We start from the raw sequence: 144179 nt of genomic DNA on the forward strand, positions 1-144179 counted from the left end.
GAATGGCTGATGTGGATGATTTGTGATTAAGGAGTATACAGGCCAGGGGTCTGTGGGGCTGCAAAGTGGCTGGATGCACACACCCATCATGGTTCAACCGTTATGGGCTAGGGCTCTGTCGGATAGCTTTGGAATCATGTTCTAAAGAATTGTAGTCTACAGTGTATAAAACCATGAGGGGCATATATAATCTATTCCCATGTTAAAGGAACCAAAAACTAGAGGGCATAAGTTTGAGGGGAGATGAGAAAGATTTAAAAGGGACCTGAGAAGCAACTTCTTCTCCCAGAAGATGGTTTTTGTATGGTATGAGGTGCCAGAGGTGCAATAACAACATTTAAATTTGGATAAGTACATGGATAGGAAAGGTTTAAAGGGATACGGGCCAAACGTAGGTAAATGGGACTAGCTTAGCTGGGCACATTGTCAACATGGATGAGTTGAGCTGAAGAGCCCGTTCCCGTGCTCTGTGGCTCTAATAAGAAACAAGAAGGTGAAGTCAAAACATTCAGGTGGACGTAAGAACATTCAGTAAAGGAATTGATTAAATGGTGAGAGAGAATACGGACGAGTGAGTTTGAGAATCAGCTGGAAAGGTTGAGCACAGCCACAGTTAAAGCTGATGTGAAGCACAGAGAGACAACAGTGGAGAGATTTGCTGGGATGTACTGGCTGATAAAATGAGTAGACCCAGGACAGATGTATGCAAAAACAATCAAATCCGCTTTGTGGGATTTGGTCCCAGAAACTCGTCAGCATGAGAGAAGGAGAGTAGGAGAACTAGAGGAAATTTGGATCCAAGGATGGATACTAATTGGGGATGCCATGAGCAACTGACGTGCTTCACAGTACATTCAATGGACGGTGAACTTCAGTTGTGAAAATGTGTTTGAATGTTTGCCAGTCACGTCCTTGCAGGAGAGCGTGTCTTTTTGAAAGTATCTGCCGTTTGATTTCACTGTCAGTCACTCACACAGAGTTGGAAGCTGCTAATCCTTTATGGTCTTGTCAATCAGTGAATCGATTCCCTCAAGTTTATAAACCAAGTCTTGGAGTGAATTTTAAAGACCGAAGATTAAAGCTTTAATTGCAGACATTGGCGTTTTATCTTTCAACTAATGGAATATTTAACCATGATAGGTATTTGAGTCTGCTGGAGCTTTGATTAATGTGGGGATGTTTGAATGTATGTCCTTGCCTGATTGATGCCTTTTAGTTTTCCTTTGTATTAAAGCCGTAAAAGTTTGAAGGGTTTCCTTGAGGTGTGTGTGATTGTGTTTTATCCTGTGTTTGGTTTTGAGAATATGTGGTATTTTGTTTGAAGTGTGTGAATGCTGTAAGAGATTTGAAATGTTTTACGAGGCTTGGAAAATTCTGAGTTACACGAGAGATCAGATTGATCGGTTTTAGATGGAACAGTTGAGGGCTGGGCTGGACTGTCTGTGTGGTACCATCTCATTGGAGGAGAACAGAAGGTACCGGTGGGAGATGGGTCTTGGAAACAGGACTTAACTCCTTCCTGAACCCTGAACTAGCATGGGAACCTGGGATCAAACAGACCCAAGAATCAACACTCGCAGGGAGGGACCCTGAGTCCTGGATTCGTAGAAGAGAGGGAAGCCTCTAGTTTGACCAGGAATGGTTATCTCCTGTTGTGACGGGTAGTGCAAGGTGTGATGTTGTCTTTGCAAATAAGAGTTGGAATAAAGCTGAGTAAACCTTTCACTGGCTGTCAATGGGTCTATAATAGAAGTGTAACTTCAGCCGTGGTTAGTCACATCTACTCCACTTGTTCTGCGTGTCTAGTTTTGTCCACATAACCACAACATGTGCTTCTTGTTTCTCTTTTCACAGATGCTGCCCGACCTGCTGAGTGTTTCAGCATTTCCCATTTTACGTTTTTTTTCCTTATACTGACAAATCTAGCCTATCAGGCAAGTCCGGCCAACTTGCCATTAACCTGTAGCAGGGTTTCCACCTGAAACTTTGACAATTCCCTTCCCCCCACAGATGCTGCTTGACCCACTGTGTTCCTCCAGTACGTTGTTTGTTGCTGACCATTCATAACTCATTACACTGGCCCAGTTGCTTAATATGCCGATAACTGACCTGATGAAGCCTTTTTGATGTCTTAACACAGACATTTAACCTTTCCCTCAATATCATCAAAACAAAAGAGCTGGTCATTGACTTCAGCAAGGGGGATGGTACATATGCATCTGTCTACATCAATGGTGCTGAGGTCGAGAGGGTTGAGAGCTTCAAATTCCTCGGAGTGAGCATCACCAATAGCCTGTCCTGGTCCAACTGCATAGATGCAGTGGCCAAGAAAGCTCACCAGCACTTCTACTTCCTCAGGAGTCTGTAGAAATTTGGCATGTCCCCTCATCAACTTTTATCAATGCACCATAGAAAGCATCCTATCTGGATGCATCACAGCTTGGTATGGAAACTGTTCTGCCTGTGACCACAAGAAACTGCAGAGAGTTGTGGACACAGCCCAGCGCATCACGGAAACCAGCCTCCCCTCCATGAATTCTGTCTAAGCTTCTAACTGTCTTGGTAAAGCAGCCAGCATAATCAAAGACCCCAGCCACACCGGACATTCTCTCTTCTCCCCCCTTCCATTGGGCAGAAGATACAAAAGCCTGAAAACACGTACCACCAGGATCAAGGACAGCTTCTATCCTGCTGTTATAAGACTATTGAACAGTCCCCTAGTACCACAAGAATGGACTCTTGACCTCACAATCTACCTTGTTACGGCCTTGCACTTTATTGTCTGCCTGACCTGCACTTTCTCTGTAGCTGTAACACTTTATTCTGCATTCTGTTATTGTTTTCCCTTGTACTACCTCAATGCACTGATGTGATGAAATGATCTGTATAGATGGCATGCAAAACAAAGTTTTTCACTGTACCTCAGTACATGTGACAATAATAAACCAATTTACCGTTTTACCAATTACTTTCCCTTTCTTCTACAGATCCCCATCCCACCCTCTCTCGTACTGAACTAACTTCTTTTGCTTCCTTCCCCATTTCTGTTGAAGAGCCATGGACCTGAATCTTGACCATTTCTCTTTCCACAGGTGCTGCCCGAGTTTTTCCTGTATTTTCTGGTTTTGTTTCAGATTTCCAGTGTCTGCGGCTCTTTGGGTTTTGTTTGCGTGCTATCCGGACAGATCATTCCATACAAAATTACATTAAGGCAGTAAAAAGAAAAGCAGAATGCAGAATATACAGTTGGAGATACAGAGGAAGTGCAGTGCAGATAGACAAATAAAGTCCATGGCCACAACGAGGTAGATTGGGAGATCGATAGTTCATCTTTTAGTGGATGAGAGGTCCATTCAAGAGCCTGATAACAGTGGGATAGAAGCTGTCCTTCAGCCTGGTGGTACTTGCTCTCAAGCTTTTGTATCTTCTGCCTGATGGGAGGGGGGAGAAGAGAGAATGACCAGGGTGGGAGACGTCCTTGATTATGTTGACTGCTTTCCTGAGGCAGCAGAGAGTGTAGTTTGAGTCAATGGAGAGGAGGTCGGTTTGCATGATAGACTGGGCTGTGTTCACAACTCTCTGCAGTTTCTTGCGGTCCTGGGCAGAGCAGTCACCGTACCAAGCCGTGATGCATCTCGTTTACCCTTTCCACTGCTGATCCCTCAGTGAGACTGGTGTGTGTTCTCCCGACACACATCAGTGCATCGAGGTAGTAGAAGGGAAAACAGTAACAGAATGCAGAATAAAATGTTACAGTTACAAAGAAAGTGCAGCGCAGGCAGACCATGATGAGGTAGATTGTGAGGTCAAGAGTCCATCCAACCCTCTTATCTCAGGAATTAGCCTTATGAATCTCTTCTGGATTGCCCAGAATGTCAGTATATCCTTCCCTAAATAAAAGGACCAAAACTGTGCACAATACTCCAGGTATCGATGAAGCAGCTGCAGAAAGTTGGGGCCTTGGACACTACCCCAAGGAGCTCCTTCAGTGATGTTCTGGGGCTGGCCTAATCGACTCCAACAACCAGAACCATCTTCCTTTGTGCAGCCAATTTTGTGCTTTCCCTTTGATTCCCATTATCTTCACTTTGACTCGGACACCTTGATGCCACACTCACTCAGATTCTCCCTTGGTGACAACAACCACCGCTCTCACCTCACCCCTGGAATTCAGCTCAATCTCCCCTCTATCTTTCAGTCCAGATGAAGGGCCTCGACTCAAGATGTCGACTGTCCATTTCCCTCCGTAGATGCTGCCTGACCCGCTGAGTTCCTCCAGCTTTTTGTGCGTTTCTCCAGATTCCAGCATCTGCGGTCTGTGTGTCTCCATCCAGCTCAATCCATGCTTGGTTGTGATTTAGTCCAGAACTGAATAGTCCCGGTGAAGCCCAAACTGGTGAGCAGATTATCAGAGAGAAAATGCCAAGCAATAGCACTGTTGAAGGTACTGTACCTTCCGTCACTTTGCTGATGGTTGAAAGCAGTCCATATGGATGATAATTAATTTGCCAGACTCGATTTTTCCTGCTTTTATGAACTGTACATATCTGGAAATTTTTCACAAGCTCGGCTAGATGCCAGTGTTGTAACTCAACGGGAACAGCTTGCCTGGAGGTACAGTTACTTCTGGATTGCAGATCCTCAGTACTACAGACAGCTGTTGTTTGGTCCCACAACCTTTACTGTCTCCAGTATATAAAACACAGAACATAGAACATAGAACAGTACAGCACAGGAACAGGCCCTTCGGCCCACAATGTCGGTGCCGCACACGATGCCAAATTAAACAAAATCTCTTCTACCCGCACATGATCCATATCTCTGCATATTCATGTGTCTGTCTAAAAGCTTCTTAAAAATCACTATCATATCTGCTTCCACCACTACTGCTGGCAGCAGGTTCCAGGCACCGACCACTCTCTGTGTAAAAAATCTGCACTGTACATCTCCTTTAAACTTCTGCCCTTTCACCTTAAATGCATGCCCTTTCACGTTAAATGCATGCCCTCTAGTATTTGACATTTCTACCCTGGGAAAAAGTGCTCTCAACCATTTCTTAACATCATGCAGGGAGATCGAATTGGTTGAAGGCTGGCTTCTGTGATGGTGAGATCTCGAGAGGGAACGGAGAGGGATCATTAAGTCAGCACGTGTGGCTGAGCATTGTGTAGGTGGGTCAGCCTTGTCTTTAGCACTCAGAATTAAACAAAATTTCAAGTGCTGGAAGAACTCACAGATCAAGCACTCACAGCCTAGAAGATGGGGATGTCCATTGGTTTCCTACCTAGGGGCGGGCACGGTAGAGGGGCAGGCACAGTAGTGTAGTGGTTAGTGTAACGCTATTACAGCACCAGCGACCCAGGTTTAATTCTGGCCGCTGTCTGTAAGGAGTTTGTATGTTCTCCCCGTGACTGCGTGGGTTTCCTCGGGGTGCTCTGGTTTCCTCCCACATTCCAAAGACGTACGGGTTAGGAAGTTGTGGGCATGCTATGTTGGCGCTGGAAGCGTGGCGACACTTGTGGGCTGCCCCCAGAACACTCTACGCAAAAGATGCATTTCACTGTGTGTTTTGATGTACATGTGACTAATAAAGATATCTTATCTTATCTCACCTCCCACTGTTCACAGCTACATGTTGCAGAGCTGCCGAGCTTCAGTCAGATCCAATGGCCGTGGGGCTGCTTATCTCTGCCTCTCGCAAGCAGCTGTTGTTGCTGTGTTGCTATGTGTAAGGAGATGGCAATTTCACATGGGGCACAAGTCCAAGTGTAAGCAGGGAGCCGATTTACTGACATGTTAAGGTCTTCATCGCCAACAATTAACGTAAATATCACCAACAATTTGTCCTGGTCCAACCACGTCGATGGCACGGCCAAGAAAGCTCACCAACGCCTCTAATTCCAAAGAAGGCAAAGGAAATTCAGCATGTCCCCGATGACTCTCACCAATTTTTACAGATGCACCACAGAAAGCAAGAGCTTCAAGCGGAGTTGAACGCTGCCACCTCCTGGTTCCCCTCCAAGTTGCCCAGCATCCTGACTTGCAAATATATCACCAGTCCTAATTCCTGGAACTCCCTCCCCAACAGTGAGAATATCTTCACTACAAGGACTGCAGTAGTTCAGGAAGACAGCTCATCAGCTGCTTCTCAAAAGCAACAAGGAATGGGCAATAGATATCGGGCCCAGCGCATTGATGCAGCCATGAAGAAGGCTCACCAGTGTCTCCACTTTCTTCGAAGCTTAAGAAGATTTGGCATGTTACCAAATATGCTAACTTTTACAGGTGTACTGCTGAAAGTATCCTGACTGGTTGCATTGCTGCCTGGTACAACAATTCTAACACACAGGAACACAGGAAGCTGCAGAGTGGTGGACACAGCCTGGTCCATCACGGGCACAGCCCTCGCCACCATTGACAGCATCTATAGGAGGCGCTGTCTCAAGGAGGAGGCACCTATCGTCAAGGATCCCCACCAATCCGGGTCATGCCCTCTTCTCGCTGCTACCATCGGGCAGGTGGTACAGATGCCTGAAGTCCCACACCACCAGGTTCATGAACAGCTACTTTCCTACAGCCATCATGTTCTTGAAACGACCTGCACAACCCTAACCCTGCCTCAGCAATGGAACACTACGGACCACCTCTTGCACTACCATGGACCTGTCTTCAATTGTGTCTTTGTTTTTTTTTGAACTAAGATCTTGTTTTTATGCAAAAATGCATGCCCTCTAGCATTAGACATTTCGATCCTGAGAGAAAGATACCAGCTGTCTACTCTATCTGTGCCTATCATAATCTTATAAACTTCTATCAGGTCTCCCCTCAGCCTCCGCTGCTCTACAGAAAACAACCCAAGTTTTTTACTGTATGACATAATTATGAATAATTTATGTATAGTTTATATTCTGTGTGTTGTCTGTACCTATGTGCCCGTGATACTGCTGCAAGCACGTTTTTCATTGTATTGTACCTCACTGTACTTGTGACATGACAATAAACTTGACTTGACCCTACCAGTGATATCCAGCTCTGGACAAGTAAATAGAAAATATCTCCTGCATGCTCAGCACAGTCCACCTGCCCAGCACCATGCAACCCCCATATCCTCCACCCCCTTGGTACCCTGTACAACATCAAAATAGAATTCCAATTGTTCGAGACATGCCCCACACAGAAGGAAGATGGTTTGTGGCTGATCATCCCAGTCCCAGGACATCACTGAAGGAGTTCCTTGGCACATTGGCTGAGGACCAATTGTCTCCAACTGCTTCATCAATGACCTTCCTTCCATCATAGGGTCAGAAGTAGGGACTTTCGCAGATGATCGCACCACATCCAACTCCATTTGCAACTTCTCACCAAACGAAGAGTCCATGCAGTCAGAACTGGGCAACATTCAGGCATGAGCTGCTCCTGTACTGTACTGTTCTACGTTCCACATTCATAGAACAGAGAACAGTACAGTACAGGAACAGGCCCTTCGGCCTGACAATATTGTGCCAAACTATTTAAACTAGTAATTAAAAGCCCACTAAACTGGTCCCTTCTGCCAACACGTCCATATCCTCCATTCCTTGCACATCCAAGACCCTCTTAACCACCTCTATTGTATCTGCATCCACCACCACCCCTGGCAGCACATTCCAGGCACCCACCACTCTGTGTAAGAAAACTTGCCCCGCACATCTCCTTTGTACTTACTCCCTCTCATCTTAAATGCATGCCCTCAAGCATTAGACATTTCGATCCTGAGAGGAAGATACCAGTTGTCTACTCTATCTGTGCCTCTCATAATCTTATAAACTTCTATCAGGTCTCCCCTCAGCCTCTGCTGCTGTAGAGAAAACAACCCAAGTTTGTCCAACCTCTCCTTACAGCACATGCCCTCTCATCCAGGCCACATCCTGGTAAAAACCACAGACTCTCCAACAAGAGGAACTCTAGCTTTTGACATTCAGTAGTGTTACCATTAGCACGTCCCCTACTGTCAATATCCTGGAGGTCACCATTGACCAGATCTCCATAGGACTGGCCACATATATACTGTGGCTACGAGAGTATCCTACAGCGAGCAACTTACCTCCCAACACCAAAAGCCTTTCCACCATCTACAAGGCACAGGTTGGGAGTGTGAATGAACACTCCACTTGCCTGGCTGAGTGCATTTCCAATAATACTCAAGAAGCTCGACACCACACAGGACAACGTAGCCTGTTCTGTTTACACTCATTCACCACCCTAGATATTCAGTCCCCTTACCATCAGTGCACATGGCTGTGGTGTGTGCTGCCTACGAAATGCACCACCGTTCCTCACACCAGCTAATCTTACAGTTCCTCCCAAATCTGTGACCAACGAGACAAGATCTTTAGGCACATTGAAACACCTTTACAGCAGGTTCCTCTTCAAGTTGCACATCATCTTAACTTGGAACTATATCGCCGAGGCTTCATGGTTCTAGGGTCCAAACCCTGGAACTCTCCACCTAAGGCACTGTGTGAGTACGTTTACCTGAAGGACTGCAACAGCTCCTGAAGGTGGCTCACCCCCACCTTCACAGTCAGGGCTGGGCAATAAATGCTGTGCAATGACTCTCAGGTCCAAAAAATTAATAATACTGATCTCCCTTCTCCTGGTCGGCACCTGCCTCACAGCAGGTGAGTCACCTTCTCAGCTGTCTGTGTGCTCTGATCCTTGAGCACTCTCTCTGTGTCTTGCACCCCTCGTGATCAACAACCTCTCAGCCTTCCTACCCCTCTCAACAAGGTGCTCCCACAATGGGTTTGGCAGAGTCCCTCTGACAGTGCGGCACTCCCTCAGTACTGCCCCTCCCACAGTGCGGCACCCCCACAGCGTGGCGCCCCCTCAGTACTTCCCCCTCAAGTGCGGTGCCCTCTCAGTACCGTCCCTCCCTCAGTACTGTCCCTCCCACAGCACGGCGCCCCCTCGGTACTGCCCCTCCCACAGTGTGACCCTCCCTCAGTACTGCCCTTTTTTTTACAGTTAGTTTGTCTTTAATGCATATCTCACAGACTCTTCAAATTATCTTCCACCTCAGACCGCAAAATGAACACAATTCTACCGAACATCTAGGTAAATGCAACAACACCCGCCTTGTCCCCCACAGTCTCGGACGTGGCTGGTAAATCACCGTCCGGACCGACTGATGGAGACACAGTACTGCGCACAGCATTGTACAAAGTCAATAGACTGAAGGGTGACGTCTTCGCAGGAGCCATGCCTCCAGGAGCTGCAACCGCTGGGTAGGACCGAGGCCCCGCCATCTTAGAGCCTTTACAGCCCGCCATGACAAGGGACTACGCAGTTAGTAATCACAAAATGCTGCTGGTATGATAAACAGTGACACAACCAGCAGGGCACACCAGTAAATAGTCTCGCAAAAGAGCAGTTCAGAGAAAGGAGAGGTGGGAGTCTTCCCCAGATAAGCAGACAGTCTGTGTGATGAAACACCAGCGCCATCCCTCCCACAGCGCTCAAAACACAGACTCCAACACCTGGCAAAACAGAGTCCTTCCAAGAAGAAAACTGCTCCAGCCCACTGCTTGAGATGAAATCCACACTCCCCCACCGCCCAACATTCTCCACAACTGCACTTTTGGATTTTTACAAACACATCATCAGTTCAATGGGAGAGCACACTCGGTACTGGCCCTCCCACAGTGTGGTGCTCCCTTAGTCCTGATCTCAAACAGTCCCAGTCCTGGGAAGGCGGTGCTGTCAGTGTGTGGACCAGGATGAAGATTTACAGCCTGCTGTTTAGAGATGACCATCGGTGACAGAGTTTGAGGGAGAACCATCACCCTGTGGCTGAGCTGTAGTGAATGTTGACCCTCAGTGTCAGTGCTGGAGCCTGCAGTAAGAGTTGGCAGTAACAGGGGCGAGAGGTGACCCTCTGTAGCAGTTCTGGAGACAGATGGCACCCACTATAGACCTGAGCTCCTATCTCATTCCCTCTACCAGTCCAGAGGTGGGCAAAGGCTCTCTGTACCGCTCCTGCCCTGAGGTGAGAGGTTATACTGAGTGCCGACCCTGAGCTTAGAGGTCACACTGAGTACTGACCCTGAGGTGAGAGGTCACACTGAGTATTGACGTTGAAGTGAGAGGTCACACTGAATACTAACTCTGAGGTGAGAGGTCACACTGAGTGTCGACCCTGAGGTGAGAGGTCATACTGAGTGCTGACCCTGAGGTGAGAGGTCACACTGAGTGCTGACCCTGAGTTTTGGACATAGGATTATAGATCTGTTTTGTCTGCTTCTCCCTCCCCGTGGCACATCGTCGCTCCCACTGATTGTTCCAGCCCTTTGTGCTCGTGTGCTGGTGTGTGAGTGTTTGTTTTACCATTACTGAATGGTGCCTGCACATCCCTTGTAGTCACTGCCAAAGCGGGACCAGCACTGAACAAGTGTTTGTGTTAAAGGACACCACTGTTGTTGCTGTGTGCGTGGGAGCAACAACCACCCTGTCCCCTGAGCTGTGTGTCAGACCCTACGTGAGTGTGGTGGGGTGTGGAAGTCCCTGGGTTTCCAGTGACGGTATGTGGGAAGCAGCCAGAGTCCCCGACAGGAGTCAACGCAGCCTTCACCACCAGTACCTGTTCCTGGGGTTGGCACGGTCAGCTATGAATCAAGGCACGGGCGAGCGGCCGCAGCCTCGGGTGCGGTCAGTCAGTGCTGGACGGGCTTCAGACTGACAGCGGGCCAGCTCTGGGGTTCAGCGTGGGTTCCTTTGTGTTTCATGTTGTTCCAGTAACGCTTTTCAGAGTCAGTGACTGGAAACATGAACATGGCATTCACTGCAAAAATAATACACTGAAACATCTAATAATCAGGCAGCAGCTCGCTGCTTCTCTTCAGAGAGATGCCAGAACAGGTTAGTGGTGAATCCCGGCACCTTTATCCGACGGATTAAGTCGGACATTTGCTCTGACACTGTGGCTGGCTCTGTCTCCTTGTCTGTTCATTCATGGAGCGTGGTCATCAGTGTTATTGGGCAGGATTACTGGTATTCCCAAGGGGGATGGCTCTGTCACCCTGAGCTGCAGCAGACAGTGTAGTGAGGGCACTCCCATGGAGGGCCAGGACCAGTGAAGCACACCCGTTTTATCCCCAGGTTGAGGTGGCGTGTGGCTGGGACGGCAACCTGCAAGGGGTGGTGTTCCCACGTCCCTGATGCCCTTGTCCCTGCGAGTGGTACTGTCCGTGGTTTGTGGCTGGGTGTGTGGGTGGGGGGGGTACCCTTGATAAACCTCAGCCAGTGGCACAGAGTGTGGCTGGGCTACCTAAGGCTGGGAACGGGGTTGTGGAGAGGCAACTGCTTTGTCTGGATGGTACCTGGACGGTGTCAGCGCTGCATTCACCCAGGCCCCCGGGGTGAGTGGTCACACCGAGCCCTGCCTGCCCATTCGTGCCTTGCAGATGGTAGAAGAGTGGCAGGAAGTCACATCACCACCGGAGTTGGGTGGCTGTTTCTGTCAAGCTTCAGTCAGTGGTGACTGAAGTGCGTTGGTGTTATACCTACCGCAGAGTAAAGGTTTTACCCTTTAGGAGATTCGTTTATCTTCTTCAAGCCTGCTGAGTGCACTTGTCTCCAAACCAACGCAGACAGAGAGAGAACAAAAGGGGACCACTCAAAGATCTAAACAGTGAGGCAAGGTGAACAAACAAACACACCATAACCCCTGCTGGCTTGGAGGAGAACAACTATCGTTGATACACATTCATTCATAGAACATAGAACATGGAACACTACAGCACAGTACAGGCCCTTTGGCCCACAATGTTGTGCCGACATTTTATCCTGCTCCAAGATCTATCTAACCCTTCCCTCCCACATAGCCCCCTATTTCTCTATCATTCATGTGTCTATCTAAGAGCCTCTTAAATGTCCCTAATGCATCTGCCCCCACAACCTCTGCCGGCAGTGCGTTCCACACACCCACCACTCTCTGTGTAAAAAACTTACCCCTGATATCCCCTTTATACCTTCCTCCAATCACCTTAAAATTATGTCCCCTCGTGTTAGCCATTGTCGCCCTGGGAAAAATTCAATGTAAGCAACATTCCCAACCAACTAATTCAACACTATTTAATAAAATCTTTCCAATACTCTGGAGATCTCTTCACCCTGGCGGTACAGGATAATCAGTTGTCCACTCTCTGATTTGCATGGTACCCACTGGCAAAGTGTCCAAAGAACCATTGTGGGCCCACTTTGCTCTGTGATCCTTCACCACTGGACCAGAAGGCAGCTGAGAGCATCTGCACTCTCCATGGTACCTCCCAGCTCTGGTGCCTCAGCTGGCTGCTCCTCCTTTTCTCACTCACACTATCTCTTCCTTTCTCTTTCTTTTTCTCTCTTGTCCTCACTCACTCTTTTTCTCACACTCTCTGACTCTCACTTTCCCTTTCTCCCTCTCTCTCTCACACACTCTTTCTCTCCCTCTCCCTGCCTGCCAGTCCATGCTTGGTCATGCTCTGTCCCTGTTGCTAGGTCAGACCCAACCTCAGTCCAAATGGTCCTTGACCACACACACACACACACACACACGCACGCACGCACACACACCCTGCGCCGCCCACAGCTGACCCATACACTGGGGTCTTATCAGCTTGGGGTCAGGGATCTGGTGATATTGCAGCTGCACAAAGTGAATTTCTGTACCTTTTCCAAACTAAGATATCCTTTGCTGCTTCACAGGAGCATCAAAAGACCAATATTCCACAGCAAACTGTGCAAGGAGATCTTAGGCCAGGCTGACAGCTGGTTAATGAGGTGGATTTGGGAAAAGGGAGGTGGAGAGGAAGAGAGAGGGGCTCGCAGAGTTTGCCCTTGGCAGCTGAAGGCAGGGCTGGCACTGACAATAGAATTGCTCAGAGCTGTGGGGGTGTGGAGACCTCCGGGTGGTAGACAGGCAGGGTTACAGAGATGGTGAAGGCCTCCACAGGTTTGAAGGGTCTCGATCTGAAACGTCGACTGTCCATTTCCCTCTGCAGACGCTGCCTGACCCGCTGAGTTCCTCCAGCTTCTTGTCTGTTGCTTTCAAATGTTGCTGTCACTGCAAAGGGAGACAGGGTAGACCAGTGAGCTCGGGGATGGTGGGACAGTGGGAGAGGGTGAGTGAGTAAGGAAGCATGCTGGAGTTGATGGGAGCTGAGCCGGGAGTGGGTGGGATGGTCCACTTCAGGCATAGAAGCAAAGGCAAGGGTTCCAGCAGCAGGAGAACAGAGGTCATAAACAGAAAGAGACCAAGAGAAGTGATTAACGACGGAAGTGTAGGGAACCAATCAGCATTCAAAACGATCTAGACCAGAATTAGTCGTGGCAGCTGTCGCAAGGGTTATAAATGGTATCGCCAAACCATGACATGGATTGGCAACGCTGAAGTGAATTATGGTGGAATCTATTCCAGCTCTGGGGGACTGTTCGACCATGAACAGCATCGGCAAGGTGGTCAGTCTCTCTGGCCAGAGCTCAAGGTGAAGACTGATACAGTGAGTGAAACCATGCCTAACAGCAGACTCCCCAGGGTGGCTCTGATGGTTACTTGCCCAAAATGCAGAAACGCTAGCCTTGACCGCTGACCTCTGACCTTTGGTGTGGGCCATTAACTTTCCTCAGCTTCTGATTTTATTCTCTCCAACCTTAATTCCACGTCAGCCTTCAATACATTTCCTCTGCGAATGCTTTTCCCAACTTAGTGCAGTGATTAAATTGTCATGGAGTTATACAGCAAGGAAACAGGCCCTTCGGCCCAACTGGTCCATGCTGACCAAGATGCCCATCCAAGCTGGTCCCATTTGCCAGCATTAGGTCCATAACCTTCTGAAGCTTTCCAATCCACGTACCTGTCCAACTGTCTTTTAAAAGTTGTTATTGTACCTGCCTCAACCTCTTCCTGCAGCAGCTCATTCCACACAGATACCACCCTTTGTGTAAAAAAGGTTGCCTCTCAAGTTAACCCTTTCCCCTCTCACCTTATCCCTATGCCCTCTAGTTCTTGATCCCCTAACCCTGGGAAGAAGACCATGCATTCACCCTGTCTATGCCCCTCATGATTTTATATACCTCCATAAGGCCACCCCTCAGTCTCCTACGCTCCAAGGAATAAAGTCCCAGCCTGTCCAACCTCTCCCTGTAACTCAGTCCCTCAAGTCCTGGCAGCATCCTTGTAAATCTTTTCTGCACGCTTTCCAGCTTAACCATATCAACCAGAGGTCACAGAAACACATCAACAACAGGTGGCATTTCAACTACATTTTTATTTTGGCATTTATAATAGATATTTTGTTTCAGCAAGAACAAGGTTTATCAAAGGTGGCAAAATTATATAAATCTGATTGTCAAGAAACCAAGCAACAGTGAACAAGATAAACTGGGCATAGCCTGGGGATAGTCAGCACTGGATGCGACTCCCTCTGTAATCCAGAATTCGAATTACGCTCTGTGCCAGATCATGTCGGCTTGTCACAGCATCCTACAGGACAGGAGGGTGCAGGCTGAACCCCTGTGCTGTTGAAAGTGCCATCCAGTTAGCACAAGTCCCCTGTAAGTGCTTCCTTTCTGAGTATTTTGTCTAATTTCCCTTTTAAAAGTTTTTGTTGAATTTGCTTCCACCACCATCCCAGACATGAGAGTTGCAAAACTCTCCTCGTTACCCTGCTTTGCCGTTTACTTAAATCTAGGACCCTCCTGACATTGGAAAACCTTCCTAATGCTGAACACCTTTATCAACACCTCCCCATACCACTTCTGCTCTGAGTACAGCGAGCTGGGACACTCCAGTCTCTCCAAATAAAGTTCCTTATCCTTCGTGTCTTTCTTGAAATCCCCTCTGTTGTCTGACGCTGATGCCCCTGCGTGCTATCAGCCAGGCTGTGCAGGACCCCCCTCAGGAATAGGAGGGGGCATCACACCCTCCAGCTCATCCTGCCTTTTCATTAGATCATTCTTGATTTGCACCTCAAACCTATGCTTCTTGCCTTGCTCCACATTCCTTGATACCCTGCTCTCTTGGCACTTGTTCCCCTGACTGATTTATAAAATCACAGCTTTTCCTGAGTTAGAGAAATATTAATTCATCATGCATGTATGTGTGTAAGATGCAGTGTATTTTAGGCTTTATAGAGTATATAAAAATGGTAAAAGCATTGGTAATTATTCACAAGCGTAAATTGCAGATTTGAACTGGAACCTCCGCCAGCAGCTGTGAGACTCCTGTTTGGAGGAGCAACAGTTCAGAGCCACCCTTTCCCCACTTTCCACAATGCTACCACAACTTCCCCAGCACGGTGTCACGTCCCCAAACCAAATCACCTGGGAGAGTCTCCCACTGTTCACAGGTCCAACCAAAGCAATCAGGGAGGGAGAAGGGTCTGAATGAGTGATACTTCCAGTCGCCATGGATACCGGGGCACTAATGACTGAAGGCACTTCCAATCTCGTTCTAAGGTGCACTGGTCACCAGGATGAACAGTGATGTCTCCCCACAGCACTGTCACACCAGGTCAGTGCCACACCCAGAGGTTCACATTTTGTTGCTCATTACTCTGAGGGCTTTCCTGAAGCACATCCACACACAAGTGTCTCTTATAAGGAGTGACGTTTTCTGGGTAATTCAAGAGCTCTGCCCTGACACGTACTGACAGACATGACCTGCTGATTACAATCCACTTAAAATTGTTTCATTGTTGAATACCGAAGGTTGCAGATTGAGGAAAAGGGGTTAACTTGATGAAGGAGTCTTTTCCAAACTGGAGATCTTTCAGTGTCCCTTGGGCCACAGCCAGGGATGCTGGGCTTCTCACTTGCGATGCATGTCCTCCATGGTTACCCGACCCCAGCTGCCGAGGATGAAGGTCTCAATGTCGCACTCATTCTCACCCCGAGCTATCTTGAAGAATCCATTCTCCCCCCAGTTCCTCCCCCAGGAGTTGGCGGCAATCTGGCAGGGGCAAGAGAGAGGACAAGGTGAGGGATGAAGGGAGGAACCAATGAAAGTCTCACAACCATTCTCTTGCAGATACCTACCCTAACCCTGGCAAGTGCTGGTCCTCCCTCAGAGTCACACAACACGGAAACAGTCCCTCAGCCTAACTGGTCCATGCCGACCAAGGTGCCCACCTAAGCTAGTCCCATTTGCCCACATTTGGCCCATATCCCTCTAAACCTTTCCTATCCATGTACCTGTCCAAGTTCCTTTTAAATGTTGTTAATGTACCTGCCTCAACCACTTCCTCTGGCAGCTCGTTCCATATACTCATTTCCACTCTGTGTGGAAAAAGTTGCCCCTCAGGTTCCTATGAAATCAATCCCCTCTCACCCTGAACCTATACCCTCTAGTACTTGATTCCCCAACCCTGGGAAATAGACTGTGTGCATTCACCCTACCTATGCCCCTTATGATTTTATACACCTCTGCAAGATCACTCATCATTCTCCTACGCTCCAATGAATAAAGTCCCAACCTGCTCAACCTCTCTCCATAACTCAGTCCCTCAAGTCCCAGCAACATCCTCGTAAATCTCCTTTGCACTTTTTCCAGCTTAGGGGCTTCTTTCCAATGGCAGGGTGACCAAAACTGAACACAATATTCCAAATGCGGCCTCACCAATGTCTTGTACAACTGTAACATATCATCCCAGTTTCTATACTCAGTGCCCTGACTGATGAAGGCCAGTGTGCCAAAAGCCTTCTTCACCACCCTGTCTACCTGTGACGCCACTTTCAGAGAACTATGCACTTGTACTCCTAGGTCCCTCTGTTCTACAATATTCCCCAGGGCCCTACCATTCACTGCGACAGTCCTACCTTGGTTTGACTTTCCAAGAAGCAACACACTGCACTTATCCGAATTAAACTCCATTTGCCATTCCTTGGCCCAACTACCTAGCCAATCAAGATCCCTCTGTAATTCCCGATAACCATCTCCACTGGCTATAATGCCACCTATTTTAATATCATCTGCAAACTTACTAACCATGCCTCGTACATTCCCTTCCAAGTCATAGCACCGACCCCTGGGGAACACCACAGGTCATGATTAAAGAGGACCAGTGAATGGCACTGAATGAAACAGGACTATGTCCCGGTCTGCTCTGTGCTTGTTGAATGATCGCAGTTATGGTGCCAGTGGGGAGCTACAGTGCCCATTGTATCCGTGGACCCAAAGTTTGCAGCCACCATCACCACCTGTGGGGTCACCAAGTGTAGGCAAAGCCCAGACAGATCCCACAAACAGCTAACACCCATACATGATGCATGGGGCCAAGGGTAAAAGATGTGGAGAGATGGCATCATCTGGACTTGTATTCTTGACAGGAGATTGTGGGGTGATCCAACTGAGATATTAAAGATGGTTAAAGAATACAATTGGGCAGAACAAGGAGATAATTAGGACCACACCATTCAGGAGTGAAGTTGGGGAGTCCGTCCACACATAGTGTAGAAGAAATCTGGAAGTCCTCCAGCACCTGTGGATGCCAGGGATTGAATGGTTCTTTGCAGACTGAAGTTAGGTTGTTGTTGGGCACCGTCAGCAGATTCTGGAGGCTGCTGAGCCGTCACCACTGTCACCAGATATTGATGCAAGTTGGATTGCACCTATACTTTGTGCACTGACTTCACCATGAGCACCAAATCAGGTCCCCCCCTCCAAAAAAAAACATTGCGAAACTGGTCAAGAGCAAGAGTGTAAGGGTTGAAAGTAGTACCAAAGGTGGCTGCAAGATTCCCAATGGGTCAGGGCCAAAATCAACACAGCTTCAACCCTCCACCGTTGACCCATGAGACACACTCCTCAGGATGGCAGACGCAGAGGACATGATTTGTACACAGGATGTAATGCTGGCATTAACTGTCCTTACCCACGTGCTCCTAAGACCGGGAGGTATGAGTCACATACAGGCCAGCTAAAGGTGGCAGGTTTCCTTCTCTGAAGCACCAAAGTGAACCAAACAGGCTTTTGTAACAATCCTGATAGTTTCACAGTTACTATTACTGAACAAGCTTTATTTTTAAGTTCTAGGTTTTTTAGTTAATTATTTTAATTTAAATTTCCCATCTGCCACGGTGAGTTTTGATCTTGGGTCTGTGGGCCAATGGCCAGAACTCTGGTTGCTGGTCCTGCAACTGAACCATTTTGTGATTCCAGGATGTTGACGGGAAAATTGACGATGGTAATGCCAAGAAGTATTGAAGGCAAGTAGTTAGATTCTGTCTTGTAGGAGGTGGCCATCGCTGGGACTTGTGTGGCATGAATCTTACCGCTAATTATACTTTAGACTTAAACATTGGAAGATGGAAAACAAACAAGTCTGCAGATGTAAAAATTGGCCTTGTAGTAGACCCAGTGAGGAGGAAAGATTTAGACTGCGGGAAGATATGGACGGTGTGGTCACTTGGGTAGAAGATGGCAAATGGAGTTTAATCCAGGGAAGTGTGAGGCAGTGCATTTGTGGGTGTACAAGAAACAGGAGGATGTAGAGTGGTGTGAAGAAACAGAGGGAGCTTGATGGTTAAAGGCAGCAGGAGAGGTTGATTAAAGGTATATGGGATGCTTGTTATTGTTAGCCAAGGCAAGGAGATGATATACAACACAAGTTAGGCAGAGCTTGTGTACTATGCACAGTTCTGGTCACCACAATACAGGGACAATATGATTGCAATGAAGAGGGTGCATAGGAAATTTGTTTAGATGTTTCCAGGATTGGAAAGGTTTCACTATGAGAAAGGATTGGATTGACTGGTATTGTTATCCTTGGAGCAGAGGTAGCTAAGGGGAGACTTAATTGAGGTGGATAAAATTATGAGGGTCCGAATGAATAGAAAGGACCTATTTTCCTGAACAGAAGGTCAAGAACCAGGGGGCACCACTAAAGTAATTTGTAGAAGAATGAAGGAGTTGGAAGTCTTTCCTTCGCTGGAGGGTGGTGGGGCCTGGAACTCACCACCTGAAAGGATGGGAGAGGCAGAAACCTTCAGCACATTTAAACGTCTGGTTGTGAACTTAAAGCCGTGACCTGCAGGATACGGACCCTGTGTGGGGTATGATTAAGTTAGGGAGCTCTTTCGACCAGCACCAATAAGATGGGCTGAATGGCCAACTCCTTTGTTGTAAATTTTCGATGATTCTGCACACACTTGAGGTAGAGGATCTTATTGAATGGCAGAGACTGCATATTACTTTTCTATCTTATTTCTTGTCATGTAGAAAGACCGCCTCCAATCCATACTATACTATTCCCAACATGGCATTTGCATGAAAAACACGATGATGCTGGAGGAACTCAGCAGGTCAGGCAGCATCCGTGGAGAAAAGCAGGCGGTCAATGTTTCAGGTCAGAGACAGAGATTCACCTGCACCTCCCTTAATATCATCTACTGCATTCAGTGCTTCAAGTGTGGCCTCCTCTACATTGGTGAGACCAACCGCAGACTGGGCGACTGTTTCGCAGAACACCTGCGCTCTGTCCGTGACCGCGACCTGCATCTCCCCGTTGCCGGTCACTTCAACTCCCCCTCCCACACTATCACTGATATGTCAGTCCTCGGCCTCCTCCACTGCCAGGAGAATTCCAAGTGCAAACTGGAGGATCAGCACCTCATTTTCCATCTTGGAACCTTGCAGCCTAACGGCACCAACGTTGAATTCTCCCACTTTAAGTAATCCCCACCCCCTTCACCACATCCCCCCCCCCCCACCACGCTTCTTCTCTTCTTCCTTTTCCTAGCCCATCTCTCTTTTTTCTCCCTTTTTTTTCCCCCTTTCTCTCCTTACCTTTGCCCCATCCCCCGGAGGATCTGCTCTCCCCTCCTCCCCCGCACCTGCCTATCACTGTCTCTTACCTGCATCTACCTGTCACCTCCCTGTGCCCATCCCACCTCCCCTCTTTTGTCCACCTATCACTGCTCTGCTTTTCCCTCCTATATATTGGGCTTCCCCTTTTCCCATCTTCAGTCCTGAAGAAGGGTCCTGACCCGAAACGTTGACCGCCTGCTTTTCTCCACGGATGCTGCCTGGCCTGCTGAGTTCCTCCAGCATCATTGTGTTTTTCATCCAGATTCCAGCAGCTGCAGTCCTTTGTTTCTCATGTCATTTGCAAGCCCTGTGTGTTGTCTGTGTGCTGGTGGTTTCAACATACCCAGTACTGATGAATCTGTCCATTGTATCCTTGCTCTTCACCCCATCTACAAAACACCAAACACAAAGAATCCTCTGATTAGAAGAACATTCAAGTGCTTCGAGTTATTAGCCAGAAATATTATTGTTTCCAGATGCTTATTGCTGCACAATCATTGCATGAGATCAGAAAGGAAATATGTACGAGGTGAACAGTATCTGCATGCTGGGCAGCACAGTGGCATAGTGGGTAGAGGTGCTGCCTCGAAACTCCAGAGACCCAGGTTCGATCCTGACCTCTGGTGATGCCTATATGGAGTTTGAATGTTCTGCCCCTGACCATGTAGGTTTCCCTCGGGTTCTCTGGCTGGTATGTTAACTGGCCACTGTAAATTGCCCCTAGTGTGTAGTTGGGTGGTAGAACCTCAGGGGAGTTGACAGAAGTACGAAGAGAATAAACTGGGAATAGTGTAGGGATGATAGTTGACACAGACTCAGTGGTACATGACTCCGTGACTGCACATTGCTTGTTAGGTGACAGATCAGAGGCTACGGTCCCATCCAGAGCCGGCGTGAGTCTGCTCCGCACACTGTCCGTTTCCAGCTGCCTCTCACGTACACAGGAAGGCGGCAGGTTACACATGTCAGACCCAGGACCTCCAGGATGCTCTGCAGTGATGCCTTGGTAACTCATGTGGAGATGGGAGGGCCAATGAGTTGGCTCAAGGCTGGGCAAACGCCACACAAAACAGCACCCGAGGTCAGGACTGAACCTGGTTTGCTGGAGTATGAGGCGGTGGCTCCTCCAGCTGTCACTGTGCCGCCCCTAAGATCTTTTGGGAAGATTGGGAATTGGGTGGAAGGAATCTTGCTCACAGATCCCTTCTGCTTTGGGTCTCTGAATGATTGATGAACACACCAGTGTTCTTGAAAAGAGACACATTGTTAAGGTCTCAGCGGGAGGCAGATTCATTTGCCCAGCTCCCAACAATTACCAGCTCCAGACTGTTTGCAGATTAAGTGAGAGGCTGGACTTGCCCTTCCTTCGCTCCCCAAATTCACGTCAGTTTCCAGGGAGAAACAACAAGTGGAAGAGGGCGATGTCCAGCTGAAGTCACTGTGCAGTCCATCCAGAATTCCAAACAATACGGGTTCTAGCTGAACAAGGAGTACATCCTGTCATTTCTGGACAGGATTCCAGTTGAATGCTGATTAGATCAGCTGTGAGAGGACAGCCAAACAATGATTCACCCAACCAGGTTGGAACTTCCCTCTGTGTGGAGAATGCTCAAATATTTATCAAATGCCACGTCAGGACGGAAAGGCCTTTCTATTCCTGTCATTTTCCTTGTGAACAGCCCCCAGTCCCGTTCCAGCCAATAGCCCCTACCCTCCCGGGTCCGGTATCTCACTGCCAGCTCACTGGGGGAAGCCGGGGTTGGATCTTGCATGGATCAGTGGGTAGGGACACTGCCAGTAGATGCAGCAGGGCGGTGATAGGGACTGCTAGACAAGTACTGCCCGAGGAACAGTCCGAGCTTTGGGACGGAGCATTGCCCATGGTGAAAGAGTTGCTTGGGCTCAAGATCAAGGGACAAGGCTCACAGTCACCGCTGACAGACTTATCCCTTGCAGTAGAACATTCTCTGAGATTTACAACTCTGCCTTGTCAGTCCTGCTGAGAGAGTTCAGCCACACACACCATCCACTAATGGATGTTCAACACTCACCCAGATACTGATGATGTTGTTTTGAATGCTTGCTGATCACCTTCCATTCTTATTGCTCTTAGATTTAACCTTTTTTGAATCGATCATTCCTTACCCTGTAATCTTAACTGAGTGCGTCCCATGTCTACGAAATTTCTCTGGTTTCTCTGTCATCACTGGTGTGTGCCTGTAAACTCCGCTTCTGTACACAAAGAAATCTTCGTGTACCTCCATCAGGGCTGTAAAAGGAAAGATGTGTCAGCATTTTCTCCACAGTTTACTGTAATCCCGCTTTAGCCCGACCATTGTTCTGTCATAATCCCACCATAATGTCAATACAAACTCACTGTATTCCCACCACGGACCCAGCCTAAATTTCATTAATACGGCATGACATAATAACACAGACAAAGCAAGGTCAACATCTGTATGTTCCCAGTACCTGTATGTTTGGGAAATTTTCTGGAGAATTCCACAGTATTCCCAGTTTTTCCATTTACAATTGAAAGTTGGGAACAATGCAGCAATCGGACCCTAGAGAAACCTGAGGAAGGGTCCCGACCCGAAATGTTGACCGCCTGCTTTTCTCCATGGATGCTGCCTGGCCTGCTGAGTTCCTCCAGCATCATCGGGTTTTTCCATCGGCAATTGGACTCTTGTGTGTTGATCCCCAAATTCTGATGAATTCCTGGCTTGCATTAGACATCCAACTAGGATTTTGTAAGGGCATTCAACCCTGCCCTCTCCAACACAACATTGACAACCAAGGAAACTCTTCCAATTATCCATTCAGTTCCAACACCATCCCAACCATGAAAACATCAAGAGCAACAGAAACTGTCATAACCCAACATCAGTCTTATCCTGTCTTGGCGATCATCTTGTCTTACCCTAATCTATACACAGACATCTCACTTAGGTGAAGTGACCTTGTAGTGAAGCAGTACTTCATGGAGCAAGTATGTGGGGCAACACAGCTTCTGAACCCCCACGTTAAAGACTATTGCCACAAAGTAGAGTGAATGGAACGCCTCTCAGTTTGGATGAGAGCATTAATTAAGGATTCAGGCTCAACTGATATATTGGAGAGTGATCAATGTGGTCGGAGGTCAAGTGACAACAATGCATTACATGTTAAAGGTTACCTCGCGGAAGTCCTCTCTGATCTCTCACCTATCCAGCTGGCTCTGAGGGAGCAACTTGCTCAGAGAGGTTTGGTAGCTGAATTGGGGCTAAAACGATTCACGGAGGGGTAAATTCGTTGAGATCAACTACATTGATCAGATGGTAGATGAGGCTTTAGCCTCCAACAGTTCAACACTGCCTCACAACAGCAAGGGGAGTCTGCTGAAGTTATGGATTTCGATCTCTGGAGTGACAAGTCAGCCTACAGCCTTTTGAATCACAGAGAAGAGAGCACTGTCAATCGACAAAGGTCTGGGGTGTGTGAAAGTGTTAGAGTGAGGGGTGCAGCCAGTAGAGCTGCTGCTTCACAGCGCCAGAGATCTGGGTTCAATCCTGACCTCCAACGGAGCTTGCACCTTCTCACTGTGAGCACGTGGGTTTCCTCCGGGTGTCCTGGTTTCCTCCCACATTCCAAAGATATGTAGGTTAATTGGACACAGTAAGTTGTTGCTAGTGTGTAGGTGAGTGGGAGAATCTGGAGGGCGCTGATGGGAATGTGGGGAGAACAAAAAGTGGGGTTAATGTAGGATTAGTTGAAATGGTTAATAGCTGGCATGGGTTCGGTGGGCCAAAGAGCCTGTTTCCATGTTGTATGACAATGAAGAGCAATTGAACATCATCAGTATTGCCATGTAGGGTTGCAGGGTAGATCAGTGCTAATTCCAGATGCCGCCAGAGTGGGGCAACCCAATGCAAGCTGCTCTCTGCAGATCTACCCATTACTTCCATTACAATCATTATACTCTTTTAAATCTAAATTTTATGACTAACGATTACTAATAATGTTCTTTTCTGCATTCTGCTATTGTTTCCCCTTGTACTACCTCAATGCACTGATTTTTTTAAATTACAAAATAAACTTTATTCACTATAAAAAACAAACTATGTACAACAATAAAACACGGTAAACCTTTACATTTGTGTATGGATCAGTCATCGGTGTTACCATTTTTTTTATTGTTATTAAACCCACAGCACCGATGCCACTCATGTGGCTCCCTGCGGTGATACCCCAGTCCCGTATTTACAATATTTAAGGGGCTTTCTCGCCTGACCCCGCCCCTCCCTCTCCAGTGGCAGAAGAACCCTAACTGTCGTCCTTCCCCACCAAGCCCTTGCGTTGGTTGCACCCAGCTTCAGTGCGTCCCTCAGCATGTACTCCTGCAGCCTGGAATGTGCTAGTCGGCAGCATTTCCCTACGGATATCTCACAGTGCTGGGAGACCAATAAGTTTCGGGCAGACCAAAGGGCATCTTTCACCGAGTTGATGACCTTCCAGCAGCAGCTGATGTCCGTCTCTGTGTGTGTCCCCGGGAATGAAGTGATCTGATCATCAACACAGGTGCAGCTCAAGGCTGCGTGCTTAGCCCCCTGCTCTACTCCCTACACACACATCACTGTGTGGTTAAACACAGCTCCAATGCCATTTACAAATTCGCCAATGACACCACTGTTGTTGGGCGAATCACAGGTGGTAAATGAGTCAGCGTACAGGAGCGAGTTAGGACACCTGGGTGAGTGGTGCTGCAACAACAACCTCTCTCTCAACGTCAGCAAAACTAAAGAGCTGATTGTTGACCTCAGGAAGGGGAAGGAGGGTGAACATGCGCCAGTCTACACTGGGGGATTGGCGGTGGAGAGAGTCAGCAGCTTTTAAATTCCTGAGCGTTAACATATTTTTTAATTTAAAAGATTCTTAGATAGGCACATGGATGTAAGAAAAATGGAGGGTTATGGGCTGTGTAGGAGGGAAGGGTTAGATTGATCGTGGAGTAGGTGTTTATATAGGTCAGCACAACATCATGGGCTGAAGACTCGTACTGTGCTGTACTGTTCTACGTTCTATATCAGATGACCTGTTCTAGGCCCAGCACATAGATGCAGTCACAAGGAAGGCGCGTCGGTGTCTTTACTTTGTTAGGAGGTTAAGGAGATTCGGCTTCTCATCAAACACTCTAACAAACTTCTACAGATGTACTATTGAAAGTATCCTGATTAGTTGCGTCCTGGTCTGGTACGGCAATTCCAATGCACAGGAATATAAGAAGCTGCAGAGAGTAGTGGACTCAGCCCAATACATCATGGGCACATCCCTCCCCACCATCGGGAGTATCTACAGGAGGTGCTGCCTCAAGAAGGCAACATCCATCATCAAAGATCCCCACCATCCAGGCCATGCCATCTTCTTGCAGCTACCATCGGGCAGGAGGTACAGAAGCCTGAAGTCTCACATCACCAGGTTCAAGAACAGATACTTCCCTTCAACCATTCGCTTCTTGAAACAACTTGCACAACCTTAATCACTACCTCGGTATAGCACCACTATGATCATTTCGATGCACTAAATTCCCTGATTCACTTCATGTCCAATAATCAAACCAACCCTGCAGATCCACCCCCCCCCCCCCCCCCAATTTATTGAACACCTAGACACCCACAGTCCCTGGGGAAAGGAATTCGATCAACTCATGACCTCCTGAGTGAAGAAATCTCATACTGCGGTCCGATACTCCAGAGTGTAACTGAGACCAAGCTATCAGAACCAAACTGAAGTGATTCAAAAGCTGTTTGGCTCCCAGGGATTAGAAGGGTTGCGTCTCCTACCTTGGACAGGCCCGTTCTCCATCAGTTCTTTCATCACTTCCATCTCCTGTAGATTAAGAAGGGTGATTCAGTTACAACAAGACCAAGTCCACTGTACTTTCTCCCTAACTGAACCCACCGCCTGCTGATGCAAAGGTTGCCACAGTCTGATGCACAGGTAGGTCCAAGTCCCTGACAGGCAGCAGGTGGGCCTGAGAGAGAGCAAACATTCCAATCCCTGGGCCCCTGTCCTCAAACAGGCAACACAAGAGGGTCATCAACCTAGCCAATTGAACCATGTGTTACCAAGTGGTCTCTGACCCCTCCCCCCCCCCCACCAGACACACCCCAACCCCAGTGAGAGGGGTCATTGACCTGCCGAACTTGCTCCCAATCTTCCAGTGTGAACGGTCACCAGCTTGCTGCCTCCCAGTGGGAGGGGTCTTTGACCCATCGGGAAAAGAGGTCAACGACTGACCAAATCCCAGTGCGAGGGGCCACAGATTGACCAAGTCCTGGTGGGACAGGTAGACCTGACTGGGGGACGTTAGGCACATGCTGTCCAAATTAAAAGACGAGGTGAACTGTAAGCTTGATGAGTCTGATGAAAGGTTTGATGGGTTATGGAGCTGGGAACGCTTCACCCATTGACCCAGCAGGCTGGTACCTGACGTCAGCAGTGCGGAATTATAGACAACAGAGACCTATGCTCCCTGTTGCCTTTAGACCAACCTTCCCCGAGGGTGGAGCTCGAGGGCCGTGGACGGAGCAGGGTTTGGTCGGAGGTACTCACGTTGTTGGAGAGGCGGTAGGGTGGAGTGGTCTGATAGATCTGGTTGGTGTGGCTGTAGGGGTTGGGGCAGGGCATCGTTGCCTGTCTCTTGCCACGTCCGGCAGACCGAGTGGACATCATGCACTGGAACCCGAGCTGGTGGCTGTCCGAGCTAGAGAACGGGTAGCAGCTGTCTGACACCACCCTGCGAGGTACAACGGGAAGACGTGAGCCTGGATTCTTTAAATGAGGAGAAGCACGAGAATGTCAGCTGTAGGAGCCGTCGGTCCAATCCGGCCACTTGACCATTCAACCTGACCAATGGCAGAGCGGGAGGGCACCTAGTGGGAGGGGTCTGTGGGTGATGGGCAGATGGACTGGGCGCAGGAGGAACTGGGTAGATCAGGAGGTGAGAGAAGGGACCAAGGGGGCCACATAAGAGATTCTGTGGAAACTGGAGCAACGCACACAAAATGCTGGAGGAACTCAGCAGGTCAGGCAGCATCTATGGAGGGAAATACACAGTCGACGTTTCGGGCCGAGACCCTTCATCAGGACTGGAAAGGAAGAGGGCAGAAGCCAGAATAAGAAGGTGGGGGAGGGTGAGGAGCACAAGCTGGCAGGGGACAGGTGGGTCCAGGTGATGGGGGGAAGGTAGGTGGGTTGGGGGGGGGGGGGATGAAAGGGAGTGATGCGAGAAGCTGGGAGGTGATAGGTGGAAGAGGCAAAGGGCTGAAGAAGATGGAATCTGATAGGACGGGACAGTAGACCATGGAAGATAGGGAAGGAGGTGGGGAACCAGGGGGAGGGGGTGGGCAGGTCATGAGGGTGGGGGAGGGGAAAGGGGTGAGGGGGCCACAGGAATGAGGGAAAACAAAGAGGGGGGGGGGGAAGCAAAGCAGAGGGGAGAGGTTACTGGAAGTTAGAGCAATCAATATTGATGCCGTCAGGTTGGAGAGTACCAAGGTGAAATATGAGGTGTTGCTCCTTCAACCTGCGTCTGGCCTCAACATGGCAGTAGAGGAGGTCGTGGACGGACATGTCAGTGTGGGAGTGGGAAGTGGAATTGAACAGAGGAGGAGAAGGTTACCTGAAATTGGAGAATCCAATGTTGAATTGGTAAATTAAATTAGTTTATTATTGTCACGTGCACCAAGGTACAGTGAAAATCTTTGTTTTGCATGCCATCCATATAGATCATTTCATTACAACAGTGCATTGAGGTAGTACAAGGGAAAAGCAATAACAGAATGCAGAATAAAGTGTTACAGTTACAGGGAAAGTGCAGTGCAGGCAGACAATAAGGTGTAAGGCCTTAACAAGGTAGATTGTGAGGTCAAAAGTCTGTCTTATTGTACTAGGGGACAGTTCAATAGTCTTATAACAGTGGGATAGAAGCTGTCCTTGAGCCTAGTGGTACGTGCTTTCAGGCTTTTGTATCTTCTGCCTGATGGGGGGGGGGGGGGGGGGGGGAGAGAAGAGAGAATGTCCGGGATGGGTTCATGCTGTTGGTCTTTAGACTGTCCATGAGGTGCTGTTCCTCTAGTGTGCATTTGGCCTTATCCTGGCAGTAGAGGAGGCTGAGGTGTGGGAATGGCGAGAGGAATTCAAATGGCTGGCAACTGGGAGCTTTAGAAGGCCAAGGCAGATGGAACCTCAGTGTCTTGTGCTGGGAGAGCAGAAACTGCCCATGGAAAGTTGCTCCTGGGCTGAGCTGCTGGAGGCCTCTGAATGTCAGAGAACCTGGGGGAAGTTGGAATCTCCCACGCTGCGGTAAAAAGGGAACAGCAGTGGTGATGCTCAGGAAAAGATGGAATGTGCCCTTACACAGAAGGGAACAGGGCTCCACCTTAGCCGAGGAGAATAGTGCAGGTCTATGAAAAGCAAGCAAGATAAACACAAGGGAGCAAGATGTAGAGGGTTAAACTGCCAGGATCAGGGAAGAGAGATGGAAGTGTGGAGCATGAACACTGGCACAGGGCTAACTGTCAGCGTTCCATGGTGGTGGTCCTGCTGGAGGTATGTTACAGTGGGCCTTGGATGTGTATGGACCATCCTGCTAGTCTAGCAAGGACCCCAAGCAGTGAACAATGCTTGGCAGAGACCCATGACGAGAACAATAGGTGTGTGGTAACCAAGTTAAGTATTCCTTGAAACAACATTGGATTCTTTAGGGAATCACATCCTGCAATTCTGACTGGCTTTCTGCAAAAAAACCAGGACCCAGAGGTCTTGTCCATAAATACATTGAATTGCGCAGTTCCTCAGAGTGCTGTGAGACATCTGCTGCAGGGTCTCAAGTTGTAGCTGACCGCACCTTTTGTTAGAGTCATAGAGTCACAGTACAGAAATACCCTTCAGCCCACAGAATCCACAGTGAACATTAACCACCTATTTACACTAACCCTACATCAATCTCATTTTATAAAATTCTCCCCACATTCACTAGGGGCAATTTATAGCCAATTAACCTACCAACCCATGCTTCTTTGGGATATAGGAGTAAATCAGAGCACCTGGAGGAAATGCACGTGGTCACCAGGAGAATGTGCAAACTCCACACTGACAGCACCCAAAGTTGGGATTCAACCTGGGTCTCTGGTGACACGAGGCTAGAGAAAAGATCCTAAAGTAGATGGCAGCGTAATCGCCGCATGACAGATGAGCCAAAAGGTCAGATGGAATCATACAGCATAGGAACAAGGCCAATTGGCCCAAACTGTCCATGCCAACCAGTAGGCATCCTTCTGTGTTAACCCCACTTGGTTCATAGCCCTCTGTGCCTAAGCAGTTCAAGTGTTCTGGATGGCTTAAGCTTTGAACGCCCGGGGGTGTTTATAAATCTGTGCAACCTAGGATAGAGGGATTTGTGCAAAGGTCAAGGAAATCGACATATTCTGTGGAACTACGCAAGTGAGATTCAGAACATCCTTAGTTTGCCCTAATAAACACTTCCAGTTTACACTTTCAGTGACGCAGTATTTCTTAAGAACAGGCCAACGAAATAAATTCGGCAGTTAACCACAAACACAAATCAACAAAGGGAGAAAAAAAACTGTAGGATCAAGGACAGGGACAGACTGTTTCTGGTGATGGGGCTCGCTGAGCAGAAATACTGAACACGCTGTGACCTCTGAACTCAGCAGCTGGCTGAGAGGCTTGGGCAGGCTTTGAACTTAAAGCACTCGTCAGCTGCAGTGGTCTGACAGCAGAGGGAGGGGGGAGGGAAGCTGAGAGAGATTTCCTCCGAGAATCCAAAGCAGATTCCATGCACGTACAGCTAAAAAAAACAAATACTCAGTGCTCACGCAGCCTGGCTCTTTCCAAATAACCATCACCCCACACACAACTGGAAGCTCCCCTCAGTGAGGGAGGTTCCTTTTCACCAGGGGGAGTGCATTGCCAGAAATTTCAAACAATCTCCCAGCCTTTTCCCCGATTTGCTCGCTGAGTGTCTAGGGTACGGGCATTCCTGATATTCACCAGAAGTTGGGGCTCCCCCACATTCCTTGTTGTGGATCTAAAAGATGGAGGTTGAATCCCACTCCAGGAACCCACCCCGAAAATTTCAGCCAATATTCCAGTACAGCAGTGCTGCATTGTCATAGAAGCCCCCTTTGGGACAAGGCATCAAGTCAAGTTGATGAATGCTCTCAGACGGATGTTAAAGATTCCTTGACACTGCAAAAGGCTAGGGAAGTTAAATATTTATCCTTGAACCAATGCCACTAACACAGATTACCAATCACTATCACATTGTTATTCGTGAGAACTTGCTTTGTGCAAACTCGCTGCTGCATTCCCTACATTTAACAATGATTACACTTCAGAGGACTTCAAAGCAAAATAAATGCTCCGGGGTCACAAATAGGGCTGTGCAAATGCAAGCTTGCTTTCTTTCTCAATAGCCTATCGACATGGCACTACATAAGCAGCTAAAGGGCCTTGTGTTCAGAGTCCAGCACATCAAGTTCGTGAGCACCATGAAAACTGACAGATTGCGTTGACCGTGGTTCATTGATGGGGAGGGAACCTATGACTTCACACTTACTGGTTAATCCCAGCTACCCATAAAGAAATGGAGAGTAGGAACCAGCTTTGAACGCTCAGAGGTTAAATAGATATCTTTTGCCAGGGGTTTTACGGGCTTGTGTGGATGTCAGAGTCTGGTGCTATGTGAGGGCACCTACTGACTGCCAGTAATGCTTGGCACCAATCGGTGCCATGTCACTTGGCACAGAAGGGTTGGCCTAGTTAAGAACATGTTGGCTGCGGTCCTGGTCAGACAGTCCCTGATCCACCACAAATAGGACTCCTGCTCCATCACACGGTCCCAATCCCAGACATGCCCGTGGTACATACCCGCGACGCCTCAGGTACCACCAGGCACCATCCATCCGCCCACCATGACAGCCCTGCTGTTTCCGCCTGTTGCATGAGATCAGGTTCTGGGGTGACAAGGCCGCTGTCACGTGACCCATGGACTGGATGGCAATTCTGTCGGACGCCACGGCTGGGGAGCAAGGAACCGACATCAGAGACACCTCAGTTGGGTGCTGAACCTCAGCACCCCTTGCTGTGACAACCCTATCCAAGCCCTTCCCCCAGACCCTCAGTGAACCAAACAATACACCCCCCGCACCGAACCATCCCACACACACCCCCCCGCACCAAACCATCCCACACACACCCCCCATCACTGAACAATCCCATACACACACACCCCCCCTCACTGAACCATCCCATACACACACCCCCCCCCACTGAACCATCCCACACACACCCCCCCTCACTGAACCATCCCATACACACACACCCCCCCTCACTGAACCATCCCATACACACCCCCCCCCACTGAACCATCCCACACACACCCCCCCTCACTGAACCATCCCATACACACCCCCCCCCACTGAACCATCCCATACACACACCCCCCCCCCACTGAACCATCCCATACACACACACCCCCCCTCACTGAACCATCCCATACACACACACCCCCCCTCACTGAACCATCCCATACACACACACACACACCCCTCACCGTGGCAACCCATACAAAGCTCACTGCAACGACACACAAAGACCCACGCACCTTCACTCGAATGACCCTTGCACACTCACCTCAGCCCCTGACTCATTGAACGCCCATGCACACCAGGCCCCTCCTCACAGAAAAGACTCTTGTACACTGATTCCTGCCTCACCATAATTCTCCTTGCACACCAGTTCCCACCCCCTCACTGCAACACTAATAAACCTAACCACCTTACAGTAAGACCTCTGTGTGACTCTAATACACACCTACCACTCACTGCAATACTGAAACACCCATATCTATCTCTGCAATATTCCGACATACCCCACAGCCATCATTTAACAGCCTGACGCAGACTCCTACTGACAATGACCTCTGCTGCCTCACTGCCACATCTCACCACTCAGATGCTCCAAAGTAGTCCACACTGTGACATTAACCTATACCACACCATTCACTGTAACACTGCGATAGATCCTAACAGCTCATGAAAGGGGCAATGTCATCTCTCAATGTGACATCGTGATATACTTCTCACCTCCCAATGGAACACTGAAATATCCAACACATCTCAATGTAAAACTGATCTACATCATGCCCCTATCTTTACATGTATAACCCTCAGGTCATCTGATATTCTTTACACCACTCTGTACATTCCGATACATCCACATCTCATCCCTAATACACTGCAAGTTGTTGTGAAACCCTCAATGCTCACTGTAACAGCTTCTACCATGACACAATGATACAGCACACCACTGTAGCAGTGACCTATCCCAAACGTCCATTGTAGCTATATGATGTAGCCAACACTGTAATGGCAATAGAACCCACAATTCCCACTGTAACAGTGCTATAGTCCATCTACTCCACTGTCAGCATGATACATATACTATATAGATTAGTGATATAGCCACACACCCCACTGGAACACAGTGATATAGCCCCCACTCATCATTGTGACACACTAATATGCACCACATATCCCCGTGAAGCTGTTACCTGCTGTGGAAAAGGCCCATGATGCAGCACAGTTGCCTTGGTCCATGGGTTGGTGGATCATTCCAGGCCACTTATCAGCTGCATTGAAATACTTGGGCAGGATGTCATTGTTGTCCATTTGCACCTGAAATGAGAATAGGAGTAAGCCCTGAGTAGGCACATCGTCATTGATAGTTTGTACTTTGCCCACTTTTCCTGCCTCCAACTTGATCTGTCGATTCCAGGCTTGAAGATGTTCAATGACTGAGCATGTGGAGTCCCAGGGCAAAGTTGCAAATCTCTGCATTAATATATCTCCTCAGCTCAGTTTTGATTGACAGAGCTTTCACCTTGAGACCACGTGCCCTTTTCTAGATAGACTCTCTCACTGGAGTCAGCAAAGACCCCGTCAATCCCTTTTTGAATCTTGGACATTTCAATGAGATCTCTTATTTTTCTAAACTTCAGTGAGTTTGAGCCAAACCTACTTAATCACTCCTCGGAGTTCGACCCTCCCATTCCATATAATCTCTACATACTGACACCAAGGCAGCTATATCCTTCTTTAGGATATCTTCTATCCTTCTTTAGAATTGAAAGCTGTACATGTCACTTTTGCAAAGTTCTTAGAGCCCTGTATCACATTAACAATATTGGCTTACATTTGTACTCCATTCTTGTAAAAAAAAAGGGACAATGTACCATTTGCTGTTCCGACTGCTTGCTGTATGTGCATCTCATGGACTAAACAGCCAGATCCTTTAATACATCGATATTTACTAGTTTCTTACTGTTTAAAAATATTCTTCTGACCAAAGTGGACAACTTCATATTCCAACAGTATGCTCCATCAGCCACCTTCTTACCCAATTGTTCAACCTGTAATATTCCTCTGTAGACTCCTTGCATCCTCTCATAACCTATTTTCCCACCAGGTGGTCTTGGACAAGCTACGGTCACTGGTATAGTTGTAAATGGTGGTGGCCCCAACTCTGATCCTTGGGGCATCCCAACAGGCAAGATCTGGAAGAGGCAAGCTTGACTGCAGCTTTCCAATGCTGAGTCTTTCCATACCTCCCAAGTAGATATCTTGCAGAAATGGGTCCTCAAGTTCATGTGTGAGGGGTCACAAGAACAGCCTAGGGTCACGGCAAGGTGAAGAATCTGCGACCATCGAGTCCACAATATCAGGATTATTATAGCTTGCATATCAAACCAACTGAAGGAAACCAGCCTCTTGGAACATGTGTGACATGAACACTACACGCCCCAATTTATCAACCACACTTGGGTCACACCACACTGTGCCCCACTGAGGAAACATTAGGCTGTTGACTGTCAGTGAAATCATAGACATGACTTAGATTCCCAAGTGCTGGCTGGGGAGATCTTTTGAGACCTAACACTTCTCCCAGACATAGGCAGGATAAATTGGTAAATTGGTCTATTATTGTTACATGTACCGAGGTACAGTGAAAAACTTTGTTTTGCATGCCATCCACACAGATCATTTCATTACAACAGTGCATTGAGGTAGTACAAGGGAAAACAATAACAGAATGCAGAATAAAGTGTTACAGCTACAGAGAAAGTGCAGCGCAGGCAGACAATAAGGTGCAAGGTCATAATGAGGTAGATTGTGAGGTCAAGAGTCCATCTTATTGTACTAGGGAACCGTTCAATAGCTTTATAACTGTGGGATAGAAGCTGTTCTTGCTCTTGTGGTATGTGCTTTCAGGCTTCTGCCTAATGGGAGGGGGGAGAAGAGAGAATATCCCGGGTGGGTGGTGTGTTTGATAATGTTGGTTGCTTTACCGAAGCAGGAAGAAATGTAGGCAGAGTCCGTGGAGGGGAGGCTGGTTTCCATGTTGTGCTGAACTGTGTCCACAACTCTCTGCAGTTTCTTATGGTCTCGGGTAGAACAGTTGCCGTACCAAGCTGTGATGCATCTGAAAAGGATGCTTTCTACGGTACATCTATAAAAATTGATGAGGGTCAAATTTCTTTCGCCAATGAAACTGGCTTCTGCTGCTGTAATATTCCTCTTTACAAGTCATGTTCAAATAGATAAAGCTGCCCAATGAACACACCCTCCCTTTGTACCCAGAAGGGTTCTACCAGACAGGAACCACCCACAATAAAAACATCATTTTGGGTGAGCTGTTTATGATTCTGCTCCACATCCCATGCATTTAAGGTGAGATGGGGTAAATTCAAAGGAGGTGAGTGGGGCGTGTATTTCTTTTTAAACAGAGAGTGGTGGGTGCCTGGAGTGTGCTGCCGGGTGTGGTGATGGAGGCAGGCACGAGAGAGGCGTTCAGGAGGCTCTTAGATAGGCACATGGATATGCAGAGAATAGAGGGATGCGGATATTGTGCAGGCAGAAGGGATTAGTTTAGTTGGGCATTTGATTACTGATTTAATTTGTTCAGCACAACATAGTGGGCCGAAGGGCCTGTTCCTGTGCGGTACTGTTCCATGTTCTATCCCATAATACCCTGACTTAACAACAGTCTGAGTCTCATATTTGATGTGTCACTGTTTGTGGGAGTTGGGGGTGACAGGGTGTGGGATACAGGGGAGTCCACCATGCAATTTCAGCCCAGCACAGCCTACGTTGAAGTCTGTGTTTATGCTGCCTTTGCTGTGGAGCATTCCAACAAAAACTGTTGCAGAGGACGTTGGTGGGTCCAGTAGAATCTACGTCTACTCAACCGACCACGTCAAACACTTTGACCAGATCACCACTCAATCCTTGTCAATGAGCAGTCATTGCAAGTTAACCCCATGGATCCAGTGTTACTCTGTTGCAGTTCACAGCACCAGCCCCCACCCTCCGCACTGCCTTTTTGATGTCCAGTTCCCCCATTTTACCCACAAAATCCCTGCCCCCACAAACAATGCACCCCCCCCCCCCCCCCAATTCTGCATTCACTTCCAGCTCTGCTCACTCCTGGAGGCAGCGACTGTCAGCAATCCCCCCCATCACAGTTCCCTGATTCGAGAGGTGCTCATGGTGTGAGACTTGCAGCTTCCCAGATGCACTGCAGTGAGGCTAAACCTCACACCGGGTCAGGTCCCTGCTGATTCCATGGTACAAGCCCCAAAGACAGACAGGAGACACAAGAGACTGGAGACACTGGAATCTGGAGCAACAAACAATCTGCTGGACGAACTCAGCCAGTTGAGCAGCATCTGTGGGGGTGGGGAAGGGATTGTCGACGTTTCAGGTCAAAACCCTGCATCAGGACACACAACTGCCCTCACACCCATCCAAACCCTCCCCATTGGGGTTGTCTCCACCTCAGGTTCCCTGCACCCCAAGAAGTGGCCTTACATTCAGTTCGTTCATGTTCAACACGGTGCTCGAAGGCCGCCTGGTACCCAGCCGGTACTGGATTCCTTCGTCCAGAGTCAATCCCCAGAACTGGCTGTAATTCGAAGCTTTCCATCTGTCCAGAAAGAAATGACAACGTCAACCTGGAGCGCTCTCCTCTTTGAGAAACTCGGCTGAAAAGCCAAACCCAGAAACCCCAGAGCCCGAGGGGTGTGGCTTGGAACCACAGCCACATTGAAGCACAATCCCTCCACACCACAGCCCCAGTGTGAATCTACCGAGGGCAGTAGTGACCCTTTGCATTCAGTCTGCTGTCCAGGGCACCCTCCTGTGGAGAGGGCAGTGAAGAAACTGATGATCAGGGGGGTATTCTGTGACTGGCAGCTGTGGAAGTGAACATGTACTTTATCCTCTGGGCTGTGGCCAGCAGCTTTCCTGTCGGGATGATGAGTAAGATCACCTGGCTTTCCTGGATTAGCTAGTGGAGGATACACAGGCAATGTTGAAGTTCAGGGGCCTCATACAGCTCCTTGTCTGTCAATGTCAATAAGGCAGGTGACTTCTCACAATTCAGTTTACATACACAAGTATTATCCATTACACACACATGCACATACACTTCATGAGAGTGAAATTTTAGTGCACATATGCAAGCAATAAGGTTGTCGTGTACACACACACAGACACACACAGAATGAAGTTGTTGCTCATGCATGCTTGTATGTGCATGCAATTAATCTCACTCTAATCCACACATTTGAGTAAAATTTATGGAGATTAATCTGGGCGAGTGTGAGGTGTTGCACTTTTGGAGGTCAAATGTAAGGGGAAAGTATACAGTTAATGGCAGAGCCCTTGACTGCATTATGTACAGAGGGAGCTTGGGGTCCAAGTCCATAGTTCACCGAAAGTGGTCACGCAGGTAGGTTGGGTGGTAAAGGAGGCATATGGCATACTTGCCTTCATTAGTTGGGGCACTGAGTACAAGAATCAGGAAGACATGTTGCAGCTTTATTAAAACTTTGGTTAGGCTGCACTTAAGAGTATTGTGTGCAGTTCTGGTCGCCCCATTGTAGGAAGGCTTTGGAGAGGGTGCAGAAGAATTTTACCAGGATGCTGCCTGGATTAGAGGGTATGATTAGAGGGTTGGACAAACTAGGGTTGATTTTCCTGAGCATTGGAGGCTGAGGGGAGACCTGATAGGTTTATTAAGTTATGAGAGGCATAGGTAGGGTAGACAATCAGAATCTTTTTCCTGGGGTAGAAATGTCAAATACTAGAGGACATGCATTTAAGGTGAGAGGGGAAAAGTTTAAAGGAGACGTGCGCATCAATTTTTTTTTACATAGAGAGTGGTGGGTGTCTGGAACGGGCTGTCAGGGGAAATGGTGGAAGCAGATATGGTAGTGGTGTTTAGGAAGCTTGTAGGTAGACACATGAATATGCAAGGGATGGAGGGCTATGGATCATGTGCAGGCAGAAGAGATCAGGTTCAGCACAGACATTGTGGGCCGAAGGGGCTGTTCCTGTGCTGTTCTGATCTGTGTTCTATATCCCACTGCCAACATTTAATGCGCACACCCTCACACAGGTACACAGGCACAAGGAATTCTGCAGATGCTGGATTCTGGAGCAACACACAAAGAGTGCCGGAGGAACTCAGCAGGTCGGGCAGCATCCATGGAGGGAAATAAACAGTCAACGTTTCGGGCTGAGACCCTTCATCAGGACTGGAAAGGAAGAGGGCAGAAGCCAGAATAAGAGGGTGGGGGGAGGGGGAGGAGCACATGCAGGCAGGGGAGAGGTGAGTCCAGGTGAGAGGTGAGTCCAGGTGAGAGGGGGAAGGTAGCTGGGTGGGATGATGTAATAAGCTGAGAGGTGATAGGGAGAAGAGGCTGAGGGAGGACGAATCCGGTAGGAGAGGGCAGTGGACCATGGAATAAAGGATGGGGGAGGGGAGGAGAGGAGATGGGCAGGTCATCAAGGCAGGGGAAGAGAGCCACAGGAATATGGGAAGAAAAAGGAGTGGGGTTACTGGAAGTTAGAGAAATCGATGTTGAGGCCGTCAGGTTGGAGACTCCCAAGGCAGAATACGAGGTGTAGTTCCTCCAACCTGCGCCTGGCCTCAACGTGGTAACTACACACAGGTAACACTCTTTAAATACCAGCTCGTGCCTGAGTGATGTGTGCACTCTGGAAGGACGGCACCTACCCATAGTCTCCGTGGTTGATGTTACGGATCATCTCCTCGTTGATGAGACAAGCGTGCTGCTCACAGTCCCAGTGCCCATTGCTGCAGGTGCTGAAGAAACACAAGTGAAGACATCATTACACAACCCGAGCCAAAGCCAGAAACAGCTGAGCAAGGCTGCCCTTAAAGCCAGCCGAATGGGAAAGCATCTGCTGTGTGAGCTTGCTTCGGTTGCTCCTAGATTAAGGAACAAGATGAAGACAGGAATGGGTGACAAGGAGCCTGTGCTGGTGATACATTCACACGTAAGATATGATCTTTATTAGTCACATGTACATCGAAACACACAGTGAAATGCATCTTTTGCACAGAGTGTTCTGGGGGCAGCCCGCAAGTGTCGCCACGCTTCCAGCGCCAACAAAGCATGCCCACAACTTCCTAACCCGTATGTCTTTGGAATGTGGGAGGAAACCGGAGCACCCAGAGGAAACCCACGCAGACACGGGGAGAACGTACAAACTCCTTACAGACAGCGGCGGGAATTGAACCCGGGTGGCTGGTGCTATAATAGCGTTACTCTAACCGCTACACTACTGCCCCTGCGCACTCATCAGCCCTGAAGCTCAATTTCTGGTGTTCATCAGGAAACAAGAATGGCTTTTACCAGGCTGTTACGCTTCACTGGGAAATCTGTAACATGTACTGTATTCTCACCAATCTCTGCAGCCCCGTTGTTAAAGCATCACCAATCTACCTGAAATATCAAAACAAACCCTGTAGATGCTGGAAATCTGAGGTAAAAATTGTGCCGGAAACACTCAATTGTTCAAGGCCAACGATCTTAAACATTAACTGGATGAAAAAACACTATGATGCTGGAGGAACTCAGCAGGCCAGGCAGCATCCGTGGAGAAAAGCAGGCGGTCAATGTTTCGGGTCAGGACCCTTCTTCAGGACTGAAGATAGGAAAAGGGGAAGCCCAATATATAGGAGGGAAAAGCAGAGCAGTGATAGGTGGACAAAAGAGGGGAGGCAGGGTGGGCACAGGGTGGTGATAGGTAGATGCAGGTAAGAGATAGTGATGGGCAGGTGCGGGGGAGGAGGGGAGAGCGGATACACTGGGGGACAGGTCAAAGGTAAGGAGGAAAAAAGGGTAGAGAAAAGAGAGATGGGCTAGGAAAGGGGAGAAATGGGGGGGGTTTGTGGGGAGGGTGGTTGAGGGGATTACTTGAAGTGGGAGAATTCAACGTTCGTGCCATTAGGCTGCTAGATTAACAGTGGAAGAAAGGTCTCGACTCAAAACGTCCACTCTCCATTTCTCTCCACAGAATCTGCCTGACCCGCTGAGTTCCTCCAACATCTAGTTGCTACAGATTCCAGCATCTGTGTCTCCAGGAAAAGAGGGACCTTGGAGTACACACCCAGAGCTCTCTGAAGATCAACAAGGCAGTTACAGGACATCTGTCTTTATTGGCTGAGGAAATGAATCAGTGAAGTTCTACTAGAGCTGCAAAAAACACTAGTTATATCAGAGTGAAGTTCTGCAAAGAGTTTAGGTCCCTATGGTACAGGAAGGATGTAACTGCATTAGAAACTTTACAGGAATGTCAACGGATAAGAAGAATTTTAGCTACAAGGAAAAGATTAGATACAGCCTGTTTGCTTTCCTGTGGAGCGGGGAGGCTGGAATTAAGTTAGGATTTATAAAATTATGAGAAGCTCTGATGGCGAGAATAGAAAGAATCTATCTCCCCTCAGAAGTCTAGAACTAGCAGGAGATAGATTCATGTGGACTGGTGGAAGGTTAAGAGAGCTGAGGAGGATATTTTCACCCAGAGGATGGGGCAGGTCCAGAACGCATGGCCTTTGTTAGCAGTTGGGCGGAAGTAGCTGCACAAGTTCTTACAATGCATTCGATTACCTAAAAGTTATTCTTTAAAAAAATAAACAGGAAACGAAAGTTTTACATCTGTCAGTGGGATCACTGGCAGAATTAATGGGGTCACCTGACGGGATCCACGCATATCCACCTCCCAGCAGTGTGCCGTGAACAGAAAGCTGGCAGCCTGAACACTGCTGTCTTTGATTCAAGAGGCCCAGTGCAGAGCAGGGGGCTTTGTTGTCACCTCAAGTGTCCGTAAGTTGAAGGTTCAAGCCCCGTTAATGACTGGAGGCCAGAATTTAGGCAGATACTTCGATATAAAGCCACGGGAAGCTCTCGGTCATCTGTATGCAGCCTCATCCACCTCACAGGTCCTGCAAGGGACAGCTGACCCGGTGAACGCCCACCCTCCATCGGCGCCACAGTCACAGTGCTGCGTTGGGAAGCTTGTTGATTCCCCACTTCCTAAAACTGACAACTCTTCAAAGAATGTTTCATTGGGAATTTGAGACTGTGAACACTGTTCTATCAATGCAAGTCTCTCTTATATTCTGCTTATGGCAAACTCTACATGGAGCTGAACCAAGAGGTTGACTCACTGCATTTACACAGCCAGCTATGCACACTCAGCATTGCTTCCAGCGGAATTTAAAAAAAACATTTTTAGAAGCTTAAACTTGCTTGTGAACTAACATTTCCCCTGGCACTTGGTGCTCCTCTCTGTTCCTTTGTGGGAAATATTAAAGCGCCAGCCATTCAGAACGGAGCTCGTTGTCTTGGCTGTTGAAAGTGTGTCCTGGGGCAAGTTTATCAGAAACCCAGTTACTGACAGGACATGTGAAACTTGCCAACTTTGTACCTCTGTTTCAGGCCAGGGACATCAGACACCACAGCCCAGGAATTATACTTCACCTCTTCACTTGCTCTGAGGCATTGTTGTTTTTAGCGCTGGTATTACATTGGGCCCCACGACAAAATGGAGTGTTTGGTCAAGGTCAGGGGACAGCATCAGTGGTGTGGCTTCCACCATGTTGCCAGGCCTTTAACAGGTACAATCTCCATGGCAACAACACACACTCAGGCTGTCACAGAGGACGAAGAGGCGGCAAGAGACAGGCAGTGAGCAACGGGACACTGAAGTGGTTGGACTTGGAGGACGAGGCCAGGAGGGAGGTCCTATGCACCCAGGAGACCAGGAGACACCAGGCCAACGTCAGAGAGCTGGGCAGGAGGTGGCTACAGTGGTGTCCTGTAGGAGTGGGAATCCCCATCCTGTGAAGAATGCCAAAAGAAACTTCACAATTTTGCAAGGTGACCCGTTATCCAGTGAAATCCTTCACTCCCAAACTGAAACACGGGTTTATTAAAAAGCAGAGCAGAAATGAAGTCATGTGGCACCTACTTAATTTATTATAGGAGCCCTGACTGCAGTGCAGGAGTGTGAACCTTGTACGGCTGATACCCTGGCTGTCACGTAACTGAGAGGATCACTAAGTATGACCTCTGGTGTGAAGTCAGTTCTTCTCTGGGAGTTCTTCTCCCCTGTGTGGTCTGTGCTTCAGCGGCACTTCCTAAAGGAGGGGACTCCCTCGAGAAGTTGGGGAACACAAGCAAGGTAGGAAGGCGAGTTACTGGGGCAGGAGGGATGGAGATTGGTGGGTGGTGTTGGGGGTGTCAGTACATTGGAAGGGTTTGGTGAGGTGTAAGCCTTGGACTTGCATTCATGGAGTCTCTGCTCTGCCAAGATCTAGGTATCCTAGGAATGCCCAGCGATGCCAGATCCCATATCCAATGCCCTCAGCAACACCTCAAAGGTGCATTGCACTGGGAAAACACACCACGATGCAAGTGAGGTAGAGGCTCTGCATGTGTTAGTGTGAGTGTGTTATAACGAGTGAAAAACAAACGGTAGGAAGAACTCAGTGGGTCGAGCAACATCTGTCGGGGGGGGGGGGGGGGGGGGGGGGGGGGGGAGGAAGTGTCGAGGTTTAAGGTCGAGACCCTGCATCAGGACCGAGAGCGGAGAGGGAAGGTAGCTGGGATAAAGAGAGGAGAGGGGTAGGGGTGAGACAGGGGCCAGTAGGTGATTGGTGGATCGAGGAAAGGCGAAGGATGATGGACATAGAGCCAGGGGGAGGGGCAGAGTTGGGAGACAGAGGTTGGTGAATGATATGCGGAGGCAGTCAAAAGGCAGGTAGAGCCAGGTGGGGGGAGGACAGAGTGAAGGTGGACACAGAGGCTGGAGGGTGATAAGCGGGGTACACAAAGGCTGCCAGTGCTGGAATCTGATAAGTAAGGAAGGTGATAACGGGAACCATCAGGGGAGAGGTGAAGGACAGGTGGAACCAGATGGCGGGGGAGGGATCCGGTGGGTGAAATGTGTAGGTAGTAGGTGGGCGGTACCAGGAGAGGGAGGGGGACAAAAATGGGAGGACCAGAGGTGGATCAGAAGGCGAGAGAGAGAGAGAGCGAGAGAGGGCAAGGCTGTATTCTAATCTGCATTGGGCCTCAGCCCGGCAGTGGCCGATGACGGGCAGGTTGGTCGGGATTGGGAAGGAGAGTTGGAATGGTATGTAATGGGGAGCTTGGGATGGCCATTGAAGACAGAGCCACAGGTACCCAGCAAACTGGTCACCTAGTCTGTGCTTGGTTTCGCTGACATAGAGGAGGCCATGGCGGGGTACCGAATGCAGTGGACGAGGTTGGAGGAGATGCACGTGAACCTTTGCCTCACCTGGAAGGACTGTTTAGGTCCCTGGATGGTGGTGAGGGAGGAGTGTTGATCCATCCACCCATCATCCTTCACCCCTCCTCAGCCTCTACTAGCCCCTGTCTTGCCTCTTTATACTGGCCATCTTCCCTCTACACTCTCAGTCCTGATGCGGAGTCTCGACCTGAAATGTCACTTCCTTCGTCCCACAGAGATGCTGCTTGACCCACCGAGTTCCTCTAGCAGTTTGCTTTTTGCTCCAGGTACCAGCATCTGCTGTCTCTTGCGTCTGCATTATAATGGGTGTCCAATCAATGGGGCCATGGGGAAGAGGCTGTAGGGATGGACTGTTGTTTTAAAGAAGCCATCTTGTTACAGCATTTCATAATAGGTTTGCTTTTTGTAATCCACCTATTCAATAGTTAACTTTTTTTGCAGTGTTGAAATTCTCTTTACTGATCTCTTATTCTGTAGGAGAAGTATTAAGGTAGTCCTTTTAAGGAAAAGTTTGTTTGGAATTCCAGACAGTGCTATGTATTCATAGTTATCGTGTTTTGGCTGAAGTTCTGCTCCCTGTTATGACCAGCAGTCATGCAAGGTTACATTTGTTAATGGGGCATTACTGGCCTACTCATTCCTCCTTAGCTGCTCCCCACAGACTCACTTCACATTGTATCTAGAAACATGGTCAGTGAATGAGCACTGAAGCCTTTCAAAATAAATCCTGAAAGTTAATGATCCCTGACTCTCCATCACTCTCTAATGAGATTCATGAAAGTACAACGGCGCTTAAATCCCTCCATTTCAAACCAGTTCCCCCTCCCTATTCAGGATGTAGGTACTTTTCCAGATCCATTCATTCTCATTCATAGCAACCAACCTTAGAGAGATGTCAAGGAAGATTAATGACTAAGACGAGCTGGTCCCCAATGCACTTAAAAGACACAAGGCTGGTTTTTATTTTAAGAATGAAATAATTTGTGGTTCTATTCATAGTCTCAGCATGTACTAAAACATTGCATAAAGTCACTGGTCACTATGGCACAGGAGAAGCTATTCAACCCATCAAGTCCACACTGACTATGTAGAACAGTCCCATTCCTCAATTCTATCATCCCAAGTGGCGACCCAATTTCCTTCTGAAATTATTGACAGTTCTCACTTCCAGCACCCTTATGGGCAGCGAGTTCCAGTTCATTATCACTCACTCCACAAGAACAGTTCCCTCTCACATCCTCCTTGTAACTTGCACTTATGAATCTGTGTTCCTTTGTCCATATCATCAACTAATGGGAACAGGTTTTTGTCTACCTTGTTCAAACCTGTCATAACCTTCAAACACCTCAATCAAATCTCCCCTCGACTTCATTTGCTCCCAGGACAACCTCAGCTTCTTCAACCGAATCCTGCAGCTGAAGTCCACGCTGTAAACCTCCCTCGCGAGGACCTTCACACCTTTCCCAAACTGGTGATAAGGTCTGGTTGGACCGCAATTAAAGGTTGAGTCGAACTTCCCTGCTTTTGTACTCATCAAAACCCAAGATCCCATAGGCTTTGCAAACTAATTTCTCAATATGACCTGCCTCCTTCGAAGATCTGAACCTCAGGTGTTCCTGCACACTCTAGAACAGTGCCATTATCTGTATTGTCTTTCTCTATTCCTTCTGCCGAACTGTATCTTCTCACTCCTGTCATTAAACTCCATCTGCCACTTGCCTGCTGATTATCTTTTGGTTTCATCCTCACTGTTCGCCACATCATCAAATTTGGCATTACCAGCAAATGTTGAAACTTTTACTATCCATTCTAATATCCAAGTCAAATAATACCAAAGAAAGCAGCGGTCTGAGCACTGACTCCTGAGAACACTGCAGTCTACCATGCACCAGCCTGGAAATCAACCATTTACTACAACACTGGTTTCTGTCCTGAAGTCATTTTTTTTAAAATAACAAAACCAGCACTGACTCTCTTTTCCACAGTCTTCAAATTTCTTAACAAGCCTTTTTGTGTTACCTGGTCAAACACTGTGAAAACTCACAAAGAACATCCACTACATTCGTTTCATCAACCTTTTCTGCTACTTTGTCAAAAATTCAGCTTGGTTAGTCAACACGATCTGCCTTTTACAAATTATTAAATCAAATATCCCCAAGTCCCACATTACTTATTTTCCCTGATTAATTTTTCTAAAACTTTAGCCACTACTGATGTTAAACTGACATGTCTTGAATAAGGGTGCCATTTTTCAATCCACTTTCCAATCCTCTGACACCACCCCACATACCTAGAGAAGGTTGGAAGATTACAGCAAGCCCTTGCATTGTCTCCACCCCTACTTCCCTTAGCAATCCGAGGTGCGATCCACTTGTTCCCTGAAAGTGGCGTCACAGATAGACAGGGTGGTGAAGAAGGCATTTGGCACACTGGCCTTCATCAGTTGGGGCACTGAGTACAGGAATCAGGACGTTATGTTGCAGTTGTGCAAGGTGTCGGTGAGGCCACACCCGGAGTATTGTGTACAGTTTTGGTTACCCTGTTATAGGAAAGATGTCATTAAGTTGAAAAGAGTACAAAGAGTCACGAGAATGTTGCCAGGACTTGAGGGCCTGAGTTATAGGGAGAGGTTGGGCAAGTTAGGACTTCATTCCTTGGAACGTAGGAGACTGAGGGGTGACCTTACAGAGGTGTATAAAATCATGAGGGGCATGGATAGGGTGAATGCACACGGTCTTTTTCCCAGGGAAAGGGAATCAAAAACTAGAGGGCATGGGTTTAAGATGAGAGGGGAAAGATTTAAAAGGGACCTGAGGGACAACTTCTTCACCCAGAGGGTGGTCCGTATATGGAACGAGCTGCCAGAGGAAATGGTTAGGGCAGGTACAGTAACAACATTTAAAAGGTGCTTGGACAAGTACATGGATAGGAAAGGTTTAGAGGGATATGGGCCAGACGCAGGCAAGTGGGACTGGCTTAGATGGGCATCTTGGTCACATGGATGAGTTGAGCCAAAGGGCTGTTTCCGTGCTGTTTGACTCTATGTTTATGTACAGTACCAGGTGACTTATCTACTCTAAGCATTGTCAGCACTTGGTCCATCCTGCTCATTGTTTCTCACTCCCTCCATTGCCTCTAACTTCCATCTTCTACTGACATTCTGACTGTTTGTTCTTGCTCACAGAACCACAGAATAGTTAAAGCATGGAAGGAGACTATTTAGCTCATCAAGTCTGTATCAGCCCCATGCAAGACTAATTCATCTGGTCCTCCCTCAGTGCCCTCTCCTCATTCCAGACCCTAATCACTTGCAAGTACTCATTGATCCTTTCCCTATATCCTTTTGCTCCATATCAGAGGATCACAAGATATAGGAGCAGAATTAGGCCATTCAGCCCATTGAGTCTGCTCTGTCATTCAGTCATGGCTGATTTTTTTTCAACCCCATTCTCCCACGTTCTCCCTGTAACCCTTAGCCCCCTTACCAATCAAGAACCTGTCAATCTCTGCATTAAATACACCCAATGACTTGACCTCCACAGCCATCTGTGGCAATGAATTCCAGATTCACCATCCTCTGGCTGAAGAAATTCCTCCTCATCTCAGTTTTAAAGGGACGTCCCTTTATTCTGAGGCTGTGCCCTCGGATTCTGGACTCTCCCACTGATGGAGACATCCTCTCCACATCCACTCTATCTGGGCCTTTTAGTATCCGTAGGCTTCAATGAGATCCCCCCTCATTCTTCTGAACTCCATTGAGTACAGCCCAGAGACATCAAACACTCCTCATACATTAAGCCTTTCATTCTGGGATCATTCTTGTGAACCTCCTTGGGACCCTCTCCAGGACCACCACATCTTTCCTTAGATATGGGGCCCAAAATTGTTCACAATATTCCAAATGCAGCCTGATCAATGCCTTGTAAAGCCTCAGCGGTTTCCATATCTGAGATCTATATCCAGATATGGCTTGCACTTTTTTCTACCCACTTGCTAGATACATGCTGGTAAAAGACTTTGAGGGAAATGAGCTGTTCCTGCCTCATTTTTTTTTTTGAGTTCTTACGTTCTGCAACAAAAATAACTTGCCTGACGGACTTCCATGACTTCCTTGAGGAAGTGACCATTGAAGAATGATAAACTTTTATGAAATATTGTTATCACAAACTTCAAAGGACTTTTGACATAAAGCAATCAAAGCTTTATAAATTCAGTGTAAATCCTTAGAATGGATCAGAACCTAGTCAAGGGTGAGGGTGGCAAACAATGGGTAGGTGGACAGGGACTTGGGGGGGTGAGGGGAGGTGGGAATAGGTAGGTTCATGAAGGGTAAGAGCTGGTGCCTGTGTCATTTTGGTAATAGGCAACATTTTACTTAACTTGGCAAACTCAGTGCAAAGCATGGCTCGGAAATTCATCAACGCTTGCACTAGGGCAAGAAATGTGTGCAGTAGAACAGGACTCTCAGTGCACAATCAGCACAGAGAAACAGGCAAGTTGGGCTGCAGTTTGCACGAGAATAGTTGGGAGAGTTTGCATGCTCACCCATGACTGTGTGGGTCTCCTTCCACGTCCCAAAGACGTGTGGGCGGAAACCCCTAGCAAATTGTAAATTGCCCCTAGTGCATAAGAGTGGCAGAAGAGGGGGAATGATGGGGATATGGGGAGAATATGATGGAATTAGTGCAGCGTCGGTGTAAATGGTTGTTGTTCGGTACAGACTCAATGGGCTGAAGGGCCTGTTTCCAGACTCTACAACTCTAAAAATTGAGCAGAATTGCCAAGGCACAACTCTCCTTCACATCTCCGATACTTGCCACAAAACTCTGCACCATTCCATTCTCATCCTCACTATTCACGGCTCTCCTGAGATTAGCAGGGGGCCTTCATGGGATTCAATGCTGGCAGCCTGGTCACCACCAGGAGTCGTAAGAGGGTGCAGAGCTTATTGTATTGTGTTGGGGCAAAGAGCGAGAGATTGTGACTCGACTCAATATGAAACCCTCGTACCAGAAAGTGAGCTCACACATAGGTCACACACTAAACACGTATTAATGTATTGGAAATAAAAGAAATCATGCAAAAGGAGAAACGTTTCCCCAAATTTTCCACAGCTTTCTGAGATCAATTGAAGATCCTTTTAAATGTGCCTGAAAGTGGCCAGTGAACTGCAGCCACCATTGTCCCGATATCCATCGCCAGGAGCACCTGCCCACTTTAACACTGCCCTGCTTGGACTCATCTGCAACTGAAATCCCATGCACATGTGTTTGAGATCGGATTATTCCAAAGCTCCACTAGATATCTCCACCCTCCATCTTCCACCCAAAGTAAACAAAAACCTCCTCTAGGAATGAGCAAAATGTGCACTCCTCCAAATCTTCCCCAGTCTTGATTTCAATCGCTTCACTTGTCTAATCCCCCTAAACTGACAGTCCTCTCTTAATCCTCCCCACCTCTCTACCTCAATCCTCCCTCCACTAAAGTTAACATCATCTCATGTGGCTTGATCTAATTTTCTTTGATAGTGCTCCTGTGAAGAGCTTCAGGATATTTTACAGTTAAAGCCACCGTTTAATTAGAAGTACTGTTGTTGATTAATAGAGATTGCCACATGCTTTCAGGGAGTGTTGAGGCTACTGCGATTTTTTACAATTTATTTCTCAACATTGTTGGGAAAGCGAGGATTTACTGCCCATTCCTAACTGCCTTCCAGGTCTCCCTGACAGCCGGGAGTGTGGAGAAAGCAGTCAGGAAGAGCATGCATCCATGTGTTATTTTGGACCCCATTTATAACCACAACCTGACAAAAACTCAAAAACCACCCTCACTGGTTACTCCTCAATGGAGGTATAGCAGGAGACTCTCTGCTGTTCCTATCTCACCTCAATGACCTGGATTCAGAGTGAAGCAGTTGCGTGTCGAGATCATAGCAAACAACACCCAGAAATTGCAGGGGTAAAAAAACAATGTAAATGGGCACAGCAGATGGACTTTAACAGTGCAGCACGCACCAGGGGATTTGGGTAACCTTGACACTACAGCTGTGCAACCAAAGGTACAAAACCAACAGCTTATTGACCAGTAACAGCCAGAACAGGAGGGGACAAGGTAGCAAGTTGTTGGGCAAACTTACAGAGTCACAGGCAAGGTCCCTCTGGTTCTAGTTCCAGCCATAGAGTGATGGTTTGCCACTGGAGACAGTGCAGGGAGGTGTGGTTAATCAAATCAGCTCTCCACTCCTTCCACAGTCCCCAAAATGGCACAAAATGCATCATTTGTCGCCCAATCATCCCCCTCTCCACTGTTGCTCAGTGAGGTGGGTCTGTTCACACCTCAGAGTCAGAGTCATAGAGAGATACAGAACAGAAACAGGCCCTTCGGCCCATCGAGTCCATGCAGACCATCAACCATCCATTTACAGTAATCCCACACTAACCCCATTTTATTCTTCCTGCATTTTCATCAACAAAAATGTGAACAAATTCTTTTATTCTGTTCCTGGAACATAGGTTTCCCACAAGATCGTCATCAAGAACAGTTCACTGAAATTTCCAGGTTGAAAGATATCAGGCACCCACGTGTGTAAACAATCTGTGTACAAATTCCACTGAATTCTCACCTTCCCCTGAGAATTACTTTATAGGACAGAACGTTAAAAATCTACTCCATCAAGCCTCACAGAATTCCAGAGTTCAGAAGATATGGAACTGAGATATTCTGAAGGAACTGATGTAACATTGTCTGCTGCGAATTAACATTGCTCAGGAGTGGGTCACAAGGTGACTGGGCTCTGGAAACAGCAATGTTGGAAAACATTTCACAACTCAATCAAATTGCAACAACATTCTTTCCACATGAATGAGCCTTTCTCCAGACTCTTCTTTAAATGTTAACCTTGGGAGTTAAAAGCTCTGCACCTGGTCTTGCTCCAACAGAGAGACACACACGCACACGCACACACGCACACGCCCACGCACCAGTGAAAGGGTCATTTACCAAAACAGAGGAGCTTAACAGGATGATACCTGGACCAAGAGTTTCAGCTGGAGTCATTCTCTTGAGCAGGGAAGCTAAAAAGAGATTTTGTAGAGCTGTTCAAAGGCTTTGATAGGGTAAAGAGGTACAACAGTTCCAATGGCAGAAGGATCAGTAACGAGAGGAGACAGATTGAAGACGTTTGCCAATGAAGCCCAAGAGAAAATTCAGAGAATTCCTTCACACAGAAGGGTTAAGATTTGGGAAGCACTGCCTAATGAGTTGACGGGAGCAGGTTCAGCAGAGACCTTCACAAGGATACAAGGCGTACACTGATGACAATAAATTTGTAGGGCTATGGGAAGGGCAGGGGAGTGGGACCAGTGAGACAGCCTTCTCAAGGAGCTGGCTCAGATAAAGTGGTCACCTCCTCCACTTCTGCATAACCCTAATTTCATTGGAGCTGGTCATGCAAACTATCCAATCTCAGAAACCAAGCTGTAAGTAATTTACCATCCCAGTGTGCAACTCTTTCTCAATTCCCAGTGACGGAAATGAACGAGCCTGCTCCCCAACACCAATTAAAAGACACAAGGCTGCTTTTTTTTTAAGAATGAAATAATTTGCAGTTCTATTCATAATCTCAGCACATTACCAAAGCATTGCATAAAGTCACTGGTCACGACAGCACAGGGGAAGGCTATTCAGCCCATCACGTCCATGCTGACGATGTAAAGCAGTCCCATTCCTCTGCTCTACCTCAAGTGCCACCCTAATTTCTTCCTGAAATTAATGGCAGTTCCCACTTCCAGCACCCTTATGGGCAGTGAGTTCCATTTGTAGGTGGGGAACAGTTTTTGGCATCAGAGTTAAAGTCAGACTAATAGAGTACAGATGTTGAGAGAGTCTCTGCCTCCACTAATTCAGTGACTGAAATGAAACCGTTACTTCTGCAAACTGAACATTTGCCTTTATTACACACTTTAGGAAAGAATCGGAGGCATCCATTTTATATTGGGTTCCATCTCCACCCCTCCCCCCTTTCTCCAACTTAAAACATGCATATTTAAAAAAAAACCTTTCCCAGTTATGGCAAAAAGTCATAGACTTGAAACGTTAACTGTTTCTGCTGCCTGACCTGCTGAATATTTCTGGCATTTTCTGCTTTTATATAGGAAGCAAAAGCTCCAACTAATTGATAAAGGAGTGAGGGCAGCCTTAAGTATCACTCTCCCACTGAGCCATCCCAGGTTGACTGGGTAAAGACACCACCCAGTTTGGTGTCGAGCCACTTGGAGCAGGGGAGTCTCAATGTTAAGTAGGGCAAGAATCAGATTTATAGCTGTCCCCAAGGGTGCTGGCGGACAGTGAATGAGAGTGGAATGCAAAGCTTGAGTGCTCAGTAATTACTAAGCACTGGGTGCATTGTGCATGCAAGAAGAACGTACTTGGCAGGTTAGGGCTTCAAACAACCGTTTGATGTTATTGGTGCTCCATATGGACTCTTTACAATGTATGTGGCTCAGCGTTAGCACCTGCACACGTACGGCACTGTGTGTGTGTGTGTGTGTGTGTGCAGCTGAGGAGCCCAGTGGAGAATAGGACAAGCCCCCCAGTGCCCAAGCCTGACACCATTTGTTAGTGGTTGCTGCAGTTACAATATAACACTGTGCCCCTGCATTGCCCCTTCTGACCGTCACAGTCTGAGCATTCTACTGTGTTCCAGGCACCCACCAGTGTAGAAAAAAGCCCTGCACCACATAATCTCCTTTAAACTCTCCCCCGCATTTCACTGGAGTTTAGAAAAATGAAAGATTAAGTAGTACAAGCTTTTGGGAGGTGTTGGCAGGAAAGACGTCTCTTGGATCTTTCCTCCAGACAGTCTAGAACTGGAAGGGATGTTCTCAGGGTGAGTAATCAGCCATTTAGGGCAGAGACAAGGAGATGTTTTTTGAAACAGAGGGTTATGATTCTTTAAAATCACCTGCCTCAGAGGACTGTGCATGCTCAGTTGCTGAATGTATTCAATGCCAATACTGAAAATTATTTGAACACCAGCTTTAAAGGTACAGGAACAGCACTAATCTTACTAAATATTGGAGTGGGCTCATGGAGATTACTATAGCTTTTCTGTCTCTTGTTCCTATAAAATCAGCACATTTATTAAATCAAATTATTGTGTATACATTATATACATATATTGTGGGATTAAAGCAATAGAGTCCTAGCGAGATACAGCATGGCAGCAAGCACTTTAGTCCATCAGGTCTCTGCCGAGCATCAAGCAACGGTGGCAATATGGAAACACACTTGGTAAGGGACATAGCAAAGCTATAGAGAAGGGATAGTTTTCAAAAAGGAGGGGAATATACAATGGTATGATAGGACTGATATTTTAATAAATACTGATGCACTGGACTTAGACGTGATTCTTCAGCCAGAGGGTGGTGAATCTGTGGAATTCGTTGCCGCAGAGGGCTGTGGAGGGCAAGTCATTGGGTGTATTTAAGGCAGAGATTGAAAGGTTCTCGATTGGTAAGGGGGTTAAGGGTTGTGGGGAGAAGGCAGGAGAATGGGGCTGAAAAAAAAATCAGGCATGATTGAATGGTGCAGACTCGATGGGCCAAATGGCCTAGTTCTACTCCTATATCTTATGGTCCTATGATAGGCGCAATTGGTGTTTCTCCACAGAGGCTACAAAATATTCCTTTTAAAGAAGAAACACACCTGGCCTTAGGGTGGAGTCAGGAAGGCTGCATGGAGGCTCCCTCAGAGACATTACGTTTGTGTCAGGAAGCAACAGATACATGCTCGTAGACACCGGCACAAGGACAGACGTCAAGCTCCAGACTGTCCCAGACGGGAAAGGTACTTGCATTGGGAGTAGCTCCAACAACATAGCAAACTGATTGCTGCATTATGTTGGACAAATATTGTAAGTGTGATTCACATCCTGCAGCCTGTGTAAATACCGCGTGAAAGGATGAGCTGATATGGCAAGTAAAGCACAGCATGTGCGATCTGCCTCTGCTCTGTGTCGGCACCACTGTGCATGCAGCACACGCTCTGCCCTGGGAGACCAGCTGCCCTGAGCACCACTGCTCAGTTACACGTTGCTCGGGCACCCATTCCTGGATCTGATCTTCCAGACTGAAATGATGCAGCCAAGGAAATTTGGAACAGAGAGCTAGTCTGACTAATGGTGACGATGCTGCTGCTGGTTCATTGTTAAAATATATCTGGGGCTCTGCTGCCCTTCAGGAAAGAAATTTACCAACATTTCCTGGACTATTAGATTCCAGAGCCACCAAGGTGGTTGGATTATTAACTGCCCTCTACAATGGCCTAGTGACTTACTCCGTTCAAGGGCACTTCACGAAGGGGCAATAAACACCAGCCTTGCCAAAAACGCAAAGATTCCAGGCATGACGTGAAATAAACCACTGGCTGCCCCACACTGAATGAGACAATTTGAACCCTGCATCATGAACACAAAGCTGTTGGGTTACAACTAACTATAACTGGCAGCTGAAGCCACGCGACTGCTGCTTTCAAATCCTAAACTCAGCAAGGGAGAATAATTCAAGAACAGGATGAAGGCCTGTGAACAAGGTGGGAACACATTGCCGAGCTGCTGCCTCTGGGTCGGGAGGACTCAGCTTCGGACCCCAGTTCAGACAGTTCTGGTGAAGGAAGACCAAGCTGTGGCCCAGAACTGGCATCCAGCGGGGAACTCTCTGGTCAGACTGGTCCTCCCACTACCAGCCTGCACCACGTCTCAGAGTGCATCAGGTACAGCCACAGAAAGAGCTCCAGTTTCAGCTTCTCAGACTGTTAGCCAGCCAGCCGTTGCTTTAACTGTTTGCTACTGAGGGAAGGACACACTGTACAGAGGGCTAACAGACTGGGCCTGGAAACTAGCACAGGTGAACCAACACACACACACACACACACACACACACACACACACACACCCCTCTGGGTGTCGTTAAACCCCATGGGCAAGTTTTGCTCCTGAGCTCTCGGAACGATCTTTGTTCTCCCTGGCACTTATTATCCCCCCAGTGTTAAGCTCCCCCAAGTGACGTCAGCAGTAAATGCAACACCCACATTTCATCTGCAGAGAGATTTATAATGTCACCCGTCTGAGAAACAAAATTGTCCTGTTGCAGGGTCTCGACTGCCAAGGTCAATAATCCCTCTTCACCCACAGGCGCTGCTCGGCCCACTGAGATTCTCTAGCGGTTTGTATTTTTTGCAAACAAGTTATTCTCATTCATTTACAGAACAACTTGAGGCTGACTGTCCTGAAGCTGTGCTGTTTAAAGACCCAACACTCAAACTACCTCCTTCAGCCTCACTAAGTTCCTTGATCTCCTGTGATTTCAAATCAACCTCATGTGAGCCTTGGCTGCTCCTCCCATGGAGCTCAGGGTCACTACCAGCTTCTGAGTCTCAGGACCATACCATCAGTGACCACCTCACTGCTACAGCAGAGAGGTCACTCAGACTCCATGCTCAAGGAGGGGAGACCCCATCCTCAGCCCACGGGGGCAGGCAGGATGGGAGCCTGCCCCCCACTCCCCCCCCCCCCCAAAATGCAGGCATTCACATACTGAATTGGTGTCCCTCCAGACACATCCCTCTCAACCTCCTGGAGGGTCTCATGGGCCCCCTTGCACAGAGAATGAGCCTCCCTTGGGCTGTTCTTCAGATCACCCTACCCACTGGGAGCAATGTTTCACCCTTCTCTCCTTCATCGCTACCCCAGCCATTCAGTAACACATCCGTATTGTCAGAAGGGAAGTGCTCGCATTGTGGTTTGTTATAAGAGTCATAGATACAGCATAGATACAGGCCCTTCAGCCCAACTTGTCCATGCCGACCAATTTGCTCATCTAACCTAATCCCATTTGCCTGTGCTTGGCCCATATCCCTCTAAACCTTTCCTATCCATGTACCTGTCCAAGTGTCTTTTAAATATTTTTATTGCACCTGCTCCCACCACTTCCTCTGACAGCTCATTCCATATACGGACCACCCTCTGCGTGAAGAAGTTGTCCCTCAGGTCCTTTTTAAATCTTTCCCTGCTGACCTGATTAAACCCATGGCCTCTAGATTTTGATTGATTTTCCCTGGGAAAAGACTGTATATTCACCCTATCTATGCCCTTCATGATTTTATACATCTCTATAAAGTCACGCCCCAGTCTCCTACACTCCTAGGAATAAAGTTCTAGCCTGCCCAAGCTCTCCCGATAACTCAGGCCCTTGAGTCCTGGCAACATTCTCGTAAATATTTACTGTCCACCTTCCAGCTTAATGACGTCTTTCCTACAACAAAGCAGGCGGCTCGTTGTGTTCCTTAGCGAGCTGCCTGCAATGATCGCACTTGCTGCATTAGGGTCTGGCAGCTGCGAGAACTTGCCACACATCAGTAGGGACCGTGGATACTGTCAGTCTTGGTGTGGCATTACACAGGAACCCTGATAATGCCTTCAGTGAACCTCACCGTTCAGGTCCTTGTTCCTTAAACGACCTTCACAACCTGCATTCAGCAAGCACACCACATTCCTTTAGCACTGGCGTGGAACACATTCCAGTCAGCACAGTGCAGCAGTACCAAGCTGGCGGTGTCCGAGAACTGCATCCCCTCTGCTACCTGTTTTGAAGTGGTAATGACTTGTCTCTGGGGATAACCTGTCCCTCTCACTGCTCTATCAGTTCCCCAGCAGCTCATTCCACATACCTACCACCCTCTGTGCAAAGAAGTTGCCCCTCAGGTCCCTTCTAAATCTTTCCCATCTCACCTTATATCCATGCCTCTAGTTTTTGCTTCCCTGGAGAAGGCCTGCATGCATGTTCCCGGGCTTTAGTGTGTTCCTCTGGACCAGCTGTCCACAACCTACAGATGCATTTTCACTAAGTGAAAGTTCCCAAGATAGTTTCTATCAAACCTTACCACAGATTGCAGTTCTCTCTGTAGGTGGCACCGGTGGGATAATACAACCCATTTCTTATACACCCTAGAAGAGCAAAGAGAACATTCAATGGAGATGTAACGAGACGTAAAGAGAGTATAATTGCTGATGGCTCGGTCATGGAGAGATACAGTAATCCCCATTTGTCCAGCACTGACCTCGGCTGCTCCGGATCACTAGAGAGGTGGCTGGGCCAAGGTTAGTCAGCAGCTGGCGGAGGGATGGGAGAGGTTCCATTCAATACACTGATCAAAAGAACAGGGGAGGGCTCCAGTTAATACACTGATCGATGTCAGACACCGGAGAGCGGAATCCATCGAACAGTGAATTGTGGGCTTAGACTGAACAGGGGACTCGATCCAAACTCGGATCAAAGCCGGAGACCAGGGCAGGGAGGTCTCCAACAGTACAGTGTCCAACGTGACAGACCCGGGGAGGTGCTTCAACCAACCAGGTCACCGACTGAGGGCCACAGTCAATGAACTGATCAAAGTCACCTGCCACAAAGATTGTGCAATCAGCCCACTGATCAGTACCATAGGGCGACTGTTACACCAGGGTCCAATCCACAGACTGAATGAGCGTAGACTGGGGAAGGTCTAATCGATACACCGATTGTTGCAGCTGATTGGACAGTGACCCAATGTTTGCAATCTCAGTGACAATGTGGTTTTGTCACAGAGCAGGACAAGGACAAGTCCACACCGTGCACAGTCCAACAGGCCAGGAGTGTCCTGGCTCAGTCAGGAGCACCATGCCTGCACACAGAGCACTGCTGAATGTCAGTGGGGAGGGGAAGGAAAGGGAAGGGCAGGGCAGGGCAGCCAGTACACAGACTGGGGTGGGAGTGCTTAACCAACCGGGTGACGAGTGCCAATGGCTGGGGGAAGGGACCTATCCAATACCCTGTTCAATGTCACTGGGGAGAATGGTCCTGGCCGAGACAGGGGCCACAGACTCCCCCGCGGTACCCAAAAATGATCCGAACAGAGCCTGGGCGGTTCCGTCAGAATTGCCCTGACGGTCCACAGTGAAAGTGGCCTCGCCCAGGCTCGAGGGCACTGCGTGGGTGTATCCCAAACACTGCCCCATCCAGGAAAAGGAGACACCGCGACAACCTGGGACACTGATGTCTGTCCGCTGGAGGCCCTGAACACCACCCGCCCTGAGCTTTGGGAAACCACCCACGGTCTTCCTGAGAGTTTCCACTGCGCTTGCCGGAGATGGTTCTGTCCAGGATCAGAAATGTCCTCCACTGATCTTCCTGGTACACAGGGCCCAAACACTGCCCCGTCTAGGGCGTGGAGCATAGCTCTGGGGAATGCCCGGGGTACAGCGAGGGGAGGACCCGGGTTCGATCCCGACCTCCGGCGCTGTCTGTGTGGAGTTTGCCCGTTCTCCCTGTGACCGGGCGGGTTCCCCCCGGGTGCTCCGGTTTCCTCGCACATCCCAAACGCGTGCGGGACTGTGGATTAACGGGTGACTGTAAATTGCCCCTAGTGTGCGGGTAAGTGGTGGGGCCTGGGGGAAGTGGGTTACGGGGCTGCAAGGAGATAAAGAGAGAGGAAATGGGACTGGTAGGGTTGTTCCCCTGGGAGCTGGCATCGATCCTATGGATCGAATGGCCTCCTTCCGTGTTGTTATAGGATCCACAGAGACACCTTTACCGGGGTGTGGGTCTGTAGGAGTATCGCTCCCCGACCTCACCTGCTCCTCCCGCACTGGGACGGTCCACCCCGCGCTCCCTCACTCCGCGCTCCGCAGAATCTGTACAATCCGCGTTTCCGCCGAACACGGGAGATCATCCGGCCCATCGAGTGGATGTTGGCTCCCATTCCCCCACCCTTGTCCCCACATTCCCGTCACCTCCCCCCGACTCTTCCCCCCCCCCCCCACCCCACCTCACCGGGGACAATTACCTGCAGGAGCAGGTGAATCAGCCCTGGTGTAATCAGAAGGTGCCCCCCCCCCCCAACCCCCTACCCCAGCCCAGCCTTGCAGGCGAGAGGCTGGGGATGCCCCGCTCCCACCCATGGGTGCTCACCGTCCGTGCTGTGGAAGGGGGGCCGAGTGCCGAGGCAGAACTGCCAGAAGTCGGGGCAGCAGTCGGACACGGTCCGGTTACAGAACAGGTCGCAGTAGCAGATGGTGTCGATGTAGGGCACGGTGCAGGCGTCGTCTCTGCCGGGGCAGCAGGAGCTCAGGCGGCGGCAGTACGTACCCCGTGGATCCCGGAGCCCGGCGCCGTGCAGTCCGGGGCTCAGCTCCCGGCGGGGCCGACGGACAGCGGCGTCCAGTCCCTGGTACAGCAGGCACGGCAGCAGCAGCCGCCAGACGGCGGGGGCCATCGCGGGCGGCGGGCTTCCAACCCCGGGCACACTGGTCCGGATCCCCGGCTCCTGCAACGCAGCAAGGGGACGGCAATGAGCGGCCAGGATCCCAGACAGTCCCCGGAGAACCCTCGACACCTCTCCCCTTCACCCCCGGCTCAAAATCGCCCCTCGTCACCCCCCCCCCCCCGCTCAAACTCACCCCAAACCCAACCCTCACCCCTCCTCACCCACCCCTACTCCCCAAACTCACTCACTCCCTCCCCAAACCCACCCCACCTCACACCCGCCGTTCCCCAACTCACTCATCCCCCCCGCTCAAACTCCCCACTACTCCCCAAACTCACTCACTCCCTCCCCAAACTCGCTCCCCGTCCCGCCAGCTGTGCCCGGAGAATTTCAAAACCCAAACCAGCCCACCTGCCCCAAGAACGGAACTCCCACACAGTGCCCAGAATGTCCCGGGACCCCTCGTCCCTGAGACAGGATGAGCAGGCACGGTGTCCAACAACCCGTCCCCGGCTGTACCCCCCCCCCCCTCCCGGCCCGTTCCCCAGCTGCCCTGCTCTCTGTCCCACAGAACACCCAGTGTCCCGGGACCCAACAGTTCAAACCCACCCCTTCCCCGGAGAGTATAACTCCCCTCCTACCCCTTTCTCTGCCCCACAGCCTGAACTCTCGCAGCACTCCCAGTATCACTGGAACCACACCCCCACACACACCCACCCCAACCCCCACCACCCCACCTCACACACCCCACCCCCCACATACACCCCAACCCCCCTCACACACCCCACACACAATCACTTCCACATACCACCACTACCCCCCACCCCACCCACCCACACACACACACACACACACAGCCACCCCCCCACACACACCCCAACCGCCCCTCTGTGTCTCACCAACCTGTTGCCGGGATTCAGTGTAAACTCTGCCCCCGCGTTCCAAGTCTAACCCGGCTGCCTGCCCACGTTGGGAGCCTGCCTGTGCTCCGCGCCTCTGGTTCCCTCAGTGACTGGAGGGCGAGAGGTAGCTGCCCGCCTTGGGGGGACAGGGACTCGGCAGAGAGTGTTCAATCACACTCGTCACTCCTGCTTATGTAGAGAGCGACCCGCCCACCAGCCTCTCTGAGGTCGGCGTACCGGAGAGGAGAACCTGCGCACGGTGGCTGACGGTCGCTCGGTGACCCACTGTAGAACGGAGCCACGGAGACTGGAGCGACAGGTGGGGGTGGGGGGTGAGGGTTGGGGGGTTGATGAACAACCACAGCTGGGGGAGCCAGGTATCTCGGAGGCTTCATGAGAGAGCGGAGGTAGGGAGGGGGAAAGCAAGGCTGGAATCTGAAAACAAGGCACTGATTGACAAGCAGCCCCCGTGGGGCAAATTGTGACTGGTCCGGACAGGGGCAGGAGTGTCCAATGGAGGGAGGAACAGAACATTCCGGTGTGAAGGTGGCGCCCAAGGTGGGACCATGCTCCCCAACAGTTCAGCAAGTGGATGAATCAAACACTTAATCCTAAACCAAATCCGTCCCCTCCCCAAAAGTCAGTTTATTACATGGTTAAAATTCAAAGCATTACAATACTTCTATTCCTACAATGCACTCAATAGACAATCAAACAAAACTTCAAATGATCACCCTTATCAAGGATGTAGCCAAGACCCTGTGGTGCCCACCGGTCCCAGAAGGCCTGTGGACACTGCCTGCTCCCTCTCCAGGGACACCTGGGCATGGACATCCCCTCGGGAGAGGGGCGGGCATTTGGATCGGGCGGAACCCGCGACTGCCCACCGCCTGGTCCCGTGAATGAACCCAGTCCCGTATTCTGCTTTGTTTCAATGCAGTGAACCGTTTTCTCATCTCACCCTCTCGCTGCTTTTCCTGTGATAGGACATCGAGCAGTACAGCATAGGAACAGGCCCTTCGGCCCAGAGTGTCTGTGCTGAACACGATGCCGAAATAAACTAAATCTCTTCTGCCTGCACATGGTCCATATCTTTCCATTCCCTGCACATTCATGTGTCTGCCTAACAGCCTCCTAAACACCTCTATCCTATCTGCCTCCACCACTACCTCCTGGGCAGCCTGTTCCAGGAACCCACCACTCTGTGTGGAAAAATACTTGCCCGGCACATCTCCTTTAAACTTTCCCTCTCTCACCTTAAGTGCATGCCCTCTAGTACTTGACGTTTCTACCCTGGGAAATAGATTTTGTCTACTCTATCTATGCCTCTCATAATCTTATAAACTTCTGTCGGGTCTCCCCTCTGATGCTCCAGAGTAAAGTGATGTAGGGATTTGTTGCAATGTACTGGTGAAAGCAGAATGTTGTGGTCATCTTGCCAAAAGACAAAGTGCTGGAGGAACTCAGCAGGTCAGGCAGCATCTGTAGAGGGAAATGGACAGTCGATATTTTGGGTTGAGATGCTTCAACTGAACTCTGTGATCATCTTGCTTATGCTTCCAGTCACAATGCTTTGTCAGAAGGAATGAGGTTCACTGCAGGTTATGACTGCATGACCCAGGCTGGCCCTGTCAGTAGAGTGCCAGGGGAGAACTGCACATTCGGATGGGCAGTGCTGAGGGAGTGCTGCATTGTCAGAGGCACAGTGCTCAGGCAGTTCTGCACTGTCAGAGGAGCAGTTTTCAATGCTGTAATTCAGAGTAGCAGTACATGGTGGGTGCGCACTGCCAGAGGAGCAGAAGTGAGGGACTGCTGCACTCTTAGAGGAGAGGTCAGGAGGCAAGATTGCATAGCAAGTACGGAATTATTGTGGGTGTGCTGGACAGGTGGAATCACTGGCCTTGAGACGGTATTGGACTATCAAAGGCCCAGAGATCAGTTGGGATTGTCCCAACTGGAATTCGTGCTGTTCCATGTGGAGAGTTGGAATTGATCTCTCTCGGGAGATGGGATGTTGACCTGTTAGCAGTTGGTTTGTTGCACTGTAGGGAGATGGGTTGTTTCCCTCTTGGACATCAGGTGAATTCCTTGTAGTGAGGTGATAACTCCCCGATAGGAGTTGTGTTGTTACCTCATAGTGAGCTGGGTGTTTCTGTAGCAGGGAATTTGTATCTGCATGAGGAGGTGAATCACTCTGCTACTGAGGTTGGGTTGTTTCCCCATAAGTAGTTGGGTGGTATCACTGCGCACAGGTTGGGACTTGGTGTGCTTTCCCTGTGCAATGGTTGGTTTGCTTCTCTACTGATGTGTAGGCCTGTTTCCAGCTCGGGTCGTCTTGCTGCGGAGAATTGGACTGTTTCCTCAAGGGTTGTTTCTCTGTAGATGTATTGGGTTCTTGGTGAGTTCTTTTCTTAGCAGGGAGTTTGGTTATTTCTCTGTAAGCTGACGAGGTGTTTCCTGTGGTATTGGGTTGTTCCTCCGTTGGTGTTGAGTTGATTCTCCTTTGGTCATTCGCTTTCTTCCTTCTCAGGTGCTGAGATGTCTCCCCATGGACGTTGGATTATGGATACAAGTTGTTCTGTTATCAGACATCATAGAACCATAGAACAATACAGCACAATACAGGCCCTTCGGCCCACCATGTTTTACCAACCTTTAAACCGTGCCTAAGACTATCTAACCCCTTTGTCCCACATATCCCCCTATTTTAAATTCCTCCATATGCTTATCTAACAATCTCTTGAACTGGACCAACGTATCAGCCTCCACCACCACCCCGGGCAGCGCATTCCATGCACCAACCACTCTCTGGTATCTCCCATGAACCAGATATCTGATATCTCTGATATCTCCCCTGAACTTCCCACCCATTACCTTAAAACCATGCCCTCTTGTGTTGAGCATTGGTGCCCTGGGAAAGAGGCGCTGGCTGCCCACTCTATCTATTCCTCTTAGTATTTTGTATACCTCTATCATGTCTCCCCTCATCCTCCTTCTCTTCAATGAGTAAAGCCCTAGCTCCCTTAGTCTCTCCTCATAATCATACTGGCACTGAGGTAACTCCTTGTTATTCCTTGCACTTGTCACCTTGCTGACCTCTCACAGAATGAGGAGCATGGATACTCAGCCTCTGCCGCTGCCCTGGTAACCACAGTCCAGCTGAATTTCTGGTCAGTCATGACCCTCAGATGTAGTTGGTATGGGACACAACAATGGTAATGCTATTGAATGTCAGAGGGAAGTGATTAGATTCTCTCTTGTTCGAGATGGTCACTGCCTGACAATCTTGTGGCATGAATGTTACTTGCCACTTATCAGCCAAGCTTGAGATGAGGTCGTCTGGGTCTTTCTGCAAGCAAGCACAGGCTGCTTCATTTGCTGAGGAGTTGCAAAGGGAGTTGAACATCATTCATAAAGGAGTGGGAATGTCTGTCCGGTATCCATGAGATACCAGCAGCCACAATATCCTTCCCACCCACCTCAAGTCCTCCAACTGCACTCACCTGTACTGGAATTGAACAACGACATCTGTCAGCCTTCAGTTTCAATACTGCAGCATGGCCAGTATCAGTAACACCACCTACTGTGTGTAAGTAAAATGAGTCAGCAGATGAGCAGTGATCTAACTTATGAAATGAGAAAGCACTCACATAACGCACACTTGGCAGCTGCTTATAAACAGAACTATTCATGGTTAATCGAAGGTCAGAAGTCAAGGAGTCACTGAAACCCGCTGGATAATATTGACCTGTTCCTTACTTGCACTTGTGCAGACCCTAGTATGTTATGCATTACTCAGTCAAGTGATTCATTTATTACAGGACTCAGAGATTAAAAGGAGGCCGGGTGCTGGTGAGTAAATGCATGGAAATTGAGTAAATGAAACCGAAGTAGAGTGTGCTAGGAAGCAAGGGAAGAATTGGTTCTATTGTATTGCTCTTCCTGATGTAACCACCTCTGTTACTCAATGACTGAGGGGTGCAGCTGATGACCAGGGAGTGGAACATTCTCACGGTGGGAGAGAAAGGGTGGGGAAAGGGAGGCCCTGACATTCACTGGCTGACTGAAGTAGTTGATAGAGCCATGCAGTAAATCTATTTCTGTCATATTTCTGAGTGAATTCAATTCAATGAGACAGAACCATTGCACTCAATGTCCACTCGCATGAATGGATAAAGGGAAAAGGAACAATGAGGTAGTGGGTCAGGACTGTAAGTCACACAACAAGTGACATTTCAGATCGCTTTAAGTTCACTCAGAACGGGGAAGGGGCTGGTGCTGAACTCAGTCCTGATAACAGAGCCAGGTGGAGTTTCCATTAAGTTACGCTGGCTCTTCTATGTATGTAAGTCACATTTCCAGGGGACTTCCCAATGGTTCACTAAGCATTTGCTGAACGCAGATACTTCTGTTAAACCAACCCCAGATCACAATCACCAGTGCAAGCATTCCGTAAGGCTCTATATGTGTTAGGGCTCATTGTATACCATCTAAGCACTACAACAATTATTCTACTGAAAAACTGACTATCATACACCAGAACAAATAGGAAGGATGTGTGTTTTAGTTTACTTCTTAATTTTTTGAGATCTGATATTGCTACAGGAGTGAGAGTGTTTGATAATAATAGTTAGTACTAATTAAACAGCTTTTATCCCTCTGCCATCAGATTCCTGAACGGTCCATGAACACTACCACATTATTCCTTTCTTTTTGCACTATTTGTTTATTTTGTAACATGGCAGCGTAGTGGTTAGTGTAATACTATTACTGCGCCAGCGACCTGAGTTCAATTGCAGCTGCTGTCTGTAAGGAGTCTGTACGTTCTCCCCGTGTCTGCGTGGGTTTCCTCCAGGTGCTCTGGTTTCCTCCCACATTCTAAAGACGTAAGGGTTAGGAAGTTGTGGGCATGCTATGTTGGTGCCAGAAGCGTGGCAACACTTGCGGGCTGCCCCCAGAACACTCTATGCAAAAGATGCATTTCACTGTGTGTTTCGATGTGCATGTGACTAATAAAGAGCAGCACTGTACTGCTGCCGCAAAACAACAAATTTCACATCTTTTAAGACAGTGATAACAAACCTGATTCTGATTCTGAATGGATCTAGGTAGTACTGATGTTTCACGTAGAGACAGACCGGGAAGAACCACAGGGAACACAAAGGCAGGTTTGTAATGGACGGAGGTAAATGTATGAAGTGTGGTGAATTAAGTTAGTGATCTACAAACAGACATGGGAACACGCAATAAAAATGGCGAGGACGTGTGCTCAATATTCATGGATACAAAGTGTTCAGAAAAAAGAGGGAAGGGAAGAAGGGAGGTGGATGGGAGCACTGGGTAAAGAAGATGTTGTTTGTTAGACGGGAGGTGAGGAAAGAATCCATTTGGTTAGATTTCAATAGCAAAAGGGGTAGAGGTACTCTGTAAACCTCCAAACTGTATGAGAAAGGAAGAGAGGAGCACATTGCAGAAAATTATGAAGCAATGACTATAGAATGGTGATATCTGGGGACTTTAATGATTCAGGTATTGATTGACACGATAGAGAAACAAAGGACTGCAGATGCTGGAATCTAGATGAAAAACACGACGGTGCTGGAGGAACTCAGCAGGCCGGGCAGCATCCGTGGAGAAGAGCAGGCGGTCAACGTTTCGGGTCAGGACCCTTCTTCAGGACTGAAGATAGAAGAAGGGGAAGCCCAATATAAAGGAGGGAAAAGCAGAGCAGTGATAGGTGGACATAAGAGGGGAGGCGGGGTGGGTACAGAGAGGTGATAGGTAGATGCAGGGGAGAGATAGTGATGGGCAGGTGTGCGGGAGGAGGGGAGAGCAGATCCACCGGGGAATGGGTCAAAGGTAAGGAGAGAGAGGAAAAAAAAGGGCTAGGAAAGGGATGAAGAGAAGAAGAATGGTGGGGGGCTGGCGTTGTGGGGAAGGGGGGGTGATTGAAATGATGTTAGAATAATGGGAAAGGAGGGGGAGGAAATCCTGGGAATGTGTTCAGACAAACTTTCTTCACCGGTATTATCTTGTCCCAACTAGACAGGAGGCATTGCTGGATCTGGTGCTGGGGTATGAGGCGCGGGAGCTGCTTGTGGGTGAACATTTGGGGAAGAGTGAACATCATATCATTGGGTTAATGGAGAAGAGCAAGGGACAATCTAAGGTAGAACTTTGCGAGGGCTAAGTTCAACGAGAGCAGGGGAAGCAAACATGGGGAAATTGGAACCAAAGGCTAACAAGAAAAATTGTGTTTTTAGGGAGATGTTTCAGGCACAAGCTAAGCACATCCCAACACAAGAGAGAGTTTGGGGAATTTGATGAGGGAGACAGTGAATATGATGAAATCAAAAGAGGTGCTGTATGATTCACGTCAAGTGAATTCTTGAAGTGAGAACCAGGCAAAATACAATAAGTTGAGAGGGGAAGTGGAGAAGAAAGTAAGTGGAGAGAGAACAGGAGAATGGCAGTGAACATGGAAGGGAACTCAAAAACCTTGCATCAACATGTTGGTGGGTTTGCAGGCAGAAATAATGGAGTGGGACCTGAATGGACAAAGAAGGTGATATATGTGTAATCCTGAGTGAGTACCTTGAATCGCTGATCACTAAGAAAGCTCGACACTACACATGACATAGCATCCCACTTGATAGGCACCCCATCACGGGCACAACCTTCCCCACCATCGAGGACATCTTCAAGTTGCGGTGCCTCAAGAAGGCGGCATCCATCACTAAGGACCCTCACCACCTGGAACATGCCCTCTTCACGTTACTACTATGGGGGAGGAGGTACAGGAGCCTGAAGTCCCACAATCAACGTTTCAGGAACAGCTTCTTCCCCTCCACCATCAGATTTCTGAATGGTCCATGAACACATGAACACTATCTCATTATTCCTTTTTTTTTCGCACTATTTTATTTATTTTGTAATTTACAGTAATTTTATGTCTTTGCACTGTACTGCTGCCATTAAACAACAAAATTCACAACAAATGAAAAACACTATGATGCTAGAGGAACTCAGCAGGCCAGGCAGCATCCGTGGAGAAAAGCAGGCGGTCAACGTTTCGGGTCAGGACCCTTCTTCAGGACTGAAGATAGGAGAAGGGGAAGCCCAATATATGGGAGGGAAAAGCAGAGCAGTGATAGGTGGACAGAAGAGGGGAGGCGGGGTGGGCACAGGGTGGTGATAGGTAGATGCAGGTAAGAGATAGTGATGGGCAGGTGCGGGGGAGGAGGGGAGAGCAGATCCACTGGGGGATGGGTCAAAGGTAATTTCATGACATATAATTCAGTGATAATAAACCTGATTCTGATCCACATCCATTCACTCACCCCACCACTGACGTACAGTAGGGGCAGTTTGTTCCACCTACAGGATGCACTGTAACAACTCACCAAGACTTCTAAAACAGCACCTTCCAAACCCACCACCTCGACCAGCTAGAAGGACAAGGGCAGCAGAGGCCTGGGGAAACCACCCCCTGGAAGTTGCCCTCCAAGCCACACACCATCCTGACTAGGTTCCTTCACCCCGCTGACTCAAAATCATGGAACTCCTTCCCCAACAGCATTGTGGGTGTACCCACAACTAGGACTGCAGCAGTTCAAGAAGGCAGCTCACCACCACCTTCTCAAGGGCAGCTAGGGATGGGCAATTAAATGCTGGCTCAGCCTGCAAAGTCCACATCCCTTGAAGTAAGAAAGGAGGATCCTGACAAAGTATTAGTTGATTGATTGTTGCAAGGTTGGCCAGTGAGAGAACTCAGACCAGAGTATTTGATCCAATGGACTTAATGTTTGAGTGAGAACAGTCATCAGTATGGAGAAGGCATTTTAAAATGTGAACTGGTTTTGCTCAGGGCACGGACCTCAGGGAACAAGCCCACACAGAGAGCCACGGTGGCGTGGTGGTCTTCACAGCTGAGATACGTGTACGTTACATGTGGGTCCAGTGGAGATCTGTGGGTCACTTGTGTGGCAGGTATTGTGGGTGCCAATGGCAGGAGGCCGTGCTGTGGATGTCAGGAGAGTCACCCCATCTCAGAATGTCCCAGTGCCACATGTCACACAGGGCGGGCTGTATTTCATGGTGGGACTAGCCTCTGAAGAAAGGACATGCCCATAAAGACAGTAGACCCTGTTTCCCCTAACACAAGGAGCAAAGGTATGGAATAGCCCCGATGGAGTAACACACACACACACACACACACACACACACACACACACACACACACACACACACACACACACACACACACACACACACACACACACACACATGGTAGAATTGGATAAAGACGAGGTGGAAGGGGGAATGCTAACTAGCAGCATTACATGCCCAAGGAGGGTGAAGAGGAGCGTGTACTTAAGGTCATAGTGTGATTGGCAGAGCAACTCTAAGCATGCATATTGATATGCAACGTGGTCAGTCAGAGGCCAGGATGTGTAGCAGAAACATCTCAGCCACTTTTTGTTGAGAGGGAGAAAAATAGTGTTGGGCACTCAAGCAGGAAGTGTCCTTTGAATTAATGTTGCGTTGCCAGTGGAGACAAAGGTTCAGGTGCCTTTCGTAGCTACGGGCCATGGGGGTGGGTGTAGGAGGAACTGGGTAGATCAGGAGGAGAGAGAAAAGGGACAGAGGGGAGCAGGTTGCCTGAAATTGGAGAATTCCCTTTTCTCTGTCCTGATCTACCCAGTTCCTCCTACACAACCCCCAAACCCCCCACCCCACTCCCAGCCCCATCTGTCACCATCTCCACTCTTCCCTCCTCCATCTACCTATCACCCGTCCTCACCTGGATCCACCGATCACCTGCCGGCTCTTGCTCCACCCCTCACCCTCACCTCTTTATACCAGCTATCTCCCCTCTACTCCTTCAGTCCAGATGAAGGGTCTCGACCGGAAACATCGACTGTCCATTTCCCTCTACAGATGCTGCCTGACCCGCTGAGTTCCTCCAGCAGTTAGTTTCTCAAAACGTTTTAATTGAACTCATGATATCCAGTAATGTAGCAAATAGAATGTATAATTTAACTAGTGTAACTAGTTTTTAAGAGTTATTGGCCTGTGTTTTATATTAACTGCTTATGCAATACAATCTATTCATAGCTAAGGTCACAATTGCAAAGCAGATGCGAGACCAGAGATATAGGGAGTTATCTAGAGAAGTGATTTACTCAGTTGCTTGTGCTCAGAGTGGACACCGGAAATGTTAACTACAGCTCACAGTGAAGACTTTAGTCAAAGAGAGGATAAGAGACCTTATGGTTCGTAAGTTTATAATTGAGTATATTTAGGTCTCTGTAAATAATTAATCAATTGCATAATTTCATTTCTGTAAATATTTAACCAAGTGTATGATTTTATGTGTATAAATAGTGGATGGTTTGTATTGGTTTATATTTTTTAAAAAGAAAGCAGTGTCATGTATCACAACCCATCTGGCCCAACCGTTTTAATCCTACCTTCCAGCACTGGGTCTATGTCTCTGCAGGTCATGGTTTTCAAGTAAGCATCCCAGCACTGTTTCAATGTGACGAAGGTTTCTGGGTCTCTCACCCTGTCAGGCAGTGAGTTCCAGACCCTTGCTAACCGCTGGGTTTTTCCTCATCTCCCCTCTTTTCCTTCCACCAATTACTCTAATCGATATCTGTGTTTTTCTCTTACCCATCAGCTAAGCGGGATAAGTCATTCCTAGTTATTCTATTCAAGTTCCTCAGAATCTGATCCGCCTCTTTTCAACCTCTCTGTTTCAAACAAAAAAACAACTGGAGGAACAGCACCTCATTTTCTGTCTTGGAACCTTGCAGCCTAACGGCATGAACATTGAATTCTCCCACTTTAAGTAACACCCACACCCCTTCCCACCCCTCCCCCCCCACACCTCTTCCCACCCCTTCCCCCTCACACCCCCCCAACTATACTTTTCTCCCCTTTCCTCGCCTCTCTCTTTTCTAGCCCCCTTTTCTCTCTCCTTACCTTTGACCCGTCCCCCGGTGGATCCGCTCTCTTCTCCTCCCCCGCACCTGCCCATCACTGTCTCTCCCCTGCATCTACCTATCACCACCCTGAGCCCACCCCGCCTCCCCTCTTCTGTCCACCTATCACTGCTCTGCTTTCCCCTCCTATATATCGGGCTTCCCCTTTTCCTATCTTCAGTCCTGAAGAAGGGTCCTGACCCGAAACGTCGACCGCCTGCTTTTCCCCACGGATGCTGCCTGGTCTGCTGAGTTCCTCCAGCATCATCGTGTTTTTCATCCAGATTCCAGCATCTGCAGTCCTTTGTTTCTCTGAGCTTGTCTAATCTAGTTACAATGTTCCAGTCCCAGCAACAACATCGTGAACCTCCTCTGTACCGTCTGCACTGTAACCTGTAAAGTGGTGACCAGAACTGTTAGCCATTCTCAGACCCACTAGTGTTGTACAAAGTTTCAGCATCACCTCCTTCCTCTTATGGCTCATCTAATAAAGGAAGTATTCCGACTGATGAAGGGTCTCTATCCTGATGCTGGAATTTTGAAATAAAAACAGCAAGTGCTGGGAACACTCAGCAGGTCAGGCAACGCCTGAGAGAAGAGAAACAGTTTACGTTTCAGATCTGGGGCCCTTCATCAGGATCAGTTCTGAGCATTTCCAGCATGTTCTGTGTTTATCCCTGCATCTGTAGCCTTCGTTCAATTTTCATTTACTTAAATCCGAGGCGATTTGTACCTGGGATTCGCCCATGAACTTTCATGGCCTCAGTGTGTTCACTGCACAGACACATCTTCACTGACTCCTAGGAATTTCTGGCCCACAGAGTGGAGAAGGAGCATTCAAGGTGGTATTGAGAACCTCAAGTCCATGCATAGAGGCCCAGCGACCATGGTTGAAGGAGCAGACCACCTCACAACATTAGCAACTCTCCCACCCCGTCAGTTCCCTCCTGCTCCATCTGTGGAAGAGCCTACAGATCCCACATTGGCCTCACCATTTACCTCAGAACCCACAAAGCAGGAGTGGTAGTAAGTCATCCCCGAGGGACTAATTAAGAAGAAGGAGATGGCAAGTATAAAGAAATGACCAAATACCAACCACAGGGCTGATTCAGAGAAACCTGTTGTTTGTTACCATATGGGATTGTGGTTTGGTTGTTGCTGTGGTTGAATACGTACTGCTTCTGACTAACTGGAACAAGCATGACCAAGTGATCCAAATAAAGAATTGTTCATCTCCATTAAAGTTGAATAAGCACATTGAATGGTTGCAGCGAAAGTCACTTATCCCACACATTTGTCACAGTGTTTTCAAACAGTGAACAATTGGCGCATTCAGGCAATTCTGTCATGTTCCTGACACCGGCTTCAAGCAGCTTAACTACTTATTTGAGGAAGGATATACTGGCTTTGGAGGCGGTGCAGAGAAGGTTTACTAGGTTGATTCTGGAGATGAGGGGGTTAGCCTATTGAGTCGCCTGGGACTATACTCGCTGGAATTCAGAAGAACGAGAGGGGATCTTATAGAAACATATAAAATTATGAAAGGGATAGATAAGATAGAGGCAGGAAGGTTGTTTCCACTGGTAGGTGAGACTAGATCCAGGGGACATAGCCTCAAGATTCGGGGGAATTGATTTAGGATGGAGATGAGGAGGAGCAGCTTTTCCCAGAGAGTAGTGAATCTGTGGAATTCTCTGCCCAGGGAAGCAGTAGAGGCTACCTCATTAAATATATTTCAGACACAGTTGGATAGATTTTTGCATAGTAGGGGAATTAATGGTTATGGGGAAAAGGCAGGTGGGTGGATCTGAGTCCACGGTCAGATCAGCCGTGATCTTATTGAATGGCGGAGCAGGCTCGACGGGCCAGATGGCCTCCTCTTGCTCCTATTTCTTGTGTTCTTATAATAAATCTGGGGCTACAGAGTATGAACTAGCCTCCAGGTGCAAAGCTTCAGGTGACAGGAGTGCGTAACAGGAATTTGACCGTGAAGATTAGTTCCATTAAGCACTCAGCCAGGGGTGCTAGTTGTGATTATTTACTATGCTAACATTACTCCCACCTTGCTAATTCATTCAGTTTTTAAAAAAAAATTTGACAGGCAAAAATCCTCCACAGTTGACAGGGAAATAATTTCTCTGTACCTGTCCAGTCTGTCCCTCTCAGAATTTTGATTCAAAGAGATACGTCCTAAATTCTGAAGAGCAAAGACCACTCTTCCTCACTCTCACCTCAGAGGTCAACCCTCCCATCTTGGGAGTCAGTTTAGTGAATCCATGCAGCCCTGTTTCTGAGGATGGTACATCCGCATGGTCAAAGGCCAAAGTGTTGTCTCATCGGGAATCAAGACTTCTTCCAGGCTAACCCCTGGCAATAAGGACCAAGGTACCAAATACCTTTCTAATTGATTGTCCATGCATATTAACTTCTTATGTTTCATGAACCAGCCCAATGTTTGCTTGTAATTCCTACTTTGAACTTACAGCAGCCTCTGAATGTTTTCATGTGCGGTACAGCCAATGAAGTACATCAGCTTGACAATCCTCTGCAGCCAATGGCTTGAACTTTATGACAGAGCCCTCGAGACTCACAACAGTCAGGGACAATTCTTTCTTCATGTTAAGTCAGCGACTGGGAGCATCCAACTGTACATATCATTCCTGATGGAAAGGTATAGCATGAATCAGATAGCGGGGAAATCCACCTATCGCACTGATCCGTCAAACACTCCCAGGACAGCTACAAAGCCAGAAACAAAGTAACTCTCCTTCACACTGATGAACTTCTGATGAAAGGACTTTGACCTGAAACGTTAAGGCTGTTTCACTTCCCACAGGTGCAGGCTGACCTGCTGAGTATGTACAGCATTTTCTGTTTTTATTTTGGATTTCCCAATCTGCAGTTTTTTTCTACTTTACTCTGTCCCATCAAAAACTCACAAGGCAGGTTCAGCTTATTAGAAAGAGTGTAAAACCCTCTTTACTCTGTGCAATCAAATAGTCCAAGGATAGATAGTGTATAGATTAGATACAGAGTAAGTCTCCCTCTGAGAAGGCCTTTCAAACACTTGTTGGGGAGGAAGAGCCTACTTTAAACACAGATTGAAGCTTCCTTTATACTCTTGCATCAAGCAGTCCCAGAGTAAAGGTGTACTCTACATTCCAATTAAACATTCCTAGCCAGGTTACATGCAGAAGAAGCTCTCTTTGCACTTGTCCCAAAAGGGCCATTGTCCTTGAAACATTGACTCTGTTTCTCTCTCCACAGGTGCTGTCCGACTTGCTAAATATTCCAACAATTTCTGTTTTTAACCCACATATTCACATCAACTAACTTGCAATGCTTTAATATTGGCTGGCCCTGCTTTTCAGTGCTCTTTGGTTCTGGCCAAGCCACTGATGTGCTGGGTACGAAGTAGTCTGATTCATTCAGAGTGCACTTTTGATTCCAGATAATTCAGCAAAACATGCATTTATATTTCAAAATAAGCCGAGTACGTCCAGATGTTGAGATTGGTGATTGCAATCACCCATTCTCATTCACTCCATCTGTAAGCTCCCAGTGACTGGAAGTGGACTTCAGCTTTGCCAGAAAATGAGGAGAAAGTTCCCATGTACCTGAATCACTTCCTTTAATAGCCATAGTACCAGTGCTTAACCCATCCATTCACTGCATCCGAGTGGTGGTGTCCAACATCGGCATTCTTCCCTCATTGCTGCAGCAACCTTCTGCGTTGGTCGTCAGATGAACAGTTCTAGCATTATCTTGTTTCCGCCCTCCATCCCTGTTCACCGTTCCTGGTTTGGACGTCAGCAGCTAATATGGGTTCCAGCGGGTAGGGGAGTCATTAGTCTGAGGATGGTTCTAATTACAATGCCCTGCGATTGGAGGCTTGAGTTAGTAGGAGTGGCAGGGAATGGGTCCTAGGTACTTACCCTATCCAGGCCTCGTGAGAACCCGAGGAATAATGGTAGGAGTAGGCCACTCGGTCCCTCGTACCTGCTGCACCATCGCATATTGAACTAATCCTTCTCCTTGGTACCAGTTTCCTGCACTATCCCTATAATCCCTCAGTTCCCTTAGTATCTAAAAAGCTAGTGATATTTGTTCTGAAATACTCAGCAGCAGAGTCCCCGTTGCCCTTTGGTAGAGAATTCCAAAGTTTTATTGCCCTCTAGGTCAAGAACTTTTCATCATAGTGTTTTTCAGTTTTCTTCTCAACTCTGTCCTGAATAGCCTCTCATCAACTCCACAGGTACCCTGTGAAGCCCCATAAGAACTGTGCATGTTTCAATGACATCACCCCTTACTCTTCTAAACTCATCATCTGCTAACTTCTTGAACATGACCTTTATGTTTACATCTAAATCATTAATCATACCTCAAAGAGAAAAGGAGTGGCTAACTGAGCCAAACTGGGAACCAACTTCCTGTCATAAAGCAACATAATCATTGCTCTTTGCTTCCTGCTTACCGAGACAGTTTCAGATCCAATCTGCTGCTCTCACTGGGATCCCAAGGTCCTGACTTTTTTGACCAGCCTGCCTTGTGGGACCTCGTCAGAAACCCACAGAAAGGAAGTTGGTCCTGATGTAGGACTTCGACCCGAAACGTCGACAATTCCTTTCAAAACCACAGTAGCTGTTCGACCTGCTGGGTTTTCCCAGCTTTCTTGAAAGGAAGTTAGGCTCTTGTTCCTTGTGTTTGTGGATGTTTAGCATTTTCAGTGGAGCCGTTTAAATTGTGAAAGCTTCAGTTTCTGCCCAATGAAGTTTAATTGAACACACAATAGTGATTTGCAAGTTTTAGTAGATGGATGCTAACAAAGTACAGGCTGTCCCTTGGTTATGAATGCCCAACTTACGATCACCCCTACGTATGAATGAGCTCCCATAATATTATTGTTCAAAAGTCTGACGTACGTACATACATTTGTTCCTACAAAGAGGAGAACTCGTTTCTCCTCTCCCTCCACTTTTAGTAATTGTTTGTTCTTATCAGTCTCTTGATTCCATTCATTATGATACAGTGGCGGTCTGGCTACCATTTCAAATTATTTTTGTGTATTTTCTGATTTATGGACAAAATTGACTTGCGGACATCTGTGAAAATGGCACCCGTTCATTACCCTGTATTGGTATTATTAGAGTCATTACGGTCAATACAATCTATCCCTGGGACTATTCTCCCGACATTACTGGCGTCTGTGCTCAGCTAGCTGACAGCAGGGAGTTTTGCTCTGGTACTGACTTCTACGATGTTAAAACTATTATGTTTCTATTGGACTTAAACCACAAGCAAATCCTGACCAGCTGTGCGTGTCAGAGATTGGAATGGCATGTTAATGTTTGTGACCTATTCATGTTCATGGTTTGAGTAGAATCAGTAGATCTTCCTTTTTCTGTTTTATCTTAAATTGTCCGCCACTATTCAATACAGGTGTGACAGGAAGACAGAATACTCATCCAGTGTGTTTGTTGTAGGTTCACATAGCTCTGCCTATAGCACACTGTTTTTTACTGTTTAATATGCACAAAATGAGTCCTGCGTTGCAACTTCACCAGGTCGGCACCTCATTTTTTGGGTATTCCTGGTGCTGCTCCTGACATTTGCTTCTGAAGTCCTCATTGAACCACAGTTAATTCCCTGGCTTGGATGTAATGGTAGAATGAGGGATATGCTGGGCTTTGGGATTACAGACGTGTGCTAGAATATTGAAACCTATAATGCCATATGGATGCCTGGTTTTGAGCTCCTATATCTGTCTGGTGCATCCCTTTAGGAGGATGGCAGTGAGACAATACAACAGAGGCCATCCTCAGTGTGAAGGAGGAACTTTGTCTTCACAAGAATTGTGTGCTGGTTGATCTACCAACACTGTCATGGATGGATGCACGTACCATGTGAGGATCCCCCTTGCTGTTTCCCTGCACTGAACGCTCTATGACAGCTGTGTCCTTCTGGAGTTGGCCATCTTCTTTGGTGGTGGTGCTACTGCATCTGTCTTGGTGATGGACAGTAGTCCCCACCCAGAGGACTCTGTACCCTGTTGCGTTCAGTGCTCCGACCTAATATTGTTCTAGATGGAGGAGTGCTGATTCAACAATTCAGGTGGTGAACAGGAGAATGTTTCCTTGCCCATGTTCTTAGATCTCGATCCATGAACCAAGTCAATTCAAAGTAATGATTCAGTTGTGAATCTCTCCTGAGTAACCGGATTTGCAATATTCACCTTTGATGGGTGAGAACAGTGAATCTGACTAATGAGGAACTTTATGTGAAGAATGCAGGTCTACATCCGATTTGTTGACTTTGGTCGAAACATTTGATTCAACATTCTGTAGTTCAAAAGAACGCAGCAAAAGTGGCTGTAATTTTGTGCAGTAATCATGATGGATTTTAATTCCAAGCCAAACTATTTTTTTGGCAGATGAGATCCAAACTTATCAGAGTCTGACTGTAATTGGAACCTGATGGGTCTTTGATGATCTGAATCAAAATAATGCTAGCATTGTGTCAACCAAACATTTTCTTAGACTAGGTATGGCGAATGAGGTTGGAGGTTATCAGCACAATGATCAGTTGCAACAGACTCTGGACCATGAAAAACAAATTGGTTCTGCATCAATGTTTTTCCTTGTAGTTAGACTCCCAATCTTCCCCCGCACATTTATTTTCCAATTTTCCCACTTTTACTTCCTGCTAAAAGCTCCTGTTGAAGTAAAAACAGGAAATACTGAAAACACTCAGCATGTCAGGCAGCATCTATGGAAAGAGAAATAGGGTTAACATTTCAGTTCTGACGAAGGGTCTTCAACGAAAAATTAACTAATTCTCTCCCACATGTTCTGCCTAATCTGCTGAGGGTTTCCTGCATTTTCTGTTTTTATTTCAAATTTCCAACATTTGCATTTTTTTTTTGACTTTCACTTATGTTGGGAAAATTGTTCTGCATTATTTTCGTTACTGATTAGGTAGTTCAATTACAGAGGTTGCAGAAGAATATATACAGAGACAGATTAATCGGTGCCCAGCCAGTCTCGGCTAGGGGATTGGGCCTGTGTGTCTTTAATGTGGACAAGAGTCAGGGATTATAGCTGTGATGTTACCCATTGAAGATAATGAATTGTGACAGAGACTTAGAGAAAATAGTTGATCCTGTTAAATACGTACTGGCAGTCTAATATGGCCAGACCGAATGCAAATAGTGTTTTATGTTGTATTAGAGAGATCCGTGAATAAGAAAGGAAGATTTCTTAATGCAAGCCTTCTGCAAAGTGTTTGCATTGAGTGGGAGCAGATAACAAAAATATCAAGGATTTGAGGAGAGTGGATTGACCCTAACCTGGCAATGAGAAAGGGCTGCAAAATACAGTGCTGTTAATTCAATGAAATATCAAAGTCAAGGTCAAGGTTGAGTTTATTGTTACATGCACAAGTACATGTGTGCACAGGTGCAATGAAAAACTTACCTGCAGCAGCACCACAGGCACACAGCATCAAATAAGCGGCTTTCACAAGAAAAACAAATTAAACATAAATTATACACAATTTTACAAGAAAGAATACAATTAGAACAAAAAAAGAGTCCATTGTAGTGTAAAATGGTCAAAGTGATCATGGTATTTCTAAACTGATGTAGCAATTAGGGTTGTGCAGGTTGGTTCAAGAACTGAATGGTTGAAGGGAAGTTGTGATTGCATCTATGAGCTGTTCTCGAACCTGGTGGTGTAGGACTTCAGGCTTCTGTACCTCCTGCCTGATGGTAGCAGACCATGATGCAACCAATCAGGATACTTTCAACAGTACATCCATAGAAGTTTGTTAGAGTGAACCTCCTTCACCTTCTAAGAAAGTGAAGGTGCTGGCACGCCTTCCTTGTGACTGCATCTATGAGCTGGGCCCAGGACAGATCATCCGAAATGTTAACACCCAGCAGTTTAAAGCTGCTGACCCTCTCCACCGCCAATCCCCCAGTGTAGACTGGTGCATGTTCACCCTCCTTCCCCTCCTTGAGGTCAACAATCAGCCCTTTAGTTTCGCTGACGTTGAGCGAGAGGTTGTTGTTGCAGCACCACTCACCCAGGTGTCCTAACTCGCTCCCGTACACTGACTCATTGCCATCTGTGATTCGCCCTACAACAGTGGTGTCGTCGGTGAATCTGAAGATGGCATTGGAGCTGTGCTTAGGTCCACAGTGATGTGTGTATAGGGAGTACCGCAGGGGGCGAAGCACGCAGCTTTGAGGTGCACCTGTGCTGATGGTCAGCAAGGAGGAGGTGTTGTTACCGATCCTCACTGACTGAGGTCTGCCGATGAGGAAGTCGAGGATCCAATTGCAGAGGGAGGTACAGAGACCCAGGTCTTGAAGCTTGATGATGAATTTGGGTGGTATGATTGTTTTGAACGCCGAGCTGTAGTCAATGAACAGTAACCTGACGTATGAGTTCCTGTTTGCAGATGGTCCAGAGCAGAGTGAAGAGCCAGAGAAATCACATCTGCTGTTGACTTGTTGTGGCAGTAGACAAATTGAAGTGGATCCAGATCATCTCTGAGGCAGGGGCTTATTCGTGCCAAAACCAACCTCTTGAAGCACTTCATTATGTTTGATGTAAGCACTACCGGACGGTGGTCACTGAGGCAGGTTACCTCACTCTTCTTGGGCACTGGTACAACAGATGCCTTTTTGAAGCAGGTGGGAACCTTAGATCACAGAAGCCAGAGGTTGAATATGTCCGTAGATACTCCAGCCAGATGGTCCGCACAGACCTTTAGTTCTTGGCCGGGTACGCCGTCTGGACCAGATGTCTTTCATGGTTTCACCCCCTTGAAGGATGCCTGGATGTCGGCCTCAGAGACTGAAACTACAGGGTCATCTGGAGGTGTGGGGGCTTGTGTGGGTGTGTCATAGTTCTCCCTATCAAAGCGTGCATAAAGGGCATTGAGCTCACCTGGGAGTGATGGGTTGATCCCACTTATGCTACCTGATCTCGCCTTGTAGGAAGGTAATATTGTGCAAGTCCTGCTACAGCTGTCGGGCGTCCATCCAGGATTTCAATTTAACCTGAAGTTGCCTCTTTGCCTTTCCAATTGCTTTCTGGATGTCATACCTGGACTTCTGATGTGTCTCTGGGTCACCAGCCCAAAGTTCCACAGGTCTAGCCCTCAGCAGATTATGAATCTCCTGGTTCATCCAGGGCTTCTGGTTGGGGAAGACTCGGAATATTTTTGTGGGCACACACACGTCCACGCATGTCCTTATGAAGTACGATGTCGATTGTGGCATATTCAATTAGGCCCGCTGACGAATCCTTGAACACGGTCCAGTCCACCAACTCAAAGCAATCCTGCATTTGCTCCTCCGCCTCTCCCATCCAGCTCCTCGTGGTTCTCTTCGCTGGTACAAAGAGTGAGTATGATGGAAGTCTTTACACCATGGATAGGGAATATAAATCAGTAAATTGGTTTATTATTTTACATGTACCGAGGTACAGTGGAAAACTTTGTTTTGCATGCTGTCCATGCAGATCAATTCATCACATCAGTGCATTGAGGCAGCACAAGGGAAAACAATAACAGAATGCAGAATAAAGTGTTACAGTTACAGAGAAAGTGCAGTGCAGGCAGACAATAAGGTGCAAGGCCGTAACGAGGTAGATTGCAAGGTTAAGAGTCCATCTTATCGTGCTAGGGGACCGTTCAATAGTCTTATAACAGCGGGATAGATGAGGTGAATATGGAAGGTGGGAGTACTGGTCATGAAAATAAAGTTTATTGGCCAAAGAAAATAAAATCAGTTCAAGGAAATGTTTCATTTATAAAAATATAATTGTTTTCTGCACCAGGCTAAAAAAGAAAGAGAAAATTTTCTATATATGCAGTGTTATTTTCAATCACAGGATGGCCCACAGCTTTTTATACCCATTGTAGTAGATACTGCTATAAATTGAGATCACACAGAGAGTAATCTCCTAATAACAGAACATCGCCTATTGATACTCCTTGAGGGACAGGTATTGACTAGGGCACTGAAGTTAACGCTCCTGCTCATCATCAAAACATTGCCATGGGATCTTTTACATTTGCTTAATCAGGAGCTTGGATTCCACATCCCATTCGAATTCCAACAGCACCTCTGACTGCACAGCACTCCATCAGCCTGGTACTGAAGCCTCAAACCAATTGGAAAGTTAAACTCTTGTCATTGTTCATCTGTTATCAGTAGAGGTTATCTCCACTTGTATACAAGCAGGGAATGCTGGAGATATTCAGCAGGTCAGGCGGCATCTGTGGACAGAGAAACAGAGTTAATGTTTCCGGTCAATTAACTTTCTGACAATACTAGTGTGAGCTAGGCTTTGTTAATGGCATTCTTGCTAGTGTGTGAGGAGGTTTGGTTTCAAACTTCACTTTTCGACTGGAGTGCAGGATCTTGCCTGATACTCCAATAAGTTGCAGTGGTGCACGCTACTTGTCCCAGTGGCTCGGGAGTACGAGAAGCAGCTCCCCCGGTCCTAGCCAAGATGCCAATGATCCACCAATATCAGACAAAAGAATGAAAGGTTTGCATTTATATAGCAACAAACAATCTGCTGGAGGGACTCAGCAGGTCGAGCAGCTTCTGTGGGGGATAGGAATTTTTGACACTTTGGGTCAAAACCCTTTATCAGGACTCGATTTCATTTTGACCTGAAACATCGACAATTCCTTTCCCCCCACAGATGCTGCTCGACCCGCTGAGTTCCTCCAGCAGATTGTTTGTTGCTCCAGGTTCCAGCATCTGCCGTCTCTTGTGTCTACGTCTTGCATTTATATAGCACTTCCCACAGCTTTCCAAAATACAACCAAACCAACAAGGTCTGTTAAGCAGTCCAGATGAATGGTCTTGACTTGAAACGTCAGCTGTCCATTTCCCTCTATAGATGCTGCCTGAGTCACAGAGTTCCTCCAGTATTTTGTGTGTTGCTCCAGATTCCAGCAGCTGCAGTCTGTGTGTCTCCATAGGTCCTTTTAAAGTGTGGTTAATGTAGTAACATGGGAACCACAGCAATCTCATTGACAACAGTAAACTCCCAATGCCCGTGGTAATAAGAATTTCTGTTTGCATTTCTTCAGAATGCACTACCTTCTTTGCCCTATTCTGTTGTCTTATGGTCGTTGTATTTATTACTATGCACACTGTTTACTCTGTGAGCTTCATGCAAACAAGGAATTTCATTGCACCCTGGTGTATCTGGGAATAAACTCATCTGAATAAGTTACAACTATTCTGATCCAGAGGTGGACATCAACCAGGATAGTGGGGGTGACTGAGAGTGGGGGTTGTCAGGGTGGGATGTTAACATGGGAAATGATCAGGAGAGTGAGCTTAGACGAAAAGGAATATTAAGGGCAGAAAAAATTGCAGAAGCTAGAAATAAAAAAAAAACCAGGAGGAATGCTGGAAGTGCTCAGCTGGTCGGGCAGCGCCAGTGGCGAGAGAAACAGAGATAATGTTTCCCGTCAAGGACCCTTCCCCCGAAGTGGAGAAGTGAGAAAACAAGTGCGTTAAGTTGCGGGGGGGGGGGGGGGGGTGTGGTGCAGGGCTGGAGAGATCGAGGGATATCTGTGATTGGGAGCGGACCAAAGTTTTCAAGGCAACAGTGACCTTAAAAAACTGGAGACAGAAGAGGGGAAAAGAAACCAAATTGAAACAGAGAGGTGCAAAATAAAGAAGTAAAAGGGGGGGTTACCTGAGATTATTACATTCAATTTTAAATCCCGTGAGGTGCAATTTGCTCAGATGGAAGGGGAGGTGCTGTTCTATCAGCTTATGTTGGGCATTGCTGGAGCAGTGTATGAGGCAAACACAGAGGTCAGGGTGGGAGTGGAATTGGGAATTAAAGTGACGGGCAACTGGAAGTTCAGGGACACCCTCGCAGACTGTGAATGGACGCGTTCTGCTTCTCCTGCAGTTGCATGGAAAAGTGTGATCCTTCTGGAATGCTGAAAGGGGAGGGGAGTGGAAAATGTATCTGGTGGTAGTATCCTAATGACAGTGGCAGATATTACAGAGAATGAGGGTGAGGCTGGTGGGAGCAAAGGGCACTTTATCTGTGCTCTGGCTGGTGAAGGCAGAAATGCCAAACATAGATGAGACACCGTTGAGAGCTCTGTCACCATAGTGGAGAGGAAGGCAGGGCTAAGGCACTGGTGTGGAAATACTCATCACCACAGGGTAGAGTGTGCAGGATAGTGGGATAAGATAAGATATCTTTATTAGTCACATGTACATCGAAACACACAGTGAAATGCATCTTTGCGTAGAGTGTTCTGGGGGCAGCCCGCAAGTGTCGCCACGCTTCCGGTGCCAACATAGCATGCCCCCAACTTCCTAACCCGTACGTCTTTGGAATGTGGGAGGAAGCCGGAGCACCCAGAGGAAACCCACGCAGACACGGGGAGAACGTACAAACTCTTCACAGACAGCGGCCGGAATTAAACCTGGGTCACTGGTGCTGTAATAGCATTACACTAACCGCTACACTACTGTGCCTGCCCTAAAAATCAGCAGTTGTCAGAAGTGGATTAGATTGGGTGGAACATTAAAGTCAAAGTCAAAAGTCAAAGTCAAAGTCAAGATTATTGTCATATGCACAAGTGCATGTGTGCACAGGTGCAATGAAAAACTTACTTGCAGTAGCACCACAGGCACGGAGCATGACAAGAAAAAACTTACATTAAACATAAACTATACACAATTTTTTAGAAGAAAGAACACAATTAGAACAAAAAAAAGTCCATTTTAGTGCAAAGTCACCAAAGTGGTCACAGTGTTGCTAAACTGTGGTGATTAGGGTTGAGCCGGTTTGCTCAAGAACAGAATGGTTGAAGGGAAGTAGCTGTTCTTCAACCTGGTATTCAAGAACACAAAGGCTTCTGTACCTCCTGCCTGATGGTAGCTGTGAGAAGATGGCATGGCCTGGATGGTGGGGATCTTTGATGATAGATCTTGCCTTCCTGAGCCAGTGGCTCATGTAGATACTACTGATGGTGGGGAGGAATGTGCCTGTGATGTATTGGGCAGAGTCCACTACTCTCTGCAGCTTCCTGCGCATTAAAGGATATACAGACTGATCAGAAGAGTGGGATTAGTCTGTATGGGATACTGAGGTGTGAACAGGCTCTGGACGTGTTTAAATCGGTGGTGTTCAGTTCTAGGCAGCTCCCTGCTGTTAGTTTCCTGTTAGATTCCAACTGGCCAATTTCTGCTGCTGAGCACAATTAACAAAAGCATTTCATTGGCATTCACCAGGAACCAGGATCTGCAGCCATCTCCCCACTAATCTTTCAGTTTGCAGCTGCCTTTTAATCTAACCTGTGCATCGACCTCATTCCCTGACGATGTGATTTTGTAATATAATCACACAACAGTTAAGATCATTGGTCTCGTCAGCAGATGGGATGGAGCAGAATTCCCATGCATTCCATCCGTTCCATGTCGGATGGCCTGTTCGGAGGTGAGGGGAGGCAAGGGTTGTTCAATCTAAGCACTTCCCTGCCCAGTCTAGTCATGCTCTATAAATATTATTTTGGTGACTATTTTGGTTATCATGGGAGTGAGATAAGATCATTAGGACACTAGGTTTGTAAAACTGCAGGAGTCAACAAAAAAGCTGGAAAAAGTTGGGAAGACCTCTCTGCCTCTGAGTTGACTGACTGACTCAGATTTGTTTCCTACCTGTCCCTAGTACACTCGTGCACTCAACTGACATTCACATACATCGGACTCATACGTACACAGCTCTGTTGTCCGGTACTGTCCCCCCCAGAGCCGGATCATAGGGGAGACCTGGAGCAGATTCTTCAGTCAAACCCGAAGTCAGAAATGGGACTGAACCTTCATTGTTGCTTTAGCACATTATAGGGCGAGAAAGGTTCAGGTCTGTCAGTGGGAGTGATGTAGTGTGTTGCTGCTGTACTGAGCTCTGACTCCCTGCTTATAGAGGCAGAGTCATACAGCACAGAAACAGGCCCTTTGACCCATTGTGTCCCTGCTGACCACCCCACCCATTTACCAGCACTTTGTTTGCAGCCTTCTACACCTTGGTGATTCAAGTGCTCCTCTCCATTCTTCTGAAGTGCTGCGAGGGTCTCTGTCTCCATCGCGCTCCGTGAGTCTGCCTTTATGTGTGTGCCTGTGGGGGATGGGATTGTGCTGATGCTCTCTCTGATGCGGTGTTGGCACTGTGATGAGTTCAGAGCTCTTCTACTGGGATCCGCACAGTTATGTTTTTACACTTTTTCTGGGGTGTGAACCACACTCACCCTTTTGCACGTGTTTGCGTTCAATTCTGTAACCAAATGGGGCTGTAAGGGACAGTACTGGACAATGGGGCAGTATACAGCTCTGACCACAGTCCGATGTACAAGGAATGTGAAACGCTCGATGTAAGAGACTGAGGAAACAGAGTGTGAGCATTCTCATGGGGTATTCTTGAAACTGATTAAAGAAACAGACTGTTCGTTTCTCACTACATGAATGATTAAAGTCCTGCATTGGACACTGAAGTTCTTCCTGCCCTCCTGGTAATGTATTTATAGAAATTTTAAAATAGAGGCTGGAAAATCATATAAACAACTGTGTTCCAGGATGATTATCTGGCACACACAATGCATTCTAAAGGAGGTCAGGAAAGTGTAATTAAGAAAAGTTATTCCACAGCTTCCTCTTGGAACACAGTGCCCTAGCCCATGAACTTACTTATTTTAAGAGAATCAGGTTGGGTATTCAGCCCACCCAGGGCACATCAGGAGCAGAGACTGGATAAGCCAAGATCTCCAGACTCACGCTGGGTAAGATCACCGAGAAGCTGGTGACATGTGTGGCCCCACACTGGGTTACCAGGATGGCTGCAAATATGGTTACTTGTGATGTAAATAGCATGTGGAAAGGCATTGTGAATTTGCACTGAAGAATGGCACTCAGATTAGGTATGGTTACTTGAAAACAGCACAAAGTGAATAGGTTAATGTGACTCAGAAAGCTGATCATCTAGATCATTGAGGTATTGACTAACAACACTGCATAGACACCCACCTAACCCCATTGCTTCAGTAATACTGAGGGCACAGGCATTTAGGGGACATTGAAATGGAGGGCGGCAAAGAGATGTGAATGATGGTTGAGCTTAGACCTGAAGATGTTTATCCATGGGTGTTGTAACTATAAAGGAACACAAGAAAAACTTGTACCTACAATTGGGATTATATGTTAAACTACAGCTCTCTGTATGTTGCAGTTTCTGAATCTGTACCATTGTTCAACGAATCAACTGCATTGTAACATTTTAAATTAGCACCTCCAGTGTAACCTTTGAAGTTATGTTCACTTTTGCCACATCAGGGTGACATTGGACTTGAGGAGACTCTTGCGACATAAGATTTTTAACATCAGAATCTTGTCTCGTGGGTATAAAAGAGATCAGAAGTCGTTCTGTTGAAAGTGGGTCTTTGAGTTGTGTCAGAGCCTGGGTGAGGTTGCTGGTGGGATTTTCACTGGGTGGGAAATGTGACATTGTGCCTCCACTATGACTCAGACAGTGGGACAGCCTCTTGGGTAAGTTAAATCAAGACCTACAGTTGAACAATTATCCCTTCACCAATTCCTTGGAGGTTAATAAACCCCAAACTATCAATATCAATCTCGTCAACCCACCTTCTATGTGACAATCACTGGGAGCATTTACTATATGAAGCCATTTCTTTGTCCTTGAGGATTACTGGGCAGTGTTAGGACTTGAGGAGGACGGGTGGTTAACATGGTCACTGTCGACCTCTCCTTGTTGCAGCTGTGACGGTTAAACATCTGTCCTTCTAACTGGCAGGGGAACTCACAGATTAATTGGTCCAAAAATCCAACCACAGGCTCAGCAGAGGAGAGTTACTCTGATAATGGGCTCTCTGAGGGAGGTGATACTGTACAATATCCAGGGCTGGACTACAGGTGGATGTTACTACAGTCAGTCTGGATCTGGAAGGAGTGCTTGATGGCTCTGGGCTCAGGGTGCACAGGAGGCTGGACAATCGAGGAGGGTGACTAAACACACATGGTGCTAGTCTGTAAGTCATGTCCTGTCTGTGGCTCTGAGCTTGGAATATCTCTGCATATGCTGAAGAGGAGTGAAAGAAGTTACCCTGAACCTTTAGTCTGAGTTGTCTAGCAGTACCCCACCTGAACAGCATCTGCCCAAGTATCTCACTGCCACTGTAGTGTAGTACTTGCTGCCCTGCAGTGGAGCAGAGACCTGCAGCTCCTCCTGATAGATACCTGAACAGTCAACACTGCAAACCCTTGGGTTTTTAAACATGATCCTAATACACACAGTGGAGGATTAGCCACTCCACTCCTTGAGTCTCTTTCACCAGGCATTCCTCTAGTCACATTTTGCACAGGAAAATGTAACTCTCGAAGTTCTCTGACAATATTGGGTTAAAATGATGCTTCAGAACTTTTGCAATGTTCTTGTAGGAGTCTAATGGTTTATGGCACACACAAACTCCCCAACCTCAGGATCTGCTTTCAGCAATAATATCACCTTCCTCTCTCTGCTCAGTTCTCTGATCTTCTCCAGGACCTCGATGAAATTGTTTGCCCTCAGGAATATCTCTCTCTTGTTCCAGGTTCAGGGAAAATGGTTGATACAGTTTGCACCTCACAGGCTAGTGGACATGTCAGAGGATCACAAAATGTTTACAGCATGGAAGGAGGCTGTTCAGCCCATACCAATCCGATGTAACAGCAACCTAGCTCCTCTCAGACCTTCACCCATTCCCCCAAAGCCATAATATTTCTTTCTTTCCATCAGGTCCACCATGGCTGCTTTACCTCCACTCCCCATCACCCCACAATTGATCACTGCCCTGCTACCCCCTGAGGCAACAACATCCCAAACATATCACTCATGTTGTGTCTGTAAGGTTATTTTTGCATTGCTGCTCACTTAGGGAAATGACACAGATAGAGCTCTCAACAAAACATCCTTCATTGAAGGCAGCCAATACTGAACTGATGACAATGGCTGGTAAAATAATGTATTAAAAGTGGTATCCACTGTTCTTAAAGGTACACACACACATTCATGTCGACTGTAATTCAAGGGGGAGATTGATGGATTTTGGAGATAGGGTGGGAATATGCATTTGAGTTGGAAGATTGGACACAATATTGAATGATGTGTAGGTTTGTGGGCCTGAATAGTGTACTTCTTTTCCCATTTCTGTGTTCTGCTGTGTTTGGGGACCAAAGCCTTCTGGGTTTCCAGTGCGCTTAGCTACTCGTTGGTATATGGCATGAATTAAGATCAAGTTCTATGATATCTCACACCCTGAGGAACAGATGGAGGTGGACCATCTGCTCAGTGTTTCAGGATTGTGTTTTACACCCAGACTCCAGGCTCCACTCCACAATTCCGTTACTTTTGCTGCCAATTTCCACCCTGGCCTCACCTTCATATGGTCAGTCTTGGACTCTTCCCTTCCTTTTCTGGATCTCCCTGTCTCCATCTCAGGAGATAGGCTAGCTACTAACATCCATAACAGGCTTCTGACTCCCACAGCTATCTTGACAACTCCTTATCCCACCCTTGTCTCCTGTAAGGACTCTATTCCATTCTCTCAGTTCCTCTGCCTCCATTGTATTTGCTCCAGTGATGAGACTTTCTGTACCAAATGGCAGATGTGGAGGACTGCAGAGTTTTGATCTGGTCCATTGATTGTGGCAGTATCTAACTCTATCAGTAGCATGCTACTACTGGTGGTTAACATGATGTGCCCTGTGTTGGACGTTCACTGCTGGCATGTTCATTGGATCAGGATCCCCCGGCGTATTGGTACATAAAGAGCCGGTGTTACAGCAGTCTGCATGGCTACAGATTGAGGTGGGCTGCAGTCTGGTGCTGCTGATGGTCCCAGAGCATCCTGAATGTCCATTTCTGAGCAGTTGGATTTCCTCTGAACCTTTCCCATTCAGCACAGTGGTAGCTCCACACCACAGGGCACTGGTCTCATTGTGAAGATGGAAATCGGATGATGCAATGGCCTCGGACTGTCGCACCTCTGAGGTGAGGATTTCCCCTTCACGTTGGTTCTTCCTCGACCTCTCGCATACCTCGCTTGGTAGCTTTGTCCTTCCACCTTGGTGGCAGTGCTGCAACACTCCTCTTGGTGAAAGACCGGAGCACTTTCCAATGTGCTTCTTGCCAGGGATATTCAACACTGAGGTCTTCATCAGCAGAGGAAGGACATTAGGTGGTAAGTCAGCAGGAACCGTCCATGTTTGACCATAATCAGCTCGTCAATCCTGAGGGCCCACAGGGACACACACTGACCTGTCAGAGGTGGTGCTGAAGAGTCTAACGTTGACCGATTCTATGTGACAGCCCTCCCCAAGTTGTTAGTGAGGAGGACTCTGTAGGATCATCTGGGCTGAGTGCTTCTTTGTCAATGCTGCTGCCAGAACTGTCGGCTTCGAAGAACTCAAGGATCTAACAACAAAGGTCCTTTCAGCTTGTATCATCAGCTTGATGGCCCCAAACGACAGAAGCCACAGTGTGTCTAGGCTGCTGCTATCCATCGTAATTAGCACCACTGAAGAGACTAGAAAACACCAAGAATGATTTGACGCCAATGATCAAAAGATCCAGGAGTTACCTAATCACAAATGTAAGGTGTTCTCGCTCGAGAAGCACCCTCACGTCTCAAGGATTGGAAAACAGTTCTGCAGATATCTGAAGGTTTTGGAACAAGAGAATGCTCACAACCTAATGAACAGAGGGCTGGTGGACAGTATCCAGGAGACACAGTAACCTGCTCACAGACTCAATGTGTGTGGAGTCTTGGTGCTGGTCAAGACCATCCAAGGCCCAAACCCCCAAGCATAGACAGTGCATTCCAACAGCTCACCCAGCCTTCCTGTTGATGAAGGCATTTAATTGCTGAAGGCCGTGAGAGAGAGAGAGAGAGAGAGAGAGAGAGAGAGAGAGAGAGAGAGAGAGAGAGAGAGAGAGAGAGAGAGAGAGAGAGAGAGAGAGAGAGAGAGAGAGAGGAGCAGCCTTAGCAGAACTGGCCAGATCTGATACAAAGATGGAGAATGAGTCACCAGAAATTGTTTGAATTTGATGTTGAGTCCGGGAGACTGCAACATGTCCAGGATTGAGCTTCCTTTGGACCTAGTTCTACATGGGTCGGAGGCTACAGACCAGAGGATCAGAGTGGGGGTGGGATGGAGTCTAACTGCCTTCTTTTCACAGATTTTATGTTCCTTTGTTTGCAATCTCTCTCTCTCTATCAGTTCTCACCAACCTATCAACTAGATGACTTCTTCAACAACTTTTCCTCATGGCAACCCTGGCCTCAAACCATCAGAGACCTTCCCCTGTCTTTTCCAACCCTGCTCCACCCTCTCTAATCTAAAACTAACCTGTGTCCTCGCTTTTCTATTTCTGGTGAAGGGTCCATTCAATCTGAAACATTAACTCTGTTTCTCTTTCCACAGATGCTGCCTGACCTGCTGAGTGTTTCCAGCATTTTCTTTGTTCCAGATTTCCAAAATCTGCAGTTATTTTTCTTTTAATTTTGAAGAATGCTTAACGTTGGTCATCAGATCACAACCAAAAATACAGACCTGTAGCGGTTCCTACCACGATGTGAAGACAAGACACTAGTTGAAGGGTTTCAGAAGAAGAATTGGTTTATTTTCCCACCTTGCGTGGGCCTTTTAAGAGAGACTGTTCCCGCCCACTCAAAACGGCAATGACGTACACGCTACATCATCAAACCTTTCCCATGCGTGGGCCCTCCCTGTCGCTCGGGGAAGACGAAGGCCCTACGCCATCTTGGGCCTCGCCGCTCTGACGTCACGTGACCCGACCGCCGAGCCGGTTCGCTTGCTCGGACGGTGAGTTGCTACAGACCCAACTCATCTGTAGTTCCACATTGTTCATCACTTGATTTTAATTAAAACTCAAGCTTAAAATAGACAATGAAAAACATGGAACCAGAATAAAGAACAGGGAAGGTGATTACTGCTCCAAAGTGCCTGTAGCAATTCATTCAGAGAGCCATGTAAATAATCCCATTCTCTGCCCTTTCCCATGGTCTGTAAATATTGTGAATAGCTTCAAAGTTCAGTGAAATAAGTTACTGAAGGGAAAAGAAAGTTGTTCTTTAAGGAGTTGATTTACCACAGCAGCAGGGTGTCAAAGTCTCTGAAATGAAATTAACTGCCAGTATCTCTAAACTGAATAGTAATAGAGAAATGAAAAACACGATGATGCTGGAGGAACTCAGCAGGCCAGGCAGCATCCGTGGAGAAAAGCAGGCAGTCAACGTTTCGGGTCAGGACCTTTCTTCAGGACGTTGACTGCCTGCTTTTCTCCACGGATGCTGCCTGGCCTGCTGAGTTCCTCCAGCATCATCGTGTTTTTCATCTAGATTCCAGCATCTGCAGTCCTTTGTTTCTCTGGTAATGGAGAGAGCCGAATTCTGCCACAGAGGCGAGGCTGTGGCAAGAACTTGGGGCCTCACAATATCTGGCTCACTTCCCAACTTTCCTGGGTCAGCATCTCAGCTCTGATAAGGAACTTCACCGGTTTCAGACCCTATTACCCCAATCCACCCGGGTGCTCCCGTCTCCTCCCACATCCCAAAGACCTGCAGGTTGGTAGGTTAACTGGCCATTGTAAATGGCCCAGAGTGTGTGGGTGAGGGGTGGAATCCAGAGGGAGTTGATGGGGATGTGGGGAGAATAAAATGGGATAACTGTAGGGATAGCGTAGGTAGGTGGTTGATGGTTGCCATGGCTTCCAGGGGCTGAAGGACCTGTTTCTGTGCTGTATAACGGTGAGTCAATAACACACCTCTGTCCCTTTGGCTCCTTACACTCCCAACATCTCTTTCTCTCCTTCATTGACTCTCCAGGGGTGGACAGGCTTTCCACAACAGATTTGCCCATTTTTCCACCAATCCTCTGTTTCCCATTTGTTTTAGGAAGGGTCTCAAGAGAGTGGTGAGGATGGGAACTGCGGGGTTCCTGCTAAGGTTGTCCTCAGGGAGTGTTTGTGGATGAGCAGGGGGTTGCTGATGTAATGCTGTTGGTCAATAAAGGCTGTCAGGAACAACCCAGCAACTGCAGCCTAGTCAGTTCGACCTTGGCTGGGAGAAACTTTGAGAAGTAATAATCTGGGGATGTGGCAGACATCAGCAGAGGCCTGGAATGGTCCTGAGGTTCGGAAACTGATTGTGACCTTGACCCTGACCTCCACAGGCAAAAAGTCTAGGCACACACGTGAAGCTGTATATGAGGATACGAGATGTCACAGCCCTCAGTGAGGACGATGAATGCGGTCTGAGTGCTGGGTCTTTGAATGGCGTGGTTTCTGGAGAAACGGAGTTCACCAAACGTGGGTAATCAAGCCTGTCATCCTTCAGGATGATAAGGCTGAAAAATCTCACTTTGGATGAATTTCATGAGCTGCCGTTTTACACACGGAGAACAAGGCGCTAGGTGAATGAAAATCCTGCAAACATGAGGAGGAATTTTCCAACTCCCACTGAGACATGTGCAACTTTGCTCTGCACTAAGTTAACCTGATTTACATCAGAATCAGATAGTCCACCTCAGAGTCTGCTCCCCTGCACAGTAAGATCAGGGCGGATCTGATCCAGCTCAGCTCCACTTCCCTGTCTACTTCCCAAAACCCTTCACTCCCCTACAGAACAAGTTGTCTGTCTCTGCCTTGAACATAGTCAATGATTCAGCTCCTAAAACCCTCTTGGTCCCACTTTCTGGGAAATGGATTCCTCCTCATCTCCATCTTAAATGTTCCTTCAGACTTTTGTATCTTCTGCCAATGGGAGGGGGGTGAAGAGAGACTGTCTGGGGTGGGTGGGATCTTTGATATAAGAGTCTGAAAGCACATACTACCAGGCTCAAGTACAGCTTCTATCCCACTGTTATAAGACTATTGAATGGTCCCCTAGTACGATAAGGTGGACTCTTGACCTCACAATCTACCTCGTTATGACCTTGCATCTTATTGTCTGCCTGCACTGCACTTTCTCTGTAACTGTGACACTTTATTCTGCATTCTGTATTGTTCTACCTTGTGCTACCTCAATGTAATGAATTGATCTGTATGAACGGTACGCAAGATGCATTTTTCACTGTACCTTGGTACAAGTGACAATAACACACCAATTCCAATACCAATTCCAATTGTGTTGGCTACTTTAGCAAGGCAGCGAGAAGTGTAGACAGAGTTACCTTGTATCCAACATAATTTTGTTGGGGGACGGTTGATTGATGCTTAGAGTTGATGTTGGGAAGCTTGGGGAAGTGGGTGTACGTGTAAAGTCCAGTGTGAGGAGGAGGAGGTTGGCTTCTTTTCCTTAGTGACCAGTTGGGTGTTTATTCCAAGCCAGATGGTTTTGTCATTATTGCTCTGGTATCAGGCTACGGGTGAGAGAATTATCAGGTTTAGTATTGATGTTGGAAAATTGGAAGGAGAACCGGGAAGGCAGGAGATAACAGGGTGCACGTGATCAGCAAGAACGCATGCCAACGTTCTGCGATTAACAGTAGCTGTGTCTCCCACTGACTCCCACCGCCTGATCCAAGGTCTCAGCCTTGGCCAGGCAGAGATATGAGGAGCAGAGACAATTTCTCCAATGATAAGCTCAGTTGATTTTTCCTAACATTATTCTCCAGAGCCTGCTGGATGTATTATATGGCCTCATTCTCTGTTTTGCATTTTTTGCAACTGCTTCTTCCTGTAATCCTTTCCCAACATGCAGGTGTCCAGGTTTTTGCTGGGATTTACTGCCTCATTGAACAGCTCCTGAAACCCCCTGTGTGCCTCCATCTAACCCAACAAATCTCACTACACCAGAGCTGTTCTTGTGCCCCCATGGGTTTCCCCAGCCCTGGGAGCTCCAGTGTCCTCCCATGTCCCAAAAGTATGGGGGAATAGGGTAACCCAGGCAACAGTTCCACGGAGAGTCAGACTATACATGTCCAGAAGACTAAGATGGATGTTAAAAGCTGATAGATGCATTCAATGAGATGCTCAAGATATCACCAGGCATAGAGGGACGTGGCAAACCCAATTCCTACGTGGCACAGGGCATTCATTGCTTGGGACCACTTCACCCAGGCATGAAGTGGTGAACCGCTCCATTTTAACCCTTGTGTACCCATACATTGCGCAGCTTTGACAGGTGAGATCTCAACTTCTGTTGCAACACAGGCAAAAGCAATGCCTGCTTCCATTGTGGCTTTGGGTTGTGAGTATTACAAAGGGTCTTTGGTGGTCTCACAGTATCCTAGCAACTATCGATTATGAGGATGGCTGAAGACTTGCCCTGGGGACTGTAGCACCTCAGTGCCTGGAGTGTGCGTATGAAGACAGTGATATTGTGTGAGTGCAATGGCTTTGCCCAACAAACTAAAGATGAGAAATAATAGAGTAATATTGAAAGGGTCCCATGATAAAGTTACACAGTGAACAACAGATGAATTACAACAAATTGAGTAAGTTTCTTCATAAAAGTTTATTGTAATAAATAACAGTTTATTATCAGAGTGAGGTACTCATTTCATTATTAAATAAAACTGGTTAGAAGCTGATTAGGATTGTCCTTTTACTACATACAATATGGGTAATTAACTCTGGTTGCAAGAGGGCATTGCATTAATGGAAATTAAATTCCTTGACAACTACAAGGTGCTTGGACAAACTTTTCCCTAATTCTGTTAAGATCAATGTGCTCTGTGCCAAAGGTATTCACAGCGCACAGTGACGGGCATGCATCTCATGCAGATGTTGTCTCTGGGACAAAATGCATAACCCTGTGGTGACATGCAGTTTCTATGTGCGATAGTGTGGTGATATGCTACACCATGTTTATACACCCCACGCTCCAGCCCAGCTTAACGTAAGGTCCTCTGAGGGAGCCAAGCTCAGTTAGATTTGGACAAATGGTGCCAGCATGGCAATACCTGGCTTACTAATGGTTATTAATTAGCTATCATTAATGATCTAATAATATGCTTAAAAAAAGAACAGATTGAGAAATAGCTGAAGGGAAATTTCTCATAGGTTTGAGGGTCCTGCCCAATACCATGTCTGGGCGATGGGATTGGTTAAGCATGCAGTGACGCCATTGTGATACATCTGCCAATAAGAAACGACAAATGATTTCCATTCAACCAGTAACTGGTCACAATTTTAACCATCAGGGTGACAGTGGAAGTCTGGGGGAGTGCCAGCATCTGTCAATCTGGAGCATTTGTCATGCTCAGGAGTTGCACCCCAAGTCTGTGGGGAATGAGCACCCAGTGAATGCTGCTGTGGTACAAGGCATGAGCAAGGTGGATGTGCTGAGGGGTTGGTTTTGGCAACACTGATGGCAGGTTTGGCTGGGGTGGGAGACATGGAGAGGGAAAGGATGCATTGTGGGAGCGCTTTAGAAAGTTTTGCCCCCTGTCCTCGTCTGCCATGCCCAACACAAGCCTTACAACATTGAATGGTAAAGTGTGGGAGATTGAACTTAGCCACTGACCTGCTGTTGGAAATTCATTAACAGTTAAAACTATTCATTGATTGTCCCGGCTAAATGCAATTTCTTGTGGTTTTGCATAATCAGAATATAATCAGACAAATCAGGTTTACAGCCAATATCAGAACGTGCTCAATACAATGCCCTAGTGGGCAACGATGAAATACCTTTCTCAGTGTGGTTATTCCGGACTCATTAAATTACACTTGGGGTTCTGCACCGAGCTCCTGTTCTCTATCACTGAGTAGTCTGGATGTCAGTAAAGCCACAAACTGCACAATGTAATGATTGAAACATTTCTCTGCACAACTGGTAATGAGCAGCTTTTAATCTTCTCATTGGCTGTAGCAATGAGTGAAGACTGTGGGATGGTTTGGCTCCTTGTGCTTTGCCTCTGTTCTAGTACAAAAGGACAGTGGGAGAGTAAAGTAGGGGATCAGAATATACTGAGGGATGTTATAAATGGTACAGCTACAGGAAGGTGGTTAAAGCCGCTCAGCCCATAAAGCTGACATGCACAAGGGCGGGATGAAACATGAATGTGTAAGGGGTTTTAAAGACCCTGTATTTGTGCATAAAGCTCATCTATCAGCTGAGATCCAATGAGTTACTCTGCTGATATGGGGATCCTGCATAATTTTGGGGACCTTTGTTTGTGCCTGTTGTGTGGTGTTAAATCTGAAAAATAAGTGAGTTGGGAGTTCCATTTCAGACAGCCTGGTTTCCCTGACTTTGTTTCCTGTGATTTCTGCACCTTCAGGGAAGTTGGAAGCATCGGGAAGCAGATGCACTGTGTTCAGCAGTGTTCATTTGGAGTCATCTTCCTCTCTAACTGATCCCAGCTCGTCTCAGGGCAGTTATCAGGGTTTCCCACATTGTCCGTCTTGTCAGAGCAGATGACAGTCAAACCCAGCCCATTCCTTCTAACGGATGCAGTCCTCCCAGTGCAGTCCACTCCGCTCTTGCAAGCACAGTGCATTCATGAGCCTGGCCCTTACACAGGCAGCGTACACTGGCCTGTTTGAAAAGGAACCACCTTTCACGTCCCACTTTGGACACCTTACTCACTACAGGGACGATGGGAGGGCCAGGAGGGGATGACAGAAGGGCTTCACTCGTTCACTGAGTTACGTCCATCCAGTAGACGTAACTCTGTTGAGGAGAACACATTGATCACATCAATCTATGGTTTGGTACCATCCAGAAATTGGGTTCTGGCCCAAAGCAAAATACTACAGATGCAGGAGATCTGAAATAAAGAAGCACGGTGATGGTATCCCCATCTGGGGCCCAACTGATGATGGTGGTCGTGTCACTGTGCCAGTGCGGCTGCATCATGAGTGGTGATATAGTCCTGAACGTTCCCCATGATTGAACCTGTCATGCGATTGGTGATGTCTGATTGTGGCTGTGAGCACACCCCCTTTGTCTGGGATCCCTTCACGTCGGATGGCAAATGAAGGAGAAAGTCTATGGGACCTGATTCAGGTGTGAGTGTAGCCAAGCACCACGAACCTGAAGTGGATGATCTTGGTTTGCATTCTCGGTCAATCTGGGAAGAGGTGTCAAGCCACTGGCACCCAAATATAAACTGTACCAACGGAACACTGTCCTTCTGCATGTTCTGACTCAGAGAGGCCTGGAGTATCGTGTTAGCTGTGAGCTGCCTGTGCTTGCCGTTCTCCCTACTGAACAGCTCCTCACGGCAACTCCTGAATCTGGCCTGTTCCAATGCGGGTGGTTGGGCCCTGCACGACAACAGGGCCTTCCGGCTGTAAACAGCATCATGTGGCAGGGGTCTCCCACTTGGATACCTCGAAAGGACTTTAAGCCGTACCCCCAGGATTAACCAGCTGTCAGAAAACTCAAAAACTCTGGTATTCCAAAACAGTAAAAAAAACATTGAAACATCTCAAGAATTTAAAAATAAATAATAAAATTAATTAAAGCATTACAAAATACCTTGAAACAATTAAATACATTTAAGTTAATTAATTCAGGACCTGAAGCCGAGCTCTCTGCTTCTCGCTGTTTCACTGAGTTGTCGAAGCTTGTGTCCGTGGGCTGAGTCCCCAGCCAGACTGCTGGGGAACTGCGGGAAGCTGATGCTCGGCCAATGTTGGAGTGGGAAGAACCTGGCAAGCACTTCTCAGGAAGATTGGGGCTTCCCCACCAGCACCTGCAGGTTCCTTGAGCTGCCCAACAGAAGGAAATGCTGGCAGTTCAGATATTTCTCAGGAGATCCTGGCCATACCGTATTGTTACCACGTTCTGTCGATTTTTTGTTTCCCAGTCACTATTCCTTCATCGTCACTGCATCATAATTCTGGGACTCTGCGCCTTACAGCCACCAGGCAGATTATCAGAGTGACTTTAACATTCGAGGATGGTGCAACAAACAATCTGCTGGAGGAACCCAGCAGGTCGAGCAGCATCTGTGGCGGGAGAGGAGCTGTCGACATTTCGGGTTGAAACCCTGCATCAGGACCTGAAACGTCAACAATTCCTTTCCTCCCACAGACGCTGCCTGACCCGCTGAGTTCCTCCAGCAGATTGTGATGTTGCTCCGGGTTCCAGCATCGCCAGTCTCTTGTGTCTCCATGCAAAGATGGTGCCCCACTGGAGTGTCACCAGATGAAAAGAATTAAAACTAGGTCACATCAGAAGCAATGAGGAATAAAAATCGGGATAAAGAAGCTTCTGAAAGGAAGAAAAAGAGTAAAGGAAGCCGTGGGGATTTGAGGAAATTTCAAAGTTCAGGACCTTGCTGGCTGAAGGCATGACTTCCATTCACTCAACGGGGGAAGCCTACCCATCTCCTGTTGGTCATCTCTGGGAGGGGGGCATCGCTGGTGGGCCCAGTATCTGTTGGCCATTTTTAGTTGTCCTTCTGAAGGGAATGGGCGGCCTTCTTGAATTGCTTTTGATACAGGTACTCCCATGCTGCTATCAGCTCGTGAGCTCCAGGATTTAAACTCCAGTTACAATGAAGGAATGGTGATAATTAAATCCAGTGAAAGGTAGTGACTTGGAGGAGAAGTTGGATGTGATGGTGTTCCCATGCAAATACTTTATTTGTCCTTCTTGGTGCTACAAGGCACAGTGTTAGAAGTTACTGCTGAAGAAACCTAGATGAATTGTTGTAGTGTACCTTACAGATGGTGTGACTGGAGCTACCATGTACCAAAGGGAGCCAATCAGCTGAGCTATTTTATCCTGAAGGCTGTCCAGGTCCATGCTGGAGCTACATTCATTCAGGCAAGTGGCGATAATTCCATTGCGCTCTTGGCTTGTGTCTTGGAGACAGGGAAAAGTCAACAGAATACTAAGCCCTCCAGCTCTCTCTGTAGCCTCAGTTTTTATGTGACTGCACCAGTTAAGCTTCTGGGGAATGGTGGCTCCAAGTGAGCTGATAGTAACATCACAACGGGTGGTTAGACTTCTAGTTGTTGGAGATGATCTTGTTTGGTACTTGTGCTGGAAATGTTAACTCACACTTAACTGCCCCAGCTGGAACATCGGGAGAGTGTCATTACACACGGGGATGAGTGGCTTCGTTATCTGAAGTGGTGAAAATTGAACACGGTGCATCAGCAGCAGACATCCCCACCTTTGACCTTATGAAGGTCAGTGATGAAGCAGCAGTTTGGGTCTGGGACACTTCCCTGAGGAGCTCCTGCTGTGCTGTCCTGAGGATGGGATAATTGTCTTCCAACAAGCACAACAATCCTCCTTTGAGTTTGTTCTGAGTCCAACCGTTTCACCCAGATCCCGTTGACTTCTTATTCACTAGGGCTCCTTGATGCCACACTCGGTTATATGCTGTCTTGGTGTCCATGGCAGTCACCCTTTCCTCACCTCTGGTATTAGATCTTTCGTCCGTCTTCTGCTGAGATCCAGAGCTGACTCTCCCTGCCAGAAACCAAAGCAACCATTGAGAGATGGCTTATTGGTGAGTAAGTTTTCCTTGATAGCAGGGTCATTGAAACCTCCCAGCACGTCGGTGATGATTGAGAGTAGACGGGTAGAGAATGGGACTGATCAGATTGGAAGCTGACACAGACACAATGAACCAATGGTGTCCTTCTCTGTAATAACTATTCTATGATAGTTCCTGGGCCAGTAATGGGATAGGTTGGGCGTTACTGTGGCAGGACTCTCCTGGGTACTCTCAGCTTTGAGGTACTGCAACTGTGTTGAACACCTAGGTGGGATCTGGTCTGAAATATTGGCGGTGCCCGTGGACATTTTCTTATCCTGTACACTCAACTGTCTCTCATTGTTGTTATAAGTGAATCAAGTAATTTAAAGACTGTCTTCAGGCAATGGTGGAGAGTTCAGGAGGATGTCCAGATGGAGAACGAGGGATTCAGGCCTTGTGGCTGAAGTTAATAGTCCATGCTTCCCCCTTGCCTTTGGAATCACAGGTTGGGTATTCACTGTCATCCAATGTAGTGATTTGTATGGAGGGTCCTCCTGTCAATCATCATTTAATTGTCCACAACCATTCACAACTGGATAAAGCAGGTTGGTGGAGCTTTGAACTGCTCCACTGGCTGTGGGATCACTCAGCTTTATCTATGGATGTCGCTTCCACTTGTTAGTTGCATCTTGTTTTGTGTCCTGTCCTCACCAGATTGGCACAGCATTCACAGGTATGCTTGGAGCTGCTCTAGTCTACGCACCTCACTGAACTGCTGGGATAATGGTAATGGGATCCTGCAACCACCTGTACTCTTGCCACTTGCTTAATCACTTCTCGTGTTGGGTTTCATGCAACTGACCACTGCTGGTCTGAAGCTGACTGTGAGCAGGCACTCGTTTATAATTTCCCTTCATTTTCTATCTGGAGGTTTGGTCCATCGACCTTAAGAGGGAGCAGCACAGTCCTGTTGCCTTCTCTGCTGTCTCTGTGATGGATTTTTGGAATGGCAAATTCAGCACAACGTACCTCCTTTGACAGCACTCTGTCCTCTCGGTCAGCAGGTTTATGCCTCCTACCAGCTGATATAGCCCACTGGTGTAGTGCAATACAGAGGGAGACGTTTGCCCTTCTCAGTGGATTAGGTGGACATTACATGTCCCAAGGCACAATCTGAAGGGCAGTAGGTTCTCCTAGTGTCTGGACTGCAGCCAACCACACTACAAAACTGATCGACACCTTATTGCTGTGTGAAGTTTTTTGCTGTGTTCAAAATGGCTGTCATACTTGTCCACATGACAGTCAGTGTACCTGAAAGCAAGTGTGGAGCAACCTGAGATGTCTCTGAGAGATGCGGCAAAGTCCTTTGGAACCTTCCAACCAGCAGTTCAAATGCATAAAACACAGTTACAAGCCATAACTCAAGGCACAGATGTTGTCATACTGCTTTCACTCATCATTGCATTATTTAAATGTTACGTTTCAGTAGAATACACTTTCCTTTAAGCTCTTATGAATTCCTAAATAAGATTTATTTTTCATTTGTTCAGTGTTATGCTCGTGGCTGGCAAGGGCAACATTTATTGCCCCGTGTATAACTGCCCCTTGAACCATGCAGCTCACTCACCACTGTTGAACGGTTAAGAGTCAAGGACGTGGCACTAAGTGAGGCTTCAGGCCAGGCAAGGGCAGTTCCCCCTCATTGCTGTTGGTGGATCTGATGGTTTCTCACAAGCTGGTGATTTAATGGCCTGAGACTGGCTTTTTATTCTAGGATTATTGAATTGATAGTCCCAGGTGGAATCTGAACTCATCTAATCTGGTGGCTGGCTACACAAAGCAGGGAGGTCTTTGTGGTGATAGGTTAACAACTTTGTCATGGCAGCACTAAATGCATTTGCAACTTGAAGGATAGAAGGATAGAAAGAAAGGTTAGTCTTTGCTCTGTTGCTTCTATTCTCTCTTCTCAAGTACAATAAATTATTAACAGATTGCGAGTGTTAGTCTCATGTGGGACAACACCTCATATGTATCTGAAGTACAAAGGTTGGCACCGCCCATGAGACTACATGTTGATAGACTTCCATCAAATCACAGCTAAAATATTTAAACTTGGACTTCTAATTAGCTAGCACTTCAGCCTTGGGTAATATTATAGCTGTTAACTGAACCATAAACAGGTTGAGAGAGTGACAGCGCTGGCAATATTGGCTCACAAACACTGTATTTCTAAACATAACTGGGATCCCGATTAGAATTCACCTTTTTTCCCTTAAGCTGAGTCAAGCATCGGACTCATTTAGACATATGCTGCATTTGATGCACCTTTGGTTACTGTCTGAGGATTCCTGGGACTGAGAAATGCAGAACTGTGGTGAGGTTTCATGGGAAGACTGAGAGGGATTTTGTGCTTCTGCATTTGCCAGTGCTCCTGGAATGGCCTTTCATCTTTAGTAGGACAACAAGGACAGGTGAACACAAACAGCATTAGAAAATCCCAGCCATTATAAATAAAGCAATTCTCAGCCTTATAGCCTCAAAGTCCAAATAAGGTCTCCCTCACGCAGGATTGGATCGAATTGTCCCTGAAGGTTCTTTGATAAAAAAGAATTTTCTTAGCCCTTTCTTCAACATCCCATCTTGATTAAATATGTATTCCCTCGAATGCTGGGCTAGTGAGTTAATGTCAAGTTTCTGACCACTGATAGGCAGTCGATTTCCAACAGAGTATTGACCTTGGCCAGTTCCTACAGTCACAATCCTCTGCAATCCTGCGTCTATTGACCTTGCGGTATGTTGTGTGCACCTGACTTTTCACATAATTGCTTTGGCGCAGAAAGTCAACCATAACCAGGGATCTCAGACAGACAAGGAACATAAGAAACAGTTTCATTGGAATGTTCAGAGTAGTCAATAGGAAATTCCCCCTTCTCTGGAAATCCTATCCATTATTTCTGCCAGAGTATTCTCTTTCACCACTGAGTGCCCTGTGCAGTTGCACTATTGCAGTTGGGTCTCTTCCACATGCCTTGTTTATGGATGTTCATGGGCTACGCTGATGAATGCTCTTGCCTCCTGCATCCTAGTTCATTTTCAAGTTTGGATTAGCGATGGTCCTCAAGGGCACAGAAAGTATTCCTTGAAGGTTAGGCGTTCCTGGAAGTGCTAGGATTTTCTTCAACAGTTGATGATCGATGCAGAAAAGATATTAAATTAAAATAAAAAATAATAATAATCATTTGGAAGTGTCTTCCTAAGATTTTTTGGTGTGAGTCCATGTAATTAATGTCAGCAGGGTATAGATGAGTGTGGGTCACCTGGACCTTCTAGTGACTTTCTTCAAGATTTGTATTGGTAGATATGTTCAATGTCTGGGTAGACATGGAGATATCTGTAGTGTCCACTGGGCTATGGTAGTCAGAGGTCAGGTCCTGGTCAATTAGAGGAATGTTCATCGCAGCCAGAGTCAATGCTGTGGTTGAACCTTTGCTTAAACTTTGGCTGTAGATCATCAACAACATGTCCAGCTTCTGTTCTATGGACTGTACCTGGAATGTGAAGAGAAAAGACAGAGCATGTATCCAAGGACGAAGCAAGAATATAGTTCTAAAATTCTAAATGTCCATCGTGCTTAAGGTCCATGAAACTGTGGTCAAATGGCAAATGACGATCTGGTCAGTGGTGTGGTAAACTGGTAAATTGGTAAATTGGTTTATTATTGTCACATGCAAATCTTTGTTTTGCATGCCATCCATACAGACCATTTCATCACATCAGTACATTGAGGTACTACAAGGGAAAACAATAACAGATTGCAGAATATAGTGTTAACAGTTACAGAGAAAGTGTAGTGCAGGCAGACAATAAGGTACAAGGCTGTAACGAGGTAGATTGTGAAGTCAAGAGGCGGCACAGTAGTGACCTGGGTTCAATTCTGGCCGCTGTCTGTAAGGGGTTTGTACGTTCTCCCCGTGTCTGGGTGGGTATCCTCTGGGTGCTCCGGTTTCCTCCCACATTCCAAAGACGTATGGGTTAGGAAGTTGTGAACATGCTATGTTGGCACCGGAAGCGTGGCGACACTTGTGGGCTGCCCCCAGAATACTCTACACAAAAGACGCATTTCATTGTGTGTTTTGATGTACGTGTGACTAATAAAGATATCTTGTCTTATCTTATTGTACTAGGGGACTGTTCAATAGTCATATAACAGCAGGATAGAAGCTGTCCCTGAGCCTAGTGGTACGTGCTTTCAGGCTTTTGTATCTTCTGCCCGATGGGAGGGGGAGAAGAGAGAATGTCCAGGGTGGGTGGGGTCTTTGATTATGTTGGCTGCTTTACCAAGGCAGTGAGAAGTGTAGTCCATGGAGAGGAGGCTGAGTTCTGTGATGTGCTGAGCTGTGTCCACAACTCTCTGCAGCTTCCTGTGGTCTTGGGCAGAGCAGTTGCCATACCAAACCGTGATGCATCTAGATGGGATGCTTTCTATGGTGCATCTGTAAAAATTGTATTTTGTGTGCTTGGTGTACTTGGAGATTGTAATCATGTTTCCTGCCCTTTCTTGAGAAGGAACAAACCAACACTGGGCCTGTTCTGTCACTCAGTGAAACATGATGATGATCTATGGTGTAACTCTATAATGCTTCCTTTCCTTCATTGGTTAATGAAAAATTATCAAGCTCTGATTTAAAATAATCAATTGGCCCTGCATGAACGGCTGTGCAGATAGGAGATGGAATCTGGCACCTTATTGCTCACCATGGTTCAGTGGCATTCAGCAACTCTGCTTTGGAAATGCCCTGGTTTTCCAGCTTGGGAAAGGTCTCTCAGTGATCAAAGGTCCACTAATTACCTTTATCTTCTTCTGGCAAACCAACAAGGTCTTCAGTGTAAGGGAGGGGTTTTCAGTGAGCTGTCACATGAACTTATCCCAGCAGCCAGACTGCTCCAAATGCAATGTTGTCAGCTCCAGGTAACATGCCAAGTTGGCCAAGTCGGACGCACGACAGCTGTGGCAGGGTTTGCATGCCATAAGGTGAAACTTAACACCATAACTGTCAGTGATGCTTCACTCCCGCTGACGAGCTCAACGCCTTTTATGCACGCTTTGAAGGGGAGAATAACACTACACCTGTGCGAATCCCCACAGCGTCTGGCGATTCTGTGATCATTGACTCGGAGGCCGACCTCAGAAGGGTGAACCCTCTCAAGGCGTCAGGCCCCAACAGTGAATCTGACCGGGTACTGAAAATTTGTGCCAACCAACTGGCTAGAGTTTTCAAGGACATCTTCAACCTCTCACTGCTGCAGTCAGAGGTTCCCACCTGCTTCAAAAAAGCATCAATCATACCGGTGCCCTAGAAGAGCAGGGTGAGCTGCCTCAATGACCATCACCTGGTAGCACTCACATTTACTGTGATGAAGTGCTTTGAGAGGTTAGTCATAGCTAGAATTAACTCCTGCCTGAGCAATGACCTGGACCTGCTGCAATTTGCCTACAGCCACAACAGGTCTATGGTGGACGTAATCTCACTGGCTCTCCACTCGGCTTTGGAGCACCTAGACAACAGCAAAACATATGTCAAGCTGCTGTTTATCAATTACGGCTTGGCTTTCAACACCATCATCCCCTCAGTACTAATGAAATAACTTCAAAACCTGGGCCTCTGTACCTCCCTCTGCAACGGGATCATCGATTTATCGGGAGACCACAGTCAGTGGATCAGTCATAACATCTCCACCTCGCTGACAATCAACACAGGTGCACCTGAAGGATGCGTGCTTAGCCCACTGCTCTACTCTCTCTACACTCATGACTGTGTTGCTAGGCACGGATGAAATTCCATCTATAAATTTGCTGATGCCAGCACTGTTGTTGGCAGAATCTCAAATGATGATGAGGAGGCGTACAGGAGTGAGATAGATCAGCTGGTTGAGTGGTGTCACAACAACAACCTTGCACTCAACGTCAGCAAGACCACGCAATTGATTGTGGACTTCAGGAAGGGGAAGTCGGGAGAACACACACAAGTCCTCATTGAGGGGTTAGCGGTGGAAAGGGTGAGCAGCTTCAAGTTCCTGGGCGTCAACATCTCAGAGGATCTATCTTGGGCCCAACGCATTGATACAATCATGAAGAAGGCATGCCAGTGGCTCTTACTTCATTAGGAATTTGAGGAGATTCGGTATATCACCAAAGAATCTTGCAAATTTCCAAAGATGTACAGTGGAGAGCACCCTGACTGGTTGCATCACAGCCTGGTATGGAGGCTCCAATGCGCAGGATCGCAAGAGGCTGCAGAGGGTTGTAGACTCAGCTGGCTCCACCATGGGCACAACCCTCTCCGCCATCGAGGACATCTTCAAGAGGCGGTGCCTCAAGAAGGCAGCATCTATCGCTAAGGACCCCTCACCATCCGGGACATACTCTCTTCACGTTACTGCCATCGGGGAGGAGGTACAGGAGCCTGAAGACCCACAGTCAATGATTCAGGAACAGCTTCTTCCCCTCCGCCATCAGATTTCTGAACGGTCCATGAACCCATGAACACTACCTCGTTATTCCTCTTTTGCACTATTTATTTATTTTTGTATCCTATAATAATTTTTATGTCTTGCTCTGTACTGCTGCTGCAAAACAACAAATTTCACAATGTATGTCAGTGATAATAAACTTGATTCTGATTCTGAAGTCTAGAAATTCAATTGCACAATGCTGATTTTCAACTTAATGCAAACGAAAATGGAAGCAAAACAAGTTAATGATTATTTCCAGGTTGCTTCACCTCACTCTGAAAATTTGGCCTTGTCACCTGTCTTTGGTCTGTCTGAGATGATGTCATTCCCCATACCATGGTTTCTGGAGTACTGTGGACCACCTTGCCCAGGGGTTTCCTGTTGTTAGGCACTCCTGGGAGAACCTGGGAAAGATCCAGTTGTCGTGGTCCATGTGGGTACCAACGATGTAGATAGAACAAGGAGGGAGGTTCTGCTGAGGGAATTTGAGCATCTAGGGACTAATTTAAAAAGCAGAACCAAAAATGTAATAATCTCTGGATTGGTACCTGAGCTACATGCAAATTGGCACAGGGTCAATAAGATCAGTGAGTTAAATGTGTGGCTCTAAGATTGGTGTGGGAGAAGTGGGTTTGAATTTGTGGGACATTGGGACCTGTATTGGGTCAGGAGGGAGCTGTAACAATGGGACCAGGGTCCTGGTGAATTGCATAACTAGGGCTGTGGATAGGGCTTTAAACTAAATAGCAGGGGAGTGGGTTCAACAGACTGGAAAAGTATGGATAAAGTAAAAGGGAAGGTGAGTGCAGGAGAGGTTACTGAAGTCCAGAGAATAAAAAATAAGACATAAAACTTAGAAAGGGATAAGAATTTAACTTCAGGCAACATGGAGACAAATTTGAGAAGAGTTTGGTGAATACAGCACTGAAAGTGTTATATTTGAATGCACGCAGTACACGAAATAAGGTAGATGAGCTTGTAGCGCAGTTAGAAATTGGCAGGTATGATATTGTGGGCAACACAGAGTCTTGGCTGAAAGAACATCACATCTGGGAGCTAAACATCAAAGGATACACATCCTTCGAAAAGACAGGCAGGTGGGCAAGGGGGTGGAGTAGCTATGTTGGTAAAAAAATCAAATCAAATCCTTAGCGAGGAGTGACATAGGATCAGAAGACGTAGAATCCTTGTGGGTAGAGTTAAGAAACTGCAAGGGTAAAATGACCCTGTTGGGAGTTATATACAGGCCTCCAAATAGTAGCCAGGATGTGGGGTACAAATTACAACAAGAGATAGAAAAGGTATGTAAGAGAGGCAATGTTACTGTGGTCATGGGCAACTTCAATATGCAGGTAGACTGGAAAAATCAGGTTGGCACTGGATCCCAAGACAAGGAATTTGTAGAATGCCTGTGAGATGGCTTTTTAGAGCAGCTTGTGGTTGAGCCTACTAGGGAAAAGGCGATGAACCACATTTGATTAGGGAGCTGGAAAATGACTCTGGAGAAGTAGCAATGGGGAACAAAGAAATGGTAGATAAACTGAATAAATATTTTGTATCAGTCTTCACTGTGGAAGACACCAGCAACATGCCAGAAATTTGAGAGAGTCAGGGGCAGAAGTGAATGTAGGCGCTATTACTAAGGAGAAGGTGCTCGGGGAGCTGAAAGGCCTAAAGGTAGATAAATCACCTGGACTGGATGGGCTACAACCCAAGGTTCTGAAAGAGGTAGCTGAAGAGATTGTGCAGGCATTAGTAGTGATCTTTCAAGAATCACTGGAGTCAGGAATGATTCTGGAGGACTGGAAAATTGCAAATGTCACTCCACTCTTTAAGAAGGGAGGGAGGCAAAGGATAGGAAATTATAGGCCAGTTAACCTGACTTCAGTGGTTGGTAAGACTTTAGAGCCCATTATTAAGGATGAGGTTTTGGGGTACTTGGAAGCTCATGATAAAATAGGCTGAAGTCAGCATGGTTTCCTTAAGGGGAGATCTTGTCTGACAAATCTGTGGAATTCTTTGAGGAAGTAACAGGCAGGATAGACAAAACAGAGTCAATGGATGTTGTTAACTTGGATTTTCAGAAGGCCTTTGACAAGGTGCCTCACATGAGGCTGATAAACAAGATAGGAGCCCATGGTCTTACAGGAAAGGTACTAGCATGGGTAGAAGATTGGCTGACTGGCAAAAGGCAAAGGGTGGGAATAAAGGGGGCCTTTTCTGGTTGGCTGCCGATGACTAGTGGTGTTCCGCAAGGGTTGGTGTTGGGTCCGCTACCTTTCACGTTATACGTTAATGACCTGGATGATGGAATTGATGGCTTTGTGGCAAAGTTTGTGGATGATGCAAAAATAGGTGGAGGGTCAGGTAGTGTTGAGGAAGTGGGGAGTCTGCAGAAGGACTTGGACAGGTTGGGAGAATGGGCAAAGAAGTGGCAGATGGAATACAGCGTAGGGAAGTGTGCGGTCATGCACTCTGGTAGAAGGAATAAAGGCGTAGACTATTTTCTAAACAGGGACAGAATTCAAAAGTCAGAGCTGCAAAGGGACTGGGAGTCCTAGTGCAGGATTCCGTAAAGGTTAACTTGCAGGTTGAGCTGGTATTAAGGAAGGCAAATGCAATGTTAGCATTCATTTCAAAAGGACTAGAATATAAAAGCAAGGCTTTATAAGGCATTGGTCAGACCACATTTGGAGTATTGTGAGCAGTTTTGAGCCCCATATCTAAGGAAAGATGTGCTGGCATTGGAGAGGGTCCATAGGAGGTTTACGAGAATGATCCCGAGGATAAAAGGGTGAATGTATGAGGAACATTTGATGGCTCCGGGCCTGTACTCGCTGGAGTTTAGAAGGATGAAACTTATCGAATATTGAAAGGCCTGGACAGAGTGGACGTGGAGAGGATGTTTCCAGTAGTGGGAGAGTCTAGGACCGGAGGGCACAGCATCAGAATAGAGGAATGTCCCTTTAGAACAGAGATGAGGAGGAATTTCTTTAGAGGGTGGTGAATCTTTGGAATTCATTGCCACAGACGGTTGTGGAGGCCAAGTCATTGGGTATATCTAAAGCCGAGGTTGATAGGTTCTTGGGTAGGAAGGGTGTCAAGGTTACGGGAAGAAGACGGGAGAATGGGGTTGCGAGGGAAAAATATATCAGTCATGGTTGAATGGTGGAGCTGAATGGCCTAATTCTGCTCCTATGTCTTGCTATGGTCTAACCTGGTCTTCCCAGAACAGTAAACAAATGATTTACCTTCATCCTTTGTTGATTCCCATGCACTGAACCAAACCCTTCCCACCATTCCGACATGGCTCTGTCATTTCCATCCCGACCCCTGCATCGTTTGAGGTTCCACAGATTAATCCCAAACCAGATCCCACCACCAAGTAGCGTCAGTCACTCTCTCCCTCCACTCCACCATTCACTGATCTGCCTTCTCTTTCCCACACCCCTTCATCCCACCACCATTCTGAACCTTCTAACACCCAAATATTGCACTGGAGTGATTACCCCCTCTCCCCACCCAACTGCTGAGTTCCAGTGACCACTTCCCCAGCCCCTGAGTGCCAACAACTGAAGGTAGCTGTTGGTTTCCCACCACTGTGTTGCTCTACTGCACCCTTGTGGCGGACCGGAATTTCTAGCCACCTTTGCATTTGGTTCAAAGTTCAATCACGCTTAGCAACAAATTCAGTTTCAATTCAGCCTTTCCACTGTTCAGGAGGATGAAAGTTGATCTAATCTGAGGCATACAAAATTCTTTTGGGGCTTATAAAGGTTGAGGGGATGAGGGGAGGATGTTTCTCCTGAACAGGGTGCCTGGAACCAAGGCTCACAGTCTCAGAATAAGGACCTGACCGTGCAGCAAAGAGATAAAAAGAAACTTCTTCACCCAGGCACCTCGGAATTCTCAACCCGAGAGGGCTGCGGAAGTTCAGTCATTGAGCATATTCAACAAAAGATTGGTAGCTTTTTGGAGATGATGTACAGATGGATCTTGGGGTTCAAGTCAACACCTCTCTGAAAGTGGAAATGCAAATAGATAGAGTGGTAAAGAAGGCATGTGGCGTGCTTGTCTTCAAAGCCAGGGGCACAGGGTATACGAGTCAGGAAGCAATGTTGCAGTTGTACAAAATTTTGGTTCAGCCACACTTGGAATATTGTGTGCAGTTCTGGTTGCCCCATTACAGGAAGGACATGGAGGGTTTGGAGAGGGTTCAGAAGAAGTTTACCAGGATGATGCCTGGATTAGAGGGTATTAACTGTAAGGAAAGGTTGACCAAACTTGGATTGTTTTCTCTGGAGCATCGGAGGCTGAGGGGAGACCTGTATCATTTTGAGAGGCATACATAGGGTAGACAGCCAGAATCTTATTCCAAGGGTAGAAATGTTGAATTTAGAGGTCATAGTCTTAAGGTGAGGGGTAAAGTTTAAGAGGATTGTGCGGGCAAGTTTTTTACAGAGAGTGGAAGGTGCCTGGAACACGCTGCCAGGTGTGGTGGTGGAAGCTGATATGACAGTGGTGTTTAAGAGGCTTTTAGATAGACACATGTATATGCAGAGAATGGAGGGATATGGATTAAGTGCAGGCAGAAGGGATTAGTTCAATTTGGCATCCTGCTCGGCACAGACATCGTGGGCTGAAGGGCCTGTTCCTGTGCTGTACTGTTCTATGTTCTATTGAGAGAATCCAGAGATATAACCTTAGTGTAGGAAAGTGGCAATCAGGTAAAAGATCAGCCGTGCTCATATTGAATGCTGGAGCATGTGCAAGGGGCAGAATGTCCTCTCCTGCTCCTGTTTCTCGTGTTATATTCTTAGTCCGAGATATTTGAGCCCCATTGTGTCTGAGCCCAGTTGGATGGAATACATGATGTGTGAGGCAGAGTGTTTGAATTTCTGGATGTTGTGAAGCAAGGTAGGGCAACACAGAGGGAACACAGAAACTTTTGTTAGTGTGTGTATGTTTCTGTCAAAGAACAGTGTCAGAGAAGGCAAAGAAGAAAGATTATGGAAGAACTGCATCATCAGTTGAGTGGAAAAGGAGGTCCAGAATTTAGCTGCTTGATGCAAAGAACATCTCAGGAGCAGTCTATCCTTCAGTGCAGACGTCTGATGAAGAATGACTTACACAAATTACTGGCACTTCCTTAAGCTTTGAATTTTGGATCCTCCCTTTACAAACCCACCCTCCTGCTCAATGCTGGCTTGATAATTGCACATAAGAACTGAATTAATTTTCCATTCAAACACATCACTTTATATATATTAACCTTATTTAAGACATTGGGTGCATGTGTGGTGGGTGGGGGCAAGGTAAGCTCCTAGCAACGGAGTTGTCCTTGCCCAGAACAAGCGCCGTTTACCCCTGTACCAGGCAGGTGCTCCACAGATCCTGGTGCAGTAAGGAGACAAGCAAGAGATCCAAACTCATGTTCCTTCCCCGCAATAAATTACCTGCTTCTCCACTTTTATTACACGGCCCATCATGCTCAGCTCATCGAAAGGCTCCAGCTCTGGTGGCGCTTTCTCTCCTTTCTCACGCACCTTCTTTTCTGTGGGCACCTGACCTTTCCCGATGATTTGGTCGACTCTGTGGAAGCAAAACATCAAAGCCAGCGAAAGACAAAAGCTGTTGTGATCCGAAGCTGTCGTGTTGTGACATGTGTTGTGACAGGAACCAGTGCTCCTGACTTTAGCTTTCAAAGGAATTAAAAAGGAAACAAAATCAGAGAGAAGAAAGGGTGCTGAATACACCAGTGCCCCTCCTCACTGTTAGGGGCATGCAAGGAGCTGGCAGTCTACTGGAAATTTGCAAACTATTTTCCATCCATTGACACCAATGGTCAGAAAATTGCAGGCAGTGTTATAGCGAGGTGTCTGCCGTGTGCTGTTTCAGTGACGATACAGGGTTTGGAAAAGTCCATTGGAGCCACAGAGTTGTACAGGACAGAAACGGACCCTTTGACCCACCACGTCCATGTCTTTGTCCTGTGAGGACAATCCAGGCAACAACAATGTGGAGGTGGAGTGGTTTAGGAAATGAATTTGGATGCTTAGGGCCAAGATGGCTGAGGTGGATTGATAAAAGTCACAAATATGCAAGAAGCTTGGAGCGCAGAGGTATCAGAGGATCTCCTGATTACACTCCTGAAGGCACAGAGTCAGTGAGGTCAGAGAGAGAATGAATGGTAGGGAGAAATGGGAGTCAATTCAGGGGAAACAAGAGAAAAAGGCCAAGCAGTGTCTAGGGGGAGAGAAACCGAGTTGAAATTTCAGGATGCTTCATCAGAGTTGGAAAAGTGTTTGAAGTTGAAGGGAGTGGGAGGGGTGTAGTCTCCTCAACCTGTAGATAGGGTGACCACTTTGCAAACACCTCCATTCAGTCGGCAAGGTTGTCCCTGTTGCTCTAGTTCTCCATCCCACACTGACCTCTCTGCCTTTGGCCTCCTACACTGCTCCAGTGATACCCAACATAAGCTCAAGGAACATCATCTCATCTTCCATCTAGGGATGTGGCGACCCTCGGGGCTTAATACTGAATTGAACCATTTCAGGTAACCTCTCCTCTATTTTCCCCTCTCTACAGATCTTCTGTTTTAATTTCTTTTTTTTCTCTTTAGTCTCTGCCCATTTTAAAGTTATTGTTACCTTGACGACTTCAGTCTGGACCTATCACAGACACGTCGTCTGTTCCTTCCACCACTAAAAACACGGTTGCCTTCTTACCTTTCCAGTTCTGATGAAGGATCATTGACATCAAACACTGACTCAGCTCCTCTCCCCGTGGATCTTGGCCTGCCGGGAGCTTCCAGCATTCTCTGTTTGGTTTCAGTTTCCGGGCACTTGGAATATGTTGCTCCAATTATGATTCAATTCATGGGCCAATGGCTTGGGAACGATAGGAAGAGGGAACAATTTTTCTGGGATATGTTTGGCTTGAATCAGTCTGGGACCGGTGTGCTTGTGAATTGAATAAACAGGGTCACAATAAGGCTTTAAACTAAGTGGGGGATGGACAGTTCTGGTGAGGGGAAATTATAGAAAAAATGACAGTGAAATGGGTAATGATAACCAGAGTCTATCGGGAAGGGGTTGAGCATGCAAACATAAAAGTATCTCTCCAATTATAGTCAGAGAAGGGAAAATAGTAGAAAGCTCTTCATATCATTGCATGAGGCATTTGTAACAAGGTGAATTAATCAGTAGGACGGGAAATAAATGGATCCAATCTAATATCCATTACAGAGACATGGTTGAAACCTGGCCAAGTCTGGGAAAGGAGTATTCCAGGTAGATGAACCTTTGGATGGCGGAAAAGGAGTTGGGGCTGTCCTGATAATGAAGAGTGGATGAAGGCAGTAAAACAGAAGGATCTTCTCTGAGGAAATCGAGAATTAAAATCAGTCTGGGTGAAGTTAAGAGACACCAGGGGACCGAAAACATTGGTGGTCATCAACCAGCGGCCTCCACTTAGTGGCAGTAGTGCAGGGTAGGGTATAAATCAGGAGCTCGGGGGTGCATGTAACAAGGGTAATACAATAACGATGGGGGACTTTACATATGGACTGGGCAAACCACATCAGCAGTAATAGTGTGACGGGCCAATTCATAGAGTGTACCCAAGGTGGTTTTCTAGAGCAATGTATTGAGGAATCAATGAGAGAACAGACTATTTTATTGAAAATTCTTATGTCTGCATTTAAATGTCTTCATGACCAAGTCTCCTTATTTCCCTAAACCGCTCTTGACCAGTTTTTTCACATTAAAGGTGCTATATAAATGCAAGTTGTTCCAGAAGCCAGACCCCACAGAGCTGTGGCAGGTATCTCTCTGGAGGACCTCTCGCTGTAGCGCAGAAAGGAAATGGATGGAGAAAACTTATACTAACCACTGCTTCCAAACCCCGGGCTAGTCTGTGCAAGAAGAAACACGACAACCAGTTCCATGGACCCTGAGAGGCTGACTCAGAGCCGGCGTTAGACTGACCTGGACTGGAGGCTCTTGATCCGGCCCAACATGTCCAGGTGGCCTGCAGAGTATTGCTCTATCACATCTTTGACATCATACGGTCGCAAGGTCTCTTTAAATTTCCTCTTTGCTACCAGAAATTTCAGAATCCTGGAGGAGAAGTGTGGAAAAGCATTAGGGCTACTCAATAGCAGTTGGATTAGTGCTTGTTACGTGGCTGTGGGTTAATGTATAATCAGACCACTGTGGCCAAGGTCATAGCTGAGAAGAATTATTTCTACTTATTTCGAGACAATATGTTTTCTGTCTTTGTTTCATTGCCCAGTTATTGGGTTGGTGATAGTAACTCATTCAACAAAACTGTTGCACCATTATTTAGCCTTCATGGGAGGATTTGCATGTTTGACTGGAGCGGTGATAATGTGTGACTTAATACAAATATCTTTAGTATTATCAGGGGCTAGTGTGCAATACCACAAATGAATATATTCCATTAATATGGGTTCACATTATGTCAGAAATAAGAAAGAGAAACAGCTTTTATTACTTTTTATAACTACAGACTTCAAACCACAAGCACATTCACAATATGGAATCATTTATTTTATCAAGGTGGGGTTAGTCATTCACTAAGATGAAGTTAGTGGGGCTGTCATTGGTGCTTAAGAGGTCAGAGGACAGAAAAGTTCTTCTAAATCAAATAACTGCAGATGCTGGGAACCTGAAACAAAAACAGAAAATGCTGGAAACACTCAGCAAGTCAGGCAGCGTCTGTAGAAAGAGAAACAGGGTTAATGTTCCAAGTTTCATAAGAATTCTTCAACCTGAAATGTTAACTCTGTCTCTCTTTCCACACATGCTGCCTGACCTGCGGAGCCCTTCGACCACTTTCTGTGACAGTTCTTGTGTTGAGGACAGAAGCTGTCCAGAGTACATGCGATGCAGTTGAATTGTGGAGATTCAGTCCAGAGATAGAATGCATAGAAAGAGGCCACACAGATCAGAACTCTGTGTTGATTCATTACATCACATCCATCACACTCCTGCTCACTCCCCATGTCTGTTAAGACAGTGGATGCTCCTTCTGATGAAAATAAGTCTTTCCCAAGCAATTATTTAGAAAATAGAACATTACAGCACAGTACAGGCCCTTTGGCCCACAATGTTGTGCTGGCATTTTAACCTGCTCTAAGATCTAGCTAACCCTTCCCTCCCACATAGCCCCCTACTTTTCTATCATTCATGTGTCTATCTAAGATTCTCTTAAATGTCATAATGTATCTGGCCCACAACCTCTGCAGGCAGTGCGTTCCACACACCCACCACTCTCTGTGTAAAAAACTTGCCCCTGACATCCCCCTTATACCTTCCTCCAGTCACCTTAAAATTATGCCCCCTCGTGTTAGCCATTGTCGCCCTGGGAAAAAGTCTTTGACTGTTGACTCGATCTATGCCTCTTATCATCTTGTACACCTCTATCAAGTCATCTCTCATCCTTCTCCTCTCCAAAGAGAAAAGCCCTAGCTCACTCAACCTATCCTCATAAGACGTGCTCTCCCATCCAGGCAGCCCTGGTAAATCTCCTCTGCACCCTCTCTAAAGCTTCCACATCCTTCCTATAATGAGGCGACCAGAACTGAACACAATACTCCAAGTGTGGTCTGACCAGAGTTCTATAGAGCTGCAACATCACCTCGCGGCTCTTGAACTCAATACCCTGACTAATGAAGGCCAACACACCATATGCCTTCTAACAACCCTATTGACATGTGTGGCAACCTTGAGGGATCTATGGATGTGGACCCCAAGATCCCTCTGTTCCCTGTTAAAAGAATTTATTTACCATGATTTGACACTTTTAAAAACATGCCATGTTCTAACCATCCTCTGGGTAAATTGCTTTTGTGTATAAATTACAATTCACTGTAATGACCTTAAATCTGTGCACCTTGATGGAAGTATCAGCACTAACACCATTCACTCTTTTATTCCCTTTGGAATTCTGACATACAGCATGGTGAGCAGTTAGATCCAGCACGCAGTAAGGTTCAAGTCTGTTAGGACCACAGCTTGCATGAAACTTGGAGAGGAACCTAGGTGAAGGAGACCCCATCAAAACATCATCTCTCATATCATATGTATGTTTATGACATCAAAGGAGGCCACTTGGCCCATAGAGTCAATGCTGGCAATCTCATCAATATCATCTCCCAGATTCTCCTGTCAGCCATCTGCACCAGGGGATCTTACAGCGGCCAATTAACCTACCACCAGCATGTCTTTGCCCTTCCTACCTGAAGTAGTAAAAAAAAAGTAAGGGCTTGCAATTGTACGCTGCTCTTCATTTACACACCTTTGATTCACTCCAAGCACACAGACAAAGACGTGTTATTAACTGTTGTCATTGTTTCAATACAGGAAGCAGACAGCCAATGTGCATAAAGGAAGTTTTGACTATGTGGTGATCATCAAAGAAGTTGACTTTTGACCCTGTTGAGAAAGGGATAAAAACTGGGCAGGATTCCTAATCAACTTTTCAAAACCTGTTTTCGTCAGACAAGTGTCCACTGTCTTACAAAAGGTTTATTTTCTTAGTGATTGGCTGTTATTTTTCTGATGGTAAGAGTGCCTCCTGGTGCTAGTGAGGGCTTCTGTTTCAGAACTCCTCGTCTGACACTGCAGCAGTACTTGCAGGAGGGGTGGCTAACTGTTGTACATGAACAGGGCGAGGCAGACTTTTTCCCAGGGTGACAATGGTTAACACGAGGGTACGTAATTTTAAGGTGATTGGAGCAAGGTATAAGGGGATGTCAGGGTTAAGTTTTTTACACAGAGAGTAGTGGGTGCATGGAACGCACTGCCTGCAGAGGTTGTGGGAGCAGATCCATTAGGGACATCTAAGAGACTCTTAGATAGACACAGTGCCTCAAGAAGATGTCATCCATCATTAAGGACCCTCACCATCCGGGACATGCCCTCTTCTTGTTATGACCATCGGGGAGGAGGTATCGGAGCCTGAAGATCCACACTCAATGTTTCAGGAACAGTTTCTTCCCCTCCGCCATCAGGTTTCTGAATGGTCCATGAACCCATGAACACTATCTCGTTATTCCATTTTTTTGCACTATTTATTTATTTTGCAATTTATAGTAATTTTTATGTCTTTGCACTGTACTGCTGCCACAAAACAACAAATTTCACAACATATAAGTCAGTGATAATAAACCTGATTCTGATTCTGATGAAAGATCTGCCATCTGAAATGTTGTTAGTGGACCATTGAGACAGGGGGTGCAGTCATGGAAGGATGAACGGATCATTCTCTGAGAGTCGTGCCTTACTAAGTAATGGGTAGATTGATCCTTGGGACAGTTGTGTGCACGTGCAGGACTCAGTTTGTGGTGTAGAGGAGTAGAGGGAAAGAGAGAGGTATCTCAGTTGCTGTAATCACTTATCCTCAAGTGAAGCTATTGTACCATAGTCCCCCCCTTCCATAACCACTCACTCACTCCACTGACGTACAGTAGGGGCAGTTTGTACCATCTACAGGATGCACTGCAGCAACTCACCAAGACTCCTTAGACAACACCTTCCAAACCCACAACATCTACCATCTAGAAGGACAGGGGCAGCAAAAGCCTGGAGACCACCACTCCTCCAAGCCACACACCATCCTGAGTTGGAAATATATCGCCGTTCCTTCACCGTCACTGGATCAAAGTCCTGGAACTCCTTCCCTAACAGCATTGTGGGTACACCCACACCTCAAGAACTGCAGCGGTTCAAGTAGGTAGCTCACCACCACCTTCTCAAGGGCAACTAGGGACGGGCAATTAAATGCTGGCTCAGCCTACGAAGCCCACAGCCCTTGAATGAATAAAAAAATAGTATAAGGAATCCTGGTCTTTTTACTATAAGTCCCTGTTCAGGACTCTGCTCATCTGGCAGTAATTTGGTACCCTACCTGGTGTACAAGTAGGGGACATAGGGGAGAAGGCTTGAGGGGACTCCTGTTCCTGTTTTCTAGGTAGGCTGGGTGAGACACCAGTCCCAACACTCAATTCTGAAATGGGGCAGGTTGGGTTTCATTTCATTGAAAACATTCCCCTATTTAGATTTTATTAAGGCTGCTGATCTGTTGTTGGACAGAGAGATGGCAGGCAGTTTCGTGTGGAAAATGTGGCATACTGTCATAGGGTTACATACACAGCACGGAAACAGTCCCCTCCTGCCCACTGAGTCTCTGCAACCCAACTCCTACATTAATTCCAGTTTTTATCCTCCCCACATTCCCATCAACTCCTCCCAGATTCTACCCTTTACCGACACACTTGGGACAACTTACAGCAGCCAATTAACCCACCAGCCCGCATGCCTTTAGGGTGTGGGTGGGAAACTGGTGCACCCAGAGGAAACCCACACGGTCACAGGGACAACGTGCAAACTCCACGCAGACAGCGCTGGAGGTTGGGATTGAGACCGGGCAACTGATGCTGTGAGCCAGTGGCTCCGGTAGATGATTCATTTTGAACAAGGATATTGTAACATTTGAAATGGAGTAAAGACTGCAGAGATATGGGTCATTAAACCTGTTAGCACAAATACATAAATCTACAGAAATGTCCCCATTACATACAGACAGTTCCACCCTGACAGGAACAGGCTGTCTATAAACATACATCGTTCCACTCAGGTTACTGACTGCACTGCGCTGTGTGACCTGTATGTTCAGCACAAATAAAACAGAACCAGTTTGGACCAAAAGTGCTGAAAACAATCAGGAGCAATTTTAATGGATATTACTTAATGATCGGGGATGATCCTCCTCAGATCTCACCTTGAATGAAGATGTGAAGCTAATCATCATGAATAGGTTAACACTGCCAATGATCAACCGCCCGAAAACCCGGCACCTTTGGGACTCTGGTAGTGCTGGACAAGAAGATTTTCTAAACTGTGCGGGGCAAGTTTTTTACACAGAGAGTGGCGAAGCCCACTATTGATGTTGAATGATACTGAGCAGGTTGATCATTGGAAGTGTAAATGCACTGCCAGGGGTGGTGATGGAGGTAGATATGATAGACGCATTTAAGAGGGTCTTAGATAGGCATGTGAACATGCAGAGAATGGACCACGTGTAGGCAGAAGGGATTACTTTAATTTGGTGTCATTTGCTTAATTAGTTCTGCACAACATTGTGGGGTGAAGGGCCTGTTCTTATGCTGTGCTGTTCTATGTTCTATTGGATGTTACGCCTATTAATACCAAACACACTTTTATTTCACTTTTTTTTACATATCACACACAGCAGTATAAGAAATGCTCCGGTGAACATGGGAATGGGAAATATACAAGCACTCTGGACCCCAGCTCCAGCCACGACCTTTCCACATTCCTGAACCCCTGAATTCCCATCTCCAACCCCAAAACTTCAGCCGCACCATCCGGATTGCTCCGTCTGCACTCTGGATTATCAGGGTTAACTAGTAACTAGTGTTAAAACTTGAAAGCTACAGCAAGCCGATCAACAATTCAAAGGGAAACTCTTGTGTGGATCTCACCTTCAACAGGACTTGATTCAAAGTTTTACCTCAGTGACACTGACCACACCTCATCACTACGAATCTAAGTAGAATACGTTTTATTTCAATTAGTTCATTTGTTAATCCTTGCTTGCCTTAGAGTTGCAAATATTCTGGATGGGTTCTGTAAAAGTTTTCAGTGCACTTCTTAACATTTTTTGCTTGGAGTTAAATTCTCAATGAAAATTTGACCAAAGTTACTATAACTACTTTTGTTTACCTCTTTAAACAATCTGGAACCCTCCCAGGAGAAACTATGTTTGGGATAAAAGCAAATATACAGCAGGGGCCAAAATAACAAAGTACACAAAACAAGACGTCAAACGAGGCTTTCCTCTTGGAAGCCGAGCCCAGAGCTATATGCTAACAGTACATACTTCAGTTTCCCCCAAAACAATGGCTTTATTTTGCTAGGTGTTCCTGCAGCTTAATTGCTGGGAAGTGCCCTGCTGGTCTATTTAACTGATTTTTAGTCTATGTGAGTCTCAGGGTAGGTGCTGAGGTTAGATGCTGCTGGTTCTCTGGATTGGTATCCATGTCTTCCCAACATAGAGGTTGCAGCAATGAAACAACGATGTTTCATTTATGGGTTCAAGTCCGTCTATTACGAGTAGTCAGATGGGCAACAACTGTTAGCTGTAAGAGGTATGCCTGAAGTGCCTGGAAGCAGAAGCAATCTTATATCCAAAGGTTGCTAAGTCACAATGTAGAGATCTGTAAAAGGCCATCACATGCAAAAGTCACAGAACGAGAAAGGATGAGCAGATTTTTTGAAGCTAGAACACTTGTGGTTTTCTATATATTCTGTGCTGTCTTTCCCTTGATTTGTTTGATGGGACAATGCAGTGAGAGCTTTGCTCTGTAAATGCCCGTTAACTCTGAACCTAATGCTGCTTTACTCCATATCTACCCTGCTCTGGGAGTGTTGGACGAAACAATGCAGTACTCTGTCAGTATGTCTGAACTCAATGCTGAATTTTCAATGCTATTTGGGATCACAAAATGGAATCCCCTCCTTGCCACACCTCGGCTGTAGTGTTGCCGGGAGAGTCGGATTTAATGTGTCACCGCTTGCAGCTCAACACAACTCATTCACAAAGCTCAGCATCAGCTTCAACAATATCTACCATTTCCCCTCCACCATCCTACCAATGGCAGCACTTTCCCCTCATTAAGTACCTACCTCCTCTGTGAGAACTGCCACTGTCACTTCCATCTCCAAGAAACCTACCCTGAACCACATCAACAATTTGCTCCCGCATTGAACAGAAGAACATATGAAACATGAGCAGGAGGAGGCCATCTGGCCCATTGAGCCTGCTCCGCCGTTCAATAAGATCACGGCTGATCTGGCTGTGGACTCAGATCTACCTCCCCATAACCGTTAATTCCCCTACTATACAAAAATCTATCTAACTGTGTCTTAAATATATTTAATGAGGTCGCCTCTGTTTCCCTGGGCAGAGAATTCTACAGATTCACTGCTCTCTGGGAAAAACAGTTTCTCCTTATCTCCGTCCTAAATCTATTCCCTGGAATCTTAAGGCCATGTCCCCTCGTTCTAGTCTCACCCACCAGTGGAAACAACCTTCCTGCCTCTATCTTATCTATCCCCTTCATAATTTTATATGTTTCTATCGGATCCCCTGAGATAAAGTCTATTCCCATGTGGCACCACAACCACTGGCTTTCACTATTCGACATGCATTGCTTTCCAATCCAGCTCCCTGCCTCTCTTCCACTTTGCCTTGCGCCATCTTCAATATCCTTGGAATTCTGCGGAATCTCCTCTCTACAGCCCACCTCACTGTCTCCTACTGTTGCTACCAAGAAAAACAGGAACATAGGAGGTGTCGGAAACAGGAGCAGGAGTAGGCTGCAGGAAAACATCACAATGGGCTCAATCAGCAAACAAAGTTTGAATTGATCCAGAAATTAAGATATTGAGGTCAAAAGCTTGACTAAAAGAGGTGGGTTTAAGGAGATTTTCGAGGAGGAAAGTGATACAGAGAGAGGTGGCAAGAGTTAGGGAGGGAGATCCAGAGTTTAGGGCCCAGTCAGCTGAAGCCATGCTCAGCAGAGGCCAGACGTGGAGCATCTGGAGGATCTCAGAGGGCTGGAGGGTCGAGGGAGATCACACAGATAGGGAAGGATGTGCCCAAGGAGGGACTCGAAATCAAGGGTGAGATTTTTGAGACAGTCGGTTGCTCGACCAGGGGCCAAAGTCAGGCAGTGAGCACAGGAATGAAGGGAGTTGGTGGGTGTCAGGGCCGAGGTGAGCTCAGGTATAAGGGGTGGGAGGTCAGCCCAGGGAGCAGTAAAATATTCACGTGTGGAGCCAATAAAGGAAGTGTTGCAGCAAGGATACGCAGAGAGGGTAGAGGGGAAGGAGTATGATTTGGAGATGGATTAGGCCAGTGCTTGGTCCTGGAGTGGCTGGAGGACCAGAACCCGTGTCAAGGTTGCAAGCAGAGTGCTTCAGACCTGGGCAGTGACTGGGAGAGGAACAGGATTGGAGACGGAGTTGCTTCGGTGTCTGAATGCAACGATCTTCGTCTCCCCAAGCCATCGATCATCACTGAATTCCCATTGGATTGAATGCCGGCAGTTGGAAGCCTTCTCTTGCACTGGCTGCACAGTCAACTCTGGCACCCTGAAGATCCACCCTTTTCAGTCAATGTTACACCATCCCTTAATGATACCCTTCAGAAGCACTGGGCTGGTTTGCAAATGGATGCTGATCACAACTGCCACCACCAAAACATGTTACTGAAGCAAAGTGTGCTTGAAATGTTGTCACTGTTGTAATGTAGGAATACAATAACCAATCTTCCCACAGCAAGATCCCATAAACAATAACTAAAAGATAGCAACACATTCAGAGATACCTTGTTCATTAATAGTCTCTCAAGCTACAGATTTCTCTGGCTGAACTTTAGCAAGTCTGAGTGGATGGGCGGATAGCTTGTCTTCTGAGATGGAGACAGAGAGTTCAAGAAAGGGGAGAGAGGTGTTGGAAATGGTCCAAGTGAACTTGAGGGCAGGGCGGAGGTTAGTAGCAAAGTTGATGAAATTGACAAGTTCCGCATGGCTACGGGAGGCAACACCAATGCAGTCGTAGATGTAGAAGAGTAAAAATTGGGGAGGGGTGCCAGAATAGGTTTGGAGCAAAGACTACCCCATGTAGCCAATGAAAAGGTAAGCATAGCTAGGGCCCAGGTGAGTGCCGGTGGATAGTTTGCCTTCAGAGGTTGTCGGTGGGTAGTTTGTCCCCTGGATCCACTTATTGCCTGCCAGCTCTCGCTCCTGCCTTTCACCTCTTTATACCAGATGAAGGGCCTGGACCCAAAACGTCGATGGTCCATTTCCCTCCACAGATGCTGCCTGACCTGCTGAGTTCCCCCAGTAGTTTATCAAGACTTGAGGCTATCATTTGGTGTCGATAAGTTCCTCCAATTATTTAGAACATAGAACAGTACAACACAACACAGGCCCTTCGGCCCACAATGTTGTGCCGACCTTTAAACCTCACCTAAGACTATCTAACCCCTTCCTCCCACATATCCCTCTATTTTAAATTCCTCCATATGCTTATCTAGTAATCTCTTGAATTTGACCAATGTACCTGCCTTCACCACCGCCCCAGGCAGCGCATTCCATGCACCAACCACTCTCTGGGTAAAAAACCTCCCTCTGATATCTCCCTTGAACTTCCCACCCATTACCTTAAAGCCATGCCCTCTAGTATTGAGCATTGGTGCCCTGGGAAAGAGGTGCTGGCTGTCCACTCTATCTATTCCTCTTAATATTTTGTACACCTCTATCATGTCTCCTCTCATCCTCTTTCTCTCCAAAGAGTAAAGCCCTAGCTCCCTTAGTCTCTCCTCATTTGGCCTTGATTCCATTGACTTCCTGAGTGGAGTCAGGAAGCATGGAACTTTGGCATGCTTTCCCCCTCCAGGCTCCGCATTACTTCCGTGAGCAATATACTCTGCTTCTGTCTGATGAAGTGTTAAACCTGTCCACTGTCTCGGTGGATGTAAAAGTCTCCCCTCCCGTACCGTCTAGTATTGTTTCAAGGAACAAGGGAGTTCCCACCACCTTCCCCACAACGTCCTGCTACTTGTTTCCCTTGATCAACATTTCCAAAGCAAGTTATAGGCTTGAAATCACTTTGGTGTTTATCGTGTGTGGGAATTGTCTGCTACACTTCCTATGCCAGTGTCTATACTCCAGCAGGACTTGTCAAGTTGTGAAGCAAGAGTTACAGAGTGGTCTAGCACAGGCCCTTCTGCCCACCACATCCTTGCTCACCTTGTTACAAATCCCATCAGGACCGTATCCTTGCCCACTCAGGTATCTGTCTAAATGCCCCTTAAATGTAGTGCGTGTAAATGAAGCAAGCTGGAATGTGCTGGAAGAGGTATGAAGGGAACCATTTGTGTGAAACTCTCTTTATCCCATTTCCCTTCTGTCAGGTAGTGACACCTAATCCACAACTTTATCTCCACCAGCTTCTGCATCCCCTTCCCTACCTTCACCGTCCACATTCAAAGCAGTGACTCCCACACCTTGGCCCTCTCCCACTTCCCCTCACTCGGTACCCTAGTGAGCCAAGCCCGCTGGATGTCTTCAAGACCTCCAGTGGCCTCACCTTCTCCGACCTCTTACATTCACTCATCTCCTGCTCCTGCAACACTTTCCCCTCCTCCTCTCTGGCTTCTCCCCTGACATCAGGTATCGCTCCTCCTACCACCAATCCAGCACCTATGCACCAAAGTCCCCCCCTACCGCTCCTCTCCACCTTGCCATCTCCATCTAGCCCCCTGTACATCTCACCCTGGACTGAGCTTTCCAATTCCCAGCTAGACCTTCAATCCCGCTTCAATCCCGCTTTCCTGGGCTCAGAGGCCAGAATATCCCTCCTGCTCTGATTGACAGACACATTCAAATGTTTTCTTACACAAAGACTGCTCCAAAGTAGCCAGTTATTTCATTACCAACGCACGTACAGGAAGAGTGATTACTTGCACAAGGTACAAGAGAGGGAGTATTCCATGCGTAAATCCCTAACTCCGGACAATATTCCCAATACATGCAGAGGCTTTGCGTGAACATCCTTCCACCAGCTCCTGTTCCAAGAGATGGTGATTGCCGCCCACTCTCCCAGTGCTCACACATTGGTCCTTTGTCAGCCAGTCCAGAGACAGCTCCATCCCAGTCTCGTAATGAAGTGCTTAAACCAACTGCAACTTCCCAGAGCTGTACTCCAATGACATAACTTACACCCCAGTTCTTACCTCACAGCAACGTGGTCGGGCCCCGTACATGGGCCACACCTTCCTAGCACTTTTCTGACTCAATTACAGGCAGCTTAGCGTAGCACAGCACTGAGGAAGTAGCTCAGTCTGTTCCCTCTACCAAGGCTCCATCACCTGGATGGAAGTTTCCCAGTGCTATGCAGAGACCAAGACCATTTACACAGCAGCTCTGCTTGTCCACATTGCAGCCAAATTCTGCTCCTACAGACGGCTCCTACCCAGCACTCCACGGAAGTTCCTTAAACACACCATTCTTTCTCAAGGCTATTCTGTCAGACATTACACAAGACTGTTCCCTCACTGCCATGTACTGAATCCGATTGCCTCAACACTATACCAAGACTCTTTAAGTCGTTACGTCGAGTTTATTGCCATTTGCACAAGTGCATGTGTGCACAGGTGCAATGAAAGACTTGCTTGCAGCACATAGCATCGGATGCACAACCTTCACAAGAGAAATATAAATTAAACGTAAATTGTACAAAATTTCAATCCCTGTTTTCCCTCTGCCTCCCTTGTCCTCTGGTCTGTCATCTTCCTCCTCTGATCCTATTCCCACAGTGGATCTTCAGGGAAGGCACAGAGACTGAGAGTTATCCCTTGGGATTAAAAGGACGGAGGGGTGAAGTTCAAAGTCAAAGTCTTTTAGCGAAGACCACATCGTTCCAGGCAACACAGAGGGCCTGTCACTCTGATTGGTTCCTCACACCTCTATACTCAGGCTCAGTGTAGTACAAGGAAGGTGAGTCTGTACAAGGAGATAAAACAAATTTGATGATAAGAGTGACGGGGGAGTGGCAGAGAGAGCAAAAAAGGGGTCAGGCAGTGGCTGTGCAGTGAGGAATAGAGTTAACGGCCCCACTCTCACTCCTCGTCAGCCTGCGGTTTCCACACTGGCCAGCAGGCTCTGGACTTCTGTGCAGAACATCCTGGGGGTCAGAACCGCCCTCCTACTCCACCACCAGAGTCAGCAGTGAGCTGGGGGATGGGGGCGAGGGGGGGGATGATGGGCTGTGCTGAGGGCAGATGCCCACGATGTTCACTTAACACTGGGCATCAAACCCCTTTTAGAAAAGGGAACTAAGTGGATTCTTAATTTTATTTTAATTAGTATTAAAATTGACATCAGATAAATGTGCTTTGTATAAATTTATGGTTTAAATGATCAATTATTAAATTCTTCTTCAGCTGTTTTTTAGTGCCTCTTAAAGCGACTCAGAAACAATAGAAAAGCAGTGAACTGTCTAACGGCTCGCAGTGATCCATTGCCTGAGGTCTAGTCACTGCTCACTGACCTCTCCCACTCATTGGAGGCTGCAAGGTATAGAAGCTCAGCTGGATGTGGGGGGTTGGGGGGTAGCGAGAGGTCAGTGTTAAACATGTTCTTGCCCGGTGTTTGTGGTCCAAGGAGAGTCTGGCTGATGTTAGCAGCTGGATCTGTTTTCACTCTGCAGGAGGGGTTCACTTTCACACGCCATTCCCTTCTGTGTCTTACCCCTGCCTTGGAAAGGAGCCAGGGATTTCTGAGCATCTCCAATTCTATAAAAGCCAGTGCAAGATACTTTTGAACTAACTTCAGGCTCTACCTCCAAGCAGATGTACTCCGGTTGACCTCAGTAGGAGTTTATTTGCAGCAAGCAGGACTTTGGAGTTTGGTCATGTTCAGCTTGAGCAGCAGGATATCAGACAGTGCATGTACTCAGCAGAGAGGTTCTGGCAGTCAATGGTCAACCACCCTGTACCTCCTTCAATTCTGAACTTAATTCCACACCGAAAGTCTTCAACACCATGCAAAGAAAGTTCCCCGCAACACAATAATTTGGGGGCTTCGCCTCCCACCCTAAACAATTTGAGGCAGCACAGCGGCACAGCTGGTAGAGATACTGCCTCACAACCCCAGAGACCCGGGTTCGATCCTGAACTCCGGTGCTGTCTGTGTGGAGTTTGCACGTTCTCCCTATGACTGCGTGGGATCCCCCCTGGGTGTGAGGGTTGGAGGGTTAATTGGCTGCTGTAAGTTACCCCTTGTGAGTAGGAGAGTGATAGTATCTGGAGGGGAAGTTGATGGGAATGTGAGGAGAATAAAGTGGGATTAGTGCATTAGAATAAAATTATTTTTATTCTAAATATAAATAAAATAAAAATAGAATAAAAGGTGATTGATGATCAGCACGGACTCTGTGGGCCGAAGGGACTATTTCTGTACTGTATGACTTTGTGACTCTACTTCACAAGGCTAACTCAGCACGTTGTATTGATCTGTCACCCAATAACTTTTCCTTGGCTGGGGTAAGCTTATTTTTCTGGAAACACAACCTTCTCGTCCCATCTCCCATTGCAACACTAACCTGATGGCTCGGATCAGAGTTTTCACAATCGGCTTTGCATCTTCCATGCTGATGTCACAGTGAAAGGCTTTTTCATCGTAGTTGTCATCTCCCAGGTTCTCGGCTTAAGTAAAAAACAAGGATTGGGTTGTTATATTTCACCAGCGCACGGTCCTGGAGCAAGGCCAACATCACAGTGAGCCTGGACCCACCCACAGCTCACAGGGCTGTGCTACCATTTACTGACAATGACTGGGAGGGGCTCGTGTTCCCACTTTTGGGCAGTGCTTTGAGGGCTAATTGGGGAAGGATCTTGGGCACGTGATAGACGTCAGGTCTTATTACAGGGTGGCCCGACACTGCAACAACAGCGTGTCTTGTGGGTTTCCTCAGAGTAAAGGCAATGACATTCCACCTTTTCATTCCTGGAACTGGCCAGGGTGCTCACTGCCGATTGCCGTCCCGTGACACAGGTTGGAGGGTGCTTGAGTGCACTTTGGTTACAGCAGGGTTTGATCTGACTGTGATGCTTTCTGTGTAGAACAGTCAATCAGTGTTTGTTGGCTTGGCTTACTGAAAGCCAATTCAAGTGGTGATCAATGTCTGGTGTTTACATACTCAATAGTTCTAACAATAGAAGGAATGAGGGGCAACCCAACAGTACAGCAGGGAGAGAACAATGTCGAACCTAGCCCATCCTTGTTGAAATTTGATCCACAATAACAGAAAATGCTGGATACACTCAGCAGGTCAGGCAGCACCTGTGGAGAGAAAAACTGAGTAAACACATCAGGTCAAAGATTGTCCATCATATGCTCAGACGATAGGTCCTGACCTGAAAGTAAACCGTGTTTCTTTTTCCGCGGATGCTTCCTGACATGTCGATTGTCTCCAGCATTTTCTGCTTTTGGTTCTGATTTCCAGCGGCTGCCAATTTTTTGGTTTTTGAACTTCGATCTGTGCTGGACTTCTTCTCTTTGTGTGGCGCCTCTGTCCTTTAACTGGGAGGGAACCTCGGTAGGCATTGAGGTTAGTGCCTACTAACCTCAATGAGAAAGTAAGTTTTTGTAAAGGAAAACAAGAGTAGCCAGGAATGTGGAGTTGGGGCCAAGATCTCAATGACTGGAGGAGCAGGCTTGAGGGGCTGTCTCAGTCATTCGTAGCAGGATACAGAAAAGGGAGCAAAATGCAATGAGAGCTGAGGTAGCATTGACAGACGTGGCCTGAATGGCTGTCTCAGTCTGGTCACATGTGGAACTTTCCATTCTAGGTACTAAGTGCCTCAAACAAGCATTGCCTGGAACGAACCTTAGAACTGGGAGTTCTGTGTAATGGGAATTGTGCATAATGCTGGATGTTGTGTGTAATGTTGGGAGATGTGTACAATGGAAGTTGTGTTTAATGGGAGATGTGTATAATGTGTGTTGTGTGCGGTGTTGTGTGTAATGTTGGGAGGTGTGCGTGATGGGAGGTGTGCGTGATGTTGGGTGTTGTGTGTAATGGGAGTTGTACGTAATGTTGGGTGTTGTGTGTAATGGGAAGTGTGTGTAATGGGAGGTGTGTGTGATGGGAGGTGTGTGTAATGTTGTGTGTAATGCTGTAAGTTATGAGTTCTAGAACTGGGGATCCTCCCCTTCCCTGCACCCAGCTCCGTATGCCATGCACATTGTAAAAGCAGGGCCAGGACACTCTAGCCCTCTGGGCCGTGCCCAGCTCCCTCCTGTGTGGACATGCAGGCTGCCCAGCTGGAGCAGCAGAAGTATAGATGACAAGTGAGACCGGAGCTCCACAATGAACGGCGGAACCTTGCTCCTTACTTTCCACCGTGGCTCTGGGCTTCAGGCGGAGCGACGCTCGGAACCGGGTTCTGTCGTTGAAGCTCCAGCTCTTCTGCACCTTGGTGGGGCTGACCTGTGTTGCGTTCTCTGTGCTGGGGCAGCGCTGGATACTTGGGGCAGATGCCTGCTTGTTCCTTATACTCTGAATCCTTGGGCTGTTCATCTTCATTCTGTCTCTGAAGCCTAACCTCTGGTTACTGAAACAAGGCAGAAGAAAGTGTGAAGAGCTCTTGCATCAGCTGATATTGTTACCCAATATAAAGCCGATGCTGTTGAAAAGAACAATACATCGATATATTTAAAGTATATTTATACCACACATGGAAATCAGAGCAAAGTATCTTTGGAACATAAAGCATTTCCAAAGATCCAGGAACCTCGATCGACCTTGTTGTAACCTTGTGCCTTATTGCACTGCACTTCCTCTGTAGCTGTGACACTTTGTACTGTTATAGTTTTTACCTGTACTACCTCAAAGCACTCTGTACTAACTCACTGTAACTGCACTGTGCAATGAATTGACCCGTATGATTGGTATGCAAGACAAGTTTTTCACTGTACCTCGGTACGTGACAATAATAAACCAATCCCAATCCCAATCCCAATCCCAATACCAATACAATAAGTAACTCACCTCGTCATCAATATCCCATACGTCCAGAAAGAAATCATATTATCTGGTGATTTATGATATATAGTCTTGCATTTAAAAATGTATAGAAAAGGTTCATTATGGCATTGTTTTTCAATTTTAATATCCTCACTGTTAACTGGTAGGTACTGGGGAGTTAACCTTCACCACTGAGGGCACTTTACTGGAATCATACTTACTCATTATAATGGAGAAGGAGGCTGATCAGCCCATCAAGTCCCTGCCAGCTCCCAGCAGAACAATCCTCTCCATCTTATTCTCTCTCTTTCACATATCCAACTCCCCTCTGGTTCTTTTCCTTACACTAGGGGCAATATACAGTGGCCAATTAATCCCCTGGCATGCATGTCTTTGAGATGCGGTAGGAAACGGGAGCATCCTGAGGAAACCCACGTGGTCACAGGGAGAACGGGCAAACTCCACACACACACACACACACACACACACACACACACACACACACACACACACACACACACACACACACACACACACACACAGCACCGGAGGTCAGGATCGAACCTGGGTCCCTGGTGCTGCAAAGCAGCAGCACTACCTGTGTGCCACTGTGTTGCCATCACAATCCTCAAACCTTTAGATATCCTTTAAGTCCAAACCCAACCAAACAGGAGGAAAAACTCAAAGTTTTATTATCTTTCTACTGGACTCAAAATTGCAAAATAGTGATAAATTTCTAGACCAGACATGATCTGAGAACATTGTGTGCAGATCTTTGTAACATGTGGTATAAATAGGATATGTTCTGAGCTGCAGTGAGTTGGGATTGTTACCTTTTTTCCCAGAATTGCCTGATAAGATTTGTTCACCAGTTTATCTTTGCTACACAAGGCATTATTCCTAACGCACTGAAACCCAGGATATTTCCTTGCTCGAGTTGTAAAATTAAGATTTAATTCATCAGTTCAGAAGCTGGATTTAGAAACTCAGATCTGGTAAGGAGGTGGATGGAGGGAGGCAGGTTCTGCCCAGTCCAATACTGGGCAGGGAAAGGGAAGTTACATTGCTGGGAATATAAAATGCATCAAACATGCAGATGCCATTGAGCAGAAGATTGTTCATACAAAGGCCAACCAGGGCAAGGAACCTCCGTCATGTACAGGCACCAAGAGAGACAGAGTCAATCAAGGTACAGGAGCCAGGATGTTAAGCATGAAGGGAAAAACCAGGAGACAAAACATCACTGATGCACGTAAGCAAGGAGGCAATTCCTCAGTCTTTACAGAGACCAGGATGAGGAGCTTGGATCATACCGCACACTGCGAGACAGGATGAATGATGCATACAAATCAAGGGTTAGTGCCTCAGTCATCCAGGAAAATCTATGCACTGCTCAGTTTGTTCTCATGCCTTTACAGTCATGGAGTCATGGAAACAGGTCCTTCAGCCCACTGAGTCCATGCCAACCGTTAACCACCCACTTACACTAATTCAACATTAATCTGGTGTCAGATTTTGATCGAATGCAAGGAAGTGTCCCTGGGAGGTTCCACCCGTTAATGCAGGTACAACACAAGTAACTTCTGGAGTCTGCACATTTGCTCGTCTAGCCAAGGTGGACCGATATCTCACCCGTACCTCTTAAAGGGGCAGGGACCTTTAATTCAACATTGTGTGACTGGCATCAGCAATGGTGGCGCTGCCTTTCTGGGAGCGGGCATTCCACTGCACACAGTGTTAGTGGGGCAGGAACAACCCCGTGTATCAGCTCTGATGCAGTCACACCCACACACACACTACCGATCCAGCACAGACACAGCAGTCATATCATGAACAGGTAGTGACATCTTCCCTGACACTTCATCTGGCTCTTGAAAGTTTCTCACCCCCCCATACTGCAATGGCCCTACTGTGAGCTCTGATTCAGTGAAAGAGACAGCGCTGGACATGGGGGCTCCCTACCACAGAGCCAGTGCCAGATCCCTGGGGATGGTAGCATGCCCACATCTAGTCCTCCTTCTCTCACCCCACTCCCCCATATCCCCACTCTCTGCTACACACCATTCCAGATGGTCAAATAGATCCCTGCTTCCTGTGCCTTCCCCTCACCCCAGCCCTGTCCTGCATCGTCCTCCAGGGTTCAGGAGGAAGATATCACATCCCCATGTCTGACACTCGCATTCACCAGCTCTGGCGTGAAAGTTAAAGGGAATTCAGAGGCGGAGCTGCACACAGAGCGACCGGGCACAGGGACCGCAGTGGAGCCAGGGGGAACAGGTAGCTCATAGCCAATTTCCCAGAGGGCAAAGTCACCCCCAGTTCTGCTCTGAAGGACTCAGGTGAGGACTACAATGGATAGGTGAGCACAGGTGAGGACTACAATGGGGACAGGTGAGCACAGGTCAGGACTACAATGGATGGGTGAGCACAGGCGAGTGTTGTCCGGCCCGCGTGAGATGATTTGGAGCTGAGGACTGTCTGCCTCCAACCTGCAGTCCGGAGTGCACCCCTCCCCGGCACGGCTCTGGTGACCGGCTCTTCCCGGACACTGCAGACCTGAGCACACAGGGCTGTGTCCGGTGGTAGGGCAGCACGTCAATATCCCTGCACTGTGAGCTCCGACTGCTGGTCCATGTCACAGCGCAGGAAAATCTATGCACTCCAACAGTGTGTCCTCACCCGAGGGCAGCCTGGGGTGGTGTCAGTGTGGACTGTGTGTCCCTGATCTTCTCCATTCGAACCCTTCTCACTGCCGCACCATCCTGGGGTCCTGACTGCTGCCGGTCCGGCAAGACCATGGGAGGCAGCCCCACCCAGTGGCCATCGCTCAGGACCATCAGTGACCTTCCCCACAACATCCACAGCCCCTCTCCTCACCCCAGCCACAGGAGCAGGAGGCCACCTGGAGGCGTATTTGTGGGTAAGACAGGCACGGTGACATGTGGGATTATGCAGCTATGCCACACTGTTAGCCTTGATTGGGTGCCAAAGGCCACAAGACTTGGTGACTGGAGCCGAAGAGGTCACTGAGGGCTGGCAACATAGGGATGGAGTCATTGCAGGGGATCATTTGTGAGAGGCCCCACTGGTCCCCATGTGTCCCTGAGGATAGAACGATGGTAAAACAACAGTCAGCGCCCAGGCGAGGGTTAGTATCGCTCCAGCTGAAGATTTTGTGAGAGGGTCCACCCAGCTTTGTCTTCCCAGGTGACTCTGGCCGAGGTCTGCCCCTGTGGAAGGGAGGAAGGGTCACTGGTGTCCATTGGTGAGTACATCACCCTCTGGGCTTGGCTGCTGCTGGGCTGTGCGGAGAGGCAACGCAATCTCAGGCCTTCAGTGTTCTTCAGTGTTGGGGGCTGTCACGAAGCTGTCCACAACCTGACCTGAGGCATACAGGAGCCGGAAAAGCTTCACAAAGGAAGGAGAGGTGACCTCCAATGCAGCATAGAGATCATGGGTCTGGAGGATGGGAGATTGGGGTGACTGTGGCCTACAACCCTACAGCCACAGGCACTTGCTGGGGTTCTGTCTATAGAAGGCACACAACCCTAGCACGCTGACCAAGGCAACCTTATGCCTCTTGGACTTGGATGCTTGGCTCTCGGAGATTCTTGGTGGATAGGACCTACCAACAGGAGACCTTTGCTCCCTCGGTCTCCTGAGCCAGAGAAGCCTTGGCTTCCCTCTTTCCTCCTGTTTCTGCCCTGATGAAGGCCCAGTAACATTGCAGCAGATGCCCCCAGTGTTTCCAGGAACAGACAGGCGCTTTCACCTCCTGAAATGTTCACAGCAATCTGAAACTTTTGCTGGCCTAAAGTTCTGCAGAGCCTTACACCAACAAAGTCCACTCCAAATCTGTTGCTGAAGCAACACTTTCAGGGCTTGTCTCTATCCTGGGTACCCACTTCCCTGTCCTTGGCCTACACTGCTCGCTAGTAAGATAAGATGGACTCTCAACCTCACTATCTACCCTGCCCTGGCCTTGTACCTTACTGTCTGCCTACACTGCGCTTAGTCTGAAACTGTAACATTTTATTCTGCATTCTGTTACTGTTTTCCCTTGTACTACCTCGATGTACTGATGTGATGAAATGATCTGTATGGATGGCATGCCAAACAAAGTTTTTCACTGTACCTCAGTACATGTAACAATAATAAACCAATTTACCAATTTAATGGTACTATCTTCATGCAGGAGAGACAGCTGGGTATTTTACAAGGATTGATGTGTTCAAACTGCTTCATATTAAGTAGACATAACCACATACCAGATGCATTGAACACAATACATGATTTAAGGCTATAATTGTTTTTAGTGAAAAGTTAATACCTCTGTTAAACTATGTGGACATAAAAAATGGCCCAAATGAATTGAAAGGCTTAGATTTCCATCATTCATACAACAAGCAAGGGAACCTCACTGATAAAACACCAACCAGGGAGTCTCAATGAGGCTGTGAGCAGGTAAATAGACACTTGGCAAGTGGACGGTTTTCAAATGTGAAATAGGAAGAGTTTGGGACCAGCATGTTCCTGTCAGAGTGAAGGGCAAGGCTGGTAGGATTAGAGAACCTTGGTTGATGAGGGAGATGAAAAGTCTTGTTGGAAAAAAGGAGGCATATGTCAGGTATAGGCAGCTGGGATCAAACCCTTGAGGTGTATAAGGGACGAAGAATGAAATTAGAAGGGCAAAAAAGGGTCATGAGATATCCCTGGCAGGCAAAACAAAGGTGAATATGAAAAGATGCTTTAAGTTTATTAAGAGCGAAAGGGTAGCTAGGGAGAGAGTGGATCCCCTTAAGGATCGGTGTGGTGATCCATGTGTGTGAAACAGGAAATGGGTGAGGTCTTAAATGAGTATTTCTTGTCTGTACTTCCCTTGGAGAAGGGCGTGGAACCTCGTGAGTGCAGGGGATGGAACAGTGAGATTCCGGAGCATATCAACATGAGGTGACTTGATAGAGGTGTACAAGATGATAAGAGGCATAGATCGAGTAGACAGTCAGAGACTTTTTCCCAGGGCGACAATGGCTAACACGAGGGGGCATAATTTTAAGGTGATTGGAGGAAGGTGTAAGGGGGATGTCAGGGGTAAGTTTTTTACACAGAGAGTGGTGGGTGCATGGAACGCACTGCCGGCAGAGGTTGTGGGGGCAGATACACTAGAGACATACATTTAAGAGACTCTTAGATAGACACATAAATGATAGAAAAATAGGGGGCTATGTGGGAGGGAAGGGTTAGATAGATCTTAGAGCAGGATAAAATGTCGGCACAACATTGTGGGCTGAAAGGGCCTGTACTGTGCTGTAGTGTTCTGTGTTCTATGTACTATTACAAAGGAGGAAGTGTTGGAGGTCCTGAAATGCCTGAGGGTGGATAAATCCCTGGATCCTAGAGTGTTGCACAAAGCAAGAGAAGAGATTGCTGGGGCCTTGGCAGAGATTTTTGTACCTTTGTTAGCCAAGGTTGAGGTACCAGAAGACTGGAAGATAGCTAATGTTGTGTCTTTATTTAAGAAGGGCAGCAGGGATAAGCCAGAGAACTATAGGCTAGTGAGCCTAGCATCAGTGGTGGGAAAGTCATTGGAAGGGATTCTGAGGCACAGGATTTATTTGCATTTGAAAAGTCAAGGACTGATTAGGGATAGTCGACACAGCTTTGTGTGTGAGAAATTATGTCTCATGAATTTGATTGAAATTTTTGAAGAGGTGACCAAGAGGATCGATGAGGGCAGGGTAGTAGATGTTGTCTACATGGACCTTAGCAAGGCCTTTGACAAGGTCCTGCTTGGTAGGTTCGTCTGGAAGGTTAGATCATATATGATCCGGGGTGAGTTAGCAAATTGCATACAAAATTGGCTTGGTGGTAGGAGGCATAGGGTGGTAGTGGAAGGTTTCTTCTCAGATTTGTGGGCCTGTGACCAGTGGTGTGCTGCAGGGATCAGTTCTGGGTCCTCTGTTGTTTGTAATATATATTGATTTGGTTGAGAATGTGGGTGGCATGATTAATACATTTGCAGATGGAGCCAAAATTGGTGGTGTAGTGGACAGTGAAGAAGGTTGTCAACTGGGAAAGTGGGCAGAGGAATGGCAGATGGAGTTTAACTTGGACAGGGGCAAAGTGAGGCATTTTGGGAGGTTAAACCAGGCCAGTGCTTATACAGTGAATGGCAGGGCCCTGCGGAGTGTTGCTGAACAGAGAGACCTTGGTTACAAGCACATAGTTCCTTGAAAATGGAAATACTGGTACACAGGGTGGTGAGAAAGGTGTGTGGCATGCTTGCCGTTATCGGCCCAGGCATTGAGTACAAGAGTTGGGATGTCATGTTACAGTTGTACAACATGTTAGTTGGGCTGCACTTGGAGAGCGTTGGGCAGATCTGGTCACTATACTATAGGAAGGATGTGATTAAACTAGAGAGAGTGCAGAAACAGATTCACGAGGATGTTACCTGGACTGGAGGGCTTGAATTATAAAGGGAGAGTGGATAGGCTGAGACTGTTTACCCTGGAGTGCAGAAGGATGAGGGGTGATCTTATAGAGGTACTGTATATAAAATCATGAGAGGCAGAGATAAGATGGATGGTCACAGTCTTTTGACCAAGGTCAGGGTCTAACATTAGAGGACATGGGTTTAAGGTGAGGGGAGAAAGATTTAAAGGGAACCTGAGGACCAAGTTTTTCACACAGAGGGTGGTGTGTATATGGCACAAGCTGCCAGAGGAAGCAGCAGAGATGGGTACAATTACAACCTTTAAAAGACATTTGGACAGTAGATGGAGAGGAAAGGTTTAGAGGGATGTGGACCAAACACAGGCAAATGGGACTAGCCCAGAAAGCCACCTTGGCGGCATGGACAAGTTGGGCCGAAGGGCCTGTTTCTGTGCCGTGTAATGCTATGACTCTATGATAAACACCAACCAGGGAAACCTTGATGAAAAACACAAGCGAGATTCCAGGAGGGTATTTTACCTCCTAGTGCCTGGGTCAAGGATGTCTCGGAGTGGGTTCAGGGCATTCTGAAAGGATAGGGTGAGCAGAGGTCATGGTCCATATTGGTACCAGTGACATAAGCAGGAAGAGAGATGAGGTCCTGCAGAATGAATGTAAGGAGTTAGACCAAAGGTCTTGAGTTGTAATGTCTCGATTACTCCTTATGCCACATATGGCAAATGAATGCATGACTGAAGAGATGGTGCAGGCAGGAAGGCTTCAGCTACTTGGACCATTGGGATCTCTTCTGGAGCAGAGGAGACCTGTATAAGAGGGATGGGTTGCATCTGAACTGGAGGGGGGCTTTGCGGGGAGATTTGCTAGTGCTTCTCATGGGCTTAAACTAGTTTGATGGGGGTTAGGACCCAAAGTATTAGTCTGATAGAAGTTGAAGCAAATATAGAGGTTAGAGCAAGCAAGTCCACTAGATAGGAGAGGCAGGAATAAGCCAGAGCTTGGAAGGTCTGATAGTCTAAACTGCATTAACTTTAATGCAAGAAGCTTCACAGGAAAGGCAGATAAACTCAGGGGAACCTCAATTCTAAATACCAATCTGGGGTACCTCAATGAGACTCACAAGCCAGGTCCCAGAATGTGGTAGTGCTGAAGAAGTTAGATCCCATGCACTGGGCAATACATTAGCACAAAACTGGATTCTAAACAAACGCAGGGAATTAGGATAAAGGGCATTTTCAGTTTGGCAAGCTCTAACTGGTGGGGTGCCCCAGGGACATCGCTGAGGCCTTAGTTAAATACAATTTATATTAATAGCTTAGATGAAGGGGCTGGGAGTATTGGAACCAGATCTGCTGGTGGTACAAGAGAGGTGAAAAGCCAATTGAAAACATGTCACTTCCTCCGGGCTACATTTCTCTGTCATGCTACTGCTGGTGTGTCCTGCTTGAGATTGTGACAGGAGTGTCTGCCTCATTGGCTGACAGGTATGTTTCCCTGAGTAACCCTCTTGAACGGCAGCACATCTACTACCCAATGCATTCGTTCTCTCCACCACCACCGGTGCACAGTGGCTGCAGTGTGAACCGTCTACAAAATGCACTGCAAGATGGACACCAGTGTGGTTCTGTGACTCTGAACAATTAATGCCATATGAGATGGAGTCAGAGAGTCATAGAGCAATACAGCATGGATACAGATTAACTAGTTATTTCTTAGTTTCATTAATCTACAGATTGTTTGTAAAGTCAGTGTTTAACCTCAGCCCAAAATATCCTTGAGACGGTAGTGGAAGGCTATTCCGACAACACCCCTCAAACATGGAACCTCCAACACCTAACGTGAAAAAGGCAGTTGGTTCCTGGGAACAGGTGTTCCTCCAAGAATTAACACACCATCCAGACCATTACTGCCATTCCTATGTCCTGGAACTCTGTCTAAAACAACACTGTGCTCCTTCACCATATTCACTGCAGTGGTTCAAGAAGGTGGTTCACCAATTGCGTCTCAAAGATACTTTGGGATGAGCTTAAATTCTGACTTTATCAACAATCTGTAGGTTAGTGAAATTAAGAAGTAGTCAATCTCACGTTACATTAAAGTTCAGAGTCACAGGAACTTGCAGCCAGGTGGGGTTGGCTATCATTGGCTGATTGGAGTGGCAATTGCAGCCAATGGGAATGGGAGGTAACATCATGAGGGAGGAGGAGTAAGTCCCTGAAATGTTATCCGTGGATTGAAGGTCGGGGAAAGGCTGGGGTTGGAAAAGAGTCAGACACATTTTAACTCAGTGGTGAAGCCAAAATCTACAGAGCAGGTGAGGAATGCAGGGTTAAAATGACTTTACTGGTGGTGTGGCTGATCTCTGCTTAGTACAGGGAGGATGTTGGGGGTGAATAACTTGCTCAGTGGTTGGGGAACTGAAGCTGAAGACCTGCTTGGTGAGCAGTGCGGCTGAAAGATGAAATTTAACTCAGGGGGATGAGTGGCAAAGGTCCCTGGAGGAGAGGATTGTGACTACTTATGGGGTTGTTAATTAACGGTGTACATGATTCCAACTGACCACGGTGTGGAGCCTGCTGCTTCATCTGCCGGTTGTGTGTGCCCATGGCAGGGGAGGGATCACAAGCTCTTCCACAGTGCCAACCACTGGTGAAGCAGGCACCTCTTGCACTACAATGAGCTCCACGCTCATGTGTTTGAGGAAATACCTGCTGGATTAAATATGTAATTGATAATTAAGAGAAATTCTTCTCAAAGAGACTAACTTACAATTGCCAAGACCTACAACGAGGAGAACAGACTTGCACAATTCCATTCTTGCTCTGCCATTTAATTATGTCACGGTTTACCTGCATCCTACCACCCTTTGTCTCTTTAGTTCCCTGTCCTGTATATTGGATTGTGGAGAGCACATTTTTTAATGCCACATGATCTAATTTCGATCTTTCCCAGAGTGGATCATGCAGGAGGTCACCTCCGGTCGGAGCAGCACCAGATGTGAAATCGGGCCAGTCACATCTGTACATGATTCACATCAGCACATCTGATGTTTTCCCGAGGTCAGGTGGGCACCAAGTGATGTCATTATCCATGTGGTGCATGTTTACAACAGCACTGACTTAAATTGGAAGAGAAGGCTCCACACTACAACGGTCCTGGATCAGCCTCAGTACAGGTTGGACCATGCAGTATTTAAGAAGTCATACTCAGCCCATGAGTGACACGGCTGGCAGATCTTCATTACTGGAGATGTCGTCATGGCGATGGACTGGCCACTCAGGGTGGGTCAGGGATCTTGGGGCAGGATGCACAGACATGCCAATCAGTGGAGACCCTTCACCCCGAGAGTCCACAGAGACCCCCACTTCCCACCTGAATGATGAACAAGACCTTAAGGGGCTCAGCATCCCCAACTACCTCACTACTGAGGGATGTGACATTCTATAAGAATGTCACATCCTTCCTTCCTGGTCTGCTCTGCCCATGGAGACTGGTGCCACCTTGACTCTCAGTTTCCTTGCCTCAGGATCTCTCCCTAGAAGCTGCAGCAAATCTCTGCCGTTCCTCCCAGTGTGCTGCATCGGAGAATTCTCCCGGGCAGTGCATTCACTAATATAAAAATGTTCTTTTTGGGTTTCAATGGGGAACATGTGACCTCTAGGACTCTGGGATCAGTGGTGCCAGCTTCCTGTGGGTGTAGGCAGCCACCGGGCCTACAGGAATTCCTTATCCGAACACAGACCTGTTTATGAAGAGGAAAGGATCCTACGGTAATGGATGAAGGGAAGAATTTTCTCACTATCAGTGTCATGTTTACCAGGTAGCTTGTGTGACTCCTTCATTCTGAGGGACTCTGCCCCTCAAACACGTTAAGCTGGCACTGCCCAGGAAGATGGATCCTGGGAGACAAGGGCTGCCACCTTCTTCTCTGGACTTTCACCTCCTCTCTGATCACACCGATGGAGCACAGATACAAGAGTCACACCTGCCCTCGAAAGACTGCAGCGGGATGAGATTCTGTGGCCAGCATCGGTCCAGGTGTGCCCTGCAGCAGTGGAGACTTCACTGCGTCTGCTGCAGGTTGCATAACTCGAAGCTGCCCTGGAGGAAGGGGAGCAGGGAGGCTCTGAGCCTGAGGGCCATGAGATGGAGTCTGGAGAGCGGAAGGAAGAAGGAGGTGCCTGTCAGGGGCACGTCCCTGCCCACCAGCCACAGCACGTTCAGCTGAGCCGAGGGGGCAGACACTGGCCGCACAGGATGTAAGAGACTCTTTGCAGAAAGAGACCATTTCCATAAGGAGGCTCCAAATAAAATGCCTTACTGCAAACAGTGTGACCCTCCCCACACTTCAATCCTCATCACCAGCACTGTGCGCCAATAATAAGACTGAAATAGCCCAGGTGACGCACAAAATCCCTGAGCCCCAGTTGTGCTGGTCCATCTGCACTGAACCCTGCTCCCAATTACAACAGTGGAATGGACACAAGGAGGAAGGGTGTGGAATGGTCCCACTGGGGTATCGTGCACAGGGTGGACTCAGATAATGAGGAGGCAGAGGGATGATACCATTGCAAGGAGGGTTCCTCAATCAACATTTAAGGCTACATTGTTGATTGAGCAACCGAGTGCAAACTAGCATCTTGATACTGGGGCAAGTGCAAAGCACCTCTCTGAGATATGGGGAGGTGAGGTGTTGTGTTGCTGGTGGAGACAGATAGGTCCCTTTGCCTATAGTAATTACGGGCTATAGACAAGCTCCATCGATCAGGGCACAGACCAGATCTAGTCATTAGTTTTTCAGAAAAGATTATAACAATGGGGCTAGAACCAGATGCCACACATGCTTGAGGGTGCAATGACCCCACCCAAGCAGGTGGGGCTTGAGAGTTGTCAAGAGGTCTCCAGCTCGCAGATACAGGCACAGGTGAAACAAATAGTAGAGGCAGTTCAAAGCCTCTGAAGATCCTACAAGGGATGGCGCAGCAGGGATGGACATACTAATGTCAGCCCAAAACTGCAGCTAGAATGTGGCCAGACTGACTTAAAACAGTCATGGCAGAGTTGAAAATCTTGCAGAATCTTGGAGATAATGGTTAAGACGATGTAATGCATTTACGGTTGCAAAGACAATTGCAGAGAGTTGTGAACGTACCCCAGTCCATCGCGCAAACCAACCCCTCCTCCATGGACTCTGTCTACACTTCCCGCTGCCTCAGGAAAGCAGCCAACATAATCAAGGACCCCTCCCACTCCAGGCATTCTCTCTTCTCCCCCCCTCCCATCAGGCAGAAGATACAAAAGCCTGAGAGCATGTACCACCAGGCTCAAGGACAGCTTCTAGCCACAGATATCAGCTTCTTGACTGGACCTTTCATGCACTTGAAGATGAACTCTTGAACTCTTGATCTTCCAACCTACCTCGTCATGGCCCTTGCACCTTGTTTGTCTGCCTGCACTGCACTTTCTCTGTAACTGTAACACTATATTTTGCATCCTGTTTTCTTTTTACTACCTTGATGTACTTATGTATGGCATGATCTGTCTGGATGGAATGCAAGACAAAAGCTTTTTGCTGTATCTCAGTACACGTGACAATAATAAACCAATAAATTCTTCTGAAGCAACAACTGTAGAACACAAGATGAGAGGAGATGAGTAAGTGTATCATACAGAACTATGTGTACCACATGCATAACTTTCGACACACTGTTGTATCAGGCATTGCTATCAATTGGGAATTTACAGTCTTCAATAAAAATATTCCATAGTTTGCCCTACCTCTATTATTTGCCTTTGCAAGCAGAGACACGAAAGAGCCTACAGATTGCAAAGATAATCCCTGGTTTTTCTCAGCCAACAACCAGTGCCTAAGACCCGTTACCCTGCCTCTTCCACTCTCACCTCCAACAAATGCAAGGAACTCATGGACCTCCTCTTCCCCAACTGCAACACCATCTGACCTTCCCCTTTTCCACCCAGCCAGGTATCCACCAAACTCCCACTGCCCCAGCTCCGAACCCCATCTTCCACTCGCTTGTCTCCCCCCCCCCCCCCCCCCCCCCCCCCCCCCCCCCCCCCCCCCCACCTCCCATGCCTCCTTTGAGCTCATCTTGTTCACTGGGCCCACCTCCTGTTCCTCAACCCTATTCTCACTCAACCACTGATCATCCAATTGTCTTCCAGGGCCCCATTTTGGTGCTATTGGGAAATATTCTCTCTTCTCACACACCTTGTCATCTTGCAGCCTCATCCCTCTCCTCAAAAAGAAAGTTGACTGTTCTGTTCTTTCAAACTATATCTCTAACCTCTCTTCCCTCTTCAAGATCTTTGAACATGCTATGCCCCTCCCAAGTTTGAGTCAACTCATCCCAGAATTCTGTCTAATTCCCTCTATTAGGCTCTTTTCCCTCTCACAGGAAACAGCTCTTACCAAAGTCAAGTCTGACGCCCAAATGACTTTGATGTAGACTATCCCTCCTTGTCCTCCTCCATCTGCCTGATGTCTCTGACGTGGTTTGTTACACAGTTCTCACCTACACCTCCCCTCTGCTGGAAGTGCACCCACTTGGTTCCTTCCTTATCTGTCCAATGCTCTCTGCAATGGTTCATCTTCCCACTCCTGCACTATCAGCTGTAGACCGAGGCCAGCTACCTCCCTGAGCTACCTCCACACCTCTCCCTTGACTATTGCCTGATCTATACTGTTCCCAACCATGGTGTAATATTTGACCATTGGGTAAAGCTTTGGATCAATCCAAAATGGTCACCTACCTCCACCTCCAGACATTGCTTTTATCCTTTCTTCAACTCACTGAGACCCTCACCCATGCCTCAGCTAGCTACCTCCCCCTAACCTGTTCCCTCCAACCCCTCTGCTCACTGACCTGCTTTTACCTGGTTCAGCAACACATCACTTTTAAAATTCTCACCCTGTTCACCATTCTCTCCATGATCTCACCCTCTCCCTGTCTCTGTAACCTCCTCAGGACTTCTCAGAGACGCCAGCACTCCTCCAGTTCTGGCCTATTATCCACCCTGACTTTCATCGGTCACCGCAGGCAGCCACACCTTCAGCTGCCAAAGACTCTGGGAATATTTTTCAAAACTGCTCTGCCTCATTTACGATGATCTTTAAAACCTCCAGCTTTATCCAAGCTCTCAGTCATTCATATTTATATCTCCTTATGAAGCTCAGTAAACCAACTTGCTGCACTTCACTATGTAAAAGTAAGCTGTTCTCAGGTTGGACTTGGACGAAAGGACATTCAGCTCACCCTAGGCTTCCTTGCTCTCCCCCTATTACCACAACCAACTTTGGTTGAGGTTACTTCCCCATCACCATTGCCAGGGGCTGGCCCTTCACTCTGGCTTCACCACTCTCTGGCCACATTCCCAAGCACATTATTAACAGTGAATGTCACAGCAAACTATTGCCTGGATTTAACCGTCACCTCTGTTGTTGGCTCATTGGGAGAAGTGGGTTGGGCACGAAATGCTTAATTTTGACGGGTTAGATCCAACAGCCCCAGTCGCAACCTGTGATTCCCTGAGACCGATCGTTTCTCTTGTGTTTTCCTCACAATAGTGTTTCATTAAAAAAAACTCATTAGGTCAATAAATGCATCTGGAACATCTATGTGCCTGTGGCGCTGCAGCAAGTAAGTTTTTCATTGCACCTGTGCACACATGTACTTGTGCATCTGACAATAAACTTGATGTTGACTTTGAAATTCCTCAATGTGTTTTTTTTCATTCTGTGTATTGCATGGGGGTGCCTGGAGTACTTTGGCCAAAGGAGCCAAATTCTAGTTCTGAGGTGGGGAATACTGGAGAGGTAGGGGAGGGGATCTGTGGGGTCAGTCGGGAAGTATGGTGAGGAGACTGATGCCACACAAGGTCAAGGACCAGGAAGCAGGTGAAGGGGGATTGGGACAGACAAGACATTTGGGGAGAGGGTTGGGAGAAAATCAGAAATCCTACAGAGGCTGAAGGAATATCAGTGAGGTGTTGGGGGTGGGGAGCAGTGAGGAGGGAATTAGAGATCCATGGAGAACATTAACTAAACCAGCAGCTGGCCTTAACAAACCTGTTGTGATAGAGGGTGCAGAGGAGACTTACCAGGATGTTGCCTGGATTGGAGAACACGTCTTATGAGGATAGGTTGAGTGAGCTCGGGCTTTTCTCTTTGGAGAGAAGGAGGATGAGAGATGACTTGATAGAGGTGTACAAGATGATAAGAGGCATAGATCGAGTGGACAGTCAGAGACTTTTTACCAGGGCGAAAATGGCTAACACGAGGGAGCATAATTTGGAGGAAGATATAAGGCGGAGGTCAGAGGTAAGTTTTTTATACAGAGAGTGGTGGGTGTGTGGAACGCACTGCCGGCAGAGGTTGTGGGGGCAGATACATTAGGGACATTTAAGAGACACATGAATGATAGAAAAATAGGGGGCTATGTGGGAGGGAAGGGTTAGATAGATCTTAGAGCAGGATAAACTGTCAGCACAACATCATGGGCCGAAGGGCCTGTACTGTGCTGTAGTGTTCTATGTTCTGTCAATCATGAAAACCTGCATAAGTTTTGCTGGTGACATCAGCTTGGCATTGCACTCCAGTTGACTTAACTCTCCATGTCCCGTGGCCTTTGTGTGTTACATGTGTCTTTCACAGATGAGTGGGATCAAACTGTGGGAAACCCATTGTAGAGTTGTAGAGTTGTACGGCCCAGGAATGGGCCCTTCAGCGCAATCTGTGCCGTGTTTTCGCATTCCAGGATGTGGGGTGTTACAACTAATGTATGTGTCTCCTGCTGGAACAGGCAACTTGAATGCACATCAAATGAGGATAGGATGAAGGTGTCTGGGATCTTGCATGGGGAAGTTATAACCTCACGGATCAGACCCAGACATGGAGAATGGTTTCTGGGAGGTCTGGTGCGTATGGACATTTGTCATTGGTTTCAGCAAGTAGAAGGATCTTTTCTGTATCCCCCCTAAGTGTGTTCACAACCTTTCTATATCACGGCGGTCAGAACTGAACACAATACTGCAACTGAGACTAGACCTGTATGTTATAAAGTTCGGCATGACCGATATTAAACCTTAGTCTTTATTGACAAAGCCCAGAAATTTTTATGCCTGATTAACTGCTTTCTCAACCTGCTCTTCCATTTTCAATGACTTGTGCTCCCATCCCCCCAGGTCCCTCTGCCCCTGTATCCCTTACAGAACAGTATCCTTTATTCTACATTGCTCCCCCTCATTCTTCTTACCAAAATGCGTCACCTCACATTTCTCTGCATTAAACACCAGTCTCTGGAGGACACCACTACTCACCTTCCTCCAGTCTGAGGAACAACCAATCACCATGACCCTCTGTTGTTTGTTACTTGGTCAACTTCATACCCGTGCTATCACTGTTTGAAACATGTGGTTCAACCCTATGCAGCACTTTATCAAAAGCTATCTGGAATTTCAAGTACACCACATCAACTTCAGTATCCTCATCAATTCTAACTGTTACCTCATCAAAATAATCCTATCAAATTGGTTCAACGCAATTTGCCCTCAATAACTCCATGCTGGTTTGCCTTAATTAATCCATTTTCCACCCCAGATCAATGCTTCTAAAAACCTTCCCATCACTGGAGTTTAACAGACTGGTCTGGGCTTATCCTTACTTCCTTCTTTGAACAAGGCAGCAACATTTGTTACTCTCCTGTCCTCCGACACCACCCCCGTAACCGAAGAACTTAAGAACCTAAGATCAATTGAGGCACCGCCTTCTCCCCACTTAGAGAGGCCATCTGGTAGCAGGGTGAGAAATGCAAACAGGCTCCCACACAGGCAATGGGAAAGAACTTGGAAACCTAGAACTCCAGATTAAGCACAGGTTAGTGTGGGATTTCAGAAGGGTTAATTGGTTAGTAGCTTGATTATCAAATGAATAACCCATTATCCATGCAGGAACCAGGCATAAATAGTCAGTTCGTATCAAGCATCTAAGAGGTCCACCTAATGGAGAGCAGGCTAGTCTCCAATGCGAGCTGATGCAAGGAAGTCTGGGACTGAGGCAGAAGGGTTCATGCAGATTCAGTCAGCTGGCATTCCAAAGATCACGTGACCCATCCCAGCGCTCGATACCTCTGTCTCCGTGTGCTCTGAATCCGGAAGAAATTCTTTTTACTATTAAAGAGATTACTAGGAGTCAAGAAGAAGATAAAAGTATAACGTTATTGCACATATTAGGGGGATTAAGTAAATAAAGCAGATGCTGTGTTACTGAACTCTACTGCTGTCCAAAAGTGGATCAGTAAAATAAATAGAC

At 47.3% G+C, this 144179-nt stretch overlaps 2 protein-coding genes across 4 annotated transcripts in view; both read right to left on the minus strand.

The window, feature by feature from the left end:
- Nucleotides 1–14271: 14271 nt before the first annotated feature.
- On the minus strand, nucleotides 14272–59209 carry tinagl1 (tubulointerstitial nephritis antigen-like 1). 3 transcript variants are annotated; one of them, XM_052036616.1, is made up of 12 exons: nucleotides 58735–59209; nucleotides 57537–57891; nucleotides 55474–55537; nucleotides 37967–38056; nucleotides 35755–35869; nucleotides 32439–32562; nucleotides 30755–30905; nucleotides 26414–26597; nucleotides 25642–25687; nucleotides 21968–22091; nucleotides 20166–20211; nucleotides 14272–15967 (listed from the first exon to the last, which is right to left on the minus strand). In XM_052036616.1, exons 2-12 carry the CDS (start codon nucleotides 57838–57840, stop codon nucleotides 15827–15829), a joined length of 1389 nt encoding a protein of 462 aa, XP_051892576.1. In that variant the 5' UTR covers nucleotides 57841–57891; nucleotides 58735–59209; the 3' UTR covers nucleotides 14272–15826. The 3 variants fall into 3 exon arrangements, with proteins under 3 accessions (XP_051892576.1, XP_051892575.1, XP_051892577.1); XM_052036615.1 differs by lacking the exon at nucleotides 58735–59209 and adding an exon at nucleotides 58473–58518; XM_052036617.1 differs by lacking the exon at nucleotides 58735–59209 and adding an exon at nucleotides 58243–58436.
- A 41355-nt stretch (nucleotides 59210–100564) lies between these two features.
- The window catches only part of LOC127581570 (potassium voltage-gated channel subfamily KQT member 4-like), a 370353-nt gene continuing 326738 nt past the window's right edge, over nucleotides 100565–144179 (minus strand). Inside the window, exons 10-15 of the mRNA XM_052036036.1 lie at nucleotides 143996–144052; nucleotides 126769–126986; nucleotides 124973–125075; nucleotides 111740–111871; nucleotides 109208–109343; nucleotides 100565–100786 (exon numbers count right to left, since the gene is read on the minus strand). Of these exons, the coding sequence (XP_051891996.1) occupies nucleotides 100565–100786; nucleotides 109208–109343; nucleotides 111740–111871; nucleotides 124973–125075; nucleotides 126769–126986; nucleotides 143996–144052 (868 nt within the window). The remainder of the gene's footprint in view (nucleotides 100787–109207; nucleotides 109344–111739; nucleotides 111872–124972; nucleotides 125076–126768; nucleotides 126987–143995; nucleotides 144053–144179) is intronic.

The sequence above is a fragment of the Pristis pectinata genome, chromosome 22 (assembly GCF_009764475.1).
Source record: "Pristis pectinata isolate sPriPec2 chromosome 22, sPriPec2.1.pri, whole genome shotgun sequence".
Lineage (NCBI taxonomy): Eukaryota > Metazoa > Chordata > Chondrichthyes > Rhinopristiformes > Pristidae > Pristis > Pristis pectinata.

Excerpts from the sequence above, each read along its gene's own strand:
- tinagl1 (XM_052036616.1), bottom strand. The coding sequence starts at position 57,840 with ATGGCCCCCGCCGTCTGGCGGCTGCTGCTGCCGTGCCTGCTGTACCAG. Across the intron at positions 38,057-55,473 it reads AGAGAGAACTGCAATCTGTG|CACCTGCAGCAATGGGCACT; the intron begins GTAAGGTTTGAT and ends GTGTTTCTTCAG. Across the intron at positions 32,563-35,754 it reads TGAACATGAACGAACTGAAT|GTGCAAATGGACAACAATGA; the intron begins GTAAGGCCACTT and ends TTCTCATTTCAG.